This window comes from Clarias gariepinus, chromosome 28 (assembly GCF_024256425.1).
Source record: "Clarias gariepinus isolate MV-2021 ecotype Netherlands chromosome 28, CGAR_prim_01v2, whole genome shotgun sequence".
NCBI lineage: Eukaryota > Metazoa > Chordata > Actinopteri > Siluriformes > Clariidae > Clarias > Clarias gariepinus.
The window spans coordinates 8953063-9095809 of record NC_071127.1 but is presented as its reverse complement, the minus strand read 5'-3'; the positions used below and the strand labels follow the sequence as shown (position 1 = coordinate 9095809).

Sequence of the window (142747 nt, the reverse complement as noted above, 5' to 3'; positions counted from 1 at the left end):
AGTTTATTAACAAGTAGACTATCGGTCTTTTTCTGATAGAGATGCTGTCCTGTTTAAAAACACTTGATGGAATGTTATGATGAATACAAATATTTTTCACTCTCAGAGAAAAAAAATTAAATAAAAACAGTGTTACTGCCTCATAGTAAACTAGGAATCCAATCCAACTTTATTTAGGAAAGATATATAAAGAAATATATAATTATTGTGTGGCAGTGTTATGTTCTGTTATGTATTATACATTATTTATTTCTCGTTTCATTTAAGTATTTATAATTATTATTATTATTATTATTATTGTTAACGTTAATATATATTTATTATCCTATTTAGCCATAGCTCTAGCGGTGAGTTGGATTATTTTTCAATCGTTTGATAATTACGTAAAATATGATCATTAGAGCGCGCACATTTTTTAGCTAAGCATGTTTCGAAACGCACTTTTATGCACTGTGAGGGTGTAAACGCTGCTGCCTTCCTTTCTGGTGTGTTTGCCAGGTACGGATAACGCAAAAGGGGTATGTTAAAAGGATAAAAACAACACCTCTTTTCCTTTCATGAACCATTTGACTTTTTTTTCAGCTTTAAATAAGCATTCGTGTTTTTTTTGTTTGTTTGTTTTTTTGTTTTTTTTTACAGCTCTATCAGCTACCTTGCAATTTCCCAGGCTTTCGTCAGGATTGTTTGTCCGCGTCTGGCTCGTCCCCTGAAAGGTTCCAGTCCTTCGCTCACACAGGCACAGGAGATTTGTCAGAGATAATTTCAGAAACGCATAAAAATGTCAAGTCTCTCAAAGGCTCGGCGAAGCGCATTACTCAACCGCTCACGCTTAACAGTCAGAAGTGATGGACTTGCAGGGATGAGACGGCGTTCTAAGGCGGGAGGAGGGGGGGGGGGGAGTGTAGTCATTACTGTGTGTGTGTGTGTGTGTGTGTGTGTGGCTGTTCAGTGTGGATGCTGATGTAGGTTGAGGAGGATTATACTGTATTAATGTGAACTGAGTCAACTATCGCTGATGTCGATCAAAACCCACTTTTACTCAAACGTACGTGGCGATGTGCTTCATCTACTCGGTTTCTCGCGCCTCCCAACATGAACGTACGTTTGGTCTGTTCTCTTGGATTTTGCAGGAAAGGAGAGTTTTTTTTATTTTTTATTTTCCCACCGGAGGAAAAAAATCCACCCTAAACAAGCTGCATGTAATATAATTTTTATTATTATTAATATTATTATTATTATTATTATTATCTATACCTGATCTACAATGACATTCCAGATCCATTCTTTAATAAAAATTTTAACAGCCTTTTTAACCCGAATGCTATTTTATACCCACAGTGCCAATGATCTACATGTCGATAGTGTTGTAGTGAGGTTCAACCCTCGTTTCATCTCTTCCTGAAGCAAAGTCTTTTAGCCAGTCCATCTCTCTCTCCCTCTCTCACACACACTTTCTAACAGATCAGAACATCTAAAGCTTCAGCTTTCACGCTGACCTTACAGTACATTAACACTATTGCCCAATTTAGCACATTGTAATGTAATCTGGGACTTCATTTTAGAGATAAGAAGCTTCTGGTCTTTTTTTCACCCGAATTGTTACACAGACTCATCAAAGATACAGTGGAACCCTGGATTACGAGCATAAGCAGGGCAGGCTGGAAGCAGGCTCGTATTCCAAAACATTCGTAAACCAAATTAAATTTTTCCATAAGAAATAATGGAAACTTAAATTATTCATTCCACAGCTCAAAAAATATATACATAAAAATAAGTACATAAAAATAATTAACACAAAATATAAAGTGAAAAAAATAAAACAAATTAACCTGCCCTTTACCTTTAAAAAAAAAAGTGAAAAAAAATCCTGACAGATAAGTGTTTCTGTTTGTGTGCGCAGGCGCTGTGTGTGTGTGTCTAAAGTAAGCTCCCCTCTCCCTCTTCTTGTCTTACACAGTTACCCTTTCTCCACTCTTTTTATACACGTGCGCACACAACGGAAGCACTGTCTTATCGGAAAAATAAACAAGAAATCTCTGTAATGACACTTGATTAAGTGACATACTAACGGAATCACTGCTGTAAAATAAAAATTAAACAAATTAGCCTGGACTTTACCTTTGAAAAGAATCGCATGTAAGAGTGTGTTTGTGTCTCGCAATCCAAGGTTTCACTGTATTTGTTTGTTTTCGTTTGTTTTTTTTCTCACTCCCTCAACACATATCCCTAATTTAGAATTTTAGGAATTAAGATAGCATTTAGCTGGAGACCAACAATTAGTGAAACGAACGATTGTTACAGTTGAACACCCAGTGCTGTTGTCCTCTATATCGGCACGCCCCTTATCTAATCAGATTCCTCGGTTGTATAATCATATTAAATGCACTTCAGGGTGGATATTTCCTTTCATTTTTCTCTGAGTATAATTTGTTGATACGAGCTGCCAGGCTGGTTGTTGGGATCATCATCATGCTTTGAGGTCGAACCCGGGACAAACGGAAGTTTCTGAAAAATGGTCGAAATTCCTAAACCCATGACACTTTTTTCTTTTTTTTTGTGTTTGTTTCTCTTCAGTATTTAAAAAATATTATACCTGGTCTCTTCTGCAATCATTTTTCATAAATCTGTCCATTTTTAGATAAAGAGCTTTAATGTAAATGCAAGTGATTACAGATGTATCGATGTACCTATTTTATCTACTGTAAAAAAATATTAATTGAAAAACGGAACCAGTGGGAACAGTCCGAATTATTTGGCTGTGTATAAATTCACCCACCAGCGGTTCTCTGAATATAAATGCATTAAAGAGGAGATCTGTTTGTATTATAATGATTTTATCTATCTTCTACCAGTGCAGCGTTATCAGTGTTGTGGGTTCTCAGTATCTATACAGAACTCCAGCAAAATAAAAAAAAAATGCTTTTCTGCATTAATCTAATATGAATCTGGTCCGGTATTTTTACAAATAATTTTGATTTAAAAAGAAATGCAGAAAACCGTCTGGTTCCCCCCATAGTTACTGCACTCTTAAGATGCCGGATTTCTCTGAGCTTGTACGTAAATGTGGCAGGTGGCTTGTGAAAAGAGCCTGCTGCCCTGATGACTTGTGTACCTGTGCTTATAAGGTTCTATTCTGTGGATTGATGCTATACATGCCTTTATTGTGTATGAAACCTGTTTAAATAAAAAACAAAAAGCCACTGCAGGAATGAATCATGGTGCAGGTCTCTGTCTCGCCTCCTCTCTCTTTTTCTTTCTTCTTGTGGCACTCTCTCTCCCTCATCTCACGTGTGCTTGCTATTTTTAAATGACCTGTTTTTTTTTTTTTTTAAAGACTTAGTCTGTCCTTTGTCACCATGTTCGATAAAACGCTGTACGTGTTTGAGATTTTAGAAAATCTTCTACTGTTTATTGAGAGCGAAACATGTTCAGGTAATGTTCAGGGACTTCATTTAGGATTAGTTCTTTCAGTAGGTGTTGGGGTGCAAGGTTTGTATTTAGAGATGAGGAAAAAGAATTAGAGAGCACTGGGAAGGCAAGTGAACTGGAATTGTAGTTATATTGGACAAACTAGGCTGGCCAGACTCTAGCCAGTCTGCCAGATCGCAGATGGTCGTTTAGCCCCCCAACGAGACACAGCATCTTTGTGATCGTTTAAGCAGGCCTCACGCTGCCTACTCCATCACATGCTTCTGTCTTTCCAGCTCAGATTTTTTCGCCACTATCCATTTACTCACTGAGCAGTCACGCTGGAACGGCATTAGCATGGATTAGTGGCTGAAGGACAGTATGATGAAATGGTTTCACTAGCTTTGTTTGCATGGACAGTATTTGATTGGATAATATCTGATAATTTCTGATTGGAAGAGATTTGACACTTTTTGTACTTTTACTCAACTACACGTGTAATTGGAGGACTTCTACTTCTACTTGAGTAATATTTGCCCCGGGAATCTTCTTTTACTCGATTACCAGATTTGTGTACTTTTCCCACCTTTTTTAATTCTAGTACCCAGGTAATCTGAGCCGCTTTCTCAACCAGGGACACAGTGGATGAAAGTAAACAATTTGAGAGTTGTTCTCATTAGTTTACTCATTAGGAATGGAACCATAATTTCCCCCACGAAACTCATCATGTCAGCTCTATGTTGGGTAGACATGTCAAGAAAGAATATATGTATTCCGGTAAGAGCGAGATGATCAGATCAAGTGTTTACCTAGTGAAGGTTTACATCACTGTAGGATCACATCAGAATTGTTCTGGTTTAAAGCATGACATGTTATTGTGAGTTATTATTCTGATTATTAGGGTACTATTAATGGTGGTACTTGATGAAGTGTAATCAGTGTAATCAGTATCATCAGATTACAGCAGTGTGATAACATATTAGTAACTTTTTGTAAAAACCAACCATTTCCCTTTGAGCCGTTTCATTACCCTGTGTCATGTAACATTACCCTGTGTCGTGTAACATTACCCTGTGTCGTGTAACATTACCCTGTGTCGTGTTACATTGCCCTGTGTCGTGTAACATTACCCTGTGTCGTGTAACATTACCCTGTGTCGTGTTACATTACCCTGTGTCGTGTTACATTGCCCTGTGTCGTGTTACATTACCCTGTGTCGTGTTACATTGCCCTGTGTCGTGTAACATTACCATGTGTCGTGTAACATTACCATGGGTCGTGTAACATTACCCTGTGTCGTGTTACATTGCCCTGTGTTGTGTAACATTACACTGTGCTGTGTTACATTACCCTGTGTTGTGTTACATTACACTGCACTGTTTTATTACAATGTGCTGTGTTGCATTACCCTGTGCTGTGTAACATTATACTGTGCTGTGTTACATTACACCCTGTTGTGTTTCATTACACTGTGCAGTTTCATTACAATGTGCTGTGTTACATTACCCTGTGCTGTGTAACATTACACTCTGCTGTGTTACTTTACACTCTGCTGTGTTACAGAACCATGTTTTGTGTAACATTACGCTGTGCTGTTTTGTTGCACTGTGCTGTGTTTCATTACAATGTGCTGAGTTACATTACACTGTGTTGTGTAACATTACACTGTGCTGTCTTTCATTGCAATGTGCTGTGTTACATCACCCTGTGCTGTGTTACATTACACTGTGTTGTGTAACATTACCCTGTGCTGTGTTTCATTACCCTATGTTGTGTAACATTACCTTGTGCTGTGGTACATTACCCGGTGTTGTGTAACATTATACTGTGCCGTGCTACATTACCCTGTGTTGTGTATCATTACATTGTGCTGTGTTTGATTACCCTGTGTAGTGTAACATAACCCTGTGTTGTGTAACATAACACTGCACTGTTTCATTGCACTGTGCTGTGTTTCATTACACTGTGCTGTGGTACATTACCCTGTGCTATGTAACATTACACTGTGCTGTGGTACATTACCCTGTGTTGTGTAACATTACACTGTGCTGTGTTACAGTACACTGTGTTGTGTAACATTACGCTGTGCTGTTTTGTTGCACTGCGCTGTGTTTCATTACACTGCGCTGTGTTTCATTACAATGTGCTGAGTTACATTACCTTGTGTTGTGTAACATTACCTTGTGCTGTGGTACATTACCCTGTGTTGTGTAACATTATACTGTGCCGTGCTACATTACCCTGTGTTGTGTATCATTACACTGTGCTGTGTTTGATTACCCTGTATAGTGTAACATTACCTTGTGTTGTGTCACATCACCCTGTGTTGTGTAACATTACACTGTGCTGTTTCATTACCCTGTGTTGTGTTCCATTACACTGTGCTACATTTCATTACACCATGCTGTGCTGAATGTTATTTCATTACACTGTGTTCTGTTATATTACACTGTGCTGTGTTTCATTACTTTGTGTTGTGCCTCATTACAATGCTGCCTTCTTCCCCATGCTGTGTAACATTACACTCTTACACTTTTTTACACTGTACTGTGCTGCCTACCTCCCTGTGCTGTTACATCACACTGTATATCCTATTGCTTTATCGTGCCAAACAGTTCACTGTGCAGCCTTCTTCTCTTTGCTGTTAATATTACAGTGTACTCGTTCACAAGACACTGCGCCATGTTGGATTACACTTTGCCGCTAATTCCCTGTTCCGTTACCACATTACGCTGTGCTACATATGCTACATTCCATTGTGTCCAGTCTGTTAGATTACGCTGTGCTGCCTTATTTCCTTTGCAGTGTAACATTACATACACTGTGTTCTGTTACAGCACACTGTGCCTTCTTCCTTCCCTGTGCTGTTACATTTACATTTCATGGCTTTCTTCTCCGAGACGGCTTACATTACACTGTGACTGTTCTTCCCCTGTGCTGCATTACATTATACTATGTTGTGTGACATTGCATTGCGCTGTTACAGTATATAGTGCCCTACGCTGTGCTGCCTTCTTATATCTGTTTCAACATTACACTCTGTCCTGTGTTAGTTTTCACTATATCTCCCTGCACTGTCGAGTCGAGTGCACTGCCTTGAACCTTGTGCTTTCCCCTTTGCTTTGTTTAATATATCGCATTGTGCTCTCTTCCTTCCTTGCACGTTGCACCGCAACACTTCCCTCCAAGTATTGTTCTATTACATTCCTGGTCCTTGTTTTTTTGCATTGCATAATGTTCAACTGCGCAGGTTTACTCTTCATGTCGTAACATTCTCTTGGTCTCTTTTAAACCCTGTTGTCGTATGTTCAGCCGAATTAGAAGGAGCTTTTTTTTCCCCACCACACATAGTTCTGTACAGATTCACTGACTCGTTTTCTGATTCATGCTGACAGCCTGAGCATAATCTCTAAAACGCATCAGTGACTCTCTCTCTCTCTCTTTCTATTACCTTACACAACCTTTATGTAAGTACCACGTTAGAACATCACAACTCCCCAGTTTAAACAAGGATATATATTTATATTTTACAAAGCAGCTTAAAAATAATTTAAAGAACACGTATAAGAACAGCAGGCTCATGTTTGTGCACAGAAATGCACGGTGGGGGCAGTCTATCCCAGTTCGAGTCTCTCTCTTGCTCTCTCTCTCTCTACTGCAGGAGTTTGTACTGTACATACTGACAAAGACATAGTGATGCCGTTGTGCAGTGATTCCTTTCTGAATCAAGAGAGCGATGTGAGCTGGGAAGCCTCTCCGATACCAGCAGCTTCACGTAGACAGCACTGTAGATCATCAGAAGGTGGTTTGCAATCTCCTACGAGCACACACACACACACACACACACAAATAGGTCAACAATGTGTACAAATCATGTACCATTTTATTATAAGGGTCATACACACATTGATACACAGTGTTCATTACACATAGAGTCACCGCTTTTTGGGAGGTGACACTCAGGATCGAACCAGGGACTCTGGAGCTACAGTATGAGGCAGCAACGCTGGTCTTGATACACAACGGTGCTATCCCTGCACCATACCGTACCGCAGTCTATAATTTGCTCCTCTGTAAGTGACGTCAATGTAGAGGGCATCCGTATTTATAGAGTAGCTAACTATAGTTTAGCGGCAGTTGGGTAATCTCTCACGTTCACCTACACACTGGTGCAATTCAATGATTTCTCCTCGCTATGACAACGGTGTTATTTATAACCGACATGGTCACTGGAGTACTGTACAAACGTCGATCGGCTCTGTGCCTCCGTACCTGGTGCGAGAGGGTAAAGTCTGGTAACAGATTAAATGTTTCGGTCAGTATAACTTCTTGTCTTTTCTCGGCTGGAGCGCGTCTCTCCGACGCCCCTCCCAGCAGGGGGCGCTCTTCATCAGGCTCCTCGGAGGGCTCTTCAGCATCCGACTCAGGAGGCGGGACTTCGGCCACTACGATGAGGTGAGACATTCTTTTCTTCAGTTTGTTCTAGGAAGTAATATGTAAAAGATTCAATCTCGTGAGGATTCAAAGTATTCATAAGGAATGTTAGAAAATGATTGTGCATAAATTTGTAAAAAAACGGCCTATATTACAGTGCCAGTCAAAAGTTTGGACACACTTTATAATTTTGTGGTCTTTCCGTCCAAAATATGCAATGATAGTAGGGTAATGCTACTTATGCTCTGTAAATCCTTCATAACGGCTCTAATCTGGGGTGCTGTTTGTTAATTGGTGATTTCGGAGGCTGGTGACTCTAAATGAACGTCTCCTCTGCAGCAGAGGTAGGTTTTGGTCTCGCTTTCCTGGGAAGGTCTTAATGAGAACATCATGGTGCTTGATGGGTTTTGCGAATGCATTTGACAACCGATTGATGTTTCATCGTTTTGGAAAAAAAAATTATCAGTATTGTGGAAAATAAATCCAAACTTGTGTCCAAACCTTTGACTGATACCGTATGTCCAACTTTTTTTTTTGTTTTACCTTAACAACAGAACATGCTGAGAGTGTATTGTTGGTTAAAAGCAGCCTACAAACCTTTATCTCATCTCCGACTGAGTCGAGTTCTGCTAAAGTTTCTGTCAGGGTTTGCAGACAGGGACCCAATTCCCAGAACACACAACATAGCTATTAAAAAGAGAGAGCAGACTGTAAAGTAGGATTTTCCCCTTATTCAGATTCAGATTCCTTTACTGTCATTGTACAAGTTCAATGAAATTGAGGTAAAAACGGTGCTAATGAAATAAGCATGAAGTAATAAATAGGAAAAAAATAAAAAAAATTATATTAATAAAAAAATCTGTCTCAGTTTCCAATATCATATATCAGCATATTGAGTTCTTGAAAAACAATGAGGACTGAAATAAACCTGTGTGGGTCAGGGGGGACCTGGAGTGTGTTCCATCCTAGATGGGATGTCAACCCATTGCAGGGCACAAACCCACACACTCACACACCCAATAACACATTGTGGGCAATTTGGAAACACCCGATCCCTGCATGTCTGTGGACTGTACAAGAAAACTGAACGGAGTAGATGTATGTGTTTATTCTCCTCTATTTAGAGTCCATGGCTCTTGTCAAAAAGGTCTAATCTAATCATGTTTTAGAATAGACTGGTACACCCTTCCTAACTGATCCATAACTAAAGTTTCTTAAACAAAACAAACACCCGAGCCCACTGAGAACTTCCAGCCTGAGGTTTCCTCTCATGGCTGAACCTCACCTGCATTTTTCCAGTGCACTTCTCAACCCAGTCAGCTATGCCCAGGAGCAGACCGTGCCCGATGAGCCGCTCGTTCACCTTCACCAGACGCACATCAGTATTCACGTTGATCTGTGTGTGCACAAAGAAACATGAACATCGGTGCTCACATGGTCACTGCAATACAAGTTAAACCCGACTACACATGTTCATGTCCGATATTGTTATAATATTAGATATGGCCGAAAAAAGTCACCATTTCAGAATTTAAAAAGATTTAAAAAACTTTATTAATCCCTGAGGGAAATTGCTTATAAATAGAAATCAGAACGCTTCCGCAACGCATAATTTGAAAGACTGTAATGATGTATAAAAATTAACTTAGTAAAAGTAAATAAGAAGGAAAAAGTATTACAAACAAAAAAAAAAGAGAGCAACCGCAAAGCTGGTGCACAATCGCACATTATCAGGCTGTATCAAGCAAAGATACAAACTAATAACATTCCTAAATACTAATACTGGGTTAAAAACACAGTATCCAAACCTGAATGGATAGCACTTAAACATTTGCATGCTGAAGTTGCATGGTTAAAAGATTAACAATAAAAACCAGAGCTGTGTTTAATAGTGAAAGTCAGAGAGAACTCACAGGATTAAACAGCTGTTTGTCTGTAAGAAAACCACTTGTTTATGAAACTAATCAGAAAAAAAAGCCTTTTGTTAGGGAGCATAAAGATTGGACTTTGGAGCAAATGAAAAAAAAAGGTCATGTGGTCTGATGAGTCCAGATTGCTGAGCGATGGGCGTGTCAGGGTAAGAAGGGAAGTGCATGAAGCGATGCATTGTGTCCACTGTACAGACCCTCTGGAGACAGTGTTATGATCAGTTCAGTTGCTCAGGTCTAGACTCAGCAATAAAATGAAGTCAGCTGACGACCTGAATGTAGCGAATGATCAGAGTCTCACATCTACGGAGTTCTTCTTCTTCCCTGATGGAACATATTCCAGGACTCAACTTGTGAACGAGGAATCATTTTTACACATTAGCCCAGGCTGGGTATAATAATATTGGCTCGGCACTGTTTCATTATTATGACTTTATAACCAAGTTTCCTTCGATACTGCCTTCGAGTTTGGTGTAGTTATGGGGTGACTTGTATATGCATGATTATACAATCCGCATGACTGGAATGGAAAACCATGTCTCCAGCATCTATTAATTCTCCACAAGTGCTTTTCTATTCATTAAATGATTCATTAATTATTTAACCAACAGATATTTTAAAAAAATGAAAGAAGAAGAAGAAGCAGCAGCTAGTGAAAAAGCCGGGAGCGAATTCTTTTGATGAGAATTGATTTCCTGCCTCTTTGTTGCTGTAGTGGAAGACGAGGATGATGGCGATGGTGATGACGATGACGATGAGGCTCACACACAGACACAGAACCCAGAGGTTCATGACCCTCTCATTGAGGTAAAGGTGCAGGCTGGAGTAGAAGGCGCACCACAGCACCACATACACAATCTGAGAGAGAGAGAGAGAGAGAGAGAACAGTCACGTCACGTACTGTACTTCTGAAAAGTGATAATGTCTTAAAAAAGAACATCCCTCGCGTCTGCGAATTCCACCTGAACAGAGGTGGAGGAATTATGAGTCATATGAATTGAACTGTGAGTCACGTATATTAATTATGATTCAGGTAAGTGTGTTATGTCATAGCAGTGCTGCGAGTTCGGTTTCTTAATCTCAGTCTGCTCTAGAGTATGTCTAGACAACTTTAAGTCTGTAGCTTTAATTAATCCAATCTAAAAGCTAATTCAAACCCAAGTTAGTCCATCATGCCAAGACAGGCTTGTTGGTGCGCCATGTTTTTTTTTCTTTTTATCTATTTGCTCAGAATGCAGTATGATGGAAATCTGAAAAGATTTGCCACAAATCTCTCTCTCTCTCAGCTCTTCAGTAATGTTGCACGGACTTGCCGATGCGGTTTGAGACGCAGTGTGAATTTTAGCAATCTATAAAAAGAACGAAACTTCACAGCGTAGCCGAATGCTGTGATGTTCGGTGGACAAGCAGAATGAGTTTTATTTTCTCCCATTTGTAAATACTGATATCTTGTGCTATTTCACAAAACACTCCCTCACGCACTTATTCTCTATACTGTATCCTGTACAGACCTGCAGATAGCCTGCAGCGTATCCTAGGGGACTCGGGAACATGGAACAAGGCGAAGTGCACTCTGGCTTTACAATCAAGCACAGGGCACAAGCACACACACTTACACACTACGGGCAATTCGGGAGCACCAGGCAGCTTAAATAGGAGGAAACCAGAGTACGCAAAAAACTCAAACCCAAAGGCCAGCCTCGAACCCTGAACCCTTGCTGAATTTACAAAATACTTTATATAAAATTGAATAATGTTGTTCAAAGCAAGTGGATGAAGTATATAGTGCATTTAAGCAACAAAACGGACACTAAACATGTCCTGATTGATTGATTGATTGATTAATTGATTGATTGGTTGACATTTAATTGGTTCTATCAGTGATTTCTATGTTTGTCCTCTTACTGGGGCCATGATGAAATGAAACAGGGATGAGTTGAAGAACAGGTATCTTCTGATGGAAGGAGGTTCTAGTGCTGTCTTCAGAGGAGTCTCAAAGTCCTCGACAGGGATCTGCGTTAGAGAAGCAAAAATAGTGACACTGTAACACACGGTATAGTATTGCATGGCAGAAAGAATTCTTTTTCTGAATTCCCAGAGGTTTCCAAACTTGGTCTATAGTCTATATATGACTGTATAAAAATACACACACACACACACACACACACACACACACAGTCATAAATATATCTACCGAAGTCTAGAAATGCACTTGTTGTGATGGAACTTCCAGCTAACTTTACAAAAGAAAAAACTTTACGTTATGAATAACTCTGCAAAACTCATTTCTTCGTATTAATTTATTCATTACAATTAATTAAAGCAAAAATAAACAAATATTTTAGTGTGCGAAATTTCTAAGCATAAAAGCTAAAAATTGCTTGTTTATATCACAACCTCAGCAGCGACCTCATTTCACCGGCCTGATCAACTCTCATCATCTGCACATGTTTATTGCTTTAAATTACAGTCATGTTCAAAAGTTAGTACCCCCCTTTTAATCCTAAGTTTATTTCGCGTGTGTGTATAAAAACCTATCTTAGTATTAGGCAAATACAACCTCAGACGAACAATAAGATATAACGTTATATAATGTTTTCACTGTGCCAACAAAAATGAAGTCAAAAAGAAAAAAAAGTGGGAAAAACTAATTCACAGAAATTTAAGAGGGTAAGTAAGAGCAGCTAATTATTGATCATCAGCAGGTGTGCAGACCTCTATAAAAGCAGAAGTTGTGGCAGTTTTCTGGTCTAGAGCATTCACGTGTGAGTGTTAACATGAGGGAAGGATATAAGAAATGGTCTTAGAGAACTTTTTACTATATGTGGGGTCCCACTTGTTTCAGAGGGAGAGGTAACTGGAAATACTCTACATTGTCATTTTTTAGTTCTTGGTTGCAAAACCACTTTAGTTAAAGAATTCAACCAAGTTTTTTCATCTTCGGTGTTTTCCAATTTTGGGGGAAATCAGCCCTTGACACTTCACACTGTTTGTCTATAGTCTTGACTAAAACATTTTCTGGTCGTTATTTTGCAGATAACAGTCAGAAAAAAAAGGCTGGTTCATTTGAGATAGATAACTGTGTTATCACATCCTGTCTCTGAAAAAGGAAACAGTGTGGGCTTGTGGGTCGTCTGTCAGACATTCTAATAGAGAAGAATCGAGAGGCATTTGCGCCGAGGCCAGACTTTCGACACCCCTGTCCTAAATTCTCTTAGAGGTTGTTAACTCAGGAATGCAGAGAACAGATGTTTTGAGAGGACGGACCTGGAAGCCTTCATGTTCCAGCTGTGTTCTGCAGAGTTCCAGGTCAAAACTCGGTGCTAAAATAGAGGATGTGGGTACGGCCACTACACACTGACCTAAAACACACACACACACACACACACACACACACACACACACACACACACAGAGTCAAGTTAAAGATTAAATTCCAGCAGAAAAGAGAAAATTTATTTCAACATTAATAAACAATTTTTACGTCTTTTATAAATGTTCTCTACATTAAAATTCAACCGAAAGTGTAAATTATTTTCCTGGGACAGCATTTTCCAACTCTTGTATTCCTCTTCGTCCATAAACAATGAATTCATTTACTGATGTTTGACACACCGTACTTGTAATCTGTTTGTATTTACATTACCTTTAATGTATTTTTATTGACATGAATAATTGCTGTATTATAATAAGGAAGTGCAAAGTCCTGTCTGTACTGAAGACTTTCCCACAGCTGATGATTACAAAGCCATGATTACTTATGACTATAAAGCTGTGATTTGCCTTGCAACCAGAACTAGACCAAATAACTCAATACCCTCTGAGAAATCAGATTCCAGACCTCAACAGATCTCGGGTTCTTATGCCAAATGGAATCCATGACTCAGTACTCGGTACCAGTAAAGCAGGTTATGTGAATGAATAAAGCGTGCTTGTGTATAGGGTTGGTAATCTAGTGCTTTATAAATAATTTATAATTAGACATGTTACAGAAGCACAACTTCGCTGACAGAACGCTATTAAGGTTAAGGGTGTGTGTGTGTGTGTTACAGTCACAGTGTTATTATAGTTTCATTTTCTGTTTTCTGTTAGTTTGCTAATGAGACTGGAAATCATGGGACTATTTATTTATTTATTTATTTATTTATTTATTTGTATCAGAAAAAATAAAAATCTCACAAAGGCCTTGGCAATAATGCCATAATGCATTATTTTAATTCGATTTTCCACGTGCATTACATGTAAAATGGGCAGCACTGTGGTCTTGACCCACCAGTGTCGATCGAGGGTTTGATTTCCGCCTCGTATCGTATCAACCGCTGGTGGGTTTCCCCCGGGTAATCTGGTTTCCTCCAACAGTCCAAAAAAAATGCTAATTAGGTTAATTGGCGTTCCCAAATTCCCTGTAGTGTGTGTGTCCTGTAATGGATTGGCACCCTGTTCAGGGTGTACCCAGCCTAGTGCCCTAAGTCTCCCGGGATAGGCTCCAGCGGTATAGAAGATGAATAAATGAATTACATATAGGATCACTCCTATTAATGTACAATATAATACTTTACTTTATTAAACCTACACCATATGTCCAAAGGTTTGTGGACACCTGACTGTCACGTCCATATGTCCTTGTTGGACATCTCATTCCAGTTTTATTCCTCTTTTGCCGTTATAACAAGCTCCACTTTTCTTTCCACTAAGTCTTAGAGTGCGGCTGTGGGGATTTGTGTCCATTCAGCTACAAGAGTATACGTGTATTGGCATACACGTAACTCATCCCATAACCTCATACTCCAGTACATCTATCCTAAATGCCAACTACGCTAATTCTTTCCATCTGTTCTTTATTCTTCTACCCATCCCGAGGCATCTGGAGATTGTGCCAGCTTTAGTAGACAAACGCCAGCTGGAGCTGGTCCTTCTCCTGAGGCATCCAGAGACGGACCAGCTCCAGCTGGATTCTGCTTCATGATGGTTTGGAGCTGCTCCTGTGCTCCCAGTGATCCAGACCCCATCTGCCCTCTGCACCTGCTGACTCGTCCCTGTGCTAAACTGGACGTCATGTTAATTTAAAGAACTTCTGTTATATTGAACTTTCAGCTGCATAACACACATGATGTTATATCACCCAAATGAGGATGGGTTCCCTGATTGAGTCTGGTTCCTCTCAAGGTTTCTTCCTATTGCCATCTCAGGAAGTTAGGGTTCTTGCCACTGTCGCCGTCACCCTTGGCTTGCTCATCAGAGACATTTCATTCATCATTCATTCATTCATCTTATTATTATATAGACACGTTTTTCTCACACATATACACTTCCATAAATGTTCTTTTTTCAATTTTTTTGTTTAAAATTTTGTGAAGCTGCTTTGAGACAATGACCACTGTTAAAAGCGCTATATAAATAAAATTGAATTGAAAGAGTATTAGTGAGGTCAGACTCTGATGGTGGATGAGGGGGTCTGGTACCCCTTTTCTACCAATGAGGTAATCGGAGTCGGTGATAGTTTCGAACCAGTTCTTTGGTTTTTGTTTTTTTTCCCAGACAGAAAAAATGGATCCATGGTGGCACTAACACTTTGCAGGGCTAGAACAAAGACTCATTTATGTCAGGTAGCTGGGGGCGGGATTACCACCTACCAACTAAAAGTTTTGTGACTGCCATCTTTTAAAAAAAATGGACTCAATATGCAATGGGCAGATTAAAGATAAAGCCAGTGGAACTGCCATGTTGAAGCTTGCCGTTGTTATTTGTATTTTTTGCCACTAGCATTTTCTCTTGCAGCTACTGTACCATTGCCGCTAGCACTAGCAATGCCGCTAGCATTGCTGGGTATGTAGAGATATACATGGACGTTCACAGTGTAACGTAATGACGTGACTCTCTTTGGAAAAACAAGAGCAGTTTTTAGAAGGTTTGCTATTGAACCGGCTCTGAACCGGTACTAGCACCAGATATGAGCTAGCACCTGGTTCATTTTGGTGGAAAATGGTCTCCAAGCAGTCAGTCACTCGTTTGTATGAAGTCAGGGTTTCAGTTCATCCCAAAGGTGTTGAGTGGGGTTACGTTTCGGAACTCAGGACTAGTGAGTTCTTCGACTCCAACCTTGAGACACCACGTCTTTATGGAACTGACCGTGTATAGAGACCTAGAGTGTCCAACTTTGGCATGTGAGGCCTAGGTGTAGCTCTGCACTAACCTTTCGGAATTTAAAGTGGGGTTTAATTTATTTCTCAGTGTTAAGGGAAAAATAACACCACTTAAGTGTTAAATTAGTCAGTTTAGTAGAAAAAGAACACAAACATCACGTTTTATCAAATCTCTGATAAGACCAAGCGCATGTTTAGCGACACTCTTGCCCAAGACCGAGACAAGGCTAAACACAAGCGTCAGTAAGTCTCAGATAAGTCCAAATCAATACAGAAAACTTGACTCAACTTCTTGAGGTAAACCTGCAACTTTACGCTAAGGTCCTCAGAAATTGTCTCAGGGACAAGTCAAGCTCTTTGTCTTTTCATTTAAACCGAGTGACAAAATGTGACTCTGCCGAGGGAGCAGCTGTTTATAACTGATATGGCGTGTAAACAGGAAATGACGCACTTCACCGACATTCTACACACCGTAGCTAAAAATGTAACTGTAAGTGAATATGGTGTGTTGTGAAACATGATTATTGGCAAATCACTGGACGATACACACAGATATACAGATATAACCCTGACTTACAGTATATACAAGATGTATTATGCCTGCCCTTGTGTTTAAACGTAGCTGACTGCATTGATCTCTCAGAAGAGTCCTAGCATTGCCTGAGCATGAGCTAACTTTGGAGTTCCCCCTATAACTGTAGAAAACCATAAAACACCAGATTCGACAAAGCTAAGAAATTCCAATGAAGGATGTGTCATGTAGGTGCAACATACCGTTTGTCCATGTGGACCTTCTGCTGTTTGTTCTGTGGAATTGGATGTTTCCAGATGAGATCCCAGATGCAGGATCACGCCTGTCTCTGTTCCACTGAATGGCCACGTCTGCCATGCTGAGATGGTTTCATGAGATAAACAACGAGATTAGAACTCCAGTACAGTGCCATGGAAAAGTATTCGTATTTTGCATATTTGTCGCTCTTAAATCATTTATGTCATCAAACCCGTTTTAATATTACACGAAGATAACCAGAGTAAACACAAAAGGCAGTTTTTAAACGATGAATTAATTTATTAAGGGAAAAAAGTTGTCCAAGCGTGCCTGACCCTATGTGAAAAAGTAATTGCCCACTTGCTTAATCATGACAGAACTGTGATGAGTCACATTTTATTTGGAACGCTGAGTTAAATTTCATTTTTCGACACACAGGCCTGACCTGTTGAATCATGAAAATCTTTAAATAGAACATGTCTGACAAAGTGAAGCACGCTGAAAGATCTCACACCATGCCGCGATCTAAAGGAATCCATGAGGAACTGGTGAGGAACAAAGTGATTAACATGTTTTAGTCTGGAAAGGGGTTACAAGGCTATTTCTAAGGCTCCAGGTAACCACAGAAAGAGTCACGATCCACAAATGAAGGAAGTGGTGAACCTTCCCAGGTATGGCTGGCCCAATCAAAAATAATCCAAGACCACAATGACAACTCATCCAGAAGATCATAACAATAAATAACAACATCCAAAGAACTTCAGGCCTCATTTGCCTTAGTTAAAGCATGATGCTCATGATTCAATAGAAGGAAAGAAATGGCGTCCATGGTGAAAGCCCAAAGTGAAAGCCCCTCCTGACCAAATCCCCCATCACCATTCTCTCCCCCACCCCCATTAGGCTCGTCTTGATTTTCTTTATATATATATATATATATATATATATATATATATATATATATATATATATATATATATCTTATAATATATAATAATATATATATATATATATATCTTTATTTATTTATAAAATCATATACGCATTTTTTTTCTGCTGCTTGATTGGAGAAAACAGAATTGACTCAATATGGAAGAGAAAGCAAGAGCATGAGTCATGTTCTCTCATGACGATCCAAAAAAAAATCACACATGCATCATATGAATATCAGCGACTGTTCAGCTGATATTCACTTCTTCCTAGCAGACAAAGGTGTTCCTTCTTCGTCTCGCTCGCATCATTCACACTTAACCTAGAAATTCCACAACAGCTACATAATGAACTCTCAGTCTAAGGGCTTCTGTACTTACATAACAGCTTGCTCGCTTTTTATTTTTGTTTTTTCCCCTTTTTTTTGCCTCTCTGCTTTTTTTTTTTTTTTATAAATGTCTTGTTTAAAGGTTATAGCACATTAGAGCACCGGATACAGAAACTGCAATCTAATTAGATTTCAACCCAAAGGCCTTTGGTGTTGGACGCAGCCTTGCAGAAAATAGTTTATGTTCAGAATTGAGCAAAACAGAACAGGAAATGTTGCCCTGGAGCACTTCTTGTTTTTTAAAGTTTCGTGACGTTTCTCAAAAAAAAAAAAAACAGAACAATTCCTTAGTGTACCTTTCTGATTCTCCTTGCTTCTTAAGAATAGCATTTATATATACACATATACAAAAAACACACAATCTGAAGTGAGTGCACATACTACATGAGACGCATCGCCTCTATATGCTTCCTGCTACTTGGTGCTATGCCCTCAATGAGGTTGAAACTTACTGCACTGCAGCTGAAGCAGTCAGCACGGCACCATATGCCCACCGCTCGCTGCTCTCCGACACCTCCTGATCTGTGAATGAGAACACCAGAAAATGATCAGGGAAAAATGCCATTGAATAAAATGCAGCATTGCACCATCTTTCTCTCTCTCTCTCTCTCTCTCTACACCTCACACTGACTTGCTGCTGCTACCCGGTAGCAGAGGAAACCCACATTATAGCCCTGATGGTGTTGTGTAGACTAGTCCATCTCTTCTTTCACTCTTGCATCTTGCTTTCTCTTTGCTTCACGTAACTACCAGCGTTTCTCTCAACCACCGCCTCCTCCTCCTCCTCCTCCTCCTCCTACTTTACAGTCAGGTTCCTAACTTCTTCGCCCTTTCCTCGTGGCTTTGATTTTCTTCATTTTTTTGAAATGCAAATCTCGTTCTCTGACGCTCTCTCTCTCTCTCTCTCTCTTTTTCTCTCGACACTCTAGGTTTGGCATCACTTCCTCTTTTGTACGTACACGATACCTTACCAACAGCCCTCCCCCTTTATTTTTTTTTTTTGCTTCATCATCTGCTTGGCTCTCCTTCTTCTCTTTCACACCACAGCTCGTGACTCGAGATCCACATGACCCGAGGAATTCAGAGAACTTCCCAGTTCGTTGGACGACCGAGTGATCATGGTTATTCCAAAACTACTGTAGCTTCATCATTCGGATCGTCTCATGGCTGTGTTTTAATAGAAACTTGACCGTGGAGAAATCATAGCCAGATTCTGGAAATCAGACCTGCAAATTAGATTGTGATAACCTTTAGGTTTGGGGGTCATGTGATTCTGAATAAATCATGTCCCTTCGTGGGGATTTCCACTCAACTTGGCATTGCTGCTTAGTCTAACCACAACTCAGTCTCGGAAAGAAAAAGGAAATCGGTTGTCTATTTCCGTTTATTATTTGCAGACACAGAAACAAACAGTGGCAACTTATTATCACTCTTCTTCTACATGTCCATTAATGGAAAGAGACCACCACAGGACTATCATTAGCTTTCATTACGATCCTCATAGCTAGGAAGCTGAAGTAACAAATGTCCCACAGCCAGCAATAAAGCAACTCCTGACACTTCATACACAATGGCGTGTATAAAGACGTGTGGTTACGACATGCCTGATAAGGTGGTCGCTGCCAGATATTTGCATGTTGCTTAAAAATTAATGTCTCTCTGCTGCCATCTTGAGTTACAGATCACCAAACACCAGCAGAGGTCCTAGGTACACATAAGATCTTGTCATACTGGGTGCATTTTTACATATTTAGGCATTTGTGCACGAATAATAATAAATAAAATAAAAACACAGCAATATTACTTCATGTAGAATCTTCGTTCAAGATGATGTAATACTGTATGTGTTTGCCTTGGACAACCTTTGTGAACGTATATTGTTATGATCTCTTTCACACATGAAGTATTTCATGCAAAAAAAAAAAGCATTAAAAGATTGCAACTGGAAGATCCATGCTGAGCTCTACGTTTATAAGCTAATCTATGTATTCCATCTACAGCAATTATACTCTAAGAGTGTTGAACCTTTGCAATGGGCATTGCCATGAGATTTGGTTATCAGCAATTGAGGTAACAGTCACTCACGTCATGTGAAACACGAGAAAAACTGGTTGTCATCTCTTCACTCCATCGACGTTTGTTCACACTAATGTCAATGCTAAAACAATCAATGGTTCGGTTGTGTTTTGCCTGACTGCACCGTTTTCCCAGATTGCCACATAAATCCGTACTGGACTTTACACCTGTTAGGTCAGCTCTACTTGCCTTCTTTTTTGGCAACATTTGCATGACGGAAAGGTACAAAATACATGACATCAAGTTCATTCAAGGAAAATATTCCAGATCTTCCAGTCCAGCGGCTTTCCCTAACACACATGTTCTCAGCTCTGGTCCTCGAGTATCCCCTGTTAGAAGCACTATCTAGGATATCCTTCACAGGATCTAAGAGGCTTAAACCTGTTACAGCATGAAAACGCCCCTGTTCATGAAGCTAGCTCCATGAAGACATGGTTTGTTAGGTTTGAAGAGAAAGAACTCGAGTGTCCTGCACAGAACCTTGATCTCAACCCAACTGAGCACCTTTGGGATGAACTGGAACACCAACTGCACCCCAGACATCCACGCCCAACATCAGACCTGACCTCACTAATAATCTTGCAGCTGAATGAATAAAAACCTCCAAAGCCACACTCCAGAAGAGTGGAGGTTATTATCACAGTGACGTGGACCTACATGTAGAATGGGATGTTCAACATGCGCATTATGGGTGTCATGTTCACCACTACACATACTTTTGATTAACCTCGATCAGCCACAACAGTATCGTTACCACCAGTTGAACTGAATAGCATTGATTATCAATTATATATTATTATCAATCTGGTGACAGGATCTTGGGCCCTCAAGGCTCATCGATGCCTGGCCTGTGGGGAGCAAAGGCCAGCCTGTCCTGTATGATCCCACAGAAAAGCCAATACAGCACAAATTGCTAAAAAAAAAAATTCACAAAATGCTAGCTAAGACAGAATGGTATCAGAACACTCCAAATAATCTCCAAATTCCCCAGATGTCAATCCAATCAAACATCTATAGAATGCACCTGACAGACAAAAGAGGCCCGCACCCTGCAACCATCAGCACTTAAAGGAATGTTCCAAAATATATTGGAAAGCCTGGGAGACAAAATCTCACATGGGGGGGTACAACATGCATGTATAGGATGACCACAAACAGTATAGTGAACATCTGTGAAGAGAAATTCTTATACATGATGCATGATTCCATGAAATGTATGAAATGCTCTGTCTGCCATGGAAGACCCAGCTGTGATTCTTAGCCAATACTCAAACCCAACTACTGGATGCAGGGCATGCTTATTGCTGGTCCAGAGCCTGCATTGTACGGAAGAGTAGAAGGGCATTGATAAAAGGAGCAGCTGAAAGACCACCACCAATGACAGGTGGGTCAACTCGACCCATTTGAGAAGATGAAAATGTATGATTGGTGTTAATCATGGTATTGTGGTTATACAGTAGTAACAATGTTAAATATGTAAATAAGCAGGGATAGTTTAGTGGTTAAGGTGTTCGACTACTGATCGGTTCCCAGGTTTAATCCCCACCTACACCAAGTTGCCCTTGAACAAGGCGCTCAACCTTAAATGGCTAAAATGATGTATAATTTGGATAAGGGCGTCTGCCAAATGCTGTTAATGTAACTTATTATAACTTATAATGTGTTATCCTGTATTTAGGGTCACGGGGGGCCTGGAACCTATCGCAGGAGACTTTGGGTGCATAGTAGGGTACACCCTGGACGGGGTGGCGATCCAGTGCAGGACACACATACACGCACACTATGGGCAATTTAGGAACGCCAGTTAACCTAATTTAAAAGGGGAGGAATCCGGAGTACCCTGAGGAAACCAACCAAGCTCAGGGAGAACATGCAAACCCCATGCACACAGACCTGAGACGAGAATCGAACCCTTAATCCTGGAGGGGCGAGGGGACAGTGCTAACCACTACACCTCTAGAGAGGGTTTTTCCTTGCACATCTCATTATTTAACTTTTAATACAGCTTGAATTTCTGCCGCAGTAGCAACACCATATAGAGAGTCCTTGTGGGAAAATAAATGAGGAGGGGGAGATATAAAAACATGCAGTCTGCGCATTTTGTGCGCATTCATGACGCTGCTCAATGCTCCAGGGAAGCAGCCGGGGCGGGCTTGCTGAATCACGTGTCCGCGTGACGTCACACACATCATATGATAATGTTCCGGGTATAGATGTGAACGAGAGACGGTGATAGTTTTCCTGTTATTAATAAACAAGCCGGCGGTGTGTGTGTGTGTGTGTTGGGATTAAAAACGCAAAGTGTAGGAACCCAAGGAGACAAGCAGGATGGGTTTACTTCTGTCTCTGAGTTTAACCTGGATGTTCCTGCTGGCTTCTGCACTGCTATCAGAGGTAATACAGACATGACAGAGAGAGAAAAAAAATCATATAATTTATAAAAACTGTAAGGTGTTATGTAAATTTTATTTAGGAACGTTTTTTGTAGTTAAGGAGAATATATAATCACTAGAGAAGAATACAGGAACTGCACAATTGTTCTGCTCTAGTGCAAAGCAATGTGATGTTTATACCTGCACACAGTTCAGTACAGGTGTCCGGGTGAGCTCGGCATTCTTCGGGAGGATTACGGAAACACCCGAATGCAGGGAAGCTTTTAAGTTTCTTTGAAGAATTTAAAATAACGGATCTAACTGACAAAACAAAAATCACCAGTAGATTTTAAACAGTTCTGTGCACAGCTGGGACAGTGTTGTACCTAATATCATACTATAATTACAGTATGTATTAATATAATTGTTTATTATATATTAATAGTATAATCTAATATAATTGTGCTTTTTATTATTATTTTTTAAATATAAAAGACATTTTGTATAATAAATGTTCTCCATACACCCTTTCATCTGGGGACTGTGGTATTTATTTTCATTTTACAATTTACACAAATTGAACCTTATTTGCATGTCTTTGGACTGTGGGAGGAAACCCACCAAGCACAGGGAATACATGCAAGCGCCATGCACACAGACCCCGAGGAGGGAATCGAACCTGGCCCCTGGTGGTGCAAGGCGACCGTGCTAGCTGCTTCACCACCATGTACACATCAATGTCATATGTCATCTTACACTAGAGATGGGGGTAAAAAACATATTTTTTTTTAAATATTTTTTTTTATGAATGTCTGTTTGTGAAGGCGGCATAGTGGTTAGCATGTTCACCTCACACGTTCAGGGTCAGCAAGGTCAAATCCAGATTCCCACCTCAGGTCTGTGTGTGTGGTGTTTGTACTGTATGTTATCGCTTTCCTCCCACAGACACATGCAGGTTGAGCTAATTAGCATTACCAATTTGCCGTAGTGTGTTAATGACAATCGGGCGTCGAGCTGGCAACCTGACCCCTTAAGTGACTGCCATAGAAACGACTGATATTCCTCCAGGGTGGGGAGTTTTTGTTGCAAAAAAAGTTAGTATAAAAAAGTTAGTATAAATATGTTGCAGTTCCTCTATAATCCTACAGGTGGTGCGCTCTAAACTATTCGCTCATTGACAGACAGCACATCACCCTACAGTAAGTGGTAGGGGCAAATAATTTCATGAGTTTGTTTTTTCGAATTGTAACAAAATCTACATAAAAAAAAAAAACATTTTTACAGAATCAGGATATTTATAACATGGTGATGCTACTAAAATCAGCACCTGGCTATCGTGATAATATCGTATCATCTGGTCCTTTGTGATTTCCATCCCTTTTGTACAGTAACCAGATTATTTTGAGATGCCGGTTGATCACCGGACACCATGTCCCCGCGTGAGGCCATTCCCACTACCTAGGGGTTATTTTATCACTGTCTGTCAATTGATTGAGGTGTGTTTTGTAAAAAGCAGAGCATATTGAGAAAGCCCATAGAGATATGAGGAGGTCATGTCAAACTCAAAAGCACAGGCAGCAGTCCCAGGTCGGTATTGAACCAGACACTCTGGAAGTGATTAGTGAGTCAAGATAAAGCGTTTTCCCAATCCCGTGTCATGTACAGGGTCTCACGTAAATTTGTCACCTTCTGTAACACTGATACTGTTGACAGATTGTTGACAGAACCCCTGCTAGTGTTTCACTGGTGCTTCACGTCTGAGACACCGTCCTCCCAGGAACTTCTGTAATGGCCCAAACCTGTTGAAATGTCTTGGAGCGAGGGTCAGGACTGTACTGGGGATGTGGGGATGTAACGTGCAAATGGTGTTGATGAATAATTGATTGCGTGTACAGTTTCCACAAACAGATTCATCTCTCCTGCAAGCTGACAAGTTATTTGTAATTTCTTAAGGATTAGGCATGCTCGAACTGTGCTTGAAGTCTTCTGTAAATGTCAATCACTTTTATGGCTTTATTCACCAGACATTTTATCAAGAGTCCCGGTTTGACCTGAACGCGCTTCCTTGTATATACAGTATGGTGGAGGAGCAGCGATGCCATGTGTACGGTGGCCCTGAAGGGCACAAAAAAATTAACAAAACTGAAAACAAAATAACAAAACCCAAAACAAAATAACAAATTCTAAACCAAATTAACAAAACGGAAAACAAAATAACTAATATCTGACTGGCCGAGAAGTGCAATACAAATTAACAAAACAGAAAACAAATTCAAAACCAAATTAACAAATCTGAAAACAAAATAACAAAAACAAAACAACAAAACTCCCCCCCTCCAAAAAAAATAGTTTTGGGTTTTGTTATTTGGTTTTTAATTTGTTTTCTATTTTGTTATTTTGTTTTGAGTTTTGTTAATTTGTTTTGCACTTCACGGCCACCGTACATGTGGCGTGTTTTAACTTCAGAATGTTCCGCATGAGAATCAGGCTGCATTTGGGTCGTGTTTCAAGCAGGAAAACATTTCAAATCCGTGCCGTACTTTGAAAAGTTACAGTTATTTGACGTGGACATCCCAGAAGTCTATCTTTTGCTTAATAAGTATTTATCACAAAATGAATAAATAGATTGGGGTAGCCAAGATCTTGATTTTAAAAGGGTGTACAAACTTTAGCACCGCAGTAAATTCGCCTTGATGAATCTTTAACCCAGTCACTTTTCATCACGAGGGCTTTTACATTACATTGGAAATAAATCATTTTCAAAAGTTTAATGATCTTTCAGTGTTTTATAACCGTACTGCGACTTCTTGTTTATGGTTTATGTTACAGTGCTGTGTTTCAGTCACGTGTCGTCTTTTATTGTATTGTTTCATGCAGCAGATGAAGATTCAGCCACTGATTTATGACGAGCAGTTGCTGTGGGTGCGTAGCGGTGCGGGTCAGGTGAACACGTATCGCATCCCTCTGCTGACGTTCACGCCTCGAGGTAGCCTGCTGGCTTTCACCGAGGCCAGGAAAGACTCGTCAGGTGACATCGGAGCAAAGTTCATAGCGATGAAACGTTCCACAGACAGAGGTTATTCAACAAGCATGCACATCTACACTCGAATCAGAATTAATATACGCATTGTACAGCTTAACAAACAAATTCTTACATTTTTCCTCATCTGTTCAATCCCAAGGAGCTACCTGGTCTCCTACGTCCTTCATAGTGAACGACGGCGACCTGGTGGACGGCTTGAACCTCGGCTCGGTTGTAGTGGATGAACAAACGGGTGCTGTGATCCTGATCTACTCACTGTGCTTTCACCAGTACCAGTGCAGCCCGTCCAGCACCATGTTAGTGCAGAGTGTGGATGATGGTTTGTCCTGGGGCGCGCCTCGCAACCTCTCTGTCGAGCTGGGAGTGAAGAGCTTCGCACCCGGGCCAGGATTCGGCATTCAGGTGGGAATCCTGCTGTTCATCCTTGTTCTAGATGTTCCAGGAGTCTTACTCGGGTTACTTTTGCAGGATTAATCAGAGCGCAAAGCTTCATACGCAGGTTTAATGAGAGGAAAGAAGTCTCGTGTGTTTACTTTTCCCACGCATGGCTTGATATCTGATCAACAGTCTGGTGTGTAATACGCATGCTGCTGCATGATTTAATCACACTGCTGCGGTCATATCCACAAAACATATTTTTACAATTCCATACTTTTATATTTTTATCACTTTCATTTTTGTACATCCTGTGTTCTTGTATATATTTCTAATTTCATTTTATTTTGTAACTGTGAATATGTGAATTTCCAGCCTAAATGTTTGCATTTTTATTTTAAAACAAGGATAGAAGCCACACCCTTTTAATTTTGACTGACAGGCACATAAGCCACACCTCCTTTGTTCTGACTGACAGGCACATAACCCTGTCAGCCACACTCTTTTATTCCAACTGACAGACACAGAAACCCCACCACTTTTCATCCTAAAAATAAGCCACACCCACTTTATTCTGACAGACAGGCACAGAAGCCACACCCCTTAAATTTAGCCTGACAGGCACAAAAGCCACACTCTTTTATTCTAATTCACAGGCACAGAAGCCCCACCCCTATTCATCCTGTGTAGCACATAAGCCACACCCCCTTTATTCTGACTGGCAGGCACATAAGCTACACCCTTTTCAATCTGACTGGCAGGCATAGACGCCACACCCACTTTCATAATTACTGACAGTCAAAGAAGCCACACCCCATCAATTTGACCGTCCAGCACAGAAGCCACACCCCTTATTATTCTTACTGATGCTTAAAGAAGCCGCACCCACTTTTATGCTAACTAACAGAAGCCACACCTCCTTTACTTTGACTAACAGGCAAAAAAGTTTACATCTGCATTGTAGTAATGTTCTAATTCTGTTTAAATCATCTTTCTGCAGAAACGCTTGAATCCAGCAGCAGGCCGTTTGGTGGTGTGTGGTCACGGCACTATCGAGGGCAACGGGGTGTTCTGTATCCTGAGCGACGATCACGGGCGCACGTGGAGGAACGGGGGATCACTGAAGAGCATCCCTTATAACCAGCCCAAACAAAGCCAAGACTTCAACCCTGATGAGTGTCAGGTACGAACACGGAAGGGGAGGGGTTTATTGGGAGCACCTTTTAATCTGTCCGGTTATTGGCTCAGCCTATTATGAAGGAAAAGCGGGTACAGAAAATCTTGCAAGTAGAAGAGATTCAGTTAACGCTAATAAAAACCATCCAAGCTTATATTGAATATACAGTACCAGTCAAAAGTTTAGACACATTTTTTTTTATTCAGAAGAAAAATGTTTTCATTGTTCCTTTTTTTAAATTAGTTTTTCAAAACCACGAACTAACATTTTGTAACAAGGAAAACAACAGCAGTCAGTTGCCATGACAGCCTTGTGCTGCCATCTGTTAGTGTGTTACAAAACTAATCTTGAAAACTTTTTGATACCACCGCGTGTTTTACATTTACATTTACATTTAGGCATTTGGCAGACGCTCTTATCTAGAGCGACTTACAAAAAGTGCTTTAATGTTTACATAATTGGATACATACTTACACTGGGTTTTAAAACATGGAGGTCAGGTATTCTGGAACAGTTCCTTTAAGAACAGCATTGTGTCAAGTGCGTTTGCAAAACCCATCAGGCACCATGATGAAAATGCTCTCATACCAGAAAAGCAAGACCAAAACACCAGCCTCGGAAATCACCAATTAATGTAACAACAGCACCTCAGATTAGAGCCGTTATGAAGGATTTACAGAGCATGAGTACAGCACATCCGGAAAGTATTCACAGCGCATCACCTTTTCCACATTTTGTTATGTTACAGCCTTATTCCAAAATGGATTAAATCATTTTTTTTTCTCAGAATTCTACACACAACACCCCATAATGACAACATGAAAAAGGTTTACTTGAGGGTTTTGCAAATTTATTAAAAATACAAAAAAAAATGAGAAATCACATGTACATAAGTATTCACAGCCTTTGCTCAATACTTTGTCGATGCACCTTTGGCAGCAATTACAGCCTCAAGTCCTTTTGAAAGAGGAATGGGCTGGTTTCGCCTATTCCTCTTTGCATCACCTCTCGAGCTCCCTCAGGTTGGATGGGAAGCGTCGGTGCACAGCCATTTTAAGATCTCTCCAGAGATGTTCAATCGGATTTAGGTCTGGGCTCTGGCTGAGCCACTCACGGACATTCACACTCTTTTGATATCTTGGGTGAGTGCTTAGGGTCGTTGTCCTGCTAAAAGGTAAACCGTCACCCCAGTCTGAGGTCAAGGGTGCTCTGAAGCAGGTTTTCATTCAGGATGTCTCTGTACATTGCTGCAGTCATCTTTACCTTTATTCTGACTAATCCCCACAGCATGATGCTGCCACCACCATGCTTCACTGTACGGATGGTATTGGCCTGGAGATTTAATCTTTGTCTCATCAGAACAGAGAATTTTGTTTCTCATGGTCTGAGAGTCCCTCAGGTGCCTTTTGGCAAACTCCAGGCAGGCTTCGATGTGATACTAAGGAGTGGCTTCTGTCTGGCCACTCTATCATATAGGGCTGATTGGTGGATTGCTGCAGAGATGGTTGTCCTTCTGGAAGGTCTCCTTTGACAGAGGAGCTCTGACAGAGTGACCATCGGGTTCTTGGTCACCGCCCTGCCTAAGGCCCTTCTCCCCTGATTGCTCAGTTTAGATGGCCGGCCAGCTCTAGGAAGAGTCCTGGTGGTTTTGAACTTCTTCCACTTACGGATGGTGGAGGCCACTGTGCTCATTGGGACCTTTAAAGCAGCAGAAATTTTTCTGTAACCTTCCCAGATTTTTGCCTCGAGACAATTCTGTCTCGGAGGTCTACAGACAATTCCTTTGACTTTATGGTTGGTTTGTGATTGGACAAACCAAGCATGAAGTCAAATCATGTCCAATCAACAGAATTTACCACAGGTGGACTCCAATTAAGCTGCAGAAACATCTCAAGGATGATTAGGGGAAACAGGACGCGTCTAAGCTGGAAAAAGTGATGCGCTGTGAATACTTTCCGGATGCACTGCAGCAGATACATCTCAATGTTAACTGTTCAAAGTAGATTGTTATATATTTTTGATGCCTTTGGTATTGTTTTACAGTGTAGAAAGAAATAAATATCAGGAAAGACCATGAAGTTCAAACTTTTGGCTGGTAGTTCATTTCTGTGTTGTACTGATTAACACCGCTCGAGCTCTTGGTAGAGTTTCACTCTGTGTATTATATAACCGCAAGAAAAACATATGACTAATCATTTTTAAAAAAGGAAACCAGACTGCACTTACGCACTTGTAAGTCTGAGGAACAGAGGAATGTGGCTTAACACCTGGATCTGTTTATTCTCCTGAAGAGCTGAGGTTATCCAGAACAATTTATACACCAGATAAATAATTTGAATCCATGAGTGCTAATATTGAGTATAACAGCATCAGGACATTTCACTGTGTAGTTTATTACTCAGTTTGTCAAGGTTCTGTATGGAAATGTACGAATATTACCTGAAGGAGCGTGACTCAGCAGTAGCTCATTTACGTAGACACTAAACCGTCGTATTTGGAGGAGGAGTGAAATAAAAAGAGTCTAAAGGTTATTTTAGCTGAAGCATTAACACACACTTTGATGGACGTCTAGGACCTTAAAATCGTTTTCTTTTTTCTTTCACCCTCAGCCGGTGGAGCTGCAGGACGGCAGCATCATGATCAATGTGCGAAACCAGAACAACTACCACTGCCACTGCAGGATGGTGGTGCGGAGTCTGGACGGAGGAGAGACCCTGCCCGTGGAGGAGCTGACGTTCGACCATACGCTGGTGGACCCTGTAGTGGCGGCTGGAGCGCTGCAGAAGGAGGACGTGCTGTACTTCAGCAACCCGGCCAACGCCAAGGACAGTGAGTGAGGGTGGGATTGTGGGCAAACTGGTGTCGGGGAGTGGTGTCTGTGAAGTGACTTGGACAACTTTTTTGGCTCAGATTAAATTAAGGAAATATAATTGTTAATAAATAATTGAGGTTTAAGGATTAGGTTTAGGGATTAGGTTTAGCTCAGACCAAGCGGAATGGAGAATTCAGCTGCGCTCTGGTATAATATAGGTTACTGCATTTACATAATCAGGTGAACATTGTCTGATTTGTTGTATCGCTCCTCCAGGGGTAAACATGACTCTCCGCTGGTCGTATACGAACGGGACGACGTGGGAAAACGAGGCGGTGCAGATCTGGGCCGGGCCGAGCGGCTACTCCTCCATGACATCCATTAACGGCAACTCGGTCGAAGATAGAAAGTATATCTACCTCATCTACGAGAAGGGCCACAAAGAAATCATCGAGACCATCTCTATCGCCAAAATCCACCTGTACGGCGGCAGGTAAAGGGAAAAAAAAGGATAACAGAAATGTCTGTTGAACATTGGACCTTTAAGAGTGGAGGAAAGGTGTGCTCTGAGTTTGCAGTAATTTACAAGTTTATTTGCTTGCTGATCAAAGAGTGTAGGTGATGAATGATTTTTTTTAATTATTCATTAAATTCCACCTTTTTTAACACAACTGATAATCCAGCACAAGTACACAGACCGGAAAGTCCTGGGAGAACTGCTTGATCAACTGTCTTCCAAACCTACAGAAACCTGAAGTATTAACAATAGATCTAGAGCCACGTTCGTTATTTTTACAAATAATCATGTAAAATGATTCATAAATTTTGTTAATCTCTACTTTTAAATTGTAATGTTCAAAATTTTGTGGTTTAACAGGGACATATTATTATTATAATTATTTTTATTATTATTATGGTCCTTTTTTTTTTTTTTTTAGCAGGTAGGTTTCTAAGGTTCCCGAATTGCCCTTCATTTTTCACTCCTGTTCCATACGCTCCGTTTCAGTGTCTGTAGCTTTATATGAAAACCAGCTGCTGTTTACTCCATGAACCTTTATGGAAGAGTGTTTTTCAAGCCAATCAGAAAGAAAAAAACAGTGGGGAACAATAAAAAATATTTCATCCCATTTATACTGATTTTAATTTAATTTAAATTTTTATTTAAATTACGTTTTAAATTTGTTTAAATTATGTTTGTTCCATAAGGTGAAATTAATTGGCTTGTTTACATTTTTTTCTAATTTGTTGTGTGTATGTATACACACACACCTTGGTGACCCATCTTAAGATTTTCAAATGACTAAAAAATGAATTGAGCTTAGTACGTCCGTCCCATTTAAGGTTACTTTTTACTAGATTTTTATTCATTATTGTCCTCATTATTCCAGTTTACCACAAACAAAATTGCACGTCTAAGCTATTGCAGCTATTTTCTTTTTTTTTTTACAATAACGCACAAAGCCTCTTAGTAATAAAATAATCTATCCGAACTGCACATTTTATATCACATGACAGCCATTACCACCTGAGCTTCTACATAATCGTGTGGGTTTTCTTTCCTTTTTTTTTCCTCTTCGGTCACATGTGCTTGCTGAAATGTTTGTACGAATTGGAACTCTGTAAAACGAGTTCATCAACTCAGGTGTCTTTTGTCCTCCGGTTATTTATTTTTTTCTGTATGACAGAATAGGAAAAGAAAACAATTTCACCTAGTTTTTTGAATCAACAGATCTGCATTCTATTCCAGATTTTATATTAAACATATTTTCCTTTAGAATTATGTCAATGATATAATTTGTGTGTGCATGGGCAACAGTTCTCATTCTGTTTGTGTCGAGAGTTAAGTGTGCATTGTATAAACCACTAATTGTGATATAGATCAGTCATCCATGTGTTTTTAAAACATTCTGTACCTTCAGGATATAAAAAATAAAATAAAAAATCCATAGAAGCCCCAGATCATGGGTCGTGCAATGACATTTTCAATTTTTCTCCTTTTTATTTTTATTATTTTTTCAAATTATACTTACATACATAACCTTAGATTGTTTTTTTCCCTACAAGGTTTCTCTGCTCTTAAAAAAGTAAAAGCTTTGAATTAACAAGTACTCAACCCTACTGTACATGTTAACAGCATAGCATATGATCGTTAAGGATTACCTAATCATTTACTTAAAGTGTATTTTTAATAAATAACTTGCATTTGGTCTAAAATTTGGGTATCATCATTGTACTTTTGTTCATCAGAGTTATTATTTTGAAAAAAAAAACATATATGTTATATTATTACTTTGTTTTTTTCTCATGATTTTTATGAAAATCCAAGTATGATGCGCTCATGTAACAGAGTTGAGTCTTACACTAAATAAAAAAATGTTGGTTTTTTTTTTTTTTTTATCCTACAGTATAAAAGATGACTTGTGCAGGAAAAATGGTTCAAGCATGATTAAATCTTATGTTTCGAGATGAGGCTGTTGTGACGGACACTTTACCTGTGGCTTTTACCTTTACAAATGTATTTGTAAATATAATATCCGTGACATAAATGGCAATAATAATTTAAATAAAGAAGAATCTGTCTTCTAAAAACGTTTGGTTGCTAAGTTTATTACATACAACACGTGTTTGTTTAAAAGTCCAAATTTTGGTACTTTTTTTTTTTTCAGTTTTAAGCAATTTTATATTATATGATTTTCATTAGCATACTTAAGGCACTGACGCCAACACAGAAGTTTAACTTTTTTCATATAGATTTCTTTGTGCGCACTCGTGTACCGCTGAAAACAAAGGAACAGAGTGATTACACACACTCGCATGTATGCTTACTGATCCTTTCAGAGATGAAAGAGTACAATACAAGTCTGGTAGAAACACACACTGCTCACCACTATAATACAGTTGGTATGTGCCTTAAGGAAGAATGCACTGCAGTAAACACACACACACACACCCTGTACACAGATACTTTAAAGGCAGCAGACAAAGTGTAACAATCGGACTTTACTGCAAAGAAAACAAAGAAAACAATTCCAGCTGACACACCTTTACACACGTGCATCTTCCTACCTAAAGAGAGAACATAAAGCTCGGTGGTCTGAAGGTTCGCAGTACCGGATAGACTGGACTTTTTGGTACAACATACAGTAACTAAGCGAGGAAACGGTGTTGAAACTAAACCTAAAATCTACCTTATAAAATATCGGAGACTAGAAAACACAATAACATGCACAAAGTATAGAAAAATAAATGAACATTTAGGTTATCAGGAGACACGGTGGTTTAGGTGATTGCACTGTGCCCTCACTACTCCAGTGCTGGGGGTTCGATCCTCCCCTCCATTCTGTGTGCATAGAGTTTTCATGTTCTCTCTATTTGGGTTCTCCAGTTTCCTTCACAATAGGCTTATTTGCTTGTAGTTTAAGACCGGCTGTGCGTACTTGCAAGACGGTTTGCAAGACGTTAGGGCTTTCAGCATCATTGCTTCCTCTTGCAACAAACCACCGGTGGCAATGACACTAAATACAGAAAAAGAAGTTTCTCTGATTGTGCTTCAGTTATAGCACCTCCCCACATACACACTCTCACACACACTAACAAGAAACCAAACTAATAAACTTTAACAATAGTGTTCCAGTCCTGATTTTAAGTAACTCTATTAGAACATCAAAAGAACAAATCCATTCTTGTATATTAATCTTACCATGTGATTCTCAACCAGGTGTAACTAGATTGACTTTGATATAAAACAAGTCCACTCACTTACTCATACGAGGGGTACGAGGCAGTGTACACCCTGCACAGGGCAATTTGGGAACGCCAGTTAACTTAATCTGCATGTTTTTGGATGTGGAAGGAAACCGGAACACCCTGAGGAAACCCACTAAGCACATGCACACAGACCCGAGTCTCGATTCGAACCCGGACCCTGAAGGTGCAAGGCGATAGTGCTGGTAAGCCACCGTGCCGCTGTCCAAGTCCACTTTTTTAGTATTCTAACCAATCAATTAAGTGGTTGCTAAGGTAGTTGAAAGTCTGGGTTGCGGATCAGAGGGTTGGGGGTTTTAACCCCATCACCACTGGGTTGCCACGGTTCAGCACAATCTAGCAACTTAACGTTAAAGTCCACCGGCACTGTAAAAGCAGATTAACAATAAGTCAGAATTCTTCTTTAGCGAACTACACCTACATCAGCTTTCACTTGCTCATGATGTAATTTACCTGTGCTTTTATTCTGCATGCAACAAAATGAAACTTTCATGCGATTTATGCCTCTTATTCATCAGCCACCTGAACTAGAGCGCTAGAAAAAACTCAACATCTCTAAACACAATGACTTCTTCTTCCCCTTTTCTTTGGGGAACTGATATGGGGACTACTAAGGTTATGCCACTACCTATTATATTGGAGTGTAACGAATAGTGGACATTATACCATAAACTAAACCTGCAATTGTTGCTCGTGTTTCTAAGCAGATTGAACTGTAATGGAAGAGCACTAAAAATAATTTTAGGAAATCATTATGCATTTATTATTATTGTGTTTTTTGGTGCTAAGATTAATTATAATTTTGCTTGCACATCTGTAAAAAGGGCTTTACCATACGGACCCCATACAACCGAACGATTGCATGCAGTACCGGTTAGAAAATGGAAGGGTTGACTCATAAAGACCATCTGGTGTAAAATCTGTCCCAGATCTTGCAGATTAAATGATCTGTTGTGGCGATGCCTAGGATAAAAGGGACAAAGCACAGGACAAGAAAAAAGTCCATTTCAACTCAAGTCAACAGTTTCCCACATTTCCACCATTCCGTATGTACCTGCTGATAGTGCAGTGATTTAAAGCTCTACTTAATGAGAGCGATGCAGTGGTGTTTTAGTACTTTAAGTAGCTTATCCAGTTCTTTCATCCCCTCATCTGTGCACTACAGTACATCTGCACTCAAACAGATCAGCTTCCAAAGCTTTAGCTTTCATCCTGTTCCATCAAAGTCGTCATCTTCTGGATTGCTAACCAGTCGACCGAAGTCTGTGCCATAACTTTAAAGAGCATTGAATTGGATTAAAAAAAATATGAGGTGAAGAATAAAGGATATGCATGTTTTTTTTTTGGTTCTAGGTACAAGCAGTGAAACCTCCCCATGTTTCTCTTCTCAAACTCCGTTGTATCTGTACAAGCAATAACAATGTCTGTATTAACCGGTCCAATAAAGTTCTTACCATTGCACTACTTTATTAGCTTCCCAAATATCGTCCAGAACAATGAATACTTTTATGTAGAAAAATGGAAACTCCTGAAGCTTCAGTGGAAGTGATGTCAGAGCCTGTATTAGACTGGCCTACGCAGTTCTAACATAAAAGAGTGGTTTTAACTTTTTCCATTCAAATGCTAATGGTAAGAACATCAGTTTAACTTGTCGCCCTTGGACCAACATCCAGAAATGTCAAGGTAAAAGCAAGGTAAGAGCTTACCATTGATGTCACTTTCATTGAAGCTTTCCTCGTATGCCGTGTTGTACGCTGAGTTACAACCGAAATGATTTTTTCTGCTGGTCGACGTGTGCTGCCAAATCATTAAAGTGCTAAGAAGTGCAATTGACCAGTCGAATCCGGGTAGTGGTAAGGTAGGTTCTAACCCTGGCGCTGATGTTTGAGGAATCTGGACTGAGGCAATCAGATATTCAAATGGGAAACCAAAAACAAGTTTGATCAACTTTTTTTAATTAGAACTGCATGAACGAGTAGTAAACCTAGTAATGGTGACATGACCTGTGATGTACAGTATCATTCAAAAGTTTGGACTAATTCACTGTATATACACTACAGGCAACTTGGAAACACCAATTAGCCTAATCTGGAAGTCTTTGGACTGTGGGAGTAAACCGAAGTACCTGGAGGAAACCCACCAAGCACGAGGAGAACATGCATCTCCATGCATACAGAGATGGGAATCGAACCTGGCTGGAAATCGAACCCGGACCCTGGAGGTGCAAGGCGACAGTGCTAACCACTACACCAACTTTTACGCACTTTTTAAGCCTTTAAGACTTAGATCACAAGGTGTGGTACAACCTGGAATGGAGTGCCAATCTGTTGCAAGGCGCACACACACACACACACACACACACACACACATGATCATTCATTCACTACTCTCCAATTAACCTAACCTGCATGTCTTTGGACTGTGTGAGGAAACCAGAAAACCCGGAGGAAACCCACCAAACACGGGGAGAACATACAAACTCCATGCACGAAGACCTAAGGCGGGAAGCGAACCCAGACCCTTGAGGTGTGAGGCAATAGTGCGTACCACTACGCCAACATGCCACCTTCTGGAGATTTAAAAACTATACAATAAGACGTATTTAATTAGGTAATTAAGCAGCAAGAACAACTAAAACAGCTAGCTTTATTATTTTATTTAACACACATCGGTCAGTGGTTCTGGAATAGTTTGTGAGGGAAAAAAAAGAGTACAGTATTTCCAAGCGCATTTGCAAAACCCATCAAGCATGGAGCTAGAAGGTGTGTCCAAACTTTTGACTGGTAGTGCAAGTTTGACAATTATGCTAATTTCTCACAGAAATAATAAAACAAATACCACAAAAGTACACATATTTAGCACCACAATCACAAATATTTGATAATAAACATGTTTCATGATGTTTTTTTTTAATGATAATACAGTAATACATTAAACTTTGAGAGCTTCTTCCTCTTGTTGTGTTCTTCCTCTACAGCGCCCCCAGAGGCACAGAGCGGCACAGCATGCACGTCAAGGTGTTTTTTGACAGGGTGGAATCTCCGCGGTGTGTGTGTGTGTGTGTGTGTGTGTTTTGCTACGAGGTGTGTTATAATGCACTGAAGTGTCTTTGTCAGTGTTTTCAGACATGAAGCTCGCCGTGTGCTGGTGGATATTTAGTGTCTGGGTTTCAGTCACACAGGGTGCCAAGGTGAGAAAATCAACTCCTTTTCACTTATTACTTTCATTTTGATTGAACTTGACCTAATCATCGTTATCTTCACCTTCTTATGTCTTTTGCTTCAGTTTAAGGTGTGCTTTAGGAACATTCTATAGCAGGAAAAAGTATTATGATTTAGATAAAAGTGACAAGACTGAATAAATAGTGCAACTGTTGTAGCTTCGTTTGAGTTCTTTGGGTTGCCAGATTGTCGGATATCAATGAAATGGACTAAACGCACTGTAAGGGTTCGTTACATGTCACGTGACTCAGGCTTCTTCACTATGAGTTTCTTCCAAGACAAAATTCCTTATATCAAATCTTTTGGGCCACCTGAAAACAAATGATCAAAAAAGTAATGTATAAATTATTATTTAATAAAAAATAATAATAATAATAATAATAATAAAAAAAAAAATATATATATATATATATATATATATATATATATATATATTTGGAATCAGTCTTATTATTCAGTTCATATATACTATACCGTACTCTGTATATATCACATGTCACAGAAAACTGATCCTGTATCTGTAGTAAATCCACATCTCTCTCTACTGTATACGCCCAGTAGAAAATTAACCAATCACTCTCCGAGACTACTCATTCTTCTAAATCACGTTAAAGACTCATTTAAAAAGAATGAATCGTTTATGAACGACCTATCACGAATGTCTAGCACTGTCAACTTTCACCTCCAGGGTTGAGGGTTTGATTCCTGTCCTCCCCGTGCTTGGTGGGTTTCCTCCGGGTATGCCGGTTTCCTCCCACAGTCCAAAGACATGCAGATTCGGCTCAATCAGTGTTCCTAAATCGCCTGAGTGTACAAATGTGTGTAAAATACGATTATTCTGGGGTCTATTCTGCTGTTTGATGTTCTATGTCTATTTGCAGTATGTCTCGATTTACTGTTTGCTTTTGTATATATTTTTTTAACTCTTTGTCGTCTACGTTTCGTCCCGAAATATTATAACGAGCTCTAATCATGTGACTAACGATGCTATTTTGACAATGTTTAAAAATATTCATGAAAAACTTAAAAGAATTTATTTTTGTATATCAGGATTTGGCATGTTTTACAAATTGTTGTTGAATGTTGAAATAACATTTTTAGTCATAATTTAAGCATCCTGCATTTAAAATGTATTATACATTTATTATGTATTATTATGTTATTATGGTTAGCCGCCTCACCTGAAGACTTTTAATGAAACAAATGCTTATAAAAAATGCGATAATATCACAAATTTTATGTTTATGTTTATTATTTATATGTAAGGATATAAATTACTTTTATTTATTTTTTTATTTTTTTATTTTATTTTATTATTATTTTAAGTTTAATTGTTTCTTTTTATTGTAGTAGAATCTTTCCATTTCAGATCACGGACAGTCGTATAAGCATTTCAGTATATATATATATATATATTAGTAAAAAAATATATATTTGTATTTGATATACCGTAATATGAAGCTTCTGACATGCAAAACCCTGTGTTAGCTGTTACCATAGAAACAATAACATATTAAAACAAGTGCTTTATTATACACTTGCCTCACAGCTGGATCCACTGCTAGAGCATCTGTTGTACAAAATGACTCAATCTGATTTGGCTCTGTGGTTTAAAAGCCATATAAAATATATTCAGTCATAAAAACTCAAATCAGGTACAGTAGGATAAAACCCAGGGCCTTGGCTCAGACCTGAAAGTGTCATGTTAAAGAAACAGGTGTGTATACAGTAACAAGTTGTCTTCATCTTTCTTCCTTGTCTCTGTCGATCAGATCAGTCCTAGTATTGTTAAGGAGCAGTTGCTGTGGGTCGGCGGCAGCACCGGGAACGTCCACACGTACCGCATTCCCCTGCTGAGCTTCACCCCCCGCGGACATTTGGTGGCGTTCGCGGAGGCCCGGAAGACATCCTCGTCTGACATGGAGGCCAAATTTATAGCCATGCGACGCTCTACAGACAAAGGTGTGTTGGATACAGTACGGTGGACGATTCCTGGTGCACCCTGTTGTCCTGTACTAATCGCTTCTTTTGTCCTAGGAGCGACCTGGTCTCCTACCACGTTCATAGTGGATGATGGGGTTCACACCGATGGTACAAACCTCGGTTCTGTTGTGGTGGATGAAGAAAAAGGATCTCTGATGCTGATCTATTCTCTGTGCTTCTACCGCTACCAGTGTAGCCCATCCAGCACCATGTTAGTGGAAAGTCTGGATGATGGCGTGACCTGGAGCGCTCCCCGCAACCTCTCCGTCGATCTCGGCGTCAAGAGCTTCATCCCCGGCCCGGGATTTGGCATTCAGGTATCCTGTTATTATCTTTTTATGCACAAAAACGTGTAATAAACTATAGTGGAAAAACGCTTGTGTCAACGCCAACAGAAGCAGCATAATCCTGCGAAGGGCCGTTTGGTGGTGTGTGGTCACGGCACTATCGAGGGTGATGGGGTGTTCTGTATCCTGAGCGACGATCACGGGCAGACGTGGAGGAACGGGGGGTCGCTGAAGAGCATCCCTTATAAACAGCCCAAACAGAGCAGAGACTTCGTCCCTGATGAGTGTCAGGTGATAAAACAAGCATGAATTTATTCTTAGACTAGATACGAAAGGGAGCGAAAAGCATCTTTGTGTTTGCGGGAGAAACAGGAAAAAAAAAACTGGTTGGTTGATTGATTAATTGATTGATTGATTGATTGATTGTTGTATGTATATCATCTTTTCTATCACGTTGCTTTCCCCCTCAGCCGGTGGAGCTTCAAGACGGCAGCATCATGATCAGCGTGCGAAACCAGAACAACTACCACTGCCACTGCAGGATGGTGGTGCGGAGTCTGGACGGAGGAGAGACCCTGCCTGTGGAGGAGCTGAAGTTCGACCACACGCTGGTGGATCCCGTGGTGGCGGCTGGAGCGCTGCAGAAGGAGGACGTGCTGTACTTCACCAACCCTGCCAACTCCCAGAAGAGTGAGCGAGGATAGTTCAAAAATTGATGTGACAGGATACATGTGTGTAAATGACCCAAGTGGAACGGTGAGGCTACAGGAAGCAAAGGTAAAGAAGGTGCAGGACTGTAAGTACTTAGGGTCAGTGGTCCAGGGTAATGGAGATTGTGGAAAGGAGGTGAAGAGGCGGGTACAGGCAGGTTGGAACGGGTGGAGAAAAGTGTCAGGTTTGTTGTGCGATAAAGAGTATCAGCGAGAGTGAAAGGACAGTGGTGAGACCAGCGATGCTCTACCGCTTAGAGACAGTGGCACTGAAGAAAAGAGGAGGTAGAGCTGTAGGTAGTAGAGCTGAAGATGTTGAGGTTCTCTTTGGGAGTGACAAGGATGAGGAGGATCAACAATGAGTTCATCAGAGGGACAACCCATGATTGAACTTGGAGGTGGTTTGGACATGTTCAGAGGAGAGATGGTGAATATATCCGTAGAAGGATGCTGAGGTTGGAACTGCCAGGCAGGAGGTCTAGAGGAAGACCAAAGAGGAGATTTATGGATGTAGTGGAAGGGGAACAGCTGAAAGACAAAGAAGGTGTGAGTGTGTGTGGTAGTCCCCTATGATGGATTAGCAACCTGTCCAGGTGTACCCAGCCTTCTGCCCTGTGTTGCCCGGGATATCCTCCAGCCCTCTGGTGACCCTGTACAGCAGGCGTCACTTAATGGTGTGGCCTGTATCCGAACCAAGTGCCATCCGGACACTTCTGATGAATGAGAATAATTAATATACCAGAGGGAGTCAACGCAGTAGTTTAGCGTGTATAGACAGTGTGTGCGGAAGAAACAGAAATGAAAGTGCAACACAGCACTGCTTACTCCACAAAAGGAAATGACACTATGGAAACTGAACCTTTAAGGATTTAAGAATAAAAATGTATGTTTATTCTTCCTGTTGGAAGTTTAAAACCAGTTTGGCGCTGATAAAAAGCAATAATGTGAAGTGCCACTAGGAGACAAAACACGGGTCGTTAGAGCAAATAAATCCGCAGCGGTCCGAGGTACAATACCCGAACTGAGAGCCCGGTATGACAGAGCAACCAAAGTCCTTTCACATTCATTTACAGCACAGCAACATGCCAGTGAAGAGTCACTAAAGATGGCTTAAACATTGTTGTTGTAGTCCATACAAATACCAGGACATTTTCAACAATTATTATTGAAATGCTGTGGAAATTCGAAATCTGAAATCAATTATTTTTTTATAGACTTGCAATAACTTATAACATACATAATTCGGACCTCTGCTTGAGTAAAATTCTGTTGTTCAAACCTCCTTAAATCTTACTTCAGTCTCCCTGCTGAAGGTTATAAGCGGTATACAGAATGAGTTTGATTACAGATTTGATGGTACAGTATAGTGCAATATACAGTATAATCACTTCCATTCATCATTTAACGATATTCCTAGAAGGCAGATTAAAAAAGGAACTTGTGATATGAAACCAAATATAATATACAGTATTACTTTATGGAAATCTGTTCAGACACGGACGTCATTTGTCCTCCTGTTGTTTCCGTTCTTTAGGAGTGAATCTGACTCTGCGCTGGTCTCTGACCGATGGGAACTCGTGGGAGAAGACGACTTTTCAGATCTGGAAAGGGCCGAGTGGTTATTCCTGTCTCACGTCTCTCAAGGACGACCAGAAACACATTTTTGTCCTGTACGAGAAAGGCCATAGAGACTATTACGAGACTGTGTCTTTAGCAAAAATCTGTCTGCATGGTGGCAAATAGAAGGTAGACTACACAATGTTTGTGTAGCTGTAAAAAGCATTGGTTTTAAACTTTAGTTCTTGAAATGGCTTGAAGATTATTCATCAACCGATGCTTTTTTTTATTGCATTACCCGGATAAACGTTCTCACTTTTTAAGAGGGCCAAAAATCCCAAATCCCTGCCAACTGAATTACTTTAGATGTTGATGATAGACGAGGTTTCACATGGTGTATTATATTCATTTTAAAGGTCTGTCGTCAACTTCTGATATTCAGATATATACAATACAAGCATACGTACTGTATAATGGATTTGTTTTGGTTTTAAAATATCAACAAAATAAATATATAGTTGTATGTACAATATGTACACAGTAATATATTATGTATAACATCTTCAGACGCCACACATCTCTACATAAGTTCCACCGTCACGCCATTTAGTAGTCATGTGATCGTCAGTTTCATATCATCATCAGTATAATATATCACATGCTCTCACACCACAGGAACCACCACCTTCACCACCATTTTATCTGTTCCTCCTAACACAGTACAGGTATGCCATGCATTAAAAAAAAATGCATCTATAATGTATAATTGGACCATCTGTTCAACATTGATGCACCATTTTATGTTATTATGTTTGTTATTATGTTTATGTTATTTTTCTTGTAAATTTTTCAAGAACGCCACGACACCGATTCAGAGGATCTCAAAAGTCCTATTTTGTTTCCATGTGATGCTCTGAACAGCTTTAGTGGTTTGACACCATGTGCTGAACTCCAGGTTCACGGGACCTGAGGTCGGATCTTGTGATTGATGCGATCTGAGCGAGGCGTCAACAACACGCATTTACACCAGGAAGGTGAGACATCTTGTGGCATGATCGTGCTATTGAGGTGGAAGAGGAGCTGGAGTTAAGAAAGAGGTTCATCCTTGTTCAGATCACATCAAAGCATCTCTCTGTGTAATAAATACCTAGTTCAAGTTCAAGCTTACAATGTTTTTTAATTCTATAAACATTGTATAGCATTGTATTATAATTGATCATGTATATATCATATCCATATATCTCTGGAGCCTATCCCAGGGACTCTAAGCACATTACGCTGAAGCACCTGGCAATCCATTTCAGAGCACAAACACACACTTGCTCACACTCTTGGTTAACACAGATGCATGTCTTTGGACTCTGGGAGGAAACCGGAGTACATGGAGGAAACCCACCAAGCACGGGGTGAACATGCGAACTCCACACATACAGTACTAACCCAAAGGTGGGAGTCGAACCCTCGACCCTGGAGGTTGGCGAGGCCACAGTACGAGCTGATTTGTAGCCTGGAAAAAATGTAAATCTAGAAACTTGGGTGATCCAGTGCATGGTGCAATATCTTATCCACTCGAATGATTCGTACAGAAAGTGTTTCTCACTAAATGATGACGCTGAAATTAAGCCAGAAGTATTTTACTACGGATGGTTGCCTGTGATATGTAATGGGAAATGGAAAATGCCAACGCATTCCAGGGCACAAGAAAACACACACACACGCACACACACACTCGTGCACAATTTAGAAAAAAAAAAAAAAACACAATCAGTCTACACTGCATGACTACAAAAAACAAACTTATAGTTTTATACATTTTGAGAGACAAATATTTAAAGGTATTAGGATTTTTGGTTTATTATGGTTATAATAATAATATTTATTATTGTTGTTATTATTATCGTCATAATCATTATTATTATTATTATTAGTAGTAGTAGTAGTAGTAGTATTTGTAGTAGTAGTGGGAGGAATAATAGTAAATGTGACTGGCTTTATGCCATGCTTCCTTCACAAAAAAAGTGATTCCGTTCGCTTAAACCACAATGAACAAAGTATACGGTATCTATATTGTATGCAATTTGGATTTGGATTGGACAGTGTGCCATTTTCTGTGTATTTTCCTTCTCTTATGACTGTCGGTGGTGCATACAAAAAAAAAATTAAATAACTGGATGGACAAAGAAGAAAAATCAATGATCACATCCGAATGTCAAGACAGTAACAGAGAAGATTTGTAGTTTTCTATCAGATTTAATGAGTGCAAGAGGTTTTGGACGATACTTTAGGAAGGGATTAAAAAAATTAAAATATAAAAGTTGACAGTGTATTTAAATGATTTGTTACTGTGCCAAAAAAAATTACATTTTTAAAAGTAAAACTATAGAATTCATGAATAATATTAAAAATAGAATTTTCAAGTTGTCATTTCTTTAATCTCATTAGAAATAGAATATTTTTATGAGATGTTTTTTTTTTTTTTTCAATTAATATTTTAAATTATTGAAGCCCGATAAAATGTACTTTTTGGAACATTCTTGTTTAGGTTATGAAAAGTTTGATGTTTATGTTTATCGCTATCATCAGTGGTAGGTATGTAGGTAGAACTTTATTGTTATTGCATAGTACAGGTTCTTAGCAACTAAATGGATCAAATGGTCCTCTGTGGCAATGCCTGCGTGTGTATATAGCGGCACTGTCCTTTTCACCTCTAGGGTTGGGGTTCGATTCCCGCCTTGGGGTCTGTGTGTGGAGTTTGCATGTTCTCCCCATGCTTTGGTGGGTTTCCTCCAGGTACTTCGGTTTTCCCCCACCGTCCAAAAACATGCAGATTAGTGTAATGTGTGAATGGCAATCCGGTGTTTAGCTGCAATCCGACTATTTTAGTAAAGTAAATTCATCTTTTATACCACTTATCCTGGATTGCAGGGGGCCTGGAGAATATCCCAGGAGACTTTGGGGACAAGTTGGAGTACACTCTGGACAGGGTGCCAATCCATCACAGAAAACACACACAAAACGGGCCATTTGCGAAGAACAATAGCCTAACCTGCATGTCTTTGGACTGTGGGAGGAAACCCACCGAGCACTAAGCACGTGCAAACAGACCAAAGGTGAGAATTGAACTCTCGACCCTGGAGGTGTGATGCCACACTGCTAACCACTACGCCACCATGCTGTCATTGTGTGTTGTATTACAGTTAAACGGTATAAGTGGCGTAAGTGGTTTAGTGGCGTAGTGAAAAGTTTAGCAATATGATGGTTGTAGGAATTAAATCTGCTGGTTCGGGTGCGAATACTGATAATACTTTCTCTCAGATGAAAGGAGATGAAACACTTTGTGACTTGGGTGAGATCACCTGGTATTGTGGGTTTATTTGTCTGATCGTACATAGTCACTATTTCACTAAGATGAAATTTCCAAAGTTAGAAATAATCCACTTATTCAGGTGTACAGTATTCTTTGCATCTGGTGTGTTTAGCCCCGCCCACCAGGCGGATTCAAAGCTTCTGCTTGTTAAGCCCCGCCCACTCGCGCCTTGCGCTCCGCCCCTCTCTGCGCTACAGCCTCAGTAGCCGTTGACGGCTCTTGTAGGTGACGGATCGATTACACTTCTGTAATATTTTATTTTCCCTTTTTCATTTGTGTTCTGGGGGAAAACAGAAAGAAACGGAGTACAAGTAAGCTTCATTTCATACACAGTGTTCCCAATTTAATATTTTTTTATAAGAAAAAAAATTATCATCATTATTATTAGTAGTATTATTATTCTTGAGGCTTGTTGCTGCTCCGGATCTGGTTGTGTATTAGAGCTTTAGTTGATTACACACACACACACACACACAGGGGGCTGGCTAAAGGAGCTAGCTAGCTAAAGTTAAGCTTTATTCATAAACTAATCCCAGCGATAAACAACCTCGAGACGAGTCGGAACAAGACCAGGTCAGTAAACGGGCATTTATTTCTTATTCACGTTAGCATTAGCGCAGGTTAGCTTCAGTGTGTTACACAGCTACAGGTATTACCTGACTTCTGGTTAACCACGAATATGTAGCTATACATATATATCTTTATAGTAATATTTATTTTTAGTTTGTATCTAAAACGTTTTTAGCGTCAATACAGTCTGTTTATCCTGGCTTGTTGCTAGCATAGCACTGAGGTAGCACAGCTTTCCTTAACGTGTTACGCACCCTTACAAACACCAAAACTAGCACCAGTTTCATGACCACACGATGTATTTCAGCGTTTTAATTTGTATTAAAGTGAAACGGCGTATGTTTATTCCAAAAGCATCATGTTTGATGATTAGCAGCTTAGCGAAAAAAAGCTAACTTCTGAAACTTAATACGCGAAGAGGATTTTTCAAAGTGAAAACTTTGTAGTCAATACATGTACATGTGTAAATAAATATATTTATTAACTATTTGTACGTGTGTGTATGGAAAAATGTGTAGAAGCAGGAGTACGGATTTTAGATGCGAGTTAGCATCGATGCTAACGGCCTTCAGCCGAGGCCGCCATTTTGTGTTTTGTTCTTCTAAATGAGCGTACGCATCTTAATCTTATAAAGTGATTATTTTCTTCTTTGTAATATTAATTATTATTTTAAAATGTATTTTTGGCGTTTTGTTTAAGAGAATGTGGGTAGTTTAACACCTATTATGTATTTACTACCAAAAAAATACTATCGGCTAACGTTTAAGCAAATCCACTTCACTGCGCACTAACCTTGGTTGTTTTAAATATTTTAAACAATTCTTTTTTTAAAAGTTTAGATGTTTAGAGCACTTGTATTATTATTGTTGTTTTTAGTATTATTAGGAAACCGCTGGGTAGCTCCGAGGCCTAAGCGCTAGCTCAGGAATGCTAACCCAGTTGTCTTTTGCTTTATTATACTGTTTTTATCTATTTACATGTTTGTTTGTTTTTTAATTTGTCAAAAATTATTTAATCATTACGCATGGAGTTTATCTTTAATCTTTCTTTAATAGCTCTAGTTTAAGCTTTAGTGTATTGTCGCAGCGTTGCGTTTCCGTTAACGCTAGCTTGTTGCTAAGCTACAAGGGTTAGGCCTTGAGCTCGCGCGACCACCGGCCCCCTCACACGACCTCGTTTTCACCCTTTTTGCCTTCTTATTTATTTATTTTTGCTTTGGTGTCGATAAGGTGTGAGTTTTGTTTTTAATAATTGAAAATAAGTGTTTAAAAAAACGTGGGTTTGGATTCTGGATTTTGTGGTCGAGCTACACGGTGGCGCTGTGATGATGTAGGGCTCGTGCGGTCTGACGTAATCACGGTACGGTTAATGAGCCGCGATATTAAGTGACGGTTTCAAAACAGTTTGTAAGGGAAAGGAAGGAGCGTTTAGAAGGCTGGTCTGGAAATTTGGCTTTAAAGGACAGATAAACTGACAAGAGAGAAAGAGATGTGGTAAAAGAATTGTAAGTGAATGCATATCAGTGAATGCAATATTGCAGATGGTGGAACATAAGAAAAAAAATCTATAGGTTTTGGTGATGCAACCTACAGAGCTCTAACTAAAGATGCTGAGTGGTACTGAAATTGAAACATGAAGAATGATAGGAAAGAGTAAGTGAAAGTGACGGATAAAGCAGACAAAGAGTTCAAGTACCAGAATAAGTCAAGACAGGATCAGGGTGGATGCGCCAGATGTTTTAAGGAAATGCTGGTCTGGAAAATCAGCTTTAAGATCAGGGAGAATGAGACCGACACTTGGAGATAATGTGACCCGTCTGCTGGATTCCAAGTGCCGTTAAACAATAACAACAATGAATAAGAAGAAAAGGAGGACAGGGAAGTTGAGGAGAGAGTGCCAAAGATCCATATGTGGTGATGCTACCCACATAACTTTATCTAAAGATGCTGAGCGGTACTAAAAGGGAAACATGTCGAGAAAGTGTGGGGAGGAACAGGATAAAGAGTTGAAGACACAGGACAAGTGGAAGGATGCATTAGACGTTTTAAGGTCTGGAAAATGAGAGAGAATGAAATCTACAGTTGGCGGTAATGATTGTAACCGCCATTAAACAACAAAGTAGAAAAAGAAAAACAGTCTGTCTGATGGATGTGATGTACGAGGGAACATGTAGTAGAGAGGATGGTGTGTGCAGGAGAAAAGCAGACAAGTCATAGAGCAAGGCGAGACAAGATCAGGGAAGGAAGCGTTTAAAGTTTTTTTTTTTTTTGTTGTTGTTGTGGTTCAAGGAGGGCTGGGACCGGAAAATCAGTTTTAAGACACCGGAAGATGAGGGAGGGAGAGAGAGGGAAGGAGTGAGAGAGAGAGAGAGAGAGATTTACAGGTGGCGGTAATGCAACCTAATGGATTCCAACCGCAGTTAAACAACAAGGGAGAGGATGAAGAAAAAAATTGAGGAAGGTTAATCTGTGCTAAACAAGTGTTTATGACTGAGGCGTGACATTCTCAGTCGTTTATCGAGGTGGATGTCAAGAGATTTGTGCAAAGAAAAAAAAAAAAACAATCTCGACTAAATTGAATTCTAATCACATAATTGACGCTGACGTGGATTACTGCACTTGTATATCTGCAGAATGACGTGGAGAACGGTTTAATTAAATTTCCAGAATTCAGTAGACGCTCACAGAAACTTACAGAATAGTTCGAGTTGCTGTTGACAACAGAGAGTGTACACGAATGAATAAATAAAGACGTCAGCACAATCCCGTGAAATTATGACGCATTCAAATTAATTATTCAGTCACAACCAATTGACTTACCGTGTGAAAGCAGGGAGCGAGCCATAAGCTGGAAATGAGGATTTCCTCCTTCTTCGTTGTCTTCTCGTTTGTTCATTCATCCATCAATCTTCCATACTGCTTATCCTGTACAGGGTCACAGGAAACCTTGGGCTCTCCATCACAGGAACCATGGACGTTGTGCCAATCTATTTTACACACAGTGCCACTTTTGTTTCCTTTTTCTTAGTTATTTTTATATGAATGAGTGAATACTTTTAAAGCTTCCCGTCTTTTCCTTTTTCATGAGAATGTGATGAAACAAAAATTTACCTTAGAATGGAGAAGGTGCTCAAAGCATTACTGATTTTTTTGAAAAAAAATTAATATTATACAGTATATATAACTAGCTAGGATATAATTTGTATTTCTTTTTAAATATTAAAACATATTTAGATCTGATTGTGTGTTTTAATAGTTGTCACGTTTGATGCTTCTACTTCGGTTGTAAAGTGTAATAAGCTTCAAACTCCGCAGGGCTTCTTCTAAATAACGTCGGCTTATTTTAAGAAGTCGCGGTTGTAGCGCTTACTCTATGACACGTGACTGAGACTACACGCCAGCATTATATAAACTGGGAGGATTCAGCGTACACACCGAATCAGATCTGTGTAGGATTTATTGGCGAGCAGTGAAACACACACCATCAACCCCGGTGTTGCCATGGCTGCGGCCTCTATCTCTCACTCTCTCTCTCTCTTTCTCTCTCTCTCTCTCTCTCTTAGTGCACGTGCGTGCACGCACGCAATATCGTTTATAACACATCGCCATGGTAACCACATCTGTCCTGGCTGTGTGAAAGTCATACTCAGTTTTTCTATACATTTACATCACACACACATTAAGGTTTTAGCCTTAATGCCTGCGCTGCTGTTTGATCTGATGAGATTCGATTGAGCTCAGTTGTTCCACCTGTCTGGGATTATGGGATATTTGAGATTGTGTCTTCATAACACGCTGTGTGTATCGAGCGTGTCAGTCCTTTTTTTTCTCCTTCACATTTGCACTGAAACTGTAAGTCACACATTCACACTGAAACGTCTTGTCTGCTTTAGAGTGCCAGTGAATCCACACACAAAATAAAACAAACAGTTTAATGTCAAAAAAAGTTTTTTTTTTAACCATCCAAGGAAAAAATAATGAAATGTCAGATATACAACTCAAGTTAGTTCCGGACAAGCTAATTTATTTCTCAGGATTTAGTTAAGTTTAGCCAAATTGTTTAAGAAAAAAATTAAAAAACCCGGTTAGATAAGCTACGAGGGTGAATCAGAAATTATCCGCACTGAAAAACAAATATATTTAAAAAAAGACAAATACATATTTTTTTCTTGCTTTTCAATACAGTTTATTTATTTATTCCCTTTTATTTAAAAAAAAATTCTGTGCTGTGAGCCACCTGTGAATGCACCACTGTCTTAAATTGAATCTAATCTGTAATCGGATCTTTGTCCTCTTAAGGCTGACAGAAAGGGTGAGAGTCAGACGGAGTGAGATCAGGACTATAGGAAGGGCGGATGTTTTAACACCTCAAAACAAAGTGTCGACAGTGTGTGCAGACGTGGATGTCCTTTGAGTTTAATCTAAAGTTTAGGCTTCAGCTCTTCAATAAAGTTGTTCAATCTTTTTCCTGATAATGTTCCAATACTTGTGCTTGAGAATCCCAGAAACCTGTAAGCATCAGTCTTTTTTGACTTTCACAGATGTTTCTGATGCCGTTTACTCTCAGGCTCGTAGTGACGAATCCATGTCTCGTCACCAGTAATGATTCTCTTTAAGAAACTTTCACCTTCTTTAAAGTGTCGCTACAAATTTTGTTTAGATATCCAAACGCTTCTGTTTATGGTCCTCGGCAGGTTTAAAATAAATAAATAAATAAATAAAATTAAGCACTGCACGCTGCTCTTCTTCCGTGCAAATCACAGGTGAGACGTCCATTTTTGCTCGCACTGCAGTTACAAATGAACTGATGTAACACGTTCACACCTGCACAGCAGAGTCCGGCGAGACCGTAGCCTTAAACAGAAAGCGCTGATAAGACCAACTTTTAATATAACCCGAGTGCGGATCATTTTTGACTCACCCAGAACGAGGCCAGTGAAGGTTTTAGTTTATTGTTGCTGTTGAGAATATGCTGTTGAGTTTTTAGATTGATAAAAAACGTATTTGCTCACGCATGTGGTTTTAATTTAAGCAGGAGTAATTGACTATTTGTTATATAAATAGAGAAGTCCTACTACAGTGCTGAACATTGTAATGTCTGTCCACATAATCCATCCAAGCTTTAAAACTCTCTCTCTCTCTGTCTATATAAAACTACACCTATATATATATATATATATATATATATATATATATATATATATTTTTTTTTTTTTTTTTTTTGTTTACATGTAAGAGCATTAGTCATTTTGATGTGTTGCATTATGAATAGAAATAGAAACATTATTAAATCACCGTCATTTTATCGGAATGCACTCGTTTTGCTTTGTAATCACAAGTGAGTCACAGATTAAAGGGAAACGCAGCGTAAAATGTGTGGACCACGATGACGCACCAAGGCACACGCGTGTGTGTGTAAGTGGAGCTGTACTGACTGAAAGCGACAAAACATTTCAGTCTCTCAGCTGGTGTTGTGTTGGTGGTAAAGAGTGCCGTCTTTTCAAGCAGTAGAGGGTTTATTCAGCTCTCGTCTGAGAGGAGGCGGAGTTATCCGGGCACTGGCCACTCCCATCAAGGGGAAGCAGTTTGCGTCTATTCAGCGAACGCTGCATCTTTTTTTATTTTTTCTCTCCCTCCTATGATCTTCCTAAACTCTTCATAAACATCTTAATAACGAAATCGGTAATAATCCTTAATTGGTGTAGTTTTAGATGGGCTGCGTTTTGTCCCTAGGTCTGTGTTTCGTGCCTCGTCATGCATTGATATTTGACTTCTTTCTGTATTACAAATTATTCTAATACAGTTGCGCCCTTCGGCACCTGAGAGTTGTGAAAATCCGCAAATTTTGAATGTGGTGGAAAAATACATTTCCTATAAATGCCTATTTTTTTTTAAAAAAGTTTAAAACCGGAATATGCTCCCAAAACACTTTAATTTCATTTCAAACACTGCTTAATACATTACTCTTTAAAAAAAACAACAAAGAATATAAAGGTAATCCTGTATATTGTATAGCACTGTACTGCTGTGTCTTCCGTAGTGCTAGAATGTAAAATACCGATGTTACCCCATATGTACTGTAATTCATACAAGCGAAAAACATTTGTTCTGCGCTGTCGTTTTCTTTGATTTAAGTACTATAGGGTAAATACGGTAGTAATTCGCCATCACAAGCCGTTTTTTTCCCCATCCTACGGATTGTGTTCTCTCTACAGAAGTAAAAAATTTATACTGTTACATTTTGTTTATGTTCATATTTGTTACAAATTTTGTGAATTATATATTTTTTTATATTTTAGCGTGTAGGGAAAAAAATATTGCCAGGATAAAGAGACATAAGAGACGGTTTCTGCAAAATCACGTAATTATTAGTTAGGTTGTGAGGGGAAAATTCTATAGAACATCTGAGACTGCGAACATTGAACTTCGCATGGGGTCGACTGTATCTTTTGTGGATAAAATTTTTTTGATAGAAAATCCAGTCCAGAAGTCTTTAAAAAGTCTTAAAAAAGAGAGAGAGAGAGACTGATTTCAGCAAATTTGTGCAAATTCATGCAAAGTGTATAAGAAAATAATCATGTGATCAACATCTTTTAAACTGCTGCCAAATTCAAGGTAAACTAAGCCTGTGCACGATAGAACGATAATTGGTTAACTTTGGTTTGTTTGTTTTTTTGTCCCATTTATACTTTTTTTCCCCCCCCTGGCTATAAAACTGTCAGCTTGGAAACGTTGTGTAAAGTACAGATAACCCACACAGGTGTTCTTAGAACAGTGTGTCCTGATGATGTCATTTTATAACGATTCTTTTTTTTTTAACGGAATTAAAAGGCAGTTGATTGGTTTAAATGTAACTGTCGTTTTTTTTTTTTCTAGTTTGTGTGCAACTTTTATGATCTTCATTTATACTACTCTTTCTCACATGTTCTTTCTTTCTTTCTTTTTTTTCTCTTTCTATCTCTCTTTCTTTCTCCCAGTCTCAGGGCTCACCATACTCAATGAGCGTGCAGCGCAATGTCAGAGCGCTCTGGGCAACAAGCAAAGGGGAAGGATGGCAAAACCAAGTATGCGTCTCTCAACCTGTTTGATACCTACAAAGGAAAGAGCCTTGAAGTACAGAAGCCTGTTGGTACGTATCTCATTTATTATTATTATTTTTTAAATCTTTTTAAATTTTACATCTCAAATATTACACTGCGCAATTCTGATGAAGAGACGTCGTGGTGCGTCACCTCACCTTTGTTTTAGTGAAAAATAATCTGTGGTGTGAAAGTTTATGAGCATGATTTCACTTTCTTTGCTCGTTAAGTGAAAGAAAGAAGAAAAAAATCGCCAGCAGCTGCTAATCCTTTTGAGTGAATAAAATGAATAAAAACGAAACAGCGTGTGTGTGTGTGTGTGTGTGTGTGTGTGGTGATCATCTTCCCTGGGCACCTGGACTAAGGCTTTGTACTGCCCTGATCCCTCCGCCTGTTCTCATCCTACTTGAACACAAGCCAAATTAAAATCGAGTCGATCTAACGCTCACCGCTTATGTTCGGTTTAGGTTTCAGTTTGCATCTGTTACTGTTAAAGCGATATCTTGTTGCGTGAGGAAATTAATTGTCTCGTTAGGGTTTTCCGTTTTTTTATTTTATTTTTTTTATGTTAAAACGTTAAGCCTCGTGTTAGCAGTCTGACCCGCTGAATGTCATACAGATTAGCAACAAGGGAAAGGGGAAGTAAAAAAATTGGATTCATTCGTTTTGATACATGGTCACACTGACTCCAAATATTTTTTCATTTATTTATTTATATTTTTTAAAACATATATATCTTAATTTGATTTAATTTAAAAATTTAAATTTTTAATTACATTTTTTAAATTCCCCTATTCTTTTGTTGCTAGACCGATGAAGACATCATGAGTGAAACCAAAGACTTACAAATACTTCTTGAATGAAAACAGAGTTACAAAACATTTGTTCTTTCGAGACAAAACTTAGAAAGGCCTAAGAAGTTTTCTTGATTAAAATTGAAGATTTATGAAGACTTCCTGAATGAAAACACAGTTACAAAGACTTGTTGATTAAAGATGACGACTTACAAATCACTTTGAAGACAAAGACTTTTGATGACAAAGACTTTTAGTATCCTTTTAAATTATTCGCCTTCAATGACAAAGTCTTTGCAACACTTTGATTTTAATCCAGCAGTCTGCGCAAGTCTTCTTCAATCATCACCAAGTCTAAGTCTTCGGTTTCAGTGTTTGGGGGGAAAAGGTTGTAGTTGCTCTAAAGTCCTACAGGTGGCGCACTCTAAACCGTTCACACGTCGACAGGTGGCACAGCGTCCTGAGTGGTACAAACTTTTTTGTTTGTTTTGTTTTGGAATCGTAGCAAGATTGAAAAAAATTATAATATTAAATCGAGGTGTTTGTAAAGTCATGATACAGTAAGTCCCCAACTTGGAGACATTCGAGTTGTGAATTTCCTCAGATGCAAACCAACCACGGATCTACGAACTAATTACAGAAGTAGCTCACGTGTATTGTACAAAAAATAGACACTGCAGTGCACCAGATACCAATATTTACAATTATATGCAATATTTAGTGTGTAAGTGAATGTATAAAATGTCCAGGTATATTGTGTGTGTGGGCATGCGGGAGAAATGAGTCGGCCTCACCGGTTTCATGAAAGAATGAGGCCCTTAGCAAGAGGCTAAAAAAAAGCTGTCCTGATGCTAAGTAATCCTAAGTTTGGAAAATCCTTAGCAAAACAGACTTTACAGTCCAACACAGGGGACAATAGCTCTGTGACAAAATGGCATTCTTTTATTTAAGCGTACAGTAAACACTGTACCGTTATCCTCCCCTCGACGTCTTTCCGGGTTCCCTTTAAATGATGTCGTCTGAATGCGATTTCAAGGCACAGTCTTGCAAGAGTACAACGCGGAACCGAAACACCAAACCTGCTTTATTATTATTTATTTAATGCTTTACGTTGTGCAAACTTGTCTGACTTACAAACGAATCCGGCTTACAAACGTGCTCGTTCTTAAGTCAGGGACTTATCGTACTAATGAATTAGCGCCTAGGTATTGTGATATCGTATCAACTGATTAGAAAGGGCGGTACGTTTCATCAATGTGGATGAGGGTGCAAACTGTGTCGTCCCCCCCCCTCTTTTTTTTTACCTTCAGATGTTCAGCTTTAATCCTTTTCTGTGTTTGGTGATGAGCTGCAAGATTACTCTCCTTTTTATCTACCTGGTTTAAAAGAAAATATTACAATTGTGAATCCAATAACATTTTTTTATTATTATTATTTTTTAATCCAAACTTGAACAAAGACAAGCCTTTGCAAATGTTACACACTTTTTTTTAACTTGACATGAGAGCATGCTGCTAAGGGTTATTGCCGAATTGAAATGGGATAAAAATCTAATCGCAGGCGGTGCAGTGGTTACGATCGGCACCTTGTTACTCCAGGGTTTCAGGTTACTGTCTGTGTGTAGTAATAATGCATACAGGTTTCTTCGCACCTCCTCAAAAGAATACAGGTGCGTTTATTGACTAGGATGAATTGCCCGAGGTGTGTGTGTGTTTGTAACATCCAGTGTTCTTGGAACAGGCTTTGCATCCACCTCAAAACTGATTAACTGTTGCTGCAAATCGGATGAGATTGGGAGGGAAGGCCCTGTCGTCTTCTCCTTATCTAACACTAGTAATTTCTCAGTGGGATTGAGGAATGAGAACTCATTTTACACCAAAACCATAATTAATTTCTAAAACAAATACACAAGTTTCACATGCAGTATTGATGAAGTTCATTAGTGCACGTTTATGGTTAATGGATCGAGGTAAAACAAACACTAGTTACTGTTACACCAGTGGCGTAATGAAGCACTCCGCTGACGGGAAAAAAAACTAAAAACTAAAACCAATAGCCTGGACACACGATACACTCCCTCGTCTTGGTTGAACTCGGATCATTTTCTTCCAAACAAAGCCGTCCTGACATATTCAGGATTAAAAAAAAGGAAAACATAATTCAAAATGCGACTTAGATGATGTGATCGATCAATTTTCTTTCTCTCTCTCACGTCTCAGATTGCTAGTATTTTAACTCCAGGACACGTCAAACAGCTCTTTCTCTAGTTCCTCGGCTCTCTTTCACGATCAGGCTTGTCTCCCGTTTCTTAACTGTGTTTTCTTGTTCAGTGCTCTGCTTTCAGAAATATAAGTGCGCGATGTCGCAGCCCCAGTAATTGTTATTCACGTACCGTTTTCAAGCACTGAGATTTAAATTTACTTCCTGTTGGCTTTTTTCAGCTGAAGCTGTTGTCCAAGGTAAAACCGTTTCTAAGTAAGAAAGACCTTGAAAGCGTCATTTGTGCTTTTATTTTGTGCCAAAACCGACTATTGCAACGTTGGTATTAGCCAGGCTTCTCTTGCGTGACTGCAGGCAGTACAAAACGTGCTTATATCTCCTTTAGAAGATAATGCCTTTTTAAGAATGTCTTAACGCTCCCCTTTCACATTTCACCTTTGTGTTGTAGTTGCCCCTCGTCATGGCTTGCAGTCTCTCGGTAAAGTTGCCTCTGCACGGCGCATGCCCCCCCCAGCCAACCTGCCCAGTTTGAAGGCGGAGAACAAAGGCAACGACCCCAACGTCTCGCTCGTTCCCAAAGACGGCACAGGATGGGCAAGCAAGCCAGAATCAGCAGACCCAAAGAGGTAAGTCTGTCTTGTATAGATTAAAGTAAAAACTTTTTTAAAGGTGTGATTTTTATTTATTTTTTGTAATGAGTGTAGTTGTGTGAGAGATGGAGATAAAGTGCACCATGTAGACCTCAATAATTAGTTAACATTTGTTTGTTAAATCAGATAAACACTAAAACTTTCTGTGACTCAGAATTGTGATACCCTGAGGGTTATGTGTGCGTATTTTTTGAGTACAAAAAAATTACAACCATCAGTCTACATTTTATCCTCTTAAGGTTTACTTTTTTTTACGTTTAACACAATTAAATTAACATTAAAACCTCCTGATAAGATTAAGATCAGTAACTTGTATACATAGACAATAGCTGTGTCCTCGACATTATTTAATTGCACACTCGCACGCGCGCAAAAGAAAAAAACATTCATCGCAGAATGAAGGTGAGATCGCGTTTATTAAGTAGATTTCAATTGCTCACAAGCGCGTATAAAAAAAATTTTTACAGCTTGATTTTTTACACATGGCTTTTTTTTTCCATTTAAGTTGAAACAAGGTCTGTATGTTACCTAAGCTCGGACACATACACCTGTGAAAACCCTAATATTTGTTTAGTAGTTTTTACATGATGTGTGCACAAACAAAAATTCCAAAAAACATTCTGATGTGTTTTATTACTCATCTTATGTCCCCACAAATTTTCATAAATATCTTTAATGTACAGACATGCCAACTTTACAGTTTTATTATATGTATAGATAATTTTATCATAATGTAAGCGAGAGTGAGTAGAAAGTTTTTTTTTTTTTTAATGATAGAGATCATGTTTTATGATATTGAAAAGCGTCTCTTATCCCTGCAGTACCGATGTATCGTCAGCACCGCAGCCGGAGTCGCAGCAGCCTGCGGTTTCACAGACACCTGCGCCGCCGAGCCTGCCGAAAACCCCTCCGGCTCAAGAGGTGCTGCTCCTTCTTACGGATTCACAAAACATTTCCACATTTACTGCCTAATTTTAAAACCAAACACATTCTAATTCATTTCGACAAATGGATTCGTCTGTTACTCCTGTGACGCACACAGCTTGTAACATTCAGGTGTTTGTGCTTTCTAGGCCCCAACTACAGCTACCGCCGCAGGGACAAGGTCCTGGGCTCAGGCCAGTGTTACACTTGGAGTACAAGGAGATGGTGAGTTCTGGTTCCTCCGAACAAAAGAATAAATAAATTGTAAACATTTAGTAAAGAAACACTTCAGTTGCAATTTAATATTAATAAGCCTTTCTCTTCTCCCCAGTCGACTTGACCGCTTTTTGTTATTAAATTATGTATAGCTCATTAAGTGCCTTTTTAAAAAGGTGACAAGCCCAGAAACGAACACACTGATCTGCTACAGAGCAATTTTTCTATTTGAATGATTTATAAACACTTTTTAAACTTCTGTGTTGCTTTCATATATAGCAATATATAAGTTTCATATATTTTTATTTAATTCTTTCCCTCTCTGACATGAATACCTCACTGCTATAACGGCTACTTACTCACCCCCTGTTTAGGTGGAAAGGGATCAAACCAACCGTCGCCATTCTCTCGCGAGGAATTTCCCACCCTGCAGGCGGCGGGCGACCAGGACAAAGCTGGCAAAGAACAGGCCACTGCAGATCAGTGGTATGGGCCAGGACCAAGCCTCCGCCCCCAGAGTAAGTACCTCACGCTTTTTTCTTTCTTTTACTGTAATGGCTGTGATCTCCAAGCCGTTGTGCCTTGCTGCGTGAGGATGCGGATCAGATTTCATCATGAATAATCCAACCCTTTCTAATCCAGATGTGACGAGTTGGCGGGATGGTGGGGGCCGCGGACTGGCGCCCACCATAGCTGGGGAGGGGGTAGCGGAGGGCGGTGTTGGAGGAGCCATGGGAATGGAGGGCGCGCATGGGGCCCCTCTACTTCAGAATCCCCCCCATGGGCCACCTAGAAACCCGCCTTCAGGTAGCCCCACCCTTCCCCTCCCCCAGCCTCCGGTTGGCCCGCAGTTCCCTGCTTACAGAGGAATCATGCCTCCCTTTGTGAGTACCACATAGCTTTCGGTCATTTGGGAAAAATACTGGCGTTTTAATCATCTACATGAATTGACAACAGCATGTCATTCGCTAATGATGCTACCTGTGGTGTTCTTGTACTTGCAATGCCTTATTAATGTAGTAAGATATAAATTATGTAAAGTAGATCCTTTTAAAGTGTCACGTAAATACCGTTTGTACAGTGTTTGGCAAATCTATTTAACAACATTGGGACTTGCTCTATTTATAGTTACAAATTTTCCACAGATACGAACGCACCGTGGTTATATGTCAAGGTTCAATCGTGGAAGTAGCTCACGTGTATTTGTACGTAAAAAAACAGACACTGCAGTGCACCAGATACCTATATTTACAATTCTATACAATATTTTCAGTGTGTAAGTAAATGTAAATGTCCAAAGTTTTGCATGTCTGTGTGTGCGGGAGAAAGTAGTCGGCCTCATCGGTTTCAATGAATTAGTCCGGGAGCATGAGCTAGAAAATGTCTTGTAAAGCTGTCCTGATGGTGAATGATCCTAATTTCGGAAAATCCTCAACAATACAGACTCTACAGTCCAATATAGTGGACAACGGCTCTGAGACAAAATAGTGCCTGGGATTCCCCTCACAATTTAAAGGCGCAGAGACAACACTGTTACATTTCTCAATTTTGTGAGATTTATTTCCTTAGGCGTGGTAAGAAATGTTTGATATCAGGGAAAGGGGACAGAGATTTAGTCAAGTGGATTGGTATGCTTTACATTCTATATTCTTGTCGAAGTTGTACAAGACTCATTTTGACCAACTAAAGAACAAATCTGACTTGCGAACATGCTTCTAGAATGGAACCTGTTCGTAAGTCAGGGACTACGTGTACTTGAATTCATTTTTTTCTGTTTGTTTTTAGATGTACCCACCATACTTGCCCTTTCCACCACCGTTCGGTCCACAAGGGCCGTACAGGTTTCCAGCACCTAGTGAGGCCCCTAGGTAAGATTAAATTTTATTTAATTCGGGTTTATTTGTATAGCGCTTGTTAAGACTGGTCATTGTCGCAAAACAGCTCTACAGAATCTGAAAATTATGAAAATGTGTATGAAATGTTTAAGAAAATATTTACTTACGTGTAAAGTATGTATAATCAAAATGTTCAAATGGTGGCAAGAAAATATTCCCCGAGATGTCTGTAGGAAGAAGCCTTGAGAAACCCGTCCTCATTTTTGTGATGACGGATAGTAGGGATTGTTTTTGCCTTGAAATTATTGAATCATTTTAATGGCTAATTTTCATGATTTAATTGAACTAAAGAAGCATGTTATTAAACTGTCTTTAGGCTGAATCCCAAATCCCTGTCTAATCCCTAGTCTAGGACACTAATTGGAAACTGAAAAATGGATATAGCCATAGAAGCTGGCGTGTCGAAAGAAAGTAAAGGACACTACTTGGTGTGTGGAACAAGTGATTTTACACCCTACATAAGGCGCTAGCTTTCCATTTATGTGCCCACGTCTGCATCACAGCCGTGCTGATATGCAGCCACAGCAGCACCCCGTCTCGTGTGATATTTGCTTAATTGGACCTGCTATCAATTCCAGTTCAGCTTTCAACTCTTAACAGTTCTCTTTCTCTCTGTTTCTTCTTAGATTCTCTCGTTCACAGGGTGGGCCTGGACCAGAGGGGAGACCACCCGGTGGCCCCCGTGGTGAGATGGTTAAACGCCCCTCTATCCTAAAGCAGGATGACCTCAAGGAGCTGGATGAGCTAGACCATGATGGAGACGAAGGATGGGCTGGTAAGGAGAGTGCATGAAGATGTTTTAAGCTCTTTGATTTCCTGTTTAGTTTTAAAGCATTTTTGTAAGCTTAATGTATTTGTTTATTTTTTGCTTTAATTAGGGGCGCAAGAGGAGATTGACTACTCTGCCAAGTTAAAGTTCAGCGATGATGAAGGTGAAGATGATGGGGATGAAGAAGAGGCTGAAAGCCGGAATGGAATTCTGTACGTTTCTCAGAAGAGCTACATTGTATGTGAGTGATTTATTTAGATGATGAATTGATTTAGAATTTTAATGCCTGTTTGACCATTTTAAGGGAACACAGGGAGCAGCAGAAATCCCAAGACGGACCTGCTCCGAGTTCACGTTCCTGGACGTCCGAGAGCGGAGGCGATGCGAGGCAGACACCTCCTGTACCTGCTGATGAGGTCACCCCAGCACCCTCCGGCAAGCCAAACTGGGCCGAGGAGGGAGGAAGCGGCTGGGGGGGTCAGACTAGTGCCGGACCCTACCAGGTAAGACCCACATGACACATCCGCCCCCCCCCGCTCTGGAGGTATTGATGAGTCCGTTTACAAAATTAAGGATTTTACTTTGTCAACTGGACTTTGTATCACTTTGACAAGTTTTGGGATATATCATTATGTAAAAGTTTATAGTCTATAACGTCTGCCCCCTAACATGACCATCGTCATGGTGTTGGAGGCAGTATGTATGGATGAGCTTTGGATCACGTACAATTCGTCTGTCAGCAGGAGCGGGCCTCAAACCAGTCAGCCCCCCAGAAGCCGCCTGGCGTTCAGGCGCAACAGCAGAAGGGACCTACACCTCCTCCTTCGAACGCCCAGCCAAACCAAGGGCAGGGTGAAGACGAAGATGAGACGTGGCGTCAGCGGAGGAAGCAGTCATCGTCAGAGATATCAGCGGCGGTGGAGCGTGCCCGGCGCCGCCGCGAGGAAGAGGAGCGTAGGATGGAAGAAGAGCGCCGGGCTGCTTGCGCGGAAAAGTTGAAGAGGCTGGATGAGAAACACCACCAACAGCAGCAGCAACAACAGCAGCCACAGCAGCAGCAGCAACAACAACAACCGCCGCCGCAGATGCCGAATGCTGCTGTCGATGTTCCTGTGAACAGCCCCACTCCTTCCCTCACAGCTTCAGCTTCTTCATCCAGCACCAGTCAGCCCCCTTCACCCTGTGTGGACACGGAGGAACCGCCACTCGCATCTGCTCAGTTGGGTGGCGCTACACTGGTGCTAACAGCTAATAACAGACAAAGGGCCGGGAGCAACAGCAGCTATGACTCTAATGCTGGTAAGTCTTAACTCATGTTTCTTAAATGTCATATGAAGTCTCTTAACATAAAGTTGAAATTAATTAACTTCCTGTTATTTGTCCGTTTCAGAGACGCAGCAGGTCCCTCATCCTCCTGTCCCTCAGCATCAGCAACCTCAAGACGTCCCAGGACCAGGTGAAGTAAAGGAGGAGCCCGTGTCGAGCAGCGCTCACGTTCGCAGCAGTAGAAGTGCAGACGAGACAGTGAAGGTAGAGGCAGTTACAGGGGGAACTGGACGGCCAGGGGGTGGAATGCCTGGCCAGGGCTTTTCCAAGTATCAGAAGTCCCTCCCACCTCGTTTCCAGAGGCAACAGCAGGTTTGTGTTTGTTCTTTAGATGTTTTGTGTTCTCTAATTCTTTGCTTTATGTCTAAACGGGGGAGTAATGAGAAATAAGTCGGCCTTACCAGTTTTACTGATTCAGTCTGGAAGAGCGATAATAGAAAATGTCTGTCCTGTGAAGCAGTCCTGATGGTAAATAATCCTAATTTCGAAAAATCCTCAACAAAACAGAGTTCACAGTCCAATGCAGTGGAAAACAATGTTGTCTCTGAAGTGCTTTGTCTCAGAGCTGTTATATTGGCTACGTTTACACTGTCGGGTAAATATGACCCAGTTGCGATTTTTTGCTCATATGTGACACATATCGGATATGTTCTATGTCTGTGTAATAGACAAAAAAAACGCATGCATTCCGGTATTTGGAGATCGGTTTCAGGCCTCCTTCATATGTGGATATAAATCAGATATGTGCTAATGTGATTGTCGTGTAAACAGACAGATTGGATTTCCTGAATCATTGCGTTCTGTACGTCATTAAAACTGCGACTTCTTCGCTGTTTATTGCTGTAATGTTGTTCTCTGGTGGAAGCGTGTGTGGAATTATAACATCACAGGTGACATGGAAAAGGAAAAGCACCCAGCCCCCCCTCTTTTTAATGCTTATTTGGGCTAAATAACATTAAGAAATCAGTATTTGGTTAATAAAGCATATATGCAGGCTGCAATTATGTCGTTTTTTTTTTTTTTTTTTAATTCTCCTCCGTTTTAAAACCATGGTGACGTTTCGCGAACTTTGCATATATCGCAGAGCGTCAAGCATACTTCATCTTCGTTTATCTTGGCTAGTGTGTAGCGCAAGAACCTCCCTTTAGGTATGCGCGATGTTTCAGATGATATGGCAAGTGTAAACACGTGTATCGGATATGAGTCATAGTTGAAAAAACGCGTACACAGACGGGCAAAAAAAAATCAGCTATAGGCAACAAATCAGAATTAGGCATCGAGACCTGCAGTGTAAACGTAGCCATTGAGAAGCCCCTGTCTGCAGCATGCAGATCGGGGCGGGGCTGAATCTGGGGCGGGCTGCACGTGTCGCCCGCCCACATAGGTTCTCATTGGTTGTAAGTAAATTAATGACATCGACGGAACATTCCTCCCACAACTCCTCTCATTGGTTAGTGAAATGGATTGAAATCGCTGCCACGATAAACAGGAAATGCCGTTGGGAACCATACTTATGAATTATACATTTTATACAAATGCTGAGTCGTTTGCTTATTTATTCAACTTTCAGATGCGTACAAATCTCATTAATTTATTTTTAAAAAATGTACACTTTTGACAGGTTTGTGGTTCAAGGTTACATACTTTTACAAGCGAGACTTATCTTTCCGCTGTTTAATTATTCCATTTTTTGGCAATCTGTAACTATAAATCAAAATGTCAACCAATCGAGTTTATTTACAGCTTTTTTAAAATATTGTTAATAAAATACATAAATGTGGAATATTCTCAGCAAAAGTATCCACTGTCCTTGTTATTAAATTAATAAATAGAAAAAGGTTGTTAAAAATCAGAATTGTTTATAAATACAAACATTTGACACATGAATGAATTATGATGACACATAAATGAATTTCACTGTAATTTTTTTAACATACTGTTTACAGTTATTTCTGATAGAGGAGAAAGCAATTATTTTTACATCTCTCTGTGGTCAAGCATTAATTCTCCCTCCCAGTCTAATAATGGCACGTGAAACAGCAGTCTGGGTCCTCTGTGCCATCATAAAATCCTCTAAGGCAACCATGTTTCCCATTTCCGTAATAACCTAAGCAGGTCTTGAATAACGTTTTACACATTTTACATTCTTTCATTTCAAAAGACACTCATAATTCAGCCCTTGATGTTTCACTCCAATTTTCCCAGTTCACAACACCTGTAGCCAAAAACACACACACAAAGCAGAACTCATCTAGGATTGTTAGCCATGATATAGCTTTAAAAATACAATAAGCAAAATTACATTTAAAAAAAAACTGGACAGATGCTTACTGTCAAGCCATAGTGTCTGAACTGGGTCCTGTTCACAATTGCACTAAAGCAACTGCAAGTAAGCGAAAGATTTATGTAGGCAGCATCTCCATCCTGTAGCACTACTTTCAAGAGTATCATTTCCAAGATCTCCATTGGTAACTGGAAAGCATATGTAAAAAGTTTAACCCTTAATTTGCTTGAATGAAGCAGGACAGTATTCCAGCACTTAAGAGACTTGCACCCAAAAGTTGCAACTCAGGAGTCATGATTGCCTTTTGTGCCTAAAAAGGATAGCAGAGAAGACAAAAAAAGTCATATTAAATGTAATTAAATTACGTTATTTTCAGTTTGCCTCTTGAGTCTTTTTGTTGCACGTCTTTCTTCTTCAGACCTGTGATGAAATGTAGTAAAGGAGAGGTATGTTTATATTATGTAAATAAAAGTTTTTAAAATAATAAGTGCCACGCCTTTAAAAGTAAAATATTTACTCATTCTTATTAAACGTGCAAAGTATTTGTGCTTTTGTTCATGACCTTAAATAGATTAAAAACTGAAGCGATTAGGCAATCGCAATATGTACATTTACAATACTTCAATCGTTTTTATTATATTGCACAGGCCTAGTACGTATAATGTAAAAGTAGAACCTCAGCAAAAAGTTTAGTGCTAGTTCATAAAATGTTGGAGAAATAAAGGAAAGACAATAAACCTCAAGGTGAAATTCTCCAAAAGAAGTAACACCACCATCTCCTAAAAAAAAAATAATACTTTGTAATTACTTTCTATTTATAAGGCAAATATACATTAGAGTTTTTACTCACCTCTGTAAAATCAAAGTCCCCTGTGGTTGCAAAGCTCAGGAATTACTGGAATTGTAAACATTTCTAATACATTTGTTCTATACTGGATCAAAATCTAGTAAAAAAACAAAAAAACATCAGCTGTATTAACTTGCCATCAAGACAAAGATTCAAAATTCAAATAACTTTATTAATCTCAGAGGGAAATTGCTAATAAACAACAGACAAGCGACGAAGGTGGGATGCCACAGTTGTTGCTGAAATGTTGTCGTGGAAGGCCCCGTTGATGTAGCCAGGAACACAGTCAATCTACCTTAAAAAAACTATTATTTTAAATGCTTTTACATTTATTTATTTAAATGATTTTTTGTACCATATTGTTCACACAGTATTCATACTTAAAAATCAGACATACACAGACATACTTAAAAATTATGCACAGAGCATTACTGGCTGGTTTGGCACCATAGTAAACAACCTAAAGTGACAAAAGCAAAAATATTAAACTCACCATCTTGGTGCACTGCCAACTGGAAATGGTTTTTGATGTGATAGTACACCAACTGTGGCATACCGGTGTATAGGCAGAAAGGGCAATTGCTGCAGTAGTCTTTTAAATACTCCTCACATCGCCCCTTGCTTAGCACTGTTTTGTGCATGTTTGCAAGGAAAATGGCTCTTAAAAGAGCCCTTGGGTTATGTAAAGAAAACAGAGAATTGATGGGTAGCGTAAGGGTTAGAAAATAACAGCAAAAGAAAACAAGCTAAACTAAATAGAAAATGTGGTGCACAGGGAATATTAATGGGGATGTCAACATCAAGGATCTGCAAATAAAAGAAATAGATCATTGGTTTTAGTATCAAATGATTTAAACTGTGCATAAATAGAAGTTGCATATATAGTTGTTATAATTAAGTTTTTAGTCTCAGAAACAAATCCTAACATTTTGCTCTTTCAAAGTACAAGTTAAATCACTACATTAAAAATTAAACTGAGAATACATGGACAATACATCACCCCTACATGAGTCACTGATGTCATACAGGAGCAAGTTCAGCCACAAAGTCTAAAACTGAATGCCACAGGACATCATTTATATCAGTGGCAATTAAGCTCTGTAACTCCTCCCCCTTCATTCGGGAGCTGCCATGACAGAATAATCAATAGAGCTTTATCATGCTCTGATACACAGTGCAATACTATTACAATAACAATTACATGCAAAACCACTAATTATACAATATTATAAAAATCATGTGCAATATTTATATATATATATCTGGTGTGCTATATCATTACTACTCTATGTGCAATATCAAGTATTATGTGCAATATAATCGTGGGTGCAATAACATAAATGTACAATAGACAATTTTGCTCTTTTCTGTACAGTCTGTAGTTTTTTAGTTTTCTCTCTCTCTCTATTTTTTTCCATTTTAATATGGTGGTTTTTTTTTCCCCTATTGTATTTGTATCTTTTTTAATATTCAGCCACTGGAAAAACTGGATTAATAAAGACTTATCTTATCTTTAAGTTAATGTACTGAGAAAAAAAAAAAATTCATTTAAACAAACTGAGTAATGTTAGTCCCTTTACAGTTACTGTTTTAATAAAGATATACACTTATTACATAGAGGCTCGTTTACAGTGAAACATTATCTGCGACAGGCGGCAAATTGTATGTATATATATATATATATATATATATATATATATATATATATATATATATATATATATATATATATATATGCATGAATTACTAACATTTATAGATGGAAACTATATGACATATCACACATGCACTGGGGAAGACACATCATCTCATATGCATTAAAAAGCACACAAAAAACTTTAACCGCTAAATTTAACAATTTAACTGTAACAAATAACCAAGTTACACATAAAATGGAGCAGGTGCACCCACTTACCATGCAGTAAAGAACACCAGAAATAAAGGTTTCAACATCATTACTTTGCCACCAATGAGAAGAGTTGTGGGAGTTACATGTCTCGATATTATTAATTTGCCTACAACCAATGAGAAGGCATGTGGGCGGGGTGACACTTGCAGCTTCGCTCCAGATTCAGCCCCGCCCCGATCTGCAGGCTGCATACAGTGGTACTTGGTTATATTTGACCAGTGAAATTTATTTCCAGAGGCACAATTAGGGTTTTTGGTGATGGCAGTGTGGGAAAAGGGGACAAAGATTTAGTTAATTTAGTGGGCTAGTATGCTTCTCGTTGTATATTTGTGTCAAAGTCGTACAAGACTCACTTTGTTGGACTTAAGAACATATCGGACTTACGAACGTGGTCCTGAAACGAAACTTGTTCGTAAGTCAGGGACTTCCTGTACAACATACAATTAAGCTCATATTTTACCGTAGTGTGGATCTTGCACAACTGGCAATTGGCAAATGAGTGAAATGTTTTTGCACGTAGGAACAGCTCCTGAAACAGCAGCAGCAGTGGCAGCAGCAGCACAGCCAGGCTGCCCAAGTCCAGCTCCAGTCTCAAGCACCTCAGCAGGGCCCGACTCCCGGTGCCACACCACAGGCAGGCCCTAAACAGCCTGCCCTATACCCACCTGGCTCCATGGGACGCCCTCCGCCCCTGCCCATAAACTTTGATCCTCGGTGGATGATGATGCCCTACATGGACCCTCGCATGATGCAGGGGCGCCCTCCACCCATGGATTACTATCCAGCCAGCATGCACCCCACTGGTTTGTTTAATCGATTTAATATTTATACAGTCTATATTGTACTGTAGTATTGTAGACATTTACACTTTGTTCTATTTTTTTAAGGCCTAATGAGTCGGGAGCGCTCAGATTCTGGTGGCTCTGGCTCAGAGCAGTTTGATAGGCAGCAACATGGAGGCCCCCCTCATTCTCATCGTGGCACACCACCCATGGATCCTAAACTGGCTTGGGGACCAGAGGTTTTTTCGGGGGGCGGAGAGGCTCGCACCTTAAGTTCTCCCTTAAGGCAGAAACAAGCTCTGGAGGAGGAGGACATGGTCAAAGGTTCCAGGTAAAGGCTTAAGTTATGGATTTGATACCTGGGCTCAGTTTCAGGCAGCATGAGAATTTTTTTTTTTTTTATAATTATCAACAATGAAATTAGAGATGAACACTTTACAATGTAATCATAATGATAATAGTTTTGCCTTTTATGTTCACCAGGAGTGACACTCCTCCAGTGCGCGGTCGAGACGGAGGAACAGGTTCCATTCAACCGCCTATTGTGGGCCCTAACTCTTCTTCTGGCTCCACCGATCAGGCGATATCCCCTGTGGGGACTCAAGCTGGCCATCACCAGCCCTTCTTGGGAGGGCGTGGAAATTACAGCAGCTTCCCAGATAATGCATCCCGGGTGGTTTCTCATCCACAGCAGAGGGTTAATAGTGCTGGAGAGCATCGCGGCTTTGGCCATCAAGATGAGGCTCAACAGGGTGGCCAGCCGAGTCCGATTTGGGGTGCTCCACATCCGCAATTTGACCGCAATGGCCGTGCTGAACTCGCCCCTTTGGAAAACAATCTCCATTTGCAGCATCATCACACTCTTCCCCCGCATTACACTCTCCTTCCACACAAACAAGAGAACAGTAGAGAGCGGGATAGAGCAGCAGAGCCCAAGAAGCCTGAAACCTCTCCTCCACTTGCCCAGCCAGGCCTTTCTTCCTCCTGCTCTTCTTCTTCCTCCTCCTCTTCAGCCAGAGAGGACGGCAGTGGAAAGCAAGCACTACATCACCCCCCACCCCAGCATGAGCATGACAACGGACATAGAGGGGTTGGTGGACGGAAACAGGACAAAACGGGCAGTACCTACCCTCACACACAGCCCTCCCAGCATCCAGTGCAGCAGCACCACCATCCCAAATCTAACTCTCGTGGTCGGGAGCAAAAGACTGAAACTCAGTGGGGCCCAAGGCCCGGAAGCAGTAGTGCAAGTGGCGGACCTGGACATAACAGAAAGGGGGGCTCTGGGATGGGTGGAAACACTGGAGGGGAAGAATTGAACAGTCAGATCGATAAGCCTCCTGTTCAGTCAGGAGGTGGGAACCCCAACAAGCGGATGGGTCCTATTAAGCGTCCTGTGCTGAAGGAGATAAAGAGGGAGATTGGTGAGGGTGAAGGAGGAGTGAAAAACGCTGTAGGGTCTGCAAAAGATAAAGACCATGATGCCAATCAAGCATCAGCTAAGCAAGCATCTGTCTCCAGTTCTCAAGGCTCATCTGGACCTTCTGGGAAAGATGAAAGCGCTCCACCAGGAAAGCTAAGAAATGGTGGCAAGGAGCGAGGTGCCGGAGGAGGTATGGGTAAAGCGTCCAAAGAAGGAGAAAACTCTGTCCATGCCACTGGCTCTTCAGTTCCACCTCGGAGAGTCAGAGAGCATTCCTATGAGACTAGTGCCAATCCAGGGGGCGGTACGTACCATGCAGGGTCTTCCAGAGGAAGCCGATCGAGCCGTGGAAGGGGTGAGTTCTTTGGTCGAGGCAGAGGTTACAGGGGCAGTTATGCAGGCAGTGCACGTGGTAGGGCAGGGGGCAGAAGCAGTCGAGACTACAGATCCATTCCCAACAGCGGCTATCAGCACGGGTCCTCTAACCAAGACCATAAGAGAGAGGGATCATCTGGCAGACATGGCCAGGGAGGCTCTCAACCAAACCCTGGACGTGCCAGGAACCACAGCGAAACCCGAAGTGAGGGCTCGGAGTATGAAGAAGTGCCGAAAAGAAGGCGGCAAAGGGGCTCTGAGACGGGCAGCGAGAGTGCTGCTAGTGACCTTGCACACTCTGACAAGGAGGATCACAAGCCAACTACCAAGAAAGGAACAGGAGGAGAGAATCTAGGTGTGGGCAATGCATCATCGTCAGCACCACCAAGAAACACCCAGACCAGAGTGTTCACCCCTAGGGGAGTGCCGTCTCGACGTGGCCGTGGTGGAGGTGCAGCTGGAGGGGGTGTCTACAGAAATTCAGGCGGTGGAGGAGGTATGTCTGGCGGCCACCGTTCTGGGCCTGGTTCTTCTTCTCAAGGTATGTCTGCTAAATCATCTTCATCGGCCAGAAAGCAACACGCACCCCAGCAGCCTTCTGTGATAAAAGAACATAGCCATGGATCTAATGGAGAAAAGAAAGAGAAGCTTACTGACCAGGTGCAGTCTCAGATCCAGGGTGTGAATGCTCCATTAATCTCTGGCCCTACGGTGCCCACACCTGCTCAGTTGGGCAACGAAAATGGCAGTGCCCCCCAAACCTTAAACAACACCAATTCAAATTCCTCTGGACCCAAACCAGTTCTTTTGCCCAATGCGGATGGACAAAACGTTCTCCATAGAGGATTCGAGCGCCCTCCTCGTCGCAGGCGCCATGCGCGATCCCAACATCAACAAGACAAGCCCCCCAGGTTCCGCCGGCTCAAACAGGAGCGAGAGAACGCGCGCATCAACGGAAGTAGTGGCATAATCGAAGCCGTGGGTGGGCAACCTCAGTCAGCTCCTCCAGCCCAGAATTCAATGCAAGACGGAACACCAAACGTACCCACTACCGCCGGCGTCGCGAATACAAATCACAACATCTCCGCAACCACCAATAACAATAGCAGCTATCTTGGGGGTGGGAACATGAATTTAAATAGTCACCACCACCACCATTACCACCACGGAAACTCCGGCATGTCCCATTCTCAGCACCACCATAACCACAACCAGACCGGTGGTGCCAAATCTCCAGACGTCTCCAACCAGAACTCTGACCAGGCTAACGAGGAATGGGAAACTGCCTCCGAAAGCAGTGACTTTGCAGAATTTCGTGATAGGGAAGGTGGTGGTGGTGGTGGTGGTGGTGGAGGAGGAGGTGGTGGAGGAGGTGGAAAATCCTATCCCTCCTATCACCATCACCATCCTTCAGGAAGAGGAAGTGGTGGAGGGGGAGGAGGTGTCGACCGAGAGATAACTACTAAAGAATCTTCTGCCAATAAGAGGAGCTTCTCCAGCCAGCGGCCTGGAATGGAAAGGCAGAACCGGAGGGTCGGTGCTGGTGGCAGTGGTGGTCGAGGTCCCAGAGGTCCACCACCCAGTGGTGGACCAGGTGGTGTTTCGGGTAACGGAGGGGCCAATCGGGGTGAGAGGCGTGGCAACTGGCCATCTCCCAAGAACAGGAAGTGAATTCCCCTAGCCCTTTTAATTTAGCAACATTTCAGATTCATCCTTCTTTTTCTCTTTGTACTTATCTCTCGAATTCTCATCCCCTAACATATTATTATTATTATTATTGTTATTATTACTATTGTACAAGATATAGTCATAAAGCTGATGTACACACTCATTCTAGCACCCTTGGTTTAATGTTTCTTGTCTTGTCCCTTTTTATTTGTTCATACACACCGACCACCCACACCCCAAGTTCCACTCCGATTAGACGTCACGTTATCTTAATTAACCCTTCAGATATTAAAAATATAAAAAGTAAAAAAAAAAAAAAGTTTGCATATACAAGCACAATATGACCTCAAACTGACACACGGATACTCAACCTGTGACTGCAGTGTGTAGGCGGCCTACATTAGTAGCATGGAGTGTAGTGTCTGGAAGTATTTATGGAAGGCCAATGTTTGTGATGTCCCTGTGTATTTATACAATGCTGGGGGGGTGGGGTAAGGATTAGCAGTTCAGGATATTCTTCAGGTTGGATTTGGGGGTTAGGTGTGCAGTTACTCTTTATATTTATATATATATATATATATATATATATATATATAGGTTCTCCATAGGTTTGGTCTTTTTTTCTTTTTTCTGTCGTCTTTCCTTTTACCTCATCATTCAGTTTACGTTAGGGTTTCTTTTCCAGGTCATAAAGCATTTTTCATTTAAAAATCAACATGCTTGATTTATTTTATTTTTTTCTCAGTGTTTCAAGTCATTGCTAATTTTCAACCTATGAAGTACTAATGTTCTCATTTACTATTTCTAATATCACTGCTGTAGCTCCTTGTTCCTTAATAATGCAAAGTTGTTGACGATTTCCTTCTCGGCTTATGCTGTCTGTTTGTTTGTTTGTTTTTCTGAGCTGGTTATTTGACTCTCTTAGCCTCTGTATAGAACATCGATTCAATTAATTGCAAACAGAGGTATTGATTTTTTTGTTTGTTTGTTTAACAAGCCAAGTATTCTAACTAGACTGAATTTGTGGGCTTTAATGATATTTACTCCTCCTTTATCCTCCCCCCACCACACACACACCTGGGAACATCATTGCATCATTCTAAGCCTAAATCTTTTACGGCCTACCCTCGTTCTTCTTTACATTATTGAATCTTGTTTTGATTATTTGAAGAAGAACTATCCAACTTGCTTTTCTTGTCTTTGAAATGCAAGCAAGGACTGTTGCACTCCTAGAGCTTCTAATGTTTTTTCCTCTTTTTCTTTCTTTTACTCCATCTCCGCTGTGTTTCATGCATTTGTTAAGTGTCATATTACGGTTTCCTTTAAAACCAAAAATAGGCAGTAAGTATTGTGCTGCTGTTACATTTGCTCACCAGTTCTGGTTAAACATAGAGTGGTAAAAAGTTAAGCGCTCTGTTTGATAACCATCCATCAAGGTTCCCAGTATAACGAAGCCAAGCGCCGCTTCATCTCAGTAGGGTGGAATAGCAGACAAATCTCATTGCATCTTGTTTAAATGTTTTGTCCCCCCCCCCCCCCACCACCCACCTTAGAAATGAATTTTTTTTTTTAAAAAGTTAACCGTTCAATACACCTACGAGACCTTGCGTGAGCAGGAATTGCATGTACCAACAGAGTCCGAGATAAAATACAATTCTACAAATGCTCAACCGAATCGAAACAGGTACAAGGACACGCCCTTGTGTATTCTGACCAGCATAGATATTTTACTACTGCTGTAAGTTGGGGTTTGTTTTTCTGGATATGCCTGCGTTTGAAGACTAGTTTAATAACTGAAAAGAGCTTATAAATGAAATGTATGTATGTGTGTGTAGGGGAAATGTATGTGTGTGTGTGCATTATCTCTACTGTATGTATATTTTTTTGGGAGGGAGGGAATGTGGGTGGGCAAAAAAAAAAGCAACTCTTTTTTTTTTTTTTTTTATTGCGGGACAGTTATCTTTCTTTCTCTAACTCTTTTGTGGGATGATACTAGGATGTTTATACCGTGTTTAATTCTATACGCTCATGGATATGCATTCAAGTGTGTGTATGTTTATCCAAATGAAGTACTTGCAGTGAAAAATCATTTAACATCTAGTCTCTCTGAGTATATTTTACTCTTTAGTTTTTTTTTTTTTTTTTTTTTTTCCCCTCCCTCCCCGGCCCTCACTGACATTTTAGCATGAACACGTCCTGATTTGTATCTTGGAGAGCCCGAACATCGTCAGCGGCTCTCTAATTTATCCTTCCTTCTTAACATTTAGCTATCGATGTGGTCATTATCGTATGTACCCATGTTTAATGAGTAAATAATACTACCCATAGAAGTGTATTCCTGGAATACTCAAAGATTGTACTATACTTCCGATCGCACTAAGGTACCTGAAGTGGTTACAACGTTTATAGCATTTATGGTTTATTACTGGAGCCTTGATATACACACATGTATGTATATTGGTATGTATCTAAGTTCGTCTACCCCAACTTACATTCCCAAAAAAAAAGAGAAAAGAAAAAAAAAATACGATTGTTGCCATTTTTAAGTTCATGGGAGCAATGTACAAGCAGAGAAGTGTCTTATTATAATAAAGTATACAGAGAAAAAGAGTTAAATAAAAATCTTTTTGTTTTAATGGATTCTGTGTTGTGTGAATTTTTTTGGTGTGGATCATATGGAAGTTCTACTTAGAAGAAATTACAGTATTTTTATTTTAAAAGACTTTGAATTAAATGATTATACAAGTTAAAAATAATTAGGTGGTTTCCATTTCTCCCAAATTTCTTCAAATTTATTTTCCTAAATCCTCTCATGGAATAAGTGATTTGTTTTTTCCCCCAATACAAACATTTCATGGATAATATCGTACCAATCCTCAATATTAGGAAAATCTGACTTGGACCATTTCTATTCTAGGATTTCTAGTAGCTACACTTAGCATTCCAAAGAGATGTTTTGATTTTAGACTAGCTGTGCCCACGACTTTGTTCATGTGGAATTTAATTGCACACTCATCTTCTCTTCTCATGGACCTAGTGCGATGAAACAAAGGCTATATGTTTTTTCAAGCTCAAGCAAGTTCAACTGTGGAAACCCTATTAGAATTGGTTCAGTAGTTTTTACATGATGCATGCACAAACAGAAATTCAAAAAACCATCTTGATGTGTTCTATTACGGTACTCATCTTGCGTTCCCACAAATATTCTTTTTGTAAATATCTTCAGTGTACAAACACGCTAACTTTACAGTTTTATATGTACAGATTTAAATATGTTGATTTTTGGAAACCAAAAAGGAGTTTATTCCAATTAAAAATAAAGTTTATCTCAAATATTCAGTGCATATTTTAGACCAAAAGGTATTCATTTTGGACAGGACCAGAACAAGTGATGGCGATGAGCCACAATTTTCCCAACAACTTAGAGTTGAATCTTGTGGTCAGGCATAATGATAAATCAATTAGGGTTTTTCAACCAAGTGTTCTCCAAGACACTAATTGTTTAATTAATCTCTGGCATATTTTATATTTTATTTCATACCAGCGTCTTTTACCCATATACAGTATGTAGTGGTTATTGCTTTCGCCTTTTGGAGTCTCTTATTAAGTCTTAAAATTACCTGAAGCCTGCCCAAGTTCACCTTATAGACATTTTCAAATGTCATTCTCCAAAGGTATTTTTTGTGTCTTAGAATAAATTCTATAATGGTATACTTTAAGAAATCTGAAGAAGTGACTGTTGATCGGATAATGTTTTTTTTTCCAATGTCTGGATATGACTAATTGTCTCCCAAACAAAAGTAGGTACAGTATAAAGTAAGGCCTCAATCTGCTGTCTTTAATTTACTAGGAGCAAAATCTCTTGAATCATCTCTAGTGTGACTTTAAATGGTTTTAAAAACAGTTGGCACTGTGACCTTGAACCTCCAGTGTCAAGGGTTCGATTCCCGCCTTGGGTCAGTGTGCTTGGTGGGTTTCCTTCCACAGTCCAAAGACATGCAGATTAGGCTACTCATTGTTTCTAAATTGCTTGTAGTGAGTGAATTAGTGTGTGTGTGCGCTTTCTTTGATGGACTGCCACCAGGATTTACCCTGCCTCATGCACACTCCATGTAGGTGCATGTTATTCACAAGTTCTGACGCGTGTCTTTAGTTACACAGTGTCACTGACGACATCAGACGTTTCGTTGATTTCTTTGTCTCTTGTTTATTTTCAACATCAAAAACAACGGTTGTTACAGTTTCTTGCATAAATCCACTGTAGTCACGACGAGTCGCTTGCTGTGTTCTGTAGCTTCGATAGATTACAGTTACAACAACTTATTTTACTGTATTCCTTTTAGCTTACTGTCTCACGGTCAAAAGCTTGTGTGCTCCACACCTTTCTGTATCCTTCCGTGTCTTAACAACAACTAACAACTAACGTGCGTGATAGACATGAAACTGCATAACTGTGGGATGATGTCACAGAACAACTCATGAAATGATGTCACAATACAAATTATAAGTATGATACTTAATGCTTAACTAATAAACTGAAATAAGATAAACATACAACAAATCACAAGAATGAAATATGGCCCTTACACTCCATGACTCTGTATACAGGATAAGGTATAGAAGAATCAATCATTGTCTATACTGCTTTTATCATTTATACAGCCAGACTTAAGGCAGGAGACGGGGTACACCTTGGACAGAGTGCCAATCCATCCTTTGGGAGAAAACTGGAGCACCAGAACATGCAAACTCCGTGCACACAGACCCGAGGCAGGAATCGAACCCTCCACCCTGCAGGTGCGAGGCGACAATGCTAATCACTAAGCCACATAAAAACAAACGGTGTGAGTGTGTTAACCTGAGACTTACCCAAAGTCTTACAAGGCTCCCTGTATACACAGGATAAGCGATATAGAAGATTTGTGTATCCCATGGCATAGTTTTTAGCACTGTGGCCTTGCACATCCAGGGTTGAGGGTTCAATTCCCACCTCAGACATGTTCTCCCTGTGATTGACAGGGGGGACAGGGGACCTGGAGCCTTGTAAGACCCGGTGTTGAGGTCATGGCTTTGCGCAGGTGTCCACATATTTTTGGACTCACATGTACAAAGTGAGTGTAAAGTCTTTCTCTTGTGTTTCGAACATATACAGTATTCCAGAAAACTAACGCTAGGTAGAACCTTACAGTTTAATACAAATGATATCTCAACACAGTGCTTGATTGATGGTGGCTTGTGTAATTCAGCGTAGTGTAGTTTTAAAGATAGGATTGTATATTGATTAAATCAGGAAATTACTTGTGTTTATAGTATATTTTTGTTTTTAAATAAAAGTTTGACGTGTTGAAAATAAGTTTGACACTCAAGTGACAGTTGACCACGTGTCTTACTCCTTCGTGAAGCCTATAAAAAAAAAATTATAAAGAAACTACATTTCCCAGCATGAGGACGCATGTTGTGCGTCAGATTTTTGCGTCATCACGCTGCTTAAGACGTCACACGCCACGCACAGAGGCGCTTGCTGTATCGCTGCAGTTTTAGAAAGGATCCGGGAGGTGAGGCTCTTTCTGATATACACCTTTATATATGCATGAATATGCACGTAAATATGGACACGCACACATTATAGTGTAACCGTTATATCTTTAAAGTGTTTGTTAATTTCCGAGTGTATACCGAGTGTAAATGTGTGTGTGTATCAGAGTGTGATGTCGGTTTTTTCACGCGGCCTGGTGTTAGTTGTGTAACCAGGCGCCGCCATGTTGGATTCATCCAGTTCCAGAGATACATAGATAGAGAGAGAGAGAGGTTTTTTTTTTCTTCTTTTTTAAAATAACACATAATTGGTGTAGATAAAGGAGGTGTTTGTCTGGATGATTTAGTGCATAAACGCTTAATTTCACCTGAGGCAATCTGGAATGTGTTGTATTGAGAGAAATCTCGCATAGTAAATATGACTAGCGGCTTGTAAGCTAACGTTAGTGTAGCACTGAGAGGATGAACACTGTTACTCAGGGTGTGCGCGTGCGTGCGCGTATCTAGTGTTTGTCTCAATCCTAAATCTCCTCCTTTAAGTGCACTATGTAGTGTATGATAAAAGGAAGTGACAGAATAATGTTTGGTATTTTCCAGAGTTTGGTCATAATCTCCATAATATTTTTTTAGAACAATATATAACATTATAGAGTGATTTTCTACCTTAAAGTGTTAGACTTTACTGAAATTATGCCTTTGTGTTCTTTTTTTTTATTATTCTTATAATTTTGGAATTTTTTCAGATTTTCTCCCTTATTTAGTCGTATCCATTTCCTCCCCGTCACTAGGCGGCTCCCACATTAAGGCTACTCCTACCACTCGGGAGACTATCATGTGTTTCCTTCGAAACACGTGACGGGAGCCGACCGCATCTTTTTGAACTGCTCGCGTGCGTGAGCACACAGACGCCCCTGATTGGCTGTAGAGCCGTAATTAATGTGGGAGCACGAGTACCTCTCATCCCTCCCCTCTGAGAAAGATCGGCCAATCAGCTCTCTCTAGGCCTCCGGCTGCGACGGGTTAAAGCATCACCCGGGAATCGAACCAGCTATCTCTGGATGATAGGGCGAGCACTTTACCATTCGGAGGCCCGTCTTTGTGTTCTTTTAAGCAAAGGGGCAAACAGTAAATACGAGGGATACAATTATATCACGATACCCAGGTGGCGATCTGATTAAAATTGCGATGCTTTTAGTATCTGGTTTTGTTACATTTTTAAACCTTTAAAAATATATATATAAAAAAGTCACAAGTCATGGCCGATTCTGGTCACTGGATGATCAACCCGTTCATCTCTATTATAGGCGTAAAACTAATATTTTAGGAAAATTGGTTTTGGAGTCAGTTTTGGCGAGATGTGAAGCGCCACACGAGCGAATCGCGTGTTATAACTTAATCCCCCCAACCTCTACTCTCTATCTTGAACCACAAACTTAAAGATCTTAAAGAAACTTTTAGAATGATGACAATATGGATTGGTGGCTTTGTGTGTTTTTTTTTTTTTTATTTTTATTTTTTTTTTTACAGACAATGTTTACAGACCACAGTAGACACTGTTACTTCTCAATCCTACAGAGTCTGGTGTATCAGTGCAAAAGTGTTTAAACAACAGGGAACTAAATAACATATTTAATGTTGGGACATTCTCTTTCATCTGTTACTAATAAAAAATAAATATTAACAAGTAAGGATGGGAATTCCCGGTCATCTCCTGATACGAGATTCATAACGGTACCCAGATGGCGATTTGATTAAAATTGTGATTCTGTATCACGATCATGTTGTGATTTTTATAAATGTCCAGATTTGATATTTGTTACAATTTTAAGAACTTAAACTTAGGTTTTTTGTACTATTTACATAAATAAGTTGAAAATAAAAGTTCAACATTGAACTGAGCAGCACGTATTTCTATGTCATCCGCCATAATTATTATTTCTAAACAAACCTGGCAAATCGTTCACCCCTACCACATGGGCTAAAAATCTGTAGATAAAGTGTAGGTTTATAAAGAAACGGCCATGTTTTACCTCCTCGGATGCCTCTAAAGTCTCAAAACTTAACTCGACAGTGAGTGATTGCGTGGGTGCAGCTTCTAACGTGCGCGATTCTCGACTAATTTGCACTCCGAGTTTGGAGAAATAGGCAAATCGGAGGCTTTTAACACGCATGCTATACTTATTGCTAAAAATGACGCAATAAAAATGGAAATCTTGGTACAGAATAGTTTATAGCTGTGGCTGATCACCGGTCACGGCAGATCAAACTGAAAACCAGACAATTCTGTTCACTGGCTGATTGGTTCATCTGTTATAACTGTAAGAATTGTGTTAAACAATTGTAATGTGTTAAACAAAAATCTGCGCACAAAAGTCTGTAAAACCTGCGGTCTGTAAAACCTTTCTCCTACTGTGCTCTCCGACAGCGTCCCCAAAATGAGCAGTTCAGAAGAAGTTTCGTGGATTTCTTGGTTTTGTGGTCTGCGTGGGAATGAGTTCTTCTGTGAGGTTGGTGTCTCTCCGTAACTCTAAACGAAATGCCTTGTTTCTCATTTCATTAATTAATACATGAATACATTTCCTGTGTGCTCAGGTGGATGAGGATTATATCCAGGATAAATTCAATCTCACTGGACTGAACGAGCAGGTTCCTCATTACAGACAAGCCCTGGACATGATCTTGGATCTGGAACCGGGTCAGTAGAACAGATCAGCGGTTCTTTTAAATCTCATCAGCACTTTCGATCCAAACTCCAAATTGGTCACCAATTAGAACTCCTTAATCCTTTAATTAGAACTCCTTAATCCCCTTTTTATGGTGTTAACAGTGGATGTTTCATGTCCCTGTGTTCTCCAGATGAGGAGCTGGAAGACAACCCGAATCAGAGCGACCTGATCGAGCAGGCGGCTGAGATGCTGTACGGCCTGATTCACGCGCGCTACATCCTCACCAACCGTGGCATTGCTCAGATGGTACAGCTCCTTACTCATGAGCGTTTATTATAAACGGCTTTGAAGAACAACTGGAGTTGTGGAGAGTGTATGTTGTTAAAACGTGTGAGAGATGATTATTTTTTTTTCCTTCTGCCTTTGTCTGTTACAGCTGGAGAAATATCAGCAGGGGGACTTTGGCTATTGCCCTCGAGTTTACTGTGAGAACCAGCCCATGCTGCCGATTGGTGAGTTCCTGTTGTCTCCAGACCTTTTTAAGACTGTGTTTTTACGCTGCAACTTAAAGATCAGTAATTGTTTAAAATCTCTACGTTGTCTACGTTAGTATCTGCGTTACTGTTATGTGTAATAGGGGTTGATCAATTATAAATTAATTAGCCTGTGGACGAGAGATAGAGATGGTGCAAGGGACGCAGGGCCTGAACTGTGGGAGAGAGGGACGGGGCGTGGGAGAGAGGGACGGGGCGTGGGAGGGGGGCGTGGGAGAGAGGGACGGGGCGTGGGAGGGGGGGGGGGCTGTGGGGGAGACGGGAGGGGACGTGGGAGAGAGGGACGGGGCGTGGGACGGGGGAGAGAGAGGGCCGGGCGTGAGAGGGATAGACGGGACGGGGGAGAGAGAGGGACGGGGCGTGAGAGAGAGGGACGGGGCGTGGGAGAGAGGGACGGGGGGGGGGGCTGTGGGGGAGACGGGACGGGACGTGGGAGAGAGGGACGGGGCGTGGGACGGGGGAGAGAGAGGGCCGGGCGTGAGAGGGATAGACGGGACGGGGGAGAGAGAGGGACGGGGCGTGAGAGAGAGGGACGGGGCGTGGGAGGGAGGGACGGGGCGTGGGACGGACGGGGGAGAGAGAGACACATGGTGCTAAATTTAATTTCTTGGTAAAGCAATTTGTCTTCTGGAGTATTTTTCAGGTATAAAAGTGCAGTGTGATGCAACAGTTAATCAACGTTATCAACTAAAATCGATAATTAAATCAGTTGCCATCGAATTAAATTGTTGATTAGTTGCTGACTACACTCCGAACAAGGATCATTCGCAATGGCAACACTTACTTAGGGGTTCAGTTACACAAGGTGTTTGCCATCACACTATTTCCCAGTCCCAGTAAAATTCTCACACACACACCCTCACATGCTTTGTTGCTGGCTTTTGCAACAGAAACCAGCTTTTCTGTTTTTTTGCATGCTGAGGAATCAGTCAGATTCAGAACTAGGAGTGTTCTGAAGATTCAGAACTAGAAGTGTACACTGACATGATGTGACGTACTTCGTGTTTAACAGCACTTCTTAACCGCAATATCTTGCAAGGACGTTTTTTGTTCTAGTGGTTAGAGCGAGATGATATAAAAAAATCCATGACTCATATCTTACTAAGCATAATTCATTTACGAAATAAAAATAAATTCCACACGAACACAATGTTCTTGATCCAAGCGCTTAGAGTTGATTTGTCATCCTGTGATTTAACCAAATCTGATTTCTATGTTCACGCTGCAGTGATATTCACTGCTATATCTGTTGTTATAGTAACGACTCCAGCGTGCGTTTACTGAGCAGAGAGCAGCTGGCTTTTGCTGCTGCTAGGATTTCACTCTGGGTTATGTTTTATGTAAGAAAAAACATTTTTAAAAAAAGGCTAGTCTAACACTGCCAGCCTGTGTTGACAGTAGACGCTTCAGATAACAAACTTTCTGAGTTTAAAATGTTTTTGTTGCATGCAGTAATCAATTTTATTTTCTGCAGCAGTCCAAAGAATTCATAAATGCAACACACTATAGTTAAAAAAAATAATAATATAAAGAGAAAAAAATTATAAAATTTAAAATGATAAAGGCGGTGTTCTTCATTTTGTTTTGTTTTTTTGTTTTTGTTTTTTTCCCCATGTAGAACCAAGGTTATCATTACATTTAAAAGTTAAAAGAAGTTTAAGAAATTAAAATGCTGTCTCGCAATATGGGAATGACGTCCCCAAAATGCAGAACTTGCTAAATGTGCTGCTTTTTTTTCTTCTTCTGCTTTATTATTATTATTATAATATCACAGAAACAACCTAAAACAACCATAAAAAATGTGATCTTATTATTCCTGGTAATTTCTTTGCCTATTTGACCTTTTTAAAATCTATTTTTATTTTTGGCTCAGGATTGTTTGTACAGTTGGTTAAAATGAAATAAAATTCAGTTCATCAAACTGGAGCTGTTTTTCACAGAAAAGAAAACACCGGGAACCACAAAACTCAACTTTTGACATCTCAAATAAAAATAACACTGCACATATCGTTTTTTTTTTTACTTTTATGGAATAAAAAAGAAAAAATAAACAAATAAAAAAATTATATATATATATAGTTTGTTGCATTTTAAATCAATGAGCTGTCACAGAGAAAATTAAATTTTATTTCTGCATGCATCAAAAACATTTTGAACTTCGAGTTGATGGTTACTTTCAGATAAAATACACAATGTCTATTTGCGTTTCATATATATAACTATATATGACAACTATTTATATAAATATTTAACAATTGTACACATATTTTGAGAGACTTTTTTTTAAAATTCATTTTATTGTTACAAGATCACCATAATTTCGAAATTTAGAATTGCATAAAAAAAAACTATTTCACTAAAATAAAATTAATTTAAATTAAATAGTCATTATTTATTTTCCAAAGCCACAGGGAGCCGCAACAGAGCCGTGGGTTACAACCCTGACCTGGGTGGTACTGAAAAAACAAACAAACACAAGGACACTATATTGCATAATCCTGCCCCCTATGTATATTTATTAAAACTTACAGGCTACATTCTTTGTACACAGAAGAATGTTTATTTTTTTAAATTCATATATTTATTTTTCCCCGAAAAATTATTTTCCTACATTTTTACCACACAGGATGCTGTGTGAATAATCCACTTAGATGAACTGGAGCGTTTTTACTCAAAATGCAACCATCTAATCTTAAAATGAATTAATTAAATCGTGTGCAATGATCCGTGCATTGTCACACAAAAGAATTGTAATACCCAACTGTGTAAGTTTTTTTTTACTCACATCTCTAATCGCCTTCATGTTTAAACATGACGTACAAAAAATCGATTATTTTTCTTCCCTCATTTTCTTTAACAATAAACGGAACCAGTACGTGTGTGTGTCGTCAGTACATGTTTCCATGTTATTACCACTCACCTTTAGTACTTATCCATGAATAATATCATAATATATTAAACAGGAGATTTATTCTCCGTTTACTGCTGATTGATTGAGATGTGTTTTATAGTGCTTTATCGTTCCTCTGTGTAACTTGTATGTATGTCCCCTTAGGGCTGTCTGATATCCCAGGCGAGGCCATGGTCAAGCTCTACTGTCCTAAGTGTATGGACGTGTACACACCGAAGTCATCCCGGCACCACCACACCGACGGAGCTTATTTTGGGACCGGGTTCCCCCACATGCTCTTCATGGTGCATCCTGAGTACCGGCCAAAGAGGCCCGCCAATCAGTTTGTGCCCAGGTCTGTGTCTGCATTCGGCTTGTGTTTAGACAATCTGCCTGTGTGTGTATACTGTGTGTGTGTTTTATGTGTGCTGGCTCTCATACCAGTTGTTTCTGACGTAGCAGTTAACCAATCCTTACACCTTTTTATAAATTTCAAACAGTCATCTACAGGTAAATCTGATTCAAATTAAAATCAAATTCAAATTTTGTCACATACACAGTACAATATGCAGTGAAATGCTTATACGACCACCAGTGACCTTAAAAATTTAAAGCTTATAGATAAGAAATACAATAGAAAATAAATTAAACTAGGATAAAAAAAAAAAAAAACTGTACAAATATGATATCAATGAATTTCCCCATAAGAAATAACGAATGGTTCGTTCCTCAACCCAAAAACATGCACATAAAAATGATGAATGCAAAATATAAAGTAAAAATAAAACCAATTAACCTCCTAAGAGAAGAGGGTGTTATTGTTTAAGAAGACTTTCACACAAAAGATCCTGTTTAATCATCCCGTTTAAACCTGTTAGTGTGTGTAGTTTACAGTGCGGCACAGCATAATGTTGATCCTGTAAAGCTAATTGTGGAAAAGATTTTTTTTCCCCTTTTTCTCCTCGTCTTCATGACCCTGTGTCTCTCTCTCTCTCTCTCTAATCCAGGCTCTACGGTTTCAAGATCCACCCAATGGCGTACCAGCTGCAGCTGCAGGCAGCCTCCAGCTTCAAGAGCCCCGTCAAGGCCATCCGTTAGATCACGGAAAGAAGGGAAGGGAGGGCTGGAGAGCCGAGGGAGAGCATCTTGTTGTCTGTCTTTACATCTCCTCGCTCTTCACCAAGAGAACGCTTTGTTTTATTCTAGGTTTGTTTAAGAGAAAGTGATTCAGTATGGAAAGAGTAAGGAATTTAGCCTTCACACACACACACACACACACACACACACACACGCACACACATACACGGAGCATGGGGATGCCATGCCATCATTGGTGTTTTCCTTGTATAAAAAAAAAATACAAACGTCCCTACTTTAAAAGTTAACGTATCAACAGAAGTTATTATATAAATGGTAATGATAAATTGCGAGTGTGCACTCATCCAGGTCGGAGTTCCTAACCTTCCTAAGTTCCTCATGCACGCGTTTCCTCTTCACACCCCTTTCTAACACCGGCAGAGACTGTTGGGAAGGAGAAATCAGGAATAGGCACGATTAGTATTAGTCTTTTTTTCTTCTTCTTTTTTTTTTTTGGACACTACTGAGTTTAAAATATCTCAAACTAAAATATAAAAACGTTCATCTGTGCTGCTTTTTCCGTACCTGAAAGCCCAACCGTCTCTGCCGGTGTCAGTCTCGGGCGAGCATGGGGGGCGTTACCCTCAGATGTCCGTGCTTATCTCCCGCCGGTGTTCCTCCTGTCATTTATTTATTCAAACGTCCACATTTTTTTGGAAATGTGTTTTAGTTTCCCTTCCTGTTCTTAACTGTGCATCTTGGGGTTTCATAGATCGGCATGTGACTGCAGGATAAAGATTAACTGAATGCATTGATGAAGATTATAATTATTGTTACTCTTAGTGGTTTGTGTGTTTTTTGTTGTTTTTTTTTTATCTTTTTTTTTCATCCCTTTTGAGCTGTTGAGGAACCAGGGTTCAGAATTCAAAATAAACTTTTTTTTTTCCTAGTTTTTGCCTTCGAGAAGTGATTTGTACTAGCGCTATAAAACATTTCCTTTTCGTGAAAAACGATGATATTTTGAGCTCGGATGTATGGAGATGGTTTTATATAATACATAGACAGCACTGATGAATTCTGTCTAAGTGAGTTAAAACAGAAGTTTATGTCTGTGTTTTAGTTCAACTGTTGCTAATGAGGAAAGTTAGAACAAAGAAAACTAGATATCCCGAACAGCCAAATGTGTTTTTTTTTTTGTTTTTTTTTTTTTTTCTGTAAAACTGCTTTAAAACCCTTAGCACTTAGCATATTAGCAGTACATCTTATTTCATAAGACCTATATTTTACCAGCTGCAAGCCCCGTTAGGTGACATCATGCAGTAACCCTGGAGACGTCCCAGGAAACTGATCATCACAAAGGTAGTTGTTGACCTGCACAAATCAGGTAATTAAACATCACACTCTAGGTTTTTCTCTATTCTCTGCTGTTATTCTTACCCTTGCAGGCGTCACACAGTAGAAGGATATACAGGTGGAGACGAGTTTAAACATAACTGTGCCTGAATGTCTAAATCCGATTGGTCAGAAGGTGCTGATAAATTTTCTATACCAGTTAGTGCTAGTTTGAATTCAAATTCAGATAAGTACTTAACTTGAGTGGAGACTTGTACGCTTAAAACTAATATTATTTAACCACTGTGAAGCTGAAGTTTTCCTGAGGGAGATAACGTTTATAGAAGGAGTCTCTACTGTCAGAGAGGACTTTATGCCTTTTGGTTTCGCGGTTATGTAATCGGTGATTGGTCTAATAACTGTTTAAATGGTAACAGAAATGAATTCGACTCATAAGAGCCCAGACCCATTTTTCCCTTCACATGTTGGGGCTATTAAATATAGTTCCTGGGAGGCCAGCAGTTTAGACTGATCATGGTACGTTCTAGCTTGATGGCACTAGTTTATTTCCCTATAACTTTGGGGATTACGTTCCTACAACAGCATGTGTAACTGTTTTTAGGTACTACATTTTTGCTTAGATTCATAAACATTGTCAAATTTTTTGTTTTAAATCACATCACCAATATTTAATCTAAAATATAATGTTATGGATGACTAACTTTTAAAGTGCTAAGGAAACATTACATAATGAAGGTCAAAAAGGCGACTTTTTAAAATGTTGATCTTTAAATGGTAATATTTTACGAATTTGTAATGTCAAATTTATTTTTACCTAATGAGTGACTTAACTGCTACAGGATGAGACCATCAGCATGGTGTTAGTGTGTCAGTTTACAGCAGTATCACACGTAGCACATTTAATTCAAGATTATCCACAATCCAAGAATTAAGTAAGGGTTAATTAGCTAGATAGCTAGCAGACTAACTTGATAACAGTTTTTGCAGCCATAATTGTTTATAGTGCTTTTAGCTTAGGTTTAGCTCAAACATTTGTTACTTAACGTATTTACTTTCCTTACATACTTACTGGTAAACAGTATTGTTTTTATAAAATAAACATTTTGTTTCCTGTGAAAGGCAGAAGCTCAAATCGTCATAATGCAACCTTTCTGTTTCTGTAATGTACAGGGCAAAAGATAAAGTTAAAGTCAACAGCACAAGCACACTTATTTTTGGAGTGGCAAAGACAAACAATATGAGCTTAGCACCTTTTGGTCTCGCTACCTTTTAACCCCCATTAAAAAATCTTCCCCACCACGTTAAGTGGAAACTCTGTAATCATAATCCAACCTTTTTAAATATCGATATCCAACCTTATAAATATCTGATTATTGATTGCAACTTACAGTTTACATCATATTGTCTTGGAACAAGAGGTACAGGGGAAACGATCTAACAATCACTTGTTTGGAGGAGAACGATGACACAAGTCAAACGCTGACAAAATTCCATCAAAATAAACGAACAATCTTAATTATAAAGAAACAGCATTAGTGAAATGAGTAAATAGATCCTCTCGGATGTGTTGTGTAATTTCAGTGTCACGCTGTTGTTTCCTCTCTCATAAACACACTAGCGGGGGAAAAACTATACAGGCAGGACAAGATAAATAATCAAATCAGTTTAATTTAATCAGAATTATCACAGAGAGAAATACACTTTATAAAAAATAAAAAAAAAAGTAATGAATATAGCCAAAGGTGACAGAAAACAAAGAGGAAGTGGAAGGCCACAGGGAACTCCAAAAGTTCATCCAGTCTACAAGAGGTTTTTGGTAAAGTGAGTTACTGAAAACTTTAGATGTTGATTTATTTAAAGTTTGTACCAGGGGTGTTCAAGTCAAACCGGGAATTTCTTTAAAAACTTAAGGTGTAAAACTGATCAACATTGTAACAGTAGGCTTCGAACACAAGCACAGTGATGAGATAAAACAGTCGAATGGAGCGAGTGGGACGCCTGGTCCTTGAAAATGGACAAATAGCTAATCGGACAGTCCTGACCTCGCTCCAAGACATTTCCACATGTTTGTGGCATTAAAGGAGTTCCTGGGAGGCCGGCAGTCCAGACATGAAGCAGTTTGATCGAGAAAACTTTATCTAATTTTTATAACTGGCTTGATTTGAACGCATCTCAGGTTTTACCAAAATGATGCAGAAACGTTGACTCCCATGTGCTCAAACAGTAACTGATAACTTTATCGAATCCACAACTCCACTTTATTTGCGGATGTTCCACAAAGTTAAACAGAACAATAATAATAATAATAATTTGCTGACTGTTTGCATTGTAAGATATTAATTAACTGTGAGTTATAATTTAGTAAATTAATATTTAGTAACTTTAGTGCCTTGTACTAGTTGATTATCATTTCCCTCATCCGGGTGCGTCGTTACTTTACTTGTAGTTAGAAACCCCGTAAAATACATTCTGGTTCAGAACTTTATGTAGCAGAGAAAAGTCATATTTCAGCATATAAAGGCTTTTCCCAGGCCAGCACACACGTCTAAACCGAGAACTTAAATATGAAATACCAGATGTTGCTCCTTGTCTCATGCTCCTTTCTACCGTCAGAAGATCTCTCGTGTGTCTCTCACGTCTTTCTTACCCCTGATTCCAACGTCTGAACATCTGGAGGACCCGCGTGACCTTCATTATAGCACAACCAGACAAATGAGACGGATAAAACGGACCCAGCATACATCACAGTTCTTCTTTCGCTCCCTGAAGCATCATGGGGTTGGTCGCTTCCCGTTTAAGGAAGCTGAGGAAGTCCTTCACTTCACGGCCCCCCTAGCATCCAAAACAAGCATGTTTACACTACAGAATCTGAGACAAAAATATTGTGAATTAAATGTATATATACTTTGTGTGTTTTTATCTTTCTTCTAACACAACCTCAATTTGGATATAAATCTATAGTTTTTTTACATTGAAAGTTTTTACAACTAAAGTTCGTGATGGTACCAATGTTAAAAATCTTACTTAACGAGGCTAATCTAATGTCACAAATGTAACTAGTTTGCGTTACCTCATATCGTTTCGGTTCATCCTTCCTCAAAGCAGGTGCGAAATATATTGTGGGAAATCTACGGAGGAAAAAAAAAAAGGCAAAAGTTTAAATTTGCAAACGCTCTAGCAATTTAATTATTGTGTCTACCGAGGGTTTTAAACACACACCCTTCCACATCGTAGCCTTGCGGGACATCGTTGGCCGTGGCGTCCATTTTAGCGATCACAATATTGGGATCATTGGAAAGCTAAAGAAAAAATGTTCTTTAAGTTCTTATTTAATGATCATAATTAATAACGTAAACTGTGGAAAATTTCTGCTTTAGAGCAAGGACTTTTGCACAGTACTGTTTAACGCCTCACCTTCTGTCCAAGCTCTGTGTACTTCGGTTCGAGTTTCTTGCAGTGGCCGCACCAAGGAGCGTAAAACTCAATCAGCACGTCTTTCTCTGGATCGTTCACAATCTCCTCGAACGTGTCTGCAACGACAACCTGGAGAAAAAAATAACACGCTAAAATATGTGTAAAAATAAAACAAAAGCACTTAGTAATTTTGTGGTACACTTACAAACAACAAACATGGATATAAGAAAAAAAATTTTTTTTTTTAAAAGCAGGTCAATAAAACTAAAGTCTATGTGTGAACATAATCTCAGTCTTTTTTCCTGTTTAGCATGGTCTGAATTTGTACACTTGAATTTTGGTTCAACCAAATTTGTTACCAAATACCAAAAAAGGGGGTTATAAAGCTTGGGAAGACTATCACAATCCTCTGAAAACGTATTGTATTCTATACTCTATGTCTACGGCAGTTTATTAAACTACAAAGTAAAATACAATTATCATGTGATCGCAAGGGTAAACAACAGAAGAGGAAAAAAAAAAGTAATGTGGTGAATTTTTTTTTAAAACAACAACAAAAAATTAAGTCAGATTGCCATTATAAAAAAACATGAACCAAAAACAAACAAACAAACAAAAAAAAACTACAGAATTAAAATATAGTTGCAAGCAATGATGGGTGGGCCCAAGCACCTGGAGGTGCAAGGCCACTTTACTAACTACTACGTCACTGTGCTGCCTATTAAATAATAATAATAATAAATGAAAAAGCTCATTAAAACCTAGACAAACTCGGCTACACATATACACCTTGACTGGTCCGTTGTTGTTAGCAGGTACAGGCTCTGATTTCACGTAACGCTTCAGTCTGTCAGCGAAATAATCCTCTAAAAACCTCTCCAAAGACTTTCCATCCCGTCTGGAAAGAAATGACATCATAGTTAACACTTTTTTTTTCCACCAGATGTACCAGTAATCTTTACAAAAATATCTATAATTATTATTATTTTTTTAAATGGCAAGAAAACAAAAACACAAATAGTTGTTTATGTTAAATATTCTGCATTGCATGTGGATAAGGATCTACATCAGCCAATCACAATCTGGTTCACTAATCAGTCAGACTGTTGTTAGCTCGAACGGCAATGCTGTGAGTCACAGCGCTTACGTAAACTCCTCGCGCATGGTGTATTTGTGTCCCAGTCTGGTCCTGATGGTGACGAACGGCACGTCGTTCCCTTCCGTCGTGCCCAGACCGTACTCTTCTTCAAGCTCGTCGGTAAAGTCTCGCCGGTCAGCCACGGAGAAGTGCAGGCCGCGGTCCTTGTACTGAGATGCCACCTTTAACAGTCTGAGACAAATCGCACGCATCAGACATGGAACAGAATACCGAGCGTGTCCGTCTGGAGTCCCTGTGACCGAACCCTCCTCACCTGTTCCTCCAGTAATTGGAGCCTTTGGGGTTGTGCACATAATCCAGGTCATAGTACGCCGTCAGGAGGTTTCGCTTCCTCAGCTGCTCTTTATTTTCTTTGGTCAGGTGCGGGCAGATTCCAAATCTACAGAAACACATTAGACTAATCAGCAGTGCGAAAGAATTTCATTTATTTATCACCTTAAAAGGCCGACTTGAAAGCTTACTGATGCTCAGATATTCCCCAACCCGACTTCAAAGGTTTTAATGGCAGCTTTGTGTTTTTGTGCCCTTATTAGAAGGGGCAAATTTTTAACTGCCTTCACGTCTCTTTAGATTTAACAAATAAAAAAATTATGCAAATTATACAGTGGGGGAAATAAGTATTTGATCCCCTACAGATTTTCTAATCTGACAGTTGTTAAAGAAACGTCTTCCCACTGTGCTTTTCAGCAAGGGTTTCTCTACCAAGTACTAAGTCATGTTTTGCTTGGAGATCAAATACTTATTTCCCTCATTGAAATGCAACTTTATTCACTTTATTCAGGTATCATGTGCTTTTTCTGGATTTTTTGTTGATATTCTGTCTCAATCCTTTACCATAAACCTAAGATAAAAATTATAAACCCTTCATTTTTTGTAAGTGGGCAAACTTAGAAAATCTGTAGGGGATCAAATACTTATTCCCCCCACTGTAACTGTAATACTAAGCCACGTAAATAAAAAGAGAGGAAACACTTACATGTTGTCTCTGATAAAACGCCGTAAACCGGTGATGGAAAACGAGCCTCCATGCTGGATCACGCTGTCCTCAAACTTACTGGCCAACCTGGGAGGCCTGAACAGCAGGATGCCCCTGCAGAGACGGACAGCTTATTATTTAAATTTTGCACACTTACACATTTACACTTTTTTAGAATGAGCAGAACCCTAACACTGCTCATCATGCTGAAAACACCATCCTGACAGTGAAGCGTGGTGGTGGTAGCATCATGATCAGAGTTACCCATCATGATCAGAGTCTGTTTCAGTTGCATGTTGTTAGATGGTCAGGAAGACGAATGCTTATGTAATTCACTGAATACAGTATGAACAAGGAGCGTTCAAGTCAAACCAGGACTTGTGATGACATATCTGGTGAATGGTGGCGAAGGACATTTACAGAAGACTGCCATCACAGACTCGATCTGTGATGAGACTGCAGTAAAAACGTTTTAAAGATGACCGTACGTTTGTGAAGAGCCCACTGCAGTCGTTCCCATGGACAGTCAGAATGTCGGTACAATCCATCGACAACCAGGTGAGACGCATCTGATCACAATCATTCAGCAACACCATTTGCACATTACAGGAACTCGGCTGAGAGTTATTGCGGTGTCACCCTATTATATATGTTTGGGCCATTAAAGGAGTTCCTGGGAGGCCAGTGTTTAAGACATGAAGCAGGCAGTCCCATCTTTGCGCCAGCATTCTGAGAAAGCTTTCTACTTATGAGTGTAGCAGGGGATTATATGGAAAAATAAAGGGAGTTTTTACTCTCATAAATGTGTCCCGGTTTGACTCAAACACACCTCGGACATTAATTAACTTAGATTATGTCTATACAATAACCATAGTTGTGGATTAGACTTCTTCAATCTCTCAATGACTCTTTTTAGGTTTTAGGTAAAGTCTCTTACTCTGACTTGAGCTGGTATTTGAGGCCGAGCTGCATGTCGGTGGTGTGAGCGAAGCGGAAACTGTCCCGCATCAGGTTGGCGCCTTTGAGAAACTCTGCCAGCCGAGGACTGTCGCTGCTCTCAAACACTCCTACATAAAGACAAGACTCGATGGTAAACATTTACTTATTTCTAGTTACATTTATCACTTATGTTATAATGACTATAAACTTTCAGTCTCTCTCCAACCATGATATAAAAGTAGTGCTTAGTAGACCGTTACAGAGCACTGACGCTGGATACTTCGTCAGAAAATGACCCTGTACCTGTTTAAGTAGTTACTATAGTGATGACAAACAGGAACAAGCACCTGACCAATCAGAATAGATAATCCAGCAGCTCTGTGTTAAATATAAACCCAACCTACTCACCAATTACACTCGGATCAAAGTGGTTGACGAAGGCCTCCAGGTCTTTCTCACTGTTCAGCAGCCTGGAGTCGGGCCCTGCCTGCTTCTTCATGTGCTCCACCATTCCATCTGTGACGGAGCGCATTTAAAGTTGAAAGGTTGTACATAGAAAAATATGGTGGTACAACTGGTGTCCCACTGATCCACAGGCCACCCTTCATATGCAAAGTCCAGGGTTAATGGATACAATCACTTATAACACTTACACCCAAACATCTACCCCCACAGACACACACCTGATGAACGAGGACCGTCGTAAGTTGATGTTTCCGCTCCGTTCTTAAATATTTTAAGAGTAGGGTATCCGGTGACCCCAAACCGGCCACAAACCTCCGTGTTTGACGTACAGTCCACCTGTAAGAGAGAACAACCAACTCATAAGAAGGCAGGGAGCTTCATCTCCAAACCTCCAAAACTACGATCAAGCTAGAAATTCTCAGATATACATGATAGTTTTTAAGTGTTTCTCAGTTCTATCAAATCTATATTTTTATTACCTATAATAAAACTGTAAAGTGGGCGTGTCTGCACATGGAAGATATCTGCGGAAAAATTATTAGGGGGGACGTAAGAGTACGTAATAGGACACATCAGCATGTTTTTTTTGGAATGTCTGTTTATTTGTGCATGCATCATGTGAAAACCCCTGAACAAATTTTAATGTGGTTTTCACGGGTGTATTTGGCCGAGCGTGAGGTAACATATAGGCTTTGTTTCAATCGTAATCGCCACTGCCTCCAGACCCGTATGGGCACACATTTACTATTTTCCTTTCTCCCCCCTTTAACCCCGTTCCTTCCCCATTTTCCAAATAAAACTACCCTTTCCCATAAGACCGTGCCTCGTGTCCGTTCCAGGTGTCTGTGATGACACCCGTGTGTCACACCAGTTACAAATGTAGAACAAAAATAGTGTACTTTCACTATCACTGATGGTTATTCGAAACTTGATGATGAGTGATACCTTTATCCTTTAAAAAAATACTTTTACTATCATTATCATTACTTCATCTTAAAATTCAACAGGTGGCGCTGTATGTTTTTAAATATGAGTGTGCAATTGCATTGGCTCCCATAACCTATAAAGCACTAAATGGTCTCGTGCCACAGTACGCAAGTAAACTGCTAGCTTTTAATGCTTCGCCACTTCTGCTTCGATTAAAAGATGCAGGCTGTTTGTCAGTAGCACTAATTATGAAAACTGTAACAGGGGGCAGAGGTTTTTCTTACAACACCCCAAAGTTATGGAACAACCTTACAATTAATGTTCGGGACTTAGACACAGTCTCAGTGTTTAAGTCTGCTCTGAAAATCTGTTTATTTAGTCAAGCATTTTGTGAATAGTTTTGTATTGGGAAAAGGTGCAGAGTATTTTGCTTAACTGGGATTTTAGGACTTTAATGATTACCTCAGGAACAAAATTTGCAGAAGATGTGTAAAATAAGATCTCGTGTTAAATTGCAGAAATAAAAACACCACTGTCGTGACCCTTATCCATTTTATTTGAGAATACCCAACGGATCCTTTATCAAATCCTTACCTTGGCTAAAGTCACGATGCCTTTAAGTCTTCTAGCAGCAGCTTCAAACTCAGGAGCGAGTTTCTTACAGTGGCCACACCTGCAGCGAATGAGACGAGGACGAAGAAAGATAAACATCAAAATCCCCCAGTGAGGAGGAAAGTCTCAGAGTGCTAAATTAACACCTACAGAGTGAATGTCAACTGCATACTGCCCACAAACAAACACAAAAACACTTCATGTTAGAGCTACACCTCAAGTCAATGCAGCTTAAAGGGAAGTTTTTTGATTTTACACCACAGCACTGCTAAATTCTCAAATCTGTCTCATCAGAAGGTGAAGATCACAGCTTTAGATTAATGCTGTATTCAGCTGTCCAGATTGAGTGAGTCTCTACCCTCTTGTAGTGTCAGATTTATGTTCCTTGCTGACAAAAGTGGAACCCAATGTGTTCTTCTGCTGTTTTAAGCCACATACTATATCTAAACGTTTCAGGTCCTATGTGTTCTAAGAGGCTTTTCTCCTCATTGTGGTTGTAGAGAGTTGTTTTACGAGTTACTAGAACATTCATGTCAGCTCAGATCAATCTGGCCAATCTCCTAAACTTTCTCATTAGGGCAGGGGTAGCTCAGTAGTTAAGAACTAGGTCTAAATCCCACAACCACCAATTTGCCACTGTTGAGCCCTTGAGCAAGGCCCTTAACCCTCATCTGTTCTGATGTATACTGAGATAAAATACGCAAGTCGTTCTGGATAAGGGCGCCTGCCAAATGCTGTATATCTAATGTAATGTTATCCTATCATTAAGACGTTCCTGTCTGGAGAACTTCTATTTCATACATGCTTTCTTCCTTTTTTTTTTTTTTTTTTTTTTACACCATTGGATATAAACTTTACAGAGTGTTGTCCGTGAATAACCAAGGAGATTTCTAAACAAGCCCGTCTTGTGCCAAAAAGTCATACTCCTTCTCCATTCAGATGTTTGTAAACATTACCCGCGATCTTGAACTTTATCTGCTACATTTTATTCACTTCTCTGCTCCCTCATAAGTGGTTGATTGGATCATCACATTAACACGTTCCTGTTAAAGCATACACTGCATTCACTTGCCAAAGTTTTCTTAAAATATCGCCATGACCATTTAGGTCTAAACTCTGAAAGGCAGGATATATCAAATCAACCAATCACGTCAAGCAGATGCAGTCAGCATGATGCACAAAATCACTGAGATAGAGCTCGAGAGCTTGAGTTCACAACAAAAGTTCATCTGAATTCATCTTTTATACCGCTTATCATACAGGCAATTTGGGAATGGCAATTAGATCAATCTGGAGGTCTTTGGAATGTTGGAGGAAATATACAGAGACGTGAGGAGGGAATCATAACTCACTCACTCAGTCTCCATCTCTACTGCTTTATCCTGTATACAGGATCACTGTGGCTCTGGAGCCTATGCCAGGAGACTTGGGGCATGAGGCAGGGTACACCCTGGATATCAAAGGCGCACAAACACACACACTCAATTTTTTAAATGTCAATTCATCTAATCTGCATGTCTTTGGACTGTGGGAGGAACTCAGAGGACCCCAGACTCCCCCCCAAAGCATGGGGAGAACATGCAAAGTCCACACACACACCCTGAGGTGGGAATCGAACCCAGACCCTGGAGGGGCAAAGCAACAGATTGGTCTGAGCATTTTAGAAACTGTCAAACAGTATGGTGTGGAAAGACATACATACATATATATACGTAACAGGTAAATATGTAGTAAGTAAAAATGTAAAAAATGTGAGACTGTACTGAGCGCGCGCGCGCACACGCGCACAGCTGTTGGCAGTAATATAAGCTCGTGCACAGCTTGCACTTCCTCCTGCCGTTAGAGGTACCATGGACAGCTCACTGCCTAACCTTTGAACTGCTCGTTTAAACAAAGGTTCGTTATGCAGAACAAAGTTACAATGTATATAACACTGTTTGTATATATTTTTGTTACCATGGAGCATAAAACTTGACCAGCATGGTCTCCTGCTCGGCGGCGACGTAGTCAAAATCCAGATCCTTCAGCTCCATCACATCACTGCGCCCGGCCAGGACAGAGCTCGTCCACACCGCCGCCGAACACAAAACACACAATAACCCGAGACCTGACACACAACCGGCCATGACAGGTAAACGGCAATGACATAAGGGACGAAAAAAAACTTAAATAAATCAAAAAACTAAACCAAAAGCATGAACTCCTGTGTTATATTTCTGCTCCTCTGTCCGTCTCTTTCTCTCTTTATTTGAAGCTAGTGTCCACGAGAGAGGCGGGACCAAAAAGCAATACGTCACAACGCGCGCACGCTGATTGGTCAAGATGTAAGGCACCGATTGGTTCAGTCTTCTGTCAATCAGTAATTATGCAATCGCCTCACAGCTTGTTCATGACCAGCAAGAAACTGCTGCTTAAAATCTCAATAGACATTTAAATTAACGCGAGTGTCATAAACAGTATATATAATCTTAGATATTATATTTAATTGTTCCATGTTGACATCTTGTACATAATCGAGGAAGGAATTTATCCTCACACTGTTTTATTCATTTTTATTGGCATGTTTCTTTGAATGAAAAAGCACCACATGGAAAATTCAGTAGAAAACATGAAGGCTGACAAAAAGAAAAAAAAAAAAATCTTACAAATGCGAATTTTTTTTATATATATATTTTCAGTCAGTGTTGTGCATGTTTTTGTCGAAATCACCCACTTATCATTATCTATACCACTTTATCCTGTATACAGGGCTTGAGACGGGGTACCAATCCAATGATACATTACTGATGATTATCCTAATCGGCATGTCTCTGGACTGTGGGAGGAAACCGGAGTACCTGGAGGAAACCCACCAACACGGGGAGAACATGCAAACTCCATGCACACAGCCCCGGAGGCGGGAAATCGAACCCGGTCACTGAAAGTGCCAGACTGCACAGTGCTAACCACTACGCCACCATGTGACTTTAATACTGATTATACAAATAAAAATAAATTTCAGTTCATTTTCAGTCTTTCAGCACAGATCCAAATCACTAATGGACTGAAGATCCTGGAGGGAGAAAAACGTCTCTCAGCAGCACTACCAAAATTCAATTGTAACATTTGTTAAAAACAATGTCCTTGTTTTTAACAAAACACTTCCAAGTTGTCCAAGAGTTTTCAAAGTTTTACAGTTATGTATGCCAACTATATCACTTTCCGCTGTTCACATTTATTCCAAAAGTGAATAAGCACGGTCATTTTTGAAACACAATATTAATTCTAGCACTTTTTTCAAGTACAATTTCAGTAGTCACTTCCTACATATAGATCGATATTTAAACTCAGCATATTGAAACATACACTTAAGAGAAAACATCAAAACCTAACCGCGTTCTCCTTCCTTAAGACCAGCTCATCTGACTCAGGAGTTGGGGTTTTGATCAGTATGAATCCAAACGGATATCTGCCATAAAGTGTGAGCATGCACTAGTCTAGTTTCTCATCAGTCGGGTGGAACTGGCCCGAGGTGTCCGAAGGTGCTGTGATGCGCTGCTTGGTGGATTTGCGGAACAGTTTTATGAGGTCCTGGTAGCGTGCGGCAACCTATGAGGGGATGAAAAAATAGAAATAAAAGAGGCGGAAAAAAATGATTATTTCTGAATCACATTAAAAATTGGGTACATTTTAAAAAAAAATCAATAGTCATGCACTGAGAAGGACCATATTTAGTTTAGTTGCAAACAGTAAAAATATAAATTTTATTTATTATATTGAGCTTTTTGTAAAGCTTTGCTGATATGGTTGTTTAAATGTTTTATTTCCGATTCAATTTTAACAAGTACCGCCCCTCCCCTGGAGTTTTTGATCACTTTGGATTTGCACACTTGAGTTCAGAGCCAATTTAATCAAACCTGATGATTTTCTGCAGCACACAAATCTTTAATCCCAACTCTGATTAATAGGACTAAGATAAAGGGTTTCCATATATAGTATGAAAAATAACATAACCTCATAAATCATGTCACTTTGTTTTATAGGTTCTTATTACCTTTAATGTAACCTTTATGGCAGTTTTTAACAAAATAACAAAACTGAAAAAAAAATGCTACCTATTTATAGCAAATTTCCTCTGGCGGCACATCTGCAGTACTGTGGTGGCAAAAACTAAATATATTAATACTAAGAACAAACAAACAAAAATAACTGAGTAAAATGTATTTAAGCAAATACGTTCAATAAAAGAATTACGATAAATATACTTAACTACAAAAATGGTAAATAGAAAATAATGATCGACTACGGGTATAGATAGTGAAATGGACATAACGATTATAATAACAATAAAAATAATGAGCAGCCGAAAGACCAACAATAATAATAATAATACGTGGGTAAGTCAAAAATTATTTGCACTCTGCAAATAATATAATTTATTTATACAGAATTAGAATTTATTCTAATTAGTGTTTAGAAAAGACAAACTAAGTCGCCTTCAATTGACGTTGTCCATCTGTCAACAAGCTTTTGTATTCTCTTATCATTTCATATGCCTGGAAGTTTGTATAAATCTATTTATACTGTTACAGTATAAATATACCTCCGTGGCTGTTTTGTTCCCAAGCCGAGCAGCAATAGAGGTGAAAGTGCTTGGACCCGCTCCGCTCTGCTGACAGGTAGTGAGTATCACACGATCTGCCTCTCTGTTTAAACACACATAATTTAATACAACACACATACTTAATACAAATATGCCAAAATCAGATCATGATATATTCTTTTGTTTCTTTGACTAACCAAGTCCAGACTCACATTTAAAAGGTATGCAAGAGGGTAGTGCTCATAAGGAATTAATTTTCTACCTTGTCCAGAGCACCACTTTCTCTCCGCTTGGCATGCGTGAACAGTTCCTGGCTCTGAGGTGGGCCTGTGGATCTTCTTCTCCGCTCTGCTCATCCATCATTCCTGCACTACAGCTCTCTGTATTTGTGTTTATTACATCAGCACTCTGAGACAGAAAAGAGGAAAAAATTTTTGCATTTTTTTCCTGACACATAATAGTCAGAGTGGTTGCATCAGAACATATAAAAAAAAAAAAAAAAGATAAAAAACATTTTGTAATGAAACATCAATCACCTGCACGTGATTTTGTTTATGTTCTGCCTGACTTTGCTCCACGCTTTGCACCACTTGAGCACCGGACACGCTGTCGGCCTCCACCTCGTCCTCTTCCTCATCTTCATCGCGCCGCACTGAGGAGTGGAGCTGCTCGTAAAACGCCCAGAACTCCTTCAGCAAGTGGGCGTGGTCACGAAAGACCAGAGCTATCTGGGCCTTCATCTGAGAACGGATGATTAAATGAAGACATAAGAAACGGATTTAAAGCGTCAATCGAAAGCGTTCGGATGTTACAGTACCTCCTCTGAGCCCCTGTGAGTTTTGGGTAGCCCCTGCTGAAGAGTGCGCACTACCCTCCTGTAGCGCATGGAGTTCTCCCCGAAACTGCGCTCCAGCTGCCGCAGGAACCTCCGGCTCCTCTCAAACGCCCGCTGCTCCTCCAGCTACAGAGAGAAAAATCAGACTCTGAACGACATTCAAGCTACGTTCGGAACATCTGGATATGTTTTTTTTCCCCTCTCACCAGGCCGCACTCCTGGGCTTGTTCGGGGTGTAGAAAGGCGGCGAAGTCCCGCAGCAGCTCGGGGTGGTTGTGCAGTATGGGTTTGAGTCTCGCGAAGAGCTCCACTGCGGTCCTTCCCTCGGGATGACGCTCAAACTCAAACAGCACGCTCAGGAACTCCTCCACCTTCCCCGGCACCGCCTGCAGAGCCTCGGACACCTGCACAAATATCACATCCTCTCATATACTGTATAAACACAGAGCGGATTATACTTCTACAGCTTCTCATCTGTCCGCAACGTACCTTCTCTAAATAAGCTTGTGCAAAGGCGACGTCTTTGACGTCTCTCTGAGGATCGTTGTCAGGTAGATCATCATGTAGAAGAAACTCTGGGATTTCCTCTCCTAAACAGACATGATCAGTCAGAAATAAAAAAAAAATTATAATAAAAAAAAAACAGGAGAAGAAAGTGTACGATTCAGTGCGAACCTGCAGCTGTCCTTTTGTCTCTTCTTTCTTCAGGATCTGATGCCAGCTTTGACAATTTCTTCATTGCCTCCTTTTAAAAAGAAGGATTTATTATTATTTTTACTTCTACCTGCTTATATCTCTGACACTGCTGTCTGCTGCAAGCTCACCTGAAGCTTTTGGAAAGACCTTCCTGACTCCTCCTCCTGCATCCCTGCACATTCCCTCTCTCCTGTAGACAATAACGTTTGCCTCTGTCCCTCTATATCTTCCATGTCCATGTCCATCCTGCTCTCCATTGCTTCATCTTCCCCAGACAAACTTGGACCTGGACTACCAGAAGATTCTGACAAGGTGAGAAACGGATCTCTGCATTCTTCATCTCCGTGCTCGTGCTCGAGGTCCTTGAGAGCTTGCGTATTCGTCGTCTCGCTTTCCTGGACGTCATGGCCATCTGGAAGATTTCTACTTGCCTCTGTGCTTTCTGGAAAGTTGCCTAAAGTACCCTGAAGCTCAGGGTTCACATCAGCACTGTTTGTAACTACAGAGCCTGAAGGCAGTAGGAGAAACGAAGACGATACGGACAGAGGGTTCGGATTGGGTCTCTGTCCCATGCTCAGCTTGAGTAAAGTCCCACAGCGCTGACTCATGTGTTCTTTAACCACTGGGGTAAAGGATGAAGGTGTCTGGGACACTTGGGTAGGATATAAGAGCGCGGTAGGTAAAGTCATGATCACAGTTCCTTGGCTCGGAACACTAGACACTTCTCCGCTGGACGTTACTGGCACCGTGGGTAAAGTTATAATGAGCTTTCCTTCGTTTCTCTGAGATGAATTTCTAACGTTATTTGCGTCCACTCTGGTCTTCCCAGCAGACTTATTTCTACATTTGATTTTTTTCTGCATCTCGGACCCGGAGTTAACGTTCTGACCGGGCTGAACGTTCTGCGTGACGCACTTGGGCAGAAGAGGTGGTAGACGACTTAGAGCTTTCTCCACGTCGGTGACTGATGGCGGTGGTCTGGGTTGGGGTTTGGGCCGAGAAATGGGAGCACGCGACGGCTTTTTTCTAGGCCGTGGTTTAAGAGCGAGGGCGAGGGAGTCGGGGAGGGTAGGGGGATAGCGCGTACCTGGGGCGAAGCTGAGGAGTGGAGAGGACGGATCGGGTTGGTCCTGTTGAAGATCAGAAAGCTGAAGATTGTAGTTTTGCACTTCCCTGTGGATCAGTTTAAGATTTTCCTGTAATGACATGAAATTTAAATAAACATGAAAAAAAAAAATTGGTATTTAAATATATAAAAAATGCAAATATTCCCCGACTTATGAATGAGTTTCTTTCCAGGTGCATGTTTGTAAGTCCGATTTGTTCTCAAGTCTGACAAAGTGAGTCTTATACTGTACGTCTTTGACACAAATATACAATGTAAAGCATACCAATCCACTTGACTAAATCTCTGTCCCCTTTCTCCTCACTGCCATCATGTGGCCAATAACTGTAATCGCGCCTAGGGAAATGAATCTCACAGTAAATGTCAAATGTAAAGTGTCAAATGTCTCTGCGCCTTTAAATCACGAGAGGAATCCCGAACGCCATTTTGCCTCAGAGTTGTTTTTCACTCCTGTGCAGTCTGTTTTGTTGAGGATTTTCTGAAATTAGGATTGATTCATGGAATCAATGTGAGGCCGACTCATTTCTCCAGCGCAAACACACACACACACACACACTATGCTGGACTTTAGGCATTTTATACACATTCACTTACACACTGATAATATTGTATATAATTGTAAATATTGGTATCTGGTGCACTGCAGTGTCTATTTTTTGTACAACACACACGAGGTACTTCTGTGATTTAACCTGGATGTAGAACCACGATCCGTTCATATCTGCGGAACTTCGTTCTTTACTGGTTTTTATTTCTTTCTACACTGTAAAATGATGCCGAAGGCGTACAAAAAAATTTAATAATCTCTTCTGAACAATTGATATTGAGACGTATCTGCTACTTATGTTCTGTAAAGTCTTCATAACGGCTCTAATCTGAGGTGCTGGTTGTTAACTAGTGATTTTTGAGGCTGGTGACTCTAAATGAACTTCTCCTCTGCAGCAGAGGTCAGTTTTGGTTTTGCTTTCCTGGGATGGTCTTCATGAGAGACAGTTTCATCATGGAGCTTGATGGGTTTCGCAAACACACTCGACACAATACTGTTCTTGCAAGAACTGTTCCAGAACAGCTGACCTTCATGTTTTAAATTAACAGTTTTAAATTAACAGATAATTCCAGATGTGTTATTATATAGTTTTAAAATCTCCTGGTTTTTTTTTTTATAATGTACAAAATGAATCACTAAACAAACAAACAAAAAAACCCACAACACTAAATTAGAAGGTGTGACCAAACTTTTGACTGGTACTTTTGCCAGTTCATGTTTCGGCTCTTACAACAAATAAAACTGGATCTCAATCCGATCTGTGTTAAAACTTTCCGAAAAAAGGAATTTGTCCAAACTGTTAAAAGCTTTAAAAATATTGTGACAAAATAATACAAATCTAATAACAATTAGAGAAACTGTTATTACAGAAAGCCAGCGAGGCATGAGGCGCGTCTCTCTTTCCACTGGGGGGCGCTGATCACTGGGACTGACTTTCTCACAGGCCAAAGGCATGAGGGGACATTTTCCTTCTAGAAAGTAGCTCTGAAACATACACACACACTATGGTTATGATATTGGTGTGTCTGAGGCATGTACACCATCACAACTTCTTTGTATCTTCGTGCACCTTCAGGAAGTTGGGCCGTTGTTTCTGACACGCCGAGCGGACGTACATTCTCAGGCAGATGACGTTTCTCGCCGCGAGCAGATACTGGCAGGTGAGTTTCAGAGGATTCACCGTGCCCTTTAGGTGCTGATGGCCTAAAATCACCAGACTGCAAGGAAAAAGGGTGTCATGTTCACATTAAAGAGAAGGCACTTATACAGAAGCCTCGTATACGACGCTCACCAGTTTTCTGCGGACGTAAACGGCCCTTTCTGGCTGAACGGACGCACTCTGACCACGGGGAGTAGCTGCGGGTAGAGGAACACCGGACGCGTCACCATCAACCAGGCTAAATCAGCTGGAATCTGAGAGCCTGCAAGACATCATAGTGCCGGCTTCAAGGGTTTTATCAACGCACTCTCTTTCAAAGAATAATAATTGTAGTGTTTCTAGGGGAATTGAGTAAACTTGTTTAAAATGTTCCTATATTGAATTAATTCTCATAAGCTGACATTTATTTAACCGTCTCAGTATAAAGACTTTTTTTTTTTTTTAACTAATGAACGTGTTTTTCAAATTTTTTTTTTTTTGACTTCTTAACGAAGCAAAAAAATAAAAATAAACAAGACTCTAATACAAGTAATAAAACACACAATAGTGTACTGAAAGTGTGTTATGTTATTAATTTAAATAATAAATACATGCTAGTTAATTTAAGTTAAAAAAAAAGTCAATGTGAAGCGAAACTTTCTCACCTGGGAACACCGGACAAGGGTCCTGAGAGTCAGATTTAGGAGACTGATCCAATTCCTCAAGGAGAGTCACGGCAGCCTGAAGGTTACAGGCCCTGAAGACGCTGACGAACCCAGGATCCTTGACCTGCTGCGCCTGCTCTGCCTGCTGCGCGAAGAACTGCAGCTCTGACTGAGAACCAGAGAGAGAATATATGAAAGAGAGAAAGCGTTAAGATTTTCAAAACAGATCTGTATTAAATACGAGGGGTGTTCAAGTCAAACCGGGACTTGTGGTGAAATTTCTGGTGAGTGGAGGCGTGAAACCGACTGACGTTTACAGTCAGTAAAATATTTAAACTGTGCAAATGTGTACTGCTTCATCCCCTGTACAGTCCTGAACTTGCTTCAAGACATTTTCACATGTTTGGGCTATTAATTGAATTCCTGGAAGGCCAGTGTTTCAGACATTAAGCAGTCACTCCAATCATGGCTTTGATGTAAGGACAAAAACTTTATTAATGATATTAATAAAGCATTAATGAGCTTAATAGTTGAAACAGTTCAAACTGATAAGGAAAGCTGTGTGAACAGCGTTGCTAGGCAACCCTGTTAGCTAGCAAAACTTTCTGTAAGCTTTCTGTTAGCTTATGCATACAATATTTAGCTTTAAGGAAACAATTCAAATAAAAAATAAAAAGTCTGGTGGTATTGGCATATTACTAAGATGACATCAGAGTACACCTTAGTAAAATGACAGGACCACGACACGTTGGTGAAAAGGTGTCTCACCAGGAACTGTCGTGCTGTGTAGGCCTCAGTCTGAAGAGCGTCCACTGACCTGCTCAGCATGTTCACCTGAGTCAGGAGCTGCACATGCTGAAACACACAACACACCACCACTTATACAGTAACAGCTTGACACGAACACACAAGGGTCCAAATATAAATAAATAAAATAAATAACTGCTATGGTATAAAATAAATCAACGTTTGGGACGTGACATTCTTGTAAAACAGGAAATTTTGAGGTGTTTACCGCAATTATGCTAAACCATCTACAAAAGTTTATGAAGAAGGTAAAAAAAAAAAAAACCTGTTGCATGTGCTGCTGGAGGCGGAGCTTCTGGGTGGGGCTTAGAGACAAAGCGGCGGAGATGCTGGGCCGCTTAGCCGGAATGGACACGCCTTTACTCTCTAACAGAGCCTTGCGCTTGCGGATCGCGTCCAGCTGCTCCTTCACTGTGCGGTAGCGCTGGTTCAGGATGTCCGCCAAAGGGTCCTCATACCTACGCGCACACACACACACACACAGATGTTGCTTACTGCTAAACTTAAAGCTTTTAAACAATTCAATTAAAAAAAAAGAGTCCCTGACTTCGAGTCCCATGTACATTCGAGTTACGAATTTCGGCAGATACGAACAGGCCTATAACAATACTATGAAATTGTGAAAGAATAAAATGTCTAATGCCCGGTGTGTGTGTGTGTGTGCGCGCGAGTGTGTGTGCGGAAGCATGATTAAAGAAAATGTCTTTCCTGTAAAGCTGTCCTGATGATGAATCATTTTAATTTCAGAAAATCCTCAATTAGGCAGAGTTCACAGTCCAATACAGTGGAAAACAGCTCCGAGACAAAAATAATGTCCGTTCACGCGCGCAGACAACAGTTACATTTCGCATGCAGTTACGCTTTTTGGCCACATGATGGCATTGTGGGGAAATGGGAAAGACCCTGAACAGATTCAGCCAAGTGGATTGGTATGCTTTAGATTGTATATTCTTGACAAAGATATGTACACGACTTGCTTTGTCTGACTTAAGAACAAATCCGACTTACAAACATGCTCCTGGAACGGACCTTGTTTGTAAGTCGAAGATTTAAGCCCAATCCCAATTCTATTTTCTACCCCTTCCCCTACCCCTTGCCCCTTCCCCTTACATTTATGGGTCTGCTTGCTCGAGTGAGCAGCCATCTTGAAAATTTCGCTTAGCCCTTCGTTTGAAGTGAGGTCCCGAAAAATCTTCGTTTGGAGGGCTATCTGGCCCTTCCCCTTCCCCCTACCCCTCCAACCAAAAGAGAAATGAGACACCCCTACCCCTTCTCGTGAACGCGCCAAACGGAGGGGTAGGACTAAGTGTAGGGGTAAGGGGAAGAATTGGGATTGGGCTTTACTGTATTTGATTATTTGTTAGAGTTGAAGAGTTATTATTATTTCCGGACATTTCACCTGTTTCTATGATGACATCATTTACTACAAATGGAAGGAAAAAATTATGAATTCAGTTACGTATTACAAATCTTTTGTGTCGCAATCCACGTATTGTATTTCCAACTTTTTTTTATTTTAACATAATTTTTACATTTCTATATGTTTATATATGTTTGCATTTAAATATGTTTGCATTTGAGGTGGCTACATCATACTGTATAATGTAGTGGACTGTCGTCTCAGTCATGACCCTAAATGTCTTTGTAAAGTCTTACTGAATCCTTTCCAGAATGCTGGGTAGCTCTTGATGGAGATTGTCTTCGTCCTCCTTTTCCTCTTCCTCCTCATGACCTTCTTCGTCCTGACCTCCTAATTCATCCTGAAACTTTAAGACACGAGCACGCTGTTCGTTAAAAAGAGACACAATACCGACCGACATATACAGAACGTAAAGTTTGTGAATGTTTAGCCGACTCTTACAGTGTCGAACAGCTCCTCCATCAGGTCATTGACTTCCTTCTCTGGAATAAAGAAAATTAACGAGGAAAGACATTATGTTATGTCGTCCGCGGTTAGTGCCAGTAACACTCTTATTCTAAAACATAGGCTAAAACGTAAAGTTAAACAAAACCAAGAGTTGATCCAGTTGATCTGGATGAAGTAAGCTGAAGTTTACTGCTTGGGCTTGGGACTGGAAAGGCAGCTTAACCCACACTTCTTGTATACTGTTAACCAAGGGAGGGATTCGAACACTGTCTCCTCTCTTGGTTTTCGTCATCACATCCTTCTGCCAAAACTGGTGGCCGTGATCTTTAAAGAATATCCCTGTTATAATCCAACCTTTTCAGCATTTCGGATTATGTAGTCATTCCTGTCACCTGACTGCTTAATAATAATAATATGTCAAGGTATTAAGTCTGCAGGGTGCCCAAACTTTTACAGACACCTTTGTTTGTTTTTTTGTTATTTTGAAACTGTCAATGGTGGAAATTAAATCCAACTTTTTTTGACATATTATAAGATTGTCTTATTTGCATTTTGATGGCTTTTGGGGATGTTTCCTTGTCTTCTTTATGCACATTAATACACATTTTTACTTGGGGTGCCCAAACTTTCGATCTCCACTGTATGAACTTGAGTAACATCCCATTCCTAATCCATAGGGATTAAAACTATGATGTTAGCCCCGCCCCCTTTGCAGCTATAACAGCATAAACTCTTCTGGTTAGGCTTTCCACAAGGTTTAGGAGCGTGTTTATGGGATGTTTTTTTTGACCGTTCTTCTAGGAGCGCATTTATGAAGGCAAGACACTGATGTTGGACGAGAAGGCGTGGCTTGCTTTATTACTCACTGGTGATGCGCACGGCCTTGTCGTTCCGGTAATCTTCCACGTCCGGCTCATCGATGTCGGCCAGGAAGTTGTACTCCGGATCATCTTCATCATCGCCCTCCTCTAATCAGAGACACACAGAGACGGTCATCATTTGCCTACGGTAGGTGATCACTAACAACAAAAACCCACCGAATGAGACGCGGTAGAGCACCTTCGTTCTCCACGTCCGAGTTCATGAGGCCCTGCAGCCAGTACGTCCACTCTCTGTCTTCCGGGGCGGAGCCAAACTCGTACATATCCGGAGTGATGTCAGGAGCGCGAAGCTCCGCCTCTAAGCGACCCAGAGGCACGTCTCTCAGGGGCCGCTTGGAACGGGTGCGGAAGGCCATCAGGCTCTCTTCACCGACCACTCCACTACTGGTAAGAGACTGAGAGACAGAGCGAGAGAGAGACAGGGTTTGTTAATAAGACAGAGAAAATAGACACAAATCTGACTGCTTAATAACAACAATTAGAAAAAAAACAGACATCGAGAAGGAAAAAAAAGGAAAAGAGAGGAAATGAGAGAAAGATCAAAAAAGACATAAAGAGAGGGAACTGGGAGCCCCAGTTAAAGTTAGAAAGAGAGAGAGAGAAAAACAAAGAGAGATACAGTTCACACAATGCACTGTGGTGTGTGTGTGTGTGTGTGAGAGTCACAGCTACCTGGTAGGAGTCCATGCAGTCCGAGCCGATGGCCAGCTCCTCGTCCACCGCGTGGAGTTTCTCCATGAAGCTGCACTCTGTCTGGGCTCTCGGGGGCTCGGGGCCCTGCGGGGGGGGAGGGGGGCCCATGGGCACAACCGCCATGCGCTTCTGCAATGACCTGCGCGAACTCTAGGGGGAGAAACAGGGCAAATATTACCACATCTATCTGTCTGAGAGAGCGTACCCTACATCCTGTGTGTTCAGAGCGCTCATATCCTGATGCGATATTTAACTACAATTAAAAATTTTAACTACAGTTTAGCTTGCTGTGTGAATATGGCACCACCTGCAGGATGGTAGAGGAACTGCAACATTTTAACCACCTCAAATGCGAACGTATATAAACATGATACAAGACTGGATCTATTTTCTCCCACAATTCTACTAAATATTATGACAGATTATACAACAGATAAGGTGTGTGTGTGTGTGTGTGTGTGTGTGTTAGTTACCTGTCTGGGGCTGCAGCTGTTTTCCGCATCATATTCGCTGAAGGATCTGTTGAGGTTTAATCGTGTGCCGCGTGGTGACGATGCTGTGCTCTCCAAATCACTTTCCAAAAGTGTCTACATCACACACACACACACACACACACACTCCCCTCAGTTTAACATACTCAGACTCAAGGGTGTGAATGAACTTTCAAACTTCAAAGTGAATTCGGTCGTGTACCTCCTCTGCCGTCTCGTCCTCCTCCTCTTCATCGGGGTGATACTCTTCATCAGACGAGTCCTCGTCCTCTAAAGGAATGTCCACAAACTGCGGAGCCTGTAAACACATCCAAATTAGCCTTTGACGTCCTCTCATAAAGTCTTCCTGAAGTTAATTTAAGTCTCATCTTTTAGCTACCTTTAACTTGCTCGCCTTCTTGATCGGTGAGATGTTCCAGGTGGGAATAACCTACAAGGGAGAGAAACTCGAATGAGTCACTCCGCACAATCTATCTCATGACAATAAAATAAAATAAAACTAAATAAATAAATCAATAAAAAAATCATGATACAATAGGCCGCAATTTTTACAGGTAATAATGCACCTAGATGGGAATTTTATTAATAGTTTGTCAATATATATTTTAAGGAGACAAATAAATATTGGCAAACAAAAACAGAATAAGAATGAGCGTTTATTTGATGCTCGTCTAAATACATAGACTAACACGATATATCGCAATTTTATATATCACAATTTATTATAATTCTTTTTATTGTGCACATCTAGTCACACTCTTATGTAATAAAACATTAGTGAAATATTAGGATTAATTTTAGTATCATCTAAAACAGAATTAAGAAAAAGATTTTGGGTTTATAAAACATAAATTAACATAAAAATTTTGTTTGTTTATTTATTTATTATACAAAGGTGTGCAATGTTGTATAAATATTATCCTGTAAAATGTTTTTTTTGTATGTTTGTAATTTTTATAGCAAATGGTAAAAAACATTTTGCTGTGTCACTCTGTTAAAGCTAACAGTAACAGGCAAAAACTAAAGCGGGAATAAAAACTGAGCAGTATCACTGTCCTGACTTGTGGGTGGAGCTAATTTCAGGGCTAGAAAAAAAAAAGCAAACAGGAAATAAAAGACTTTAAGGAAATGACTTATGCAATATTTAAAAAATCAGCTTTGCATTGTATCGTCAGATGTATCTTTGAAGCTATGATTTGTCTTTCTGGCTAATGTTACGAACCGCTCCTTTAACCGAGCCTTTAGCGTTTTTCTCTAACTAAATCACATCGACGGATATCCCTGCGAGACAGAAATTCATCAGACGCACCACTCCTTTCTCCACCACCTCCTTCAGTTTGGACCGCGTCATCTTCGGCTCCTGGGAGAGACGGGAACAAATACAGGTGGAGATAAGGTTTAATCCCACCTCCTACATCCGGAGCACGGATACTCACAGCTCCCTAAGTCACAGATACTCACAAACACAGGAACAGGTTCGGTCTCGTTGATGGCGGCTTTCATCATCGCCACGACGTGCTCGTTAGTGATCACCTCCTGTCATGAAGATTTCATCGAACATCAAACCTCAAACCGATCTCGACGGATTTCTCTTCTTAATATTGAATGAACCTAAAAAGGTTTTTAATGCACTCACGTGTATGATATTGCGCACGTTGGCTGAGGTCAGGTTATGCTGCCGTGACTTGTTCTCCAGCTCCCTGTCCAGCTCCTGGTCGATCTCGACCTCTGGCTGGAGTTCATCCTGACTCCGGGGTCCTGCTTCATCACTTGTCTCTCGCTTCCTCTTCACGCCTCCTTTAGCTTTCCCGCTTTGCCGAGGGCAGCTCTGCTTGTTGTCTGAGAAGAGGGAAATAAATTAAATTAAATTAAACTGATCTTGTACTGTACGATAAATTTTAGGATGGTGCTACAGAAAAATAATCAACGATGTGAAGACATCCAGACATGTGTAAGTACAATTGAAATAAAACACGACTCGTCTTGTTACAGAAAAACAAGATTGTTACAAAACACTGAAACTAGAGGCTCCTTCCATTTATTTTTTAAATGAACCTCCTTCGAATAAAAATTACAACTAAGGGAGCAATCAGATCAGGAACTCAGTCGTTTAAAACAATGCACTAAATTAAAAACGTACCGACGGTGATGATGAGGGTCTTCTCTGCTTCATCATCTGATGACGAGTCACACTGAGCTTCTGATAAACAGACAGACAGAGACAGAGATACTGTTTAATGGTGGCCACGTTATCAGATACACATATGTTAGCGGTCCAACATTTCTGACATTAAAAGATGAACAGAGTGTAAGTGAGTGTGTGTGTGTGTGTGTGTGAGAGTGTGTGTGTGAGAGAGAGAGAGATGCTGGTGATAGTGGTGCATCAAGTTCAGGTTTAGCGGCATCACGGTTTCTTATGCTGTGTGCAAACTTGGCCACTTTATTAGAAACACTCATTACTCCAGCATTTCAAGATGCGCGAGTGTGTGAGAGAGCAAAACATTTTATTTGAGCTGGGGTTTAATCTAAGTGGCCATTTGATTAGATAAAACAACCTTAGTGGTCTAGGACTGAATCTATAAACAGAAAAGCACTGTGTGTGTGTGTGTGTATACGAGAGAGAGAGAGAGAGAGAGAGAGAGAGAGAGAAAGCGATGCTAGCATTTAGTCCATGAACAGACAAACAGTGTGAGTGTGTGTGATTGTGTGAGTGAGTGTGTATGCGAGTGTGTGAATGAGTGAATAAGTGAGTGTGTGTGTAAATGAGTAAGTAATTGTGAGTGATTGTGTGTATATGCGGGTTTATGAGTGAATAAGTGAGTGTGTGTGAATGTGCGTGTAATTGAGTGAGTCTTTGAGTGAATGAGTGTGTGTGTGAGTGAATGAGTGTGTGTGAGTGAATGAGTGTGTGTGTGAGTGAATGAGTGTGTGTGAGTGAATGAGTGTGTCTGTAAGTAATTGTGTGTGAGTGAATAAGTGCGTGTGTGTAAGTGAATGTGTTTAAGTGAATAAGTGAGTATGTGTGTGTGTAAGTGAATGTGTGTGAATGAATGTGTGTGTGTGTGTGAGTGAATAAGTGAGTATGTGTGTGTGTGTAAGTGAATGAATGTGTGAGTGAATGAGTGTGTGTGTGTGTGTAAGTGAATGTGTGTAAGTGAATGTGTGTGAGTGAATGAGTGTGTGTGTGTGTAAGTGAATGTGTGTGAGTGAATGAGTGTGTGTGTGTGTGTGTGTGTAAGTGAATGTGTGTGAGTGAATAAGTGTGTGTGTGAGTGTGTGTGTAAGTGAATGTGTGTAAGTGAATGTGTGTGAGTGAATGAGTGTGTGTGTGTGTGTAAGTGAATGTGTGTGAGTGAATGAGTGTGTGTGTGTGTGTAAGTGAATGTGTGTGAGTGAATGAGTGTGTGTGTGTGTGTAAGTGAATGTGTGTGAGTGAATGAGTGTGTGTGTGTGTGTAAGTGAATGTGTGTGAGTGAATGAGTGTGTGTGTGTGTGTAAGTGAATGTGTGTGAGTGAATGAGTGTGTGTGTGTGTGTAAGTGAATGTGTGTGAGTGAATGTGTGTGAGTTTGTGTGTAAGTGAATGTGTGTGAGTGAATGTGTGTGAGTTTGTGTGTGAGTGAATAAGTGTGTGTGTGAGTGTGTGTGTGTGACACATGACTGTACACTGTACCAGGTTGGTGTGTGTGTGTGAGAGAGAGATCTACACTCTCAGTATGTGTGTGTCTGTGTGTGTGTGAGAGAGAGAGAGAGAGAGATCTACAGCTCTACACTCTCAGTGTGTGTGTGTGTGTGTGTGTGTGTGTCCTCACCGTTACTCCTCCCTGTGCCTCTGGCTGTCTCAGGACTTGTGTCCGGTCCTCCTGATGGAGACAGAGACGGGGACAGGGACAGACTGACAGTGCCGTGTTTACCCCGGGAGGCTCCGGCTCTCACATCCCCGTGTCTGCGCCTGACTGAGGGGGGATTCATCTCCACTGTACCGCTACACCTCCACACAGCACCACCGGCATGGTACACACACACACACACACACACACACACACGCTCTATAACCCCGGGAGCTGAAAGTCAGCCCCAGTCTATACCTCACTGTGTGTGTGTGTGTGAGAGAGAGAGAGCACTTAGCTTAGCCTTATTATCCTCACTCGGCGTTATTTACACCTAATACACACCATACAGTAACCTTCTCTTATCGGTAACTACTGCTAGATTTATAATATAAAAATATATAAATCTAAATATATAATAAAATATATTTGTGCCTAAGACTAAATCTGTCCCCTGATAATAAATTAAACTCTATATTACTCTATTAACTTATGAACACTTTCATTCTACGCGTCAGTTGGTTACCGCGTGGGCGGGACAATAATAACCACGTCACATCCGGTTTACGTCGTCAAATTAAAAGTCCTAACTCAGCCTGTACTGTATACCGCATATATGCAAATACACCCTACGAAAAAAATGAAACACACTTTAAAAAAATACATTTTTTATATTTAGCTTATATTGCTATACTTTATATATTGATATATAGTATACGTTATGATAATAATAATATGATAATATTATTAATCTTATGTTACAATAATATAAAACATACATCATCTTTCCTTTCCCCAGAATATTTTTTTTTATCTCCAGATATGCTAATGTGTGTTCATCATCAACAGTGGGTGAAACGTATTACAGTGTGTTTTCAAAACAATGTAGAGTATATTATATGAATATTTTTTTCTTATATGAAAAAAAAAATCCTACAGTATGTATGGATATGTATATATAGCGATAAATACAACTTTATTGTTATTACATAATAAAGGTCCTCAGCAACGAAATGCAGTTTAGCATCTACCAGAAGTGCAAATAGTAGTGTATATACATGAGTGTGCAAATCTTAATGCCTTAGCATAGCAAGACATCTTGGACAATGCTGTGGAATTGCAATTGCAAGCCCTTTTCTATTTCAACATGACTGTGCAAGCAAGGACTATAAAGACTGTGAATACATGGTTGGATGAGTTCTGTGTGGAAGAACTTGACTGGTCCTAGCACAGAGCCCTGACCTCAACCCCATCAGGCCTTCTCGTCCGACATTAGTGCTAGACCTTATAAAGGCTCTCCAGAAAGAATTGGCACAAATATATTACATACTGTACATATTTACATATTTAACTAACTACTGCCACTTATTATTATTATCATTATTATCGTCATGAGGTACTCAGGAACAAATCACAGATCAAAACAACCTGATAAATATTTTATATCTGTAAAATTATTATGATCAGGCTTATATATTATGTCCAGGTTTAACATAAATGTGTGATGGGGTGTGACCCTCCACTACATAATAACTCATTATATAAGAGCACTTAATGCACTTTTAACTCTTAAAAGCATAAAAATTTGTGTACATTTGTTTCATATCTGAGTTGCAGAGAATCTGTAATCCTGGGAACACAAAGGATGAGTTAGCATCATGAACAGACACATTCATACAGTACATGGGTATTAATTTTTGCCATAAAAAATGTGATTTAGTTGACTTGGTGTGACTTGTGTAGTAGGCCATACAGAAACACACTAGCACATAGACTACACGAGGTATAAATGGAAATGGCTTCCAAAACCTATGAAGTGCACTTGCCAAATAGGGATTTGTTATTGATGATTATGTTCACCTGAAGCTCATTAACGAGGAGGCTTCAAAAGCTGAGCGCAGGAGCTGGAATTGTTTGGCAAACCAGTCAGTAATCTGCTGTGACCTAAACTCAGTGAGTTTTTCAAGGCTCTCAAAATGTTTGCTTTTGGCAGTAATGGACAAAGCCCTGCAGTCAAGATAAAGCCCTGGCAGAATGTACCACTAACACCTGGAAGAATACCAAGCTTTTACGTTCCTTCAAGCCTTCATCTGAGCGTTTCTCCTCGATTCAGGAAACCCAAAGACACTGATGAGTATCGCCTTTTGTCTTCCAGCAGCACAGAGACTTCATCTCCCGGCTCCCAGTCTCCATCAGTCTCTCCACGCTTTCCTCTCAAGCTTCGGCTCACCCCGCAGTCCAACAGGAAACGTCGAAAGGAGGACGTGTCCGACCCGTCTACGAAAGCCGCGATGTCCCTGAAGCACGTGGAGAAAGTCAAGACACCCTATGGCTTCCGCACTCTGGCCGCCAGCCCAAATGTGAGTCGCAGGGAGTCCCTGTTTCACAGACGACGACGAGGAGACGAAGGGTGGCAAAGTCCTGGACTCTCGCGTGCCTTTCCAGAGCTCAAAGACTCTCCTGTGGCCGACATCACGGCTGAAGAGCACATGCTGAGCCCGGAACCATGCTGCTCTGCTCAGACGTCTGAGAGAAAACGACTACAGGTACTTTTGAGCAAGACTCAGACTGCATTCAAGAGCCTCACTCCCAAAAACAAGAGAAACAATGTCAGAAAGGTGCAGGATGTACTGTAGGGTGAATTGTCTTCGAGTTATAAACCCACCTTGTTTTAAAATGAATTTTTAATGACATTAATAAAACTGTTTTTTGTTTGAAATTGTGGCTTTGTTTCCTTGAACAGCCTGTGATTACTGGTTTTAATGGTGAGAATATGTTTTGGCTTTTTAGGTTTTTAAGCAGAACCTTCAATGTTTAGCTACAGTATATATGGATTGACCAATGAATGGCCAATCAACTTCAATTTAGAGACTCATTAAGCTACAGAAACACTTCAGGGAGGCTCTTCACTTCTTTACCCAAATAAAGCAAACCTTCAAGGACTCGGTCAAGTTGTGGTTCTTCATTCTGGTGCAAGTGTATTTCATTCGCCAGGATGGCCATAAAGGTTTTCTGACCTTAACTCTGGGATTCTTGCCTGTATGGGCTTGACATGCGCATTTGTGTGTATGAAATGGTAATGTTCCACTTTACAGCACAGCCCACTGTGACTTGGTAACTAAAGAAGCCTGCAGTTTGTAAATTGGTGATTGGGAATCGATGACATGGGTTATTTGTTTTCCAGATTAACAGTAGACCAGGGGTTTGCAGCTGCCTTTCTGGTTGAGCACTGCCCTGTATCTCAGGGTTCTCAGGTTTTCTCTGAGAAGCTCTGCTGTAGAGTATGGCTGTGTTCCAATCGGCTTGAAGTTTCCTTTGAAGTATGCTGCAGTGTGTTCAGCCATGTTAAGTGTGATTGCTAACTGCAGGAAGCAAAACTGCTAAGTTTAAAGGGAACTGTCAAAGGTGTTAAGATTGGTGCCTCTTTTGAACCAAGGCGGTTCACGAGCCAGATCGAAATTGGTCGGTGCCCAATTTCTAACCAGTTTTGTTTTAGATGGCCAAAGCACCAGCCCTCAGGTTCCCTGGTGGCCCCAACATTTCGCTAGGTTAAAACAAAGAAGCACTTTCGTCAGGGTCTGCGGACGGGATTATTCAATTTTATTTGTATAGCGCTTTTAGCAATTTTCATTGCCGCAAAGCAGCTTTACACAGTCAAAAGAATTATTTAAAATTCTTAAGATTATCACCACTAAAAGTTTGTGACCACCCTATTTAAAAAAAGAAAAATTACCTTAAGCAATGGGCAGCTTAAATGCTTTCTAGTAACGATAAAGCCTGGGGAATTGCTCGCAAAGTCATAAAGTTTGACATGGTTGCTGCTAACTTTTTTTTTGCCACTAGCATTGCTGGGAAAGGAGAGACATACACAGATGTACAGTATACAGTGATGTAATGACATGACTCTTCAGTCTATGGGAAGCAAGTACATAGGAGGTTCTGAACCAGCACAAGATAACTAGTTTCTGGTTCATGGTGGTGGAAAAGGAGCTAATGTGAACACTGGATCTTCACTTTGGCAGAACTAAATGTGAAGGATTTCCTTCACTCATTGTGCATTGTTTTTAAAAAAGGATTCATATTATAAATGGTAAAGACATATACAGTATAATTTACATAATTACAGTATATAGGCTAGCGATCTGTAAAAACAAAAAAAAAAAAAAACCTGCACAATTTTTTGTACACCTTTTAAGAGTTGGACACATTTCAATATGTTTTGTTTCAAGAAATATTTAATATTTTCCATAGTGTGAAATTTCCACAGTAGCAGCAACCGGTTTGAGGTTTGTTACCAGGGTAACCTGGGTGTAAGGGACGTCTGTGCTGGTGATTTCATGGGGTGTTTAGATGGGTGGAATTATGTCAATGGAAGTTCCCTTAACCCACATTCCCTTCTGGGCTCAGACACAGTTTCCAAATTTAAAAGTAGACTCAAGACGCATCTCTTTATTCTGGCATACGCGTAACTCATCCCATAACTTCATACTTCAGTACATCTACCCTGAATGGCAACTGGAGATTGTGCCAGCTTCAGTAGACAAAGGCGAACCCTGTGAGGATCCTGAGGCATCCAGAGAAGTACCAGCTCCAGCTGGATTCTGCCTTATGGTTGGAGCTACACATCCTGCTCCTGTGCTCCCAGTGATCCAGATCCCATCTGCCCTCTGCACCTACTGACTCATCCCTATGCTGAACTGGACTTCATGTTAATTTAAAGAACTTCTGTTATATTGCACTTTCACCTGCATAACACACATGTTATATCATCTCTAAATGTTATCACCCAAATGAGGATGGGTTCCCTGTTGAGTCTGGTTCCTCTCAAGGTTTCTTCCTATTGTCATCTTAGGGAGTTTTTCCTTGCTATTGTCACAGTCACCCTTGGCTTGCTCATCAGAGACATTTCATGCATCATTCATTCATTTATATAATTATTTTCAAGACATTTTTTTTACACATACACAAAAAAATTTCTTTCATTTTTGTGAAGCTGCTTTGAGACAATGACCATTGTTAAAAACGCTATATAAATAAAACCTTCAAATGCACATATGTTTAATGATGCAAGTCGGTATGGATAAGGGTATCTGCAAAATGCCGTAAACATTTTTTACAATCATGTTTACTGCAAAGGCTTGACGGTGTGTTTGTTCCCTATGATTTGTATAAAACCACAATGTTAAAGCCTTTGCTTTCAAAATCTCTGACTTCTAAGTACACTTTGTGCCAAGGTATCGTGTGCATACTTTCATTTTAAGATCAAAAAGAAACATCTGGAGACATCCGTCATTTCCACGCCTTGAACAGAGCCAGGTTTCCTCGTCATTCATCTTTGCTTTAAGCAGGTTAATCTAACATTTACAAACGTACGATTAATTTCAAACTCCACAAACCATTTATTAAAGACCAAAAGTGTTTGTCCCTGCCTTTTTTTATTAATATCATAATCCTTTTACATAGTTATGATTTTTTTTTTATGAAAATAGGTCAGTAGAAAGCATTTTCTTAAAAAGTCTGTCATGTCAAGTCCTCTGTTTTTTTTTGTGTTTGTTTTAACAGTCCAATTTCTGCACCTGTGCTGTGCAATCGTGATAAAAATCCATCCAGGAGGAGTGTGGTCCTCTCTGTAAAACCCTCAGCGCCGCCTCCATTGGGCCACGACATCTGAAATAGGGATTTTATAAGGGGCAAAGCAAATGCTTGTTCATTATCAAATAATAAAATGCATCTTCTGCGGGGTGGAACAGGTCTGCACGTTCATAACGAATGCTGTAAATCATCTCCCCGGTGTAGTCTACAGTGTGGGATTTAAAAAAAATTGTTTTAAATCTCCCGTTATGTTTAAGCACAGCTATTGGGTAAGTGGGGTAAGTGGATCGATGAGTACAGAGACACTAAAAAATGACTCGTGTGCAATTTTATCCGTTTTTTTGATCCCCCCCCGTCAGTTCATCCCAGTCTCGGGAGGGCTGTGAAGCTTATCAGCTCCCACTGAGCCTGGGTCACGCCCCCAATCCCCAAGCAGCCAATCACAATAGTGCTGAGGGAAGCTAAAGGGTGTGGCCTTCCTGGCTGGGCTCCAGGCAAAGTCCTAGGAAGGAGGATCCAGTGCTTCCTCTCTGATGAGTGGTCAGAGCAGATGACTGGCTGGTGGTTTGGTTTCCAGTGATGTCACACTGGAATGGGCGTGGCTATGGAAATGTTGGAGGGGGGAGGGGGGGCATGTGAAGAAGGCGTGTCCTCTCAGTCACTGTCCGAGCCTACGGCTGACGAGCCTTTTCGTTTCCTCTTGGGTGCTTTGGGTTTGGAGTCCTCTTCCTCCTGCGGTCACACACACACATTTATTTTTTTATTTAGGTTTTAATTTGGATTTCCATGCAAAAAATATTTCAATTGCAGCAGGATATCAAGATTTAATCTAATGATTTAAAATAACCAATTTAAAATAATAATACCTAAATAAAAAAAATAAAAAAAAGAAATTATAATTCACACAATATTCAGAGACAGGAACTCACTGAGGCGCTGCTGGAGCCACTGTCGTCCTCGTTGTTAGCTGGAGGCGCCGCGCCTTTACGCGAGCGCGGGGACGACGCTGGGGCTTTGCGTCGAGATTTGGGCGGCTTCGAAGAATCCTCGTACTCCTCGGCCAAGGAGAAAAGATCACTGAACCTGATGAGATGGGAGCACATACACCAGACACGTAAATATACTGTAAGGATCAGAATACAAAAATGTACTCTTAATTCTCACAATTTTTCACTTATTTTACTCTCATTTTTTTACTTATTATTTTTCTTGAAATTTTCCTATGATTTTCCCACCTGTCATTCGCGCACTCACAGCCCATTAAGGCTACAATAACCAAACAGGGAGGACAAAGTGTGATTATCATGTGTTTCCTTTGAGTAACATGACAAGCTCGTTATTGCCGTGTCACTGATAATTGCTGCGTAATAAGCAGAGCTATAAATCAGAGGTAGATCGATTTAATTACATTTTTTGTGCATTTTAATTTTCATTAGATTCGATTCAGTTTATTGTCTGATATTTTTCACGCGGCTATATTTCTTATAGATTCTGAAGCACTAAAATCTACTTAAAGGTCCTACACATTATATTTTTCATTAAATTTTAATATGATCTTTAGGGTCCTAATGAAAAGTTTGTATTATTTGTTAATTAAAAATTCAAAAGGATTGTGTAAAAAAACACTACTTTTACCTGGTAAAAACTAGCTCTGTTCTCAGCAACCTGTTTCAGTACATGCTAATTTAAATGCTCATGACCTCTGCTGAGACCGCACCTCCCCCCCCGTTCTGTGGGGCGTGACACGTAGGGTATAGCAACGGAAGTGTAGTCCAGTGCGGGCAATGCTTTGGACTGCATTACCCACAAAGCATTGCCACAACGCAGTGCTTTGTGGGTAATGCAGTCCAAACTGGAAAACTATGGATTATAGAGCCCGAGCCTGTTTTCTTCAGTCGTTTTTGGTTTGATTTAAGTACGGAACCTACGCGGAAGTTTGTAATATCGCCTGACAACGCAGAAATTAAAAGAATGGACATGCATCGACCCGTTTGTCTTTCTCATCACTGCATGTGCATGAATTAACGGGCTGTTGCGCTGCCGCGAGCAACAACAACAAAAGCGGAGAAGCTTACTGAGAGAGATACGGACGCGATGTGTTTACTGATGTGTTTACATGACTTCTTAATCTTCGACAGACATCGTTATAAACCATCTAACGTAACAAAGGTAAGCATAATATAGTTTTCCGACTACGTACACAGTTTGCAACTAGACAATCACCTTAAGGCATTGTTTATTATAAACGGGCGATTAGGGATTATATAGAGACGGATGTACATAGAGAAGAAGCCATAACCATGTTCTATGAGAGTATAAGTTAACTTACACTCCGCATTCATCGTGATTATTAGAAAAGGCGATCTGCAAAGAGTCATAGTAAAATAAATTACACTGACCGAGCCTGGTGAAGATGAAGCAGGAACACGAAGTGTTAGTACAGATCCATTTTTAGGAGCAGCTTCCTAGTAAAACCAGCTTTATATTGACCCGCGTTTATAAAGCAGTCTGGTGAAAAATGATTATCGCAAACATGAACGCATTTAGGTAAATCAGCAGGGACGTTAGCTTTAAAAACTAAATTCAGCCACTGCGTCCTCAGTGGCTCAGATACCTAACCCTAGGTAGGTACCCTAGGTCACTAACCCTAGGTAGTGAATGACGACTGCTGTGTTCGCTATTACACCCAACAACTGTACTCAACACTCGCTTAGGCGTCATTTTGCTCCAGCGGCGAAAAAACAATGGCCGACAGCGTCTTCTCACTCGGGCGGGTCTTTGCTAAAACACCAGTGTCAATCAAATTGTGTAGGAGCGGCCTCTTGTGGTGTGGCGTCACATTGGCAGGCATTTGCGATTGGCCTGATTTCAGAAGGGGGATGTTACTGTAATAAACGAAAAGAAAACCACTGGGCGGCTCTTTATCATCGTAGAGTGGTTGTGTACGCACTCTCCTAACACACGGTTCAGTCCAAACAGCTTAAAATAGTGCATGTAGTGCTGTACAGTGCTGACCCCTTTAAAGTATGTTGCGCTCCATACTCCAGTTCAGTAGGTGGTGGCATTGCAACAACGTCCCATAAGATCAATAGAAGAAGAAGCGATACTCTTGCAAAACGCGAAAATCTAAGCGGAAAATCTAAGCGGTTTGTATTTTCTGCTAAAGCTGTGGCATCTGTTTAAGGAAATGTAGACGGTTAAATGTCTGTACGTTTACCTAAATTGTTTTTTAAAAAGTGACTCGATTGTGAATCAAAAAACATGATTAAACCAAGAAAAGATCGATTCAGTTAGAGCACAAGTGAAAAACGAGTGTACATGGGGGTGTAATTCAGGATTTTTTTTTTTCCTCAATACATTTCTTTTTCCTGTGGAAAGACTTGCCTCATTTTATGGGCTTCATCACAGCTGGCCTGGACGTGCTGAAGAGCCTGCAGGATGGGCGTCTGGGTAAAAACTTCTCACACACACAAACACAAAAGCGTAAATATACATATATACAATTTTATAGACACTATACATCGAAGATCTGCTTTATTAAAGTGGAGTATGATTAAAAAAACAAACAAACACACAGTTATTCTTGGTGTTGCTGAGGCTCAGCCTCAGATTGTCTAAATGCTCCAACATCTGTTCCAGGGTCAGCTGAGCCAATTTACTGCTGGAGCTCCGTAAGCTGCAAAAGAAAACAAGGCAAACACACACACACACAAACACAAGACGCTCATATGTAACGTTATCTGCTTACAGAGGTGTTCAAACCAACGGGAAACAAAACAAAAAAAATAGTGAAATTGACCGCTGGTACGTATTACATCTTGGTGTGGTGGTACCTCTGGCGCTTGCGAGGCATGTTGTTGTTCTTGATGAGGAGGGCCTTGATGTGCTCGGCCAGCTGATCGTCGTGTTTGGCCGCCCAGTGACGCAGGATGCTGGTGGTGAACTGATCCTCCGGGTGACACGGCCGACTCAAAACCATCTTCACCATCTCCTCCGTGGGACTGCGCGCATACACACACACACGGGATGAAAAGAAAGAAATGCTGACCACACCTTTAGACAAGGGCAGGCGGGATTAATCAGTAAGAATCCTACCTTTCTCTGCGAAGCTGCAGGAGTAAGCAGGATAAAGCTTCAGGGTGCTCTGAGAGAGATAGAGAGATATTAATGATTACAGGATAATTAATCGATCCAAATCATGAATGGATAATGGATCAGAAGGAGAAGGAGCGTCTGAGAGGAGTGTGCGGAACTCACCTTTGTATTTGAGGTGCTGTAGGATGGGGATGATGGTCTCCAGTGGAATACTGTGGGCCAGAAACAGCTGCCATGTGCTATACTGCTCGAACGTCTCCCAGTCTAGTGACTGAACTGTAACACAACACACAATGTAAACACAAACGTGTACTATTACTTATGAATCGTGGACAAAAATATAGCATAAGCAAAAGATGATTTTGAAAACATTTCTGTATTAAAGAAACTTCTATAAAAAGCAATAAAGAGTAAGAAAATAAAATCAGGAGTTTTAGACACAGATTTGTGCAGTTTTATAAGAAAACAGCTGTTAGGTTTTACTGAGTTTGCTGGAGAATATGAGTTCTTCGGGTAACTGTCATACTCGCTCCTTTCTATTTTTTGCAAATCCCAGGAGCGTACATTAGGTTTTTTGTTTTATATATATATTTTTTTTATCTGAAAACTAGTCTGTCTTGTACTATATATATATATTTTCTTTACAGCCTTCTGTAATGTTATTTATTCATAAATGTTTAAGTTATATATGGAAATACTGAATGATTTTGTATATAATTATGCAGACATGAAAAACATATATAACAAAATTGGTACAGCATATAATATGGTGCCTAAGACTCTTGCACAGCACTGTATATACAGTATATAAAAATGTTAAAACTTGTTGTATTGTTTAAATGCAGCATGCAGCCCTTGGCTTTTAAGTCAAGTAAAAGCCAAAATGTAAATGTAGCCCGTTTTAAGGAACGGGCTACATTTAATTACTCGTTAAACTTTTTAAAAGGTTTAAAATTGTCACAAAATCGGTAAAGAAAATGTAATTCCAGACAATCAGGATATTTATAGCATCGTAATTCTAATTGAATCGGCACCTGGGTAATATTTTAACATTATAAATAATAAATAATGTGGTATTGGGACCGGAGACTGGTGATTATACACTCAGGGCCTGTCCATTCATCAAATTCAAGTGATCTTGTTACAAGTGGAAAGCTGAGATGGATGCAGACAGACAGACACAGACACTTACTAAGGATGTTGAGCACAGAGTCTTTGCGGAACATTACCAGATTTCCCATCATTACATGGCACATCAGCTCCTGAAGCTGTGAACACAAAAGCAGGCGCGAATTAAACCAGCGGGAAAACCATAAAGGGCTGGATCTGGAAATAATGCTTCCCGTGGGCTGATTGTGATGAAACAAAGCCTGTGTGTTACCTCAAGCTCAGACAAATACGCCTCTAAAATCCCCATTAAAATTCATTCATTGGTTTTTACGTAATGCATGCACAAACGAACAGACAGGAAAATTCGAAAAAAAATCTTGATGTGTTCTATTACTTTTCTGACGTCCCCACAAGTAATTTTTACGCAGACACGCCACTTTACAGTTATAGATATAGATTTTGGATTTATTGCTGAAAGACGCTCTTGTGGTTTTCCTGCAATAAACTAAACTGAACTCTTGTTTTTCTTGAATGATTTTATTCTCTTTACGTCTTTTGGACTAAAGTTAAAATCGTAGGTAGCATATTGTCTTCAGTACAAACGTTATATACATGTTCATGATGTCAGTGTTATTACTTACAAAACCACTTAATATTACCTTACTATACCTTTATAATAAATAAATGAATTAATGTAATTTTTTTTACTTTTTAAAAAGAAGAAAAGTTGCATGTCTGTAAAGAAAGAAACATATTAGAGGAAAGACCAGTTTTTAAAATTAAAATTAATGTGGGCTACTGGGTTGCTTTGCATGAAAATATAAATGTTCTCCAGCACGCTAAGTAAAACCTACATTACCGTGCAAACGTCTTGAGAACATACAGCAAAAAAACAAACAAACAAACAAAAAAAAACATAAGCCAAGATTTCTTTGAGAACATTTCTACACAAAATAAACTTCTCCAAAAAGCACTAAAGCGTAATAAAATCAACATAATCAGTATTTGGTGTGAAAACATTTTGCTTGAAAATAATCAGTAGTGTTAGATACAGATGTGTGCAGTTTTATAAGTAAAACAGCTGTTCGGTTTTACTGAGTGTCCTGGAGAATAGAGAATACGAGTTCTTCTAGTAACTGTCACACTTGCTCCTTTTTATTTTCATGCAAAATCCAGAGGCCTACATTATTAATATAAATTTTTTTTTACTGACCAAATACTTATTTTCCATCATAATTTGATTTTCACAATGTGATTTTCAGGATTTTTTTTTCTTACTTTGTCTCTCAGAGTTAAGGTATACCTATGATGGAAATTACAGGCCTCTCTCATCTTTTTAAGTGAAAGAACTTGCACAATTGGTGGCTGACTAAATACCTTTTTGCCCCACTGTATACATTTTTTAAATTACGTTTCAAAATAGCGAATCGTTTTGTACATAATAATCCAGACACGATCAACACATATAACATAATTTATACTATAGACAATCCGGTGCCTCAGACTTTTGCACAGTCCTGTATAAAGATGATAAATACATCACCTGAACACAAAAGCAGAAGTGAACACCAAAAACACACCTGTGTGGAGTCTATGACTGCAACAATCATGTTTAGGAGTTCTCCACTGCGCAGGGTCTCATCTGGGAACTGGGGAAGTAAAACACGACACCATCATGAACATCAGACTGTACAGAACCTTGTGGAACATGTGGCATGTGTAAAGAAATTAACAGACGTAAGTGCGTACATGTATGTGTGTGTGTGTGTACCTCTGTGTAGATGGAGGGTGTGAGGTAACAGAGCAGTCTCACGTCGTCCTCCTGGCAGGCCTTCATGTCCATCATGAGACACGTGTGCAGGTCTCCCAGTGCCGTGGCCTGAGCGAACGACTCGTACAGACTCATCTTTCCCGCCGCCGCTTTGCTGTCGAGACACAGAGAAGGAAGACTGAGATAGAGAGTTTTAAAAAAAAGTTTTAGCACTCCCATCAGATCTCGCTGTGCATCATGTCACGGCTCCAGAACGCACCGCGTCATATGTTTCGGTCTGCACCATGCCGGTCAGGGTTTTACGATTATCAGGAAAATTGATTAATAAAGAAATTTTTGGAAAAACATTGTATTTTACAGTGAGTGATGCATGTTTGGCATTTTTTATGCCATCTTTTACACAACGAAAGACTAAAATAAAGTAGGGGTTAACTTTTCTTCTTGCCCATACATTTTTGTTTTTACTTCCTGAATCAATCAAACTGTTAATCGCACCACAGAACAAGACACGGGATCATTTCTTGTCCCTGCGTTCACCTGGCTTTGAGGTAGTAGAGGAGGTGGTATCCGATTTTGGGCTGTTTCTGATAAAGTTCCGCGAGCATGTCCAGCAGCACTGAGAAGCCACTGTTGTCCTCCTGCATCTGACACAGGTTCCTGAAGATCAGGCACACTGGCTTACACACCGACTCCTCCAGCGACCTACACACCGACACACACGACAGCATTAAACACACACAGGATGTGCTTGAGTAAATAGTTTGCTTAGAGCTTATCATGTGTTATTTAAATTTTTGTATCAGTGTTTTACAAAAACACGCAATGTGAAGCAGGTCAGCTAGTAAATGTGAAAAGAAAGAAAGAAACAAACATAAAAACATTAATACTTTATTGCAATGTTTCTTTGTATGAATTGCTGTTTGGTCAGTTTATTTTGAGTACAGGTAGTCTCTAACTTAAGAACAAGTTCCATTACGTTCGTAAATCGGATTTGTTCTTAAGTCAAACAAAGTGAGTCTTGTACACCTTTGACAGGAATATCATGTAAATCATACCTTTCCCTACACTGCCATCATGTGGCCAAAAATTGTAACTGCAAGAAAAATCAATCTCGCAGTGAAATGTAACAGTGTTGTCTCTGCCCTTTCAGAGTTGTTTTCCACTATATTGGACTGTGAACTCTGAGAGGGTCAGTTAATATCAGATTTCAGTAATGAATCAGTAATAAGCAGCCTACAAGCTCCTCCCCAAAGTACTGATTTTAAACGGGTAACCACTTCTGATGAAAAAGTTAAGTACACCCAGGTGCATTAAAAGTAAATAAATAAATAATTATGTACATGACATGTTCTCATTGAGATCTGACTCCTCCTCCTACTCCTGCTACATGGTGGATGAGATCCAGCTCCACCCTCTGGACTTTTAGTTCTGCGGCTATGACTATTAAAAGTTTATTCAAAACTTTAAGTAATAATTAAATGAAAAGGTAAGTTTTAAGTTTTGGAAATTGCCCTCTTGCATTGCACAGAGAGAAAGAGAGAGAGAGAGAGAGAGAGAGAGAGACATACTCCTCTGTGATTTCCTCAGGCAGCACATCTCCTCTGAAATGGCTTTTGAACAGCTCGGCTAGACAGGAAGCCAGAGTGGACATCTGCTCAGATTCAAAGTCCTCCTGTAACAGAGACGGAAAATATCGTTAAAGCTTCAAGTCAGTGACGCCAATCGAGAATAAATCATCGGCCTGCGGATCCGGACTCACCTCGAGAATTAGGTCCACTATTTCCTGCATGACTTCACACTGCGTCTCCGTGTCACTGCGGCACATAACGAGACAAGCTTCAATCGTCAGACCTCAAAGGAGCACTTGGTCTAATCTTTTAAATCACACTGTATTTATCTAAACTTCAGAGCACACCCTGCCGCCTGCTCTGATTATTCCTCTATTTCACAGATAATTAAACAAACCATCTAGCTCAATCAGTTGGGTTTTAGTTGGATTAATGTTTCTATTCCTGTTATTGATGTGTTCTGTCTGATTTTAGCTGACCTAATGTCTATGGTAACTCAAATAACCACTCAAGCTTAAAAGCATTGCAGACGTCAACAAAACGTACAGGCTTAAGATAGAGAAACTTATCTTATTAAATGCTGTTTCTTTTCAGACATGCAAAATCCTCACTCTTGTTTTTAACAAGTCTGACAATTGCATAGAGAGAGGTTAAAGGTCACCTAGATAAAGTTACTACAAAGTGAAAGTAAATACCAATGCGTGCGGTACTACACTGGTCTTTCTTTCCCACCAAATATGATTTGATAGCTAAAAGAATAAGCAGTGTTTTAGTTCGCCATAGCAATGGATTAGAACTGTACATTTGGGTATTTGGCAGACGCTCTTATCCAGAGCGACTTACAATTTTTTTTTTTTTTATCTCATTATACATCTGAGCAGTTGAGGGTTAAGGGCCTAACAGTGGCAACTTGGTGGTTGTGGGGTTTGAACCTGGGATTCTCTGAACCGTAGTCCAATGCCTTAACCACTGAGCTACCCCTGGCCAAAAACTGTACAGATCGTCCCCGACTTACAAACAGGTTCCGTTCTGGGAGCACGCTCGTAAGTTAGATTTGTACTTAAGTCTGACTAATTGAGTCTTGTATGCCTTTGACACGAATATACAATGTAAAGCATACCGATCCACTGTGCCGTTTCTTTACACTGCCATCATGTGGCCAAAAACCACATAGGGAAATGAGACATCAGTGTTGTCTCAGCACTTTTAAATCTTTAGAGGGAATCCTGGACGGCAGTTTGTTTCAGAGCTGTTTTCCACTATATTGGACTGCAAACTCTATTTTGTTGAGGATTTTTCAAAACCAGGATTATTCTCCTGTAAATATTGGTATCTGGTGCACTGCAGTGTCCATTTCTTGTACAATACACGTGAACTACGTCCGCGATTTTTGTGCATCTACAAATGTCTGTAGAACCGCGGTCCGTTCTTATCTGTGGAAATTCGGAGCTCGAATGTTTCCAAGTCGCTACCTGTACGTACTAAAGATAAACTGCTCAAATATGTTACATGATGACTAAAAAAGTCTTTATAGCCGATAAAAAAAAACAAAAAAAACATGTCCGCCGCCTCACCTCCCTTTCTGTAACTGTAACACTTTCTCCTTCAGCGTCTCATCCAGCTGGTCCACGTAAGGCGTGATGTCAGCCGGCTCCTCTATATACGTCTCCTTGATGTGCTGAAATTTGAACTCGCGTTTCTTACCTTAGGAGAAAAATTATAGATACATATACATACTTATTTATTTATTCATTTAAAAAAAAAAAGCAAGCACGAGGTTACAATAATCCAGCGTTTTAACGCTTATCTGCTGAACACCTGAGCGGCGTCTGACAATAAATCTCTCACCCTTATTGTTTAACTCCTCCTCGTCATCGCTGAACGTTGCGTCCGTGTTGTCATAGCAACCGTCCTCCTTATCCAGCACGTGATTGTCCATTTCTAAGGGAACGGATTCTTCCATTTTCACTGTAAGTATTAAAAAAAAATAATAATAATAAATATATATATATATATATATATATATATATATATATAAAACGCATTAAAGCATTTCTTGAGTGGAAGGTTGTGCAAATCGGACCTTCTGTGGGTGGAGAGGGCGAGTTGCAGAACTCAGGGAAACGTTCTCTCAGCATGGAGCGCAGCTCCCGGTCCAGTTTGGGGTTGTCAAACAGCGGAGCCAAGTGTCTGAGCAAAGACGAGAGATGAAAAGCGTTAGCACCAAGTTCATACATGTGCATGCTGCTCCGTTCAAGAATAATGTTCCCCCAAAAAAGAAAAATTACTCAAATGCCATGTTATTTAGTGCTTGCAGTTTAAACTTTTATTATTATTATTATCATCATTATCATCATCATCATATTTATTTCTATAACAGCTGTGCATAATTTTTCTCACACCTCATCAATTTGTTTATCTATTTATGGTTATGCACACTGCCTGGCCAAAAAAAGTGCTATTTCTGAAAGGTCATATTGTTGGGCTTTATCAAGCAAAGACGACAACTAAGCGGATTTAAAATTACAGCAACCGAATTAAGCACCCTTCAACACATTATCTAAAGCTGTAAGGATTGTGCTGAACTGTCAACTTTGTGAAAGAAATGTGATCAGAAAAAAATTATGAATGGAGATCACTTAAACTTTTGGTAAAGTTGCATGGATAAAAAAAACAAAAACACAACAGTAAAAACCAGAGCTTTAATAGTGAAAGTGAGACCATTTCCATACACACACACACACACACTGTGATGAGAACTCACAGGATTGGGACTAAACAGCTGTGTAAACAAAAAGGCTTCAGTTTGCTAAGGAGCATAAAAGATTGGACATTGGAGCAAAAAAAAAAAAAAAGGTCCAGAGTGTCCAGAGTGACATCATCATAGGTTTCCATTAAACAGGACATTTAAAAATATTTTGAATTAGACTAATATTATAGTAATCTACTATTACTGTAGAAAGTGGTAACACCTGGTGACCAATCAGAATCTGGAATTCATCAGTTCAGTTATTAGAGAGGAGTGTGTGTGTATGTGCGTGTGTGTGTGTGAGAGAGAGAGAGATACTTACGCCAGAACCCTCTTCTCCATGATGAAGTTGAGTGAATTGAAGACACCCTGGCGCACTTGGCCCTCCAGTGGTGGAAAAAAGTTAGGAATTATCTGCAATAAAGTAAAAAAAATAAAAAATAAATAAAGACACCAAGAGATAATGAAGTGGATTGAGGAAAACATCCAGTCTTCTACTATTAAAGGTGCAGTACGTGATTTCTGAGGGATGGACGTTAAATTAATAAAAATGTAATAATAATACTAATAATAGTATCCTTGATGTCACTGACGTCCAGAAACAACTACAATTACAAAGAGTGTTCATGTCAAACAGGGACTTTCGACTGTGCAGAATAACAGAACACAGTTATGAGAGTAAAAACTCTCGAGACTCGAACACTCCTCGTATAAATAGCACATTAAACATTTAACACAGTAATATTTCCACCCTAACTGACACCACACACAAACATACCCACCCACACACACACAACCGACAGCCCCACCCACACACAAACATAACCCCCAACACCCAAACAAACACACACACCCAAACAAACACATACACCCAAACACACACCCTGACTCAACTCACTCGACACATGAAGTCCAGCAGTGTGGCAGTGATGGCTGGATGTGGCTTCATCGAGTGATGCATCACCAGAATGGCTGGCTCTGAAAAACAAAAAACAAACAAACACACATTTAGAGCAAAGATTAAGAAATTAAAAACAACATAAAAAAAAACAGCACTGTCTTAGAGACATCGATCCATCCAGCCTTACCGATGTTCATGATGCTGTCTTTCTCCGGGTTGAAGAAGAGCCAGTCGTAGAACAGGGCCAGCTTGGCGTTGGAAGCAGCGACGTTCGACTGCACGCAGAAGCGAAGGTTAGAAAATGAGCAATGAAGCGTCATGTAAAAATTACAGGTTGTGTCTAAGAGCAGACGATGAACGAGATCGGTTCCACTGGTGGAAATGCTGAAGCTCTACAGTGTTCAGTCGAAACATTTGTAAGATTCCTATTACTACGGGCTTTACATAACAAAGTATGTTAATCTGTTGCGTCTTAGTTAGCTAGTTAGTTTTTGTTCATTTATGTTGTATGTATGTAGCACCGTGGTCCAGGAGAAACATTGTTTCTTTTAACTCTATGTGGTTGAAATCACAATTAAAGCCTTAAAGTTTTTGCACTCTGCTGCATAGGATTAGGGTTCTATTATATTATTATAATATCATAATAATAAAAAAAGTATCCTGATTATAAAATACACTAGAAATAGACAAACAATATAGTATGGTATAGTTTGAAAAAAAAATAAATAAAATAAATAAAACTTTAATTAAAAAAAAAAAAAAAAATTGCACATTTTAAATACTGTTTCTGAAAAACACAGGCTGATGAAGGAGACTGAATTCATCGGTTTCACAAATTCTAAGAATCCAAAGTTTAGAGTAGACCATATGAAAGCTACTTAAGTACAAAATAACTTAGGCACGCTCTTTTCCCATTTGAAAGAAGATGGAACTGAGGAACGCAGGGTGTGTGTCCAAGCAGTCACAATAAAATTAATTTGTGTAAGGAAACTTCAAAGTCACTCTGAATAAGGGAATTTTTAAATCAGTTAGTAAATTACCGAAGCCCTGAATAAACATTGATTAAAACATTTACAGTCTGTTTAACAAAACTAACATCAACAACTGAACACCTTTATACACATGATGTGTGCAGGTGTGTGTACATGTGTGTGTGTGTGTGTGTACCGTGCAGGTGGTGAGCAGCCAGCCGATGATGGCCCAGCGAGGCAGGATGTCTGAGCTCAGGACCTCGTTGGACGGGTGCACCACCCCACAGATGTAGCGGATCAGATCGCACCGCAGCGACTGACTCTCAGCCGTGGACAGGTACTGCCTCTGGAACCAGTCCTGATAGCGCTTCTGCTGCCCAAACCGAACCTACAGCCACAGACAGACAGAGCAGGTTAGATCCGGAATGACCTGCTTTGACCTGCAGCCTTTTTTAATCCCGCGGTCGTTTCTGATTTTTCACTGTAAAACAATACTGGATGCATTAAAAATACACAATTATCTCCTTTGAACAGTTGATGTTGAAGTGTATCTGCTACTTATGCTCTATAAATCCTTCATAACGGCTGACCCTTATGTTCTAAAATAATAGTAACTGACTGTTTATAAACACTGAATTTGAAGGCATGTACAAAAGTTGCACTTGTTACTGTACGTAGAATAGTAATCTAGCAAAGTTTAAAACAAACAAACAAAAAAAAACCATAGAAGTATATGTTCAGCATCCAAAAAAAGTTGTTCTACAGTGGTGCTACTTCGTTGTGCTAAACATTAGGCGTGTGTGAGCATTTGCATGCGTGCTTTTACCCTGGAGGTCATGAACAGTAGCTTGGTCTCCATATCAGGAGTGAGGCGGCAAGCCAGGAACTTGCGAGATGTACGAGAGGTGAGAAGCTGCAGAAGACCTATAAAAACATAACACACACACACCTTTACAATCTTAAACATAAAAACTAAAAAAAAAAAAAAACCTTGACCTACTGGAACATCTGGATTGTTTTCATTTCCATACAGTTTAAACCCATTATTTTCATGTTTAACTCCCAAACACACACCAGTAAACTGTGGGCTCAGGCTCTGAGGGTTGTGCAGCAGGTCTTTCCACAGGAGGTCCATCTCAGGGATTCGAGCGACGTTCTGTAACAGTCTGACCAGATCTCTCCCGATGATGAAACACTCCATAAACTGACAGACAGATAGAGGTGTCTCATTATTCTTATGTTTAATGTTAATAACAACAACAGAATAATACATTCATTACTCCTAATAATAAAAAAAAATATTGTGTGTCAAAGAAGAGCTATGAAACAACCCACAGATACTCAGGGGGGAAAAAAACGTGACAAGGAAGAAAACATTAAATCGAATAACATGGCAATATAATTAATAAATTACATTAAAGGAAGAAAAGCTCACCAAGACTAGAAATAAAAAAATAGATATATTCCTCACATTTCTAACTCCATAGATCTGATAACCTGGTCACTCAGTACATTCTGGTGTCAATACTTTTATTGCCACATAACGTTGCTGAGTCTAGACCTGAACAACTGATCAACCCCCGATCATCACACTGTCTCCAGAGGCCTGTACAGTGGACACTATGCATGATCGCTTCATCTGCTTCCCTTCTCACCCTGACACGCCCATCACTCTGGAATAGGGCCAGTCTGGACTCATCAGATCACATGACCCTTTTTCTATTCCACCATACACCAATCTTTATGCTCCATAACATATCGAAGTCTTTTTTTTCTGGTTATTCTTACTAACAAGTCTTTTTCTAATGGACACACAAGCTGTTTAGTCTCACATATTCATGTGATCACATGATTATTTTGACCCAATAATTTGACCCTTCTGAAACAATAACTTTCCGTTCAGGATCAGACGTCATAGTATTTATGTAAAAGCATTCTGATTAATAATAATTATTGTACAACTACACAATATCAAATCACAGAGTTGACATGTTTGATCACATGGCCGCATGACTCCGCCCCCTCACCCTCTCTCGCAGCAGGCCGATGCAGAAGTCCACCTCTCTCTGGCGGAGCGGGAGCAGGCCCTGTGTCCCATGGTCCACGATGAGTCTTAGATATGTGTATACAGACATGGCCACCAGCATGCCGCTCTTCAACACCCACTCCCTGGACACAGACAGGACCGAGAAACAAGATCATTAACACGGCAAACACTGGGAATTGGGTCATGATGGAATCTGCATCTCTATATCCAGTATGCCAGTTTCATTCATACATTTGTCCATTTTAAATTTGTCCTTAATGTTACTAAGGAATTTGGCAAAGAATTTTTGGATGTGGTTAAAAAAAAAAAAGCCTACAAATACCTATTTTTATAGCTTAAACCATGAACATGCTCTCAAAACACTTTCATTTTATTTTAAACACAGCTTAATACATTACCCTTGTTAAAGGTAAATGCGTATACTGTACAGTTCTGTACCGCTGTGTCTCCCGCAGTGTTAAAAGTAAAATACTGATGTTTCCCCTGTTTCTACTGTAATTTAAACGTTTTCTTGAGTTTCCGCAGTTTTTTGGTATCAGTACTGTAGGGTAAATATGGTAATACAGTAAAACCTTGGATTGCGAGTAACGTGGTGGAAAACGAACAAGTCTTGGTTTACGAGCACCAAGTATCATTTATCACGCATACACTTCTTGATTTGCCGCCGAGCGTCACGTGATCACAACTGAGCCGGACGGTTTTTCTCTCTCTTGCGCTGTGGAATTGTGGGTAGTCGTCTCCCCTGCTGGTATAATCAACACGGTGCCCCCCCCCCCCCAACACACACTTTCTGCTCTACACAGAAACACTGCTCTGTCGTGATTCCTTTTCAAAGGTAAAGTGCAAGTTAATTTGTTTTATTTTTAATTTACAGCAGTGATTTTGTTAGTGTACGCTCATGCGAGTGTCATTACCTAATTTTTCTAATAAAACCGTTTTTCCGTTAATGTGTGTGTAAAGTGGCTTTAATTTGTTTTATTTTTACTTTAAATTCTGTGTTAATTATTTGTATGTATTTATTTTATGGGCTGTGGAACGAATAATGGAGTTTCCATTATTTCTTATTGGAAAATATGATTTGGTTTACGTGTTCAGTGTTTTAAACTACAAGCCCACTCGTAATCCAAGGTTCCACTGTAGTTCACCATCACAAGCCACTCCCCCCCCCCTACAGTTACTTTGTGTTCTCTCTACAGTACTAAATAATTTATACAACATTATATTTTATATGGAAATCTAGCGGAATTTACTTTAATATTTACGTTAAAAAAAATTGTGAATTATATTGTACTTAACAGTTCAGCAATGAAAAAAAGTACAAATTTAATATCGCCACAAAAAAAAAGGCATTAAAAAAATTACGGAGGATGTTTACGGTTTCTACAAACAATTATTAGATTCTGAATTATTATTTTTTTTAAACCTACCATAAATAACTTTTACATTTCTCAGTATAGGAACAGTCACCGTGACATACAGCAAAGCTTGAGTGTATTAACAATACCTCTGGTCTACTAAGATATCCAACACATTTTCAGCCAGCCACAGGTTTTTACTGGTGATGTCACCTCCTAGAAAAAATAAAAAAACATTAACGAAATCAATCATGTGAGGAATATAGCACCTAAGGACATTACAGCTGTTATAGGGAAATAATAAATGATTAAATAATTTACGATAAAGCACTGACACTGGAGATCTGTTAATTAAAAGCGTTCTCACTATACAATTACAAACAATTTTATATAGTCGTTTGTGTCATTAGTCCATTTAAATGAGCTGCTGTTCCAGAAAAAAACTAATCGACGCTTTCTGACCAATCAGAATCGAGAATTCGTCAGCTTAAAGTATAAATGATTTTAACACGACAAGACTGAGTGAACGTTTGGTTTGGGGGCCAAGTAGAAATCGGAGTGACGCACCAGCGATCTGCTTCATCAGGGTCATGAGGACTCCGTCAGCTCCTATGACTCCACTCTTCACCAGCTCTCTGACTACCCACACCAGCTGTGCAGGGAAACAGAAAAAAAAAACAGGGTTAAGCAGCACTGGTGACCAGATGACCTTGAGCTCACCGACACACACTAAGACAGGTCCGGTATGTGCAAACCTGCGTCCGACACACGTCCTGCAGCTTGAGGAACTTCTCCATGAGGATCTGGTTGATCTTGATAAGAATCACGCTCATGCCATCGCGGTTCACCAGCGTCAGGTCTCTGTAACACTGTGTGGACAAGACGTGAGAAGTGTTTTACTAACACACACGCGTTAGATTTAAGATCTGAAGCATCGAGGACATGTCTGAAGCATCGAGGACTTGGAGATCATGCGTCCCTCCCTCACACAGACGAGAAGAAGACACCATGTCTCCTTTAGATCTTCTAACTGAAGCCTACATTAGACTAAAAAGCTGACACAACACGCCACAAAGACCACGCCTCATTCACTGATGACTAGAGGCCACACCTCCCTCATTAAGACAACAGCTACAGGGGACACGTCTCCTTCACTGAGAGACAAGTAAGCACACAACTACTTTATTCTTTATTAACATGAATTGACATTCATTGGAAAAAAACACTTAGAGGTCACGCCTCCTCCACCAAGACTTCAAAACACAGGCCACGCCTCCTTCACCAAGACTTATGGATACACAGGCCACGCCTCCTTCACCAAGACTTATGGATACACAGGCCACGCCTCCCTAAATAAAGACTTATGGACACAGGCCACGCCTCCTTCACTACACCTTATGGAGTCACAGACCACGCCTCCTTCATTAAGGATAATGGACACAGGCCACGCCTCCTTTACTAAGACTTCTGGAAACAAGCTACACCTACACTACACCTTATGGAAACACAGGCCACGCCTCCTTTACTAAGGCAGAAACACAGGCCACGCCCCCTTCACCAAGACTTACGGAAACAAGCTACACCTAAACCACACCTTATGGAAACACAGGCCACGCCCCCTTCACTAAGACTTACGGAAACAAGCTACACCTAAACTACACCTTATGGAAACACAGGCCACACCTCCATCACTAAGGCAGAAACACAGGCCACGCCTCCTTCACTATGTCTTGTGGAAACACAGGCCATGCCTCCTTCACTATGTCTTGTGGAAACACAGGCCACGCCTCCTTCACTATGTCTTGTGGAAACACAGGCCACGCCTCCTTCACTATGACTTGTGGAAACACAGGCCACGCCTCCTTCACATTTATTGTTTTAAATGTTACTTTTAACCAGCGCACTAAGTACAGTGAGTAAATCTTTACACCCTTACACGTGTATATGCACAGTGAGTGAGTGAGTGACTGTGTGTGTGTGTGTGTGTGTTGATTCCTTACCCGCTGTGCTTGTGGCGGCTCTGTGAGCAGCAGGGTGAACAAGCCAAGGCACACTTCCTCATGCTGCTGAGGACCTTTACACACCTACACGCACACACACAAAAACATGTTTACGCGAGTTGTTACATGATATGAAAGACAGCACGTGACAGACAGATAAACAATGAGAAAGACGACCTGAATAAAACCTAAGAGACAGATCTAATTCGGCTTTCAGTCTGCTGAAAAAACTCTTAGAATCATTTAAATATTATTGGTGGAAAAATGTATTTACTATTTTTAAATCATGTGCCTGTAGATATTAAACCTCAGAGACTTTTCCCGAGCAGCAGCTTGTATCTGACTGCCTGAAGAAATTCTAGTCAGGCATGCAAAGATGACTAAATACGGCCTGCAGTGGAATAAAACACCCGCACTCTCACACACACACTCCATCTATTTGTGTGGGACAAAAATAACGAAAACCCAAATGAATCCCACAGGGGTTTGAACTCACAACCTCCTGGTTACCAACATACCAGGAGTGTTTAAAATGAACGATAATTTAGTTTGATTGTGGGACATTAGGATGATTTATTATTGCATTAATAACCGTAGATTAATAATTCAATTTGCACGGTGTAGTGGATGGATCAGGGTTCGCCAACGGGTCAAGTGAGGCGTGAACTCAGAGATGATGATCGTAATGACAAACACTGACTATTATTATATATACAGTATCTCACAAAAGTGAGTACACCCCTCACATTTTTGTAAATATTTTATTATATCTTTTTAAGGGACAACGCTAAAGATATGAAACTCTGACAGAATGTAAAGTAATCAGTGTACAGCTTGTATAATGGTGTAAAGTTGATGTCCCCTCAAAATAACTCAACACAGCCATTAATGTCTGAACTTCTGGCAACATTAGTGCGTACACCCCTAAATGAAAATGTTCAAACTGTGCCCAGTGTCAATATTGTGTGTGGCCACCATGATTTTCCATCACTGCCTTCACTCTCTTGGGCATGGAGTTTACTAGAGCTTCACATTTTGCCACAAGAATTCTCTTCCACTCCCCCTTGATCACGTCACGAAGCTGGTGGATGTTAGACACCTTGCGCTTCTCCACCTTCTGTTTGAGGATGCCCCACAGATGCTCAATAGGGTTTAGGTCTGGAGACATGCTTGGCCAGTCCAGCACCTTTACCCTCAGTTTCTTCAGCAAGGCAGTGGTGGTCTTGGAAGTGTGTTTGGGGTCATTATCATGTTGGAATACTGCTCTACGACCCAGTTTCTGAAGGCAGGGGATCACGCTCTTCTTCAGTATGGCACAGTACATGTTGGCATTCATGGTTCCCTCAATGAAGGAATGTTCCTCATCTGGTCGCCGCCACACACGCTTGACACCATCTGAACCAAATAAGTTTATCTTGGTCTCATCAGACCACAGGATGTGGTTCCAGTATTCCATGTCCTTAGTCTGCTTTTCTTCAGCAAACTGTTTGCGGTCTTTCTTGTGCACCATCTTTAGAAGAGGCTTTCTTCTGGCACGACAGCCATGCAGACCAATTTGATGCAGTGTGCGGCATATGGTTTGAGAACTGACAGGCTGGCTCCCCATCCCTTCAACCTCTGGAGCAATGCTGACAGCACTCACACGTCTATTTTTCAAAGCCAACCTCTGGACGTGACGCTGAGCACATGCACTCAACTTCTTTGGTCTACCATGGCGTGGCCTGTTCTGAGTGGAACCTGTCCTTTTATACCGCCGTATGGTCTTAGCCACCGTGTTGCAGCTCAGTGTCAGGGTGTTAGCAATCTTCTTATAGCCTAGGCCATCTTTGTGTAGAGACATAATTCTTTCTTTCAGATCCTCAGAGAATTCTTTACCATGAGGTGCCATGTTAAACGTCTAGTGACCAATATGAGAGTGTGAGAGCGATAACACCAAATTTAACACACCTGCTCCCCAAGGACACCTGAGACCTTGTAACACTAATGAGTGACATGACAACGGGAAGGGAAAAGGGCTGATTGGGCACAATTTGGGCATTTTCATTAAGGGGTGTACTCACTTTTGTTGCCAGCAGTTCAGACATTAATGGCTGTGTTGAGTTATTTTGAGGGGACATCAACTTTACACCGTTATACAAGCTGTATACTGATTACTTTACATTCTATCAGAGTTTCATATCTTTAGCGTTGTCCCTTAAAAAGATATAATAAAATATGTACAAAAATGTGAGTAAAAAAAAAAAAAAAAAGTTTAATTATTAATTAAACGTACCTGTTCTTTATAAAATTCATTTTCTGAATTAAAAACAGAGCGCAGCATTTAAACGATACAAATCTACTTCAAATACAACATTTAACTTCTAATTAAATTAAACACAAAATGACATCTTTACCGAGCAGCACGTATCTGTCATGTCATGTCATCCGCCATTATTATTATTATTTCTAAACAAACAAACATAGCACAGAATTCACTCCCAGCACATGGGATGAAAATGTGTAAATAGTTCAGAGTGCGCCACCTATAAGATTATAAAGAAACTGTAATGTTAAAAATTGATTTTGGAGTCGGTGTGACGACACGTGAATCACGACGCAAAAGAATCACTTTAAGAGTTATGAGTCTCTCAACAAATAATGTTAAAAGCTGAATGTTTAAATAATTATTTAAATATTAACCTTGTCAAACAATTCTTTAATAACAGGAAGTCTTTCTGATATGGACACGAACATTCCCAAAAGGAGTTACGTGATGAGAGGTTGTCTTATATTTAAAAACAAAAATCTCTGACACAAAGATGCAAACAAACAGTAACTGATTGTGCAAAGAAGAAAAAGACTGAGGCGGCACTTTTTTTTTTTAATCCACATCAGATTCACATGCGACAGCGGTTTGAAAGATGGCCATCTTTTTCACATTTGCATAAATTTATCTTTAGCAGTACTTCTGGTTTCGTGAGATGCTTCTGCAGTGATGCACATTTCTAAACAAAAACCTCACTTGTTCAGGTCTCTATCATATTAATTCCACACCTTCAAAATTCCACCCCAAAAAAAAAAAAGCATTTTAGGTTTTAGTGCTGCACAATAGATTGCATAAAATAAAACAAAAAAAAAATATTTCACTTTGAGTGCAGTTATTTATTTGCAGGTTATTATAGTGACATTTGTAGAAAGAAAAAGAAAAAAAAAAACGCTTAAATGATGTAATCACGATTCTTTTGAGTGGCGATTCATGAATTACCACACTGACCCCAAAATGTAATTGATAATTTATTTTTAAAAAATTATACAAAACTATATTTAGTTTTTTACTTTTGAGGCGGCGAAACGGCTCAGTTCCTCTATGTTCCTGCAGGTGGCGCTCTCTAAACTAGTCACACACTGCCAGGCAGCACAGCGGTGGTAGGAGCGAATTATTTGCTAGGTTTGTTAAGAAGTGAAAAAAAATCTTACAAAATGAATAAATAAGTTGAAATAAGTAAAAATAAATAAATAAATAAATGAATGAATAAATAAATATCACATCAGATTAATTTAAATTGTGATATGTACTAAATAGCTACATCAAATAAAATCGGCACCTAGGTATCATGATAATCTCGCATGATATCAGGTGATCTCTGGTTAGTCCTGTCTCTATAATGCATTGTCTGGAATTTATGTATAGTATGCCAATATTTTAAGTTTTTAAAAAAATGTTTAAATAAGTTTTAGATGATAAATAAATAAATATTGGCGAACATTCTATTAATGAGTTTATTTGCTGTTAGCCTCGTCAATATGTTAGAATCTACATCAATATGTGTTTAACAGTTATATATCGCAGTTTAATTCACAATCACAATACAAGTTAAAATAATCGCCATGTGGTTTTATTTGCTTTCTTTGTTTATTTATTTTTTAATAAGCCCCGATAATTTTTAAAAAAATATTTTTTTCAGTCACGTTAGTCGCTGGGTTTTTTAAATTTTTTTATTCTAGTGTAACACACACACCTCGTCTAATCTTTAGAGTTTGTATACAGTTTAATTGTTTCATTAAGCTCACCTCTATTTGTCCCCTTTGGCACAAAGCCACACCCAAAAGCACATCATTCTAACCGAGTTCACGTATTCTAGGTAAAAGTGCGTTGCTTCCGATGGGTTTTCAGATTAGGCTCCCGGGATCGTTTCCGAGAACACTCGATCCCTAAAAGTCTGGTTTCCTTTTGATCAGTGAGAACAGAACCGCTCCGTGCTCGGGAACCGTTCCCCAGTCTGATCGGAGAGGTGGTCTCGGGAATTATTATACAGCGTAGTACTCGGGCAAAGATCAAAACGGATACGGAAGCCAGTCGTACGTGAGCACGGGAGTAGATCGCTGTAAAGATGTGATGTCATCAGTGACGGCTCTGACCTACACGATCATAACCTTTAAACTAAAAAGCCTTGTGAAAAATTAGCTTTTGACATTTTTTTTCTTTCTGTAGTATCGATAAGAACGAGGACGTTAACTTTCATGCTAAGTGATTAATGTTGGCTCACAATCCAAGTAAGTGCATACTGCGAGTGTAAAGACGCAAGCGTACCAAAGTTCGGAGAGCAGAAGAAAAACCAGCAACATGACTGACAGTTTTTTATACTGTGCAATATTTTCCGGCAGGTTTTTCTCTCATATCTGGCTTGGTTTGTGTGTGTGTTCGTCTGATCGTGCATTTCTCACGGCTCCTGGAATATATTTAGCAATGTGTGACATCACCGTCTCAAAACCCGAGCAGAAATACTCACGTGGGCAGTGAGGGCATCGTTGGCTTCCCGCTCGGACAATCCGTTTGTGATTGAAGTGGTGACGGCCACACACCTTTCTAATCTCTGTAACACACACACACACACACACAAAGTCATTGCATGTATAATTACAACAAAGCGCTACAGAATTCTCATATCTGATTTCTCAGATGATGTCAACCTTACAGAAGAGATAACACGGCATGACACTTGTGTTAGACGGCGTTCCACAATCTTAATCCTGACTAGAAACTGATTAAAGTACAGGAATGTGGCGCATACTGTGGTCAGAGGTTTAAAAAAAACAAAAACAAAAAACATGCTTCAATTCCTTATAATGAATGGTAAATTTCTGATTATGGCACTATTACATTCTTTCTTGCATTTATTTTCAGACTGAAATAACATCACATTTTTGCACACCCATAATTTAACGACGAACAATATCAAAATGCAATTTCTTAAATGTTTGCACCACTAGGGTGAGAGTAAATATTAAAATCTTTTTATTAAAAAAAAAAAAAAAAAAATATATATATATATATATATATATATATATATATATATATTTCAGTGTCGTCTGCTGATGCATCATATCTCCACACACAGATGTCATCTCCGTCCTCTCCAGGTCCGAGGTCAAACCCCCAAAAACTACAGAGAAAAATATTTTCCTGCATTTCAGAATGAGATCTCATGAATGATCTCACGCGAGCGTGCCTTGTAAGCAGGTGTTTCCTGAACGCGTGTGATGTTGTACATGTCTCTCTCTTTTTTTATATTTTGAGTATTAAAAAAAAAAAAAAAAAAACAAAGAAGGAAAGAAAATCATGTTTTTTTTTCATGTTCTTATTCAGGAGTCCTGCTTTGCCACTTCGGACATGTCTTTACGTTTACGCTGATGTTCTGTCTTTGTGGTTATGAAGGTCAGCTGCATGTCGAGTTTCTCTGGTCTTACGTCAAGTTCAGGTTCAGGTTCAACACCAACTCAGTCTTTCTTGTGGTTGTGAACTTAAATTCACCTCCAACTGAGACAGATCTCTCCACACACACACAACCTAGTCACGGGTTCTCCATCTATATGGACAAAAGTATTAATTATTGAACTCAGTCAGGCCCTTTATCCTTTAGTGACGGTCGATCATTAATTCGTCAGCGTTATACCAAGACACCTTGGACGATGCTATGCTTTCAACGTTGCGGCGACAGTTATCAAGGGGACGGCTCTTCTCTAACTCCGCTAGTGCACAAAGCGAGGACTATAAAAGACATGGTTGGTGTGGAAGAACTCGACCGGCCCTAACAGAAAGCCCTGACCTCAACACCACTTCGAGCACCTTCGGGATGAACTTGAACTGGAACTGGAGATCCGGATGCGAGCCAGGTGTCTTCGCGTCCAACATCATAAAAAACGCTCTACAGAATAAACGTCCACTGTAAAATCTTGTGGACAGCCTTTCAGAGGGAAAGTGAAAGCTGTTACACCTGCACGAGAGGGACCGACTCCCTGCAAAATATGCGTTGGGACACAAGTTAGGACTTTAGTCCATAGTGTCTCCGCTCTAATAATAATAATAATCATAATAATAATATGAAGAGATGTGTGCAGGTTGCATGGACAGTGGACAAAGTGTCTTTCACACAGTCTCCACACACACACACACACACAATACTTTTGCCATTTCCTTTCAAGTAAACCCACACACTCTGTGATGTCCCCCTTGGGGACATTTGGGACATGTGTACAATAGGGGACACAATAGGAAATCATTTCATCTTTACCTGAAACAAAGGGAGTGAAAGAAGAGGAATAAGATCAGACAGATGTGTGTGAGAGAGAGATGTTGGTGTGTACCTCCTCCAGCTCGTCTTTAGCGTCCAGGCTGGTGGACACCAGCAGGCGGCCCTGCGCTCTCCCCTTGGCCGCTGAGGGCTCCATCACCTCCCGCCTCGCTTCGCCTCGCCACCGCCGACTTGAACGGGGCTAAAGCGGCTCGGGGCTTCGCGCAAACCCCAGTGTTTCTTCCCTTTTTTATTTGGTTGAACCCCCCGCCGTTTGCTTGTGCACTTTCCCAGCACTTTCTCCGCCCACACACGGTGTGTTTACGAGGCGAATCCGCCACAGGCCGCTCCGGTGTTTTCACCCAGTGTGTCCCGACTACAACCGTCCGACTTCCGCAGGACACACGGCGGCCTACCGGAAGTAGTCCCTTCGCTTGACCAAGAGGCGGGACGAAGACTCCGGTTTGAACCAATCGCATTTGGAATAAACTTGACTGACGTACAACTCCACCAACCGTCGACAGTATCCGCTAGCGATTGGCTGCACTACGTAACGCCGTTATTTCCCTCCTCTGTCGACACACAGGCATTTGGGAATGTTTTTATGTGTTTTTATTTTTTATAAAATTATTTTTAAAGTAAAAAATGTTTTCAAATAAAACTTAGATTTAGTTTCTGAATTTATTTGTGTTTTTACATTTTAGACTTCTATAATAATATACGTCGGTCGTTTGATCACCAGAGGGCGCTGTGGTTCTTTACGAGATATTACTTATGGAAGAGAAGAAGAAAAAGAAACAAACGTGGTGCCAAGCTGTTCAAACACATGCACTGTGTGTTT

General features: G+C 40.1%; 9 protein-coding genes and 1 long non-coding RNA gene across 16 annotated transcripts in view; 6 read left to right on the top strand and 4 right to left on the bottom strand.

Moving 5' to 3' along the window:
- The window catches only part of prrt1 (proline-rich transmembrane protein 1), a 14915-nt gene extending 11853 nt beyond the window's left edge, over positions 1–3062 (top strand). The window contains exon 4 of the mRNA XM_053489589.1: positions 1–3062. This exon is cut by the window's left edge and continues 655 nt beyond it. The gene's annotated coding sequence lies outside the window, so the exon portion shown is untranslated.
- Positions 3063–6909: 3847 nt separating this feature from the next.
- On the bottom strand, positions 6910–19046 carry LOC128516217 (transmembrane protein 268). Of its 3 annotated transcripts, none has more exons than XM_053490537.1 (10): positions 18623–19046; positions 18450–18519; positions 16688–16803; positions 13038–13132; positions 11676–11783; positions 10470–10628; positions 9128–9238; positions 8440–8529; positions 7681–7890; positions 6910–7225 (listed from the first exon to the last, which is right to left on the bottom strand). In XM_053490537.1, the coding sequence occupies exons 3-10, from the start codon at positions 16800–16802 to the stop codon at positions 7061–7063; spliced, it is 1053 nt and encodes a 350-aa protein (XP_053346512.1). In that variant the 5' UTR covers position 16803; positions 18450–18519; positions 18623–19046; the 3' UTR covers positions 6910–7060. The 3 variants fall into 3 exon arrangements, with proteins under 3 accessions (XP_053346512.1, XP_053346513.1, XP_053346511.1); XM_053490538.1 differs by having other exon boundaries at positions 18629–19046; XM_053490536.1 differs by having other exon boundaries at positions 18663–19045.
- A 3233-nt stretch (positions 19047–22279) lies between these two features.
- On the top strand, positions 22280–32415 carry LOC128515532 (sialidase-1-like). 2 transcript variants are annotated; one of them, XM_053489610.1, is made up of 6 exons: positions 22280–22467; positions 25326–25521; positions 25628–25890; positions 26864–27046; positions 29650–29869; positions 30129–32415. In XM_053489610.1, exons 1-6 carry the CDS (start codon positions 22402–22404, stop codon positions 30347–30349), a joined length of 1149 nt encoding a protein of 382 aa, XP_053345585.1. In that variant the 5' UTR covers positions 22280–22401; the 3' UTR covers positions 30350–32415. The 2 variants fall into 2 exon arrangements, with proteins under 2 accessions (XP_053345585.1, XP_053345583.1); XM_053489608.1 differs by having other exon boundaries at positions 25323–25521.
- A 4230-nt stretch (positions 32416–36645) lies between these two features.
- On the top strand, positions 36646–41907 carry neu1 (neuraminidase 1). Its single transcript, XM_053489776.1, has 6 exons — positions 36646–36807; positions 38611–38800; positions 38876–39138; positions 39217–39399; positions 39579–39798; positions 41353–41907. Exons 1-6 carry the CDS (start codon positions 36745–36747, stop codon positions 41559–41561), a joined length of 1128 nt encoding a protein of 375 aa, XP_053345751.1. The 5' UTR covers positions 36646–36744; the 3' UTR covers positions 41562–41907.
- A 3043-nt stretch (positions 41908–44950) lies between these two features.
- On the top strand, positions 44951–70791 carry prrc2a (proline-rich coiled-coil 2A). 3 transcript variants are annotated; one of them, XM_053489831.1, is made up of 16 exons: positions 44951–45053; positions 52289–52440; positions 55853–56030; positions 56876–56975; positions 57128–57203; positions 57569–57712; positions 57837–58078; positions 58980–59062; positions 59716–59864; positions 59968–60070; positions 60163–60361; positions 60602–61157; positions 61249–61496; positions 66745–67027; positions 67112–67337; positions 67490–70791. In XM_053489831.1, exons 2-16 carry the CDS (start codon positions 52326–52328, stop codon positions 70473–70475), a joined length of 5688 nt encoding a protein of 1895 aa, XP_053345806.1. In that variant the 5' UTR covers positions 44951–45053; positions 52289–52325; the 3' UTR covers positions 70476–70791. The 3 variants fall into 3 exon arrangements, with proteins under 3 accessions (XP_053345806.1, XP_053345804.1, XP_053345805.1); XM_053489829.1 differs by having other exon boundaries at positions 60599–61157; XM_053489830.1 differs by lacking the exon at positions 44951–45053 and adding an exon at positions 45064–45315 and having other exon boundaries at positions 60599–61157.
- A 5164-nt stretch (positions 70792–75955) lies between these two features.
- Positions 75956–84143, top strand: csnk2b (casein kinase 2, beta polypeptide). Its single transcript, XM_053489805.1, has 7 exons — positions 75956–76027; positions 78433–78514; positions 78600–78702; positions 78864–78979; positions 79110–79185; positions 82283–82472; positions 83125–84143. The coding sequence occupies exons 2-7, from the start codon at positions 78443–78445 to the stop codon at positions 83213–83215; spliced, it is 648 nt and encodes a 215-aa protein (XP_053345780.1). The 5' UTR covers positions 75956–76027; positions 78433–78442; the 3' UTR covers positions 83216–84143.
- A 2747-nt stretch (positions 84144–86890) lies between these two features.
- On the bottom strand, positions 86891–95269 carry pdia8 (protein disulfide isomerase family A, member 8). Its single transcript, XM_053489804.1, has 13 exons — positions 94996–95269; positions 93022–93100; positions 91719–91836; positions 91444–91551; positions 91034–91163; positions 90097–90210; positions 89374–89499; positions 89109–89291; positions 88751–88859; positions 87962–88090; positions 87767–87846; positions 87618–87675; positions 86891–87379 (listed from the first exon to the last, which is right to left on the bottom strand). Exons 1-13 carry the CDS (start codon positions 95163–95165, stop codon positions 87290–87292), a joined length of 1494 nt encoding a protein of 497 aa, XP_053345779.1. The 5' UTR covers positions 95166–95269; the 3' UTR covers positions 86891–87289.
- On the top strand, positions 95035–95919 carry LOC128515689 (uncharacterized). The gene is made up of 3 exons (XR_008356694.1): positions 95035–95170; positions 95294–95363; positions 95788–95919. It is a non-coding gene; the product is annotated as an uncharacterized LOC128515689 (long non-coding RNA).
- Positions 95577–111702, bottom strand: gon4la (gon-4 like a). The gene is made up of 28 exons (XM_053489803.1): positions 111179–111702; positions 109508–109567; positions 109004–109206; positions 108829–108903; positions 108677–108727; positions 107747–107797; positions 107570–107665; positions 107350–107463; positions 106856–107026; positions 106362–106578; positions 106169–106270; positions 105297–105337; positions 105092–105201; positions 103701–103893; positions 103397–103483; positions 102629–102797; positions 102117–102246; positions 101895–102042; positions 101693–101809; positions 99281–100348; positions 99132–99201; positions 98946–99046; positions 98663–98860; positions 98439–98582; positions 98158–98361; positions 97884–98029; positions 97622–97724; positions 95577–96627 (listed from the first exon to the last, which is right to left on the bottom strand). Exons 1-28 carry the CDS (start codon positions 111336–111338, stop codon positions 96511–96513), a joined length of 4446 nt encoding a protein of 1481 aa, XP_053345778.1. The 5' UTR covers positions 111339–111702; the 3' UTR covers positions 95577–96510.
- Positions 111703–116575: 4873 nt separating this feature from the next.
- ints3 (integrator complex subunit 3) lies at positions 116576–142312 on the bottom strand. 2 transcript variants are annotated; one of them, XM_053490147.1, is made up of 29 exons: positions 141980–142312; positions 140125–140208; positions 135356–135439; positions 134111–134224; positions 133923–134007; positions 133505–133571; positions 131981–132122; positions 131028–131157; positions 130780–130877; positions 130150–130341; positions 129170–129257; positions 128980–129059; positions 128404–128495; positions 127416–127522; positions 127181–127300; positions 126907–127036; positions 125524–125578; positions 125333–125436; positions 124302–124466; positions 123765–123918; positions 123574–123642; positions 122076–122151; positions 121046–121159; positions 120884–120932; positions 120604–120789; positions 120364–120464; positions 120173–120245; positions 117718–117871; positions 116576–117520 (listed from the first exon to the last, which is right to left on the bottom strand). In XM_053490147.1, exons 1-29 carry the CDS (start codon positions 142061–142063, stop codon positions 117443–117445), a joined length of 3075 nt encoding a protein of 1024 aa, XP_053346122.1. In that variant the 5' UTR covers positions 142064–142312; the 3' UTR covers positions 116576–117442. The 2 variants fall into 2 exon arrangements, with proteins under 2 accessions (XP_053346122.1, XP_053346123.1); XM_053490148.1 differs by having other exon boundaries at positions 120622–120789.
- Positions 142313–142747: the final 435 nt, after the last annotated feature.

Bases quoted from the DNA above. Each gene is read 5' to 3' on its own strand.
- LOC128515532 (XM_053489608.1), top strand. From the start codon at position 22,402: ATGGGTTTACTTCTGTCTCTGAGTTTAACCTGGATGTTCCTGCTGGCT. The intron at 22,468-25,322 runs GTAATACAGACA...TGTTTCATGCAG, and splicing joins CTTCTGCACTGCTATCAGAG to CAGATGAAGATTCAGCCACT. The intron at 25,522-25,627 runs GTTATTCAACAA...TTCAATCCCAAG, and splicing joins GAAACGTTCCACAGACAGAG to GAGCTACCTGGTCTCCTACG.
- prrc2a (XM_053489829.1), top strand. From the start codon at position 52,326: ATGTCAGAGCGCTCTGGGCAACAAGCAAAGGGGAAGGATGGCAAAACC. The intron at 59,063-59,715 runs GTAAGATTAAAT...GTTTCTTCTTAG, and splicing joins GCACCTAGTGAGGCCCCTAG to ATTCTCTCGTTCACAGGGTG. The intron at 60,362-60,598 runs GTAAGACCCACA...TTCGTCTGTCAG, and splicing joins CTAGTGCCGGACCCTACCAG to CAGGAGCGGGCCTCAAACCA.
- csnk2b (XM_053489805.1), top strand. From the start codon at position 78,443: ATGAGCAGTTCAGAAGAAGTTTCGTGGATTTCTTGGTTTTGTGGTCTG. The intron at 78,515-78,599 runs GTTGGTGTCTCT...CTGTGTGCTCAG, and splicing joins GGAATGAGTTCTTCTGTGAG to GTGGATGAGGATTATATCCA. The intron at 78,980-79,109 runs GTACAGCTCCTT...TGTCTGTTACAG, and splicing joins ACCGTGGCATTGCTCAGATG to CTGGAGAAATATCAGCAGGG.
- ints3 (XM_053490147.1), bottom strand. From the start codon at position 142,063: ATGGAGCCCTCAGCGGCCAAGGGGAGAGCGCAGGGCCGCCTGCTGGTG. The intron at 134,008-134,110 runs GTTTGCACATAC...TTCCCTGCACAG, and splicing joins AGGACGTGTGTCGGACGCAG to CTGGTGTGGGTAGTCAGAGA. The intron at 123,919-124,301 runs GTGAACGCAGGG...GTGTCTCGACAG, and splicing joins CTCTACTACCTCAAAGCCAG to CAAAGCGGCGGCGGGAAAGA.
- LOC128516217 (XM_053490537.1), bottom strand. From the start codon at position 16,802: ATGGCAGACGTGGCCATTCAGTGGAACAGAGACAGGCGTGATCCTGCA. The intron at 7,891-8,439 runs GTTTGTAGGCTG...ATTACTTCCTAG, and splicing joins CAGTCGGAGATGAGATAAAG to AACAAACTGAAGAAAAGAAT. The intron at 7,226-7,680 runs GTACGGAGGCAC...GTGTGCTCGTAG, and splicing joins ACTTTACCCTCTCGCACCAG to GAGATTGCAAACCACCTTCT.
- gon4la (XM_053489803.1), bottom strand. From the start codon at position 111,338: ATGAATCCCCCCTCAGTCAGGCGCAGACACGGGGATGTGAGAGCCGGA. The intron at 107,798-108,676 runs GTGCGTCTGATG...TCTCCCTTGTAG, and splicing joins AGGTGGTGGAGAAAGGAGTG to GTTATTCCCACCTGGAACAT. The intron at 101,810-101,894 runs GTGCACGAAGAT...TGTATGTTTCAG, and splicing joins AACGGCCCAACTTCCTGAAG to AGCTACTTTCTAGAAGGAAA.
- pdia8 (XM_053489804.1), bottom strand. From the start codon at position 95,165: ATGGCCGGTTGTGTGTCAGGTCTCGGGTTATTGTGTGTTTTGTGTTCG. The intron at 91,837-93,021 runs GTAAGGATTTGA...TCTCTCTTACAG, and splicing joins GCATCGTGACTTTAGCCAAG to GTGGACTGTACGTCAAACAC. The intron at 91,164-91,443 runs GTGAGTAGGTTG...GTCTTTATGTAG, and splicing joins CTTTGATCCGAGTGTAATTG to GAGTGTTTGAGAGCAGCGAC.
- neu1 (XM_053489776.1), top strand. From the start codon at position 36,745: ATGAAGCTCGCCGTGTGCTGGTGGATATTTAGTGTCTGGGTTTCAGTC. The intron at 36,808-38,610 runs GTGAGAAAATCA...TCTGTCGATCAG, and splicing joins CAGTCACACAGGGTGCCAAG to ATCAGTCCTAGTATTGTTAA. The intron at 39,799-41,352 runs GTGAGCGAGGAT...TCCGTTCTTTAG, and splicing joins CCCTGCCAACTCCCAGAAGA to GAGTGAATCTGACTCTGCGC.